Raw genomic sequence first — 102,500 nt, 5'->3', positions numbered from 1 at the left:
CATTAAATCTTATTTGTGTAACATTTATAGCAACTTTGCCATCCACTTATGTCTTACATGTTTGAGTCTCATTTGCAAGTTTTATAAAGTAGAACTTGCATGCAGTTGCAATACCAAGATATTTTACGACAAACAAGTATTGCAGTATTCTATGTAGGAATAGTACCTTTTCACATTTGAGTCGATACTGGTATAATTATTGGTACTTTTTTGTCATTAAACCGTATTTGTGTAACATTTTTAACAACTTTGCTGTCCATTTATGTCTTACACGTTTGAGTCTCATTTGCAAGTTTTATAAAGTAGAACTTGCATGCAGTTGCAATACCAAGATGCTTTACTACAAACAAGTATTGCAGTATTCTACAAACGTATGTAGAGACAGGTACCTTTTCACATTTGATTCGATACAGGTATAATTATTGGTACTTTTGTGTCATTAAATCATATTTGTGTAACATTTATAACAACTTTGCCGTCCACTTATGTCTTACACGTTTGAGTCTCATTTGCAAGTTTTATAAAGTAGAACTTGCATACAGTTGCAATACCAAGATATTTTACTACAAACAAGTATTGCAGTATTTTATGTAGGGACGGGTACCTTTTCACGTTTGAGTCGATACAGGTATAATTATAGCTACTTTTGTGTCATTAAATCGTATTTGTGTAACATTTATAACAACTTTGCCATCCACTTATGTCTTACACGTTTGAGTCTCATTTGCAAGTTTTATAAAGTAGAACTTGCATGCAGTTGCAACACCAAGATGCTAGATGGCAGCAGTCATGAAGTAGTCTTTGCCATTAAGTTGAATGGGTAGATACTAATTTGTTGCCGTCGCACTTAAAAAGTACTTTAAAATGTTTTCCAGTGCAATCCGTCCAAGTACAGACATACAAAAAGACTGATGGGTCGACACCGAAACCTTGAACAAAATTTACAATGCACAAAAACTGGAGACCTGCAATGGAGTGGCATCATACCGTGGGGTGAAGGTGTGGGTTGGGGGGTGGGGGTGGAGGTGTGTGCATTAGTGTGTAGTAGTAGTAGTAGTCCATGGGTGTGTGTTCTGTCCATATGCCTCGTGGGACAGAGTCAACTTCCCAGGTGTCTTTAAAGAAGGTGAAAAAGATTCCAGAACTTCTTTCGCTGCAATGAGGAAGGAGAATTAATTATTGTGGTTCCGCTGCTTTGTCCGTTCTGGCTCCTAAATTGATCACAATCTTGCTTTGCAGAGCAGAAAGCTTCTCCGAGATGTTATCCAAGTTGCGATTCAACCCAGAAATGGCCCCAAAGTCTGAGTGCCGGCGCTCTGCCCCGCCCCCTCCATCAGGAAGGGCAGTCCCTGGGCTCCTTGAATGGCTGCCATCATCTTGCAGAGCAGCGGCCAATCAAATGGTGCAGATTTCAAACAGAAACATCTTCAATGGTGAGAATAAGAAAGTCTTGTTTTTCTATTGAGTCCTACAAAGCGTTCATATCGTAAGTATTGTACTTATTACACACCAGCTGTTTGATCCTAACGTGACTTGTAGGTTTTCATTAACACATTTGGAGGTGTTGAAGTCGCCATGTAAAATTGCTAATGCTAATCAGTAGCATGCATATGCAATATCCAATTAGCATCTAGCTAGTGCGTTTTAAAAAAAAAAAAATGCTTGTTTTGTTGGCTTGTAAACATTACCTAGAGGCAGTTTGTTTGAATATCTGTTTGCTTGTTGGTTTGAATATCTGTTTGCTCACTAACTTCTAAAGTTTGCTGGCGAACTTCTTCAACCGACCGAGTAGGACGTCACACAAATATTTTTATTTGTATTTGTTTTTATTTGTGCTTGTTAAACTGCTGATGTAGTCATCAGTCACATTTGTCAACATAAACAAGTATCAAATATTTATAGTTGCATACTACTTACACATACAAAGTCTCCAAGGCAGTATCAGAAAGTATCCAGTAACAAACGTGTCCACGTCATTCAACTTAATTGAACAACATTGCAGTGTAAAACAGCACATTTGTCAATATAAACAAGTATCAAATAATTAAAGTTGCATATTACTTACACGTACAAAGTCTCCAAGGCAGTATTAGAAAATATCCAGTAACAAATGTGTCTGCATCTTTCAACTTAATTGAATGATAATGCGGTGTAAAACAGCACATTTGTCAATACAAGCAAGTATTGAATAATTAAAGTTGCATTTTACTTACACGTACAAAGTCTCCAAGGCAGTATTAGAAAATATCCAGTAACAAACGTGTCCGCATCTTTCAACTTAATTGAATGATAATGCGGTGTAAAACAGCACATTTGTCAATATAAACAAGTATCAAATAATTATAGTTGCATACTACTTACATGTACAAAGTCTCCAAGGCAGTATTATAAAATATCCAGTAACAAACGTGTCCGCATCTTTCAACTTAATTGAATGATAATGCGGTGTAAAACAGCACATTTGTCAATATAAACAAGTATTGAATAATTGTAGTTGCATATTACTTACATGTACAAAGTCTCCAAGGCAGAAGTGTGTTAGAAAGTGTCCAGTAACAAACGTGTCCGCATCATTCAACTTAATTGAATAATGCGGTGTAAAACAGCACATTTGTCCATATAAACAAGTATCAAATAATTATAGTTGCATATTAATTACACATACAAAGTTTCCAAGGCAGTATTAGAACGTATCCAGTAACATAAGTGTCCGCGTCATTCAACCTAATTGAACAACATTGCAGTGTAAAACAGCACATTTGTCAATATCAACAAGTATCAAATAATTGTAGTTGCATATTACTTACACATACAAAGTTTCCAAGGCAGTATCAGAAAGTATCTAGTAACAAACGTGTCCGCGTCATTCAACTTAATTGAACAACATTGCAGTGTAAAACAACACATTTGTCAATATAAACAAGTATCAAATAATTAAAGTTGCATATTACTTACACGTACAAAGTTTCCAAGGCAGTATCAGAAAGTATCCAGTAACAAACGTGTCCGCGTCATTCAACTAATTGAACAAAATTGCAGTGTAAAACAGCACATTTGTCAATATAAACAAGTATCAAATAATTATAGTTGCATACTACTTACACGTACAAAGTCTCCAAGGCAGAAGCGTGTTAGAAAGTATCCAGTAACAAACGTGTCCGCATCATCCAACAACATTGAACAACATTGCAGTGTAAAACAGCACATTTGTCAATATAAACAAGTATCAAATAATTATAGTTGCATACTACTTACACGTACAAAGTCTCTAAGGCAGAAATGTGTTAGAAAGTATCTAGTAACAAACGTGTCTGCGTCATTCAACTTAAACAACATTGCAGTGTAAAACAGCACATTTGTCAATATAAACAAGTATCAAATAATTAAAGTTGCATATTACTTACACGTACAAAGTTTCCAAGGCAGTATTAGAAAGTATCTAGTAACAAACGTGTCCGCGTCATTCAACTTAATTGAACAACATTGCAGTGTAAAACAACACATTTGTCAATATAAACAAGTATCAAATAATTAAAGTTGCATATTACTTACACGTACAAAGTTTCCAAGGCAGTATCAGAAAGTATCCAGTAACAAACGTGTCCGCGTCATTCAACTAATTGAACAAAATTGCAGTGTAAAACAGCACATTTGTCAATATAAACAAGTATCAAATAATTATAGTTGCATACTACTTACACGTACAAAGTCTCCAAGGCAGAAGCGTGTTAGAAAGTATCCAGTAACAAACGTGTCCGCATCATCCAACAACATTGAACAACATTGCAGTGTAAAACAGCACATTTGTCAATATAAACAAGTATCAAATAATTATAGTTGCATACTACTTACACGTACAAAGTCTCTAAGGCAGAAATGTGTTAGAAAGTATCTAGTAACAAACGTGTCTGCGTCATTCAACTTAAACAACATTGCAGTGTAAAACAGCACATTTGTCAATATAAACAAGTATCACATATTTATAGTTGCATATTACTTATACATACAAAGTCTCCAAGGCAGTATCAGAAAGTTTCCAGTAACAAACGTGTCCGCGTCATTCAACTTAATTGAACAACATTGCAGTGTAAAACAGCACATTTGTCAATATAAACAAGTATAGAATAATTATAGTTGCATATTACTTACACATACAAAGTTTCCAAGGCAGTATTAGAAAGTATCCAGTAACAAACGTGTCCGCATCATTCAACTTAATTGAATGATAATGCGGTGTAAAACAGCACATTTGCCAATATAAACAAGTGTGGAATAATTATAGTTGCATACTACTTACACGTACAAAGTCTCCAAGGCAGAAGCGTGTTAGAAAGTGTCCAGTAACAAATGTGTCCGCATCATCCAACTTAATTGAGCAACATTGCGGTGTAAAACAGCACATTTGTTTGTATAAACAAGTATCAAATAATTATAGTTGCATACTACTTACATGTACAAAGTCTGCAAGGCAGTGTTAGAAAGTATCCAGTAGCATACGTGTCCGCGTCATTCAACTTAAACAACATTGCGGTGTAAAACAGCGCATTTGTTTGTATAAACAAGTATCAAATAATTGTAGTTGCAAATTACTTACACATACAAAGTCTCTAAGGCAGAAGTGTTAGAAAGTATCCAGTAACAAACGTGTCTGCGTCATTCAACTTAAACAACATTGCAGTGTAAAACAGCACATTTGTCAATATAAACAAGTATCAAATAATTCAAGTTGCATATTACTTACACGTACAAAGTTTCCAAGGCAGTATCAGAAAGTATCCAGTAACAAACGTGTCCGCGTCATTCAACTAATTGAACAATATTGCAGTGTAAAACAGCACATTTGTCAATATAAAAAGTATCAAATAATTATAGTTGCATACTACTTACACGTACAAAGTCTCCAAGGCAGAAGCGTGTTAGAAAGTATCCAGTAACAAACGTGTCCGCATCATCCAACAACATTGAACAACATTGCAGTGTAAAACAGCACATTTGTCAATATAAACAAGTATCAAATAATTATAGTTGCATATTACTTACACGTACAAAGACAGAAGTGTGTTAGAAAGTATCCAGTAACAAACGTGTCCGTGCCATTTAGCCAAAGAGAGAAACATTTCCACTCCACGTCAACTTAAAGACAGCATAATTCCATTCCAGACGGTTAATAATAAACAGGTTACCTTTTTGAACATTCCACACTACAAAAGGATACAATGATGTCTGATATCCTAGCGGATCATTATCGGTATCGGCCAATACTCCATTGGTATTGTATTTAATAAAAGTCGAGAAAGTTTCCTCCAAGTGAAAGCAGAACACGATTGGTTCTGAGAGGAAAGGGGGCGGGGCCGTACGCCACTGGAAACTGTACGGTAAAGGGGCGGGGGACGGGGGGGGGTCCTGCCGCTCTCCAGACGGTGTAGGTGGAGGTCAAAGGTCAGTGTCGCTGCGTAGCCACTTCTGCAAACAGCTCATTAGCGAGTCGGCGCTGCGGCCGTAGACGACCCTCGGGGGAGCGGGGGTCACGCTCGCTACCTGCTCCGCGCTTGTTTAGGGGCTCCTCAGGGACCCCCCCCCCTCATGTTTAATTAATAATTAACTGGCGACAAGAGCGTGCCGGCAGGAAGCATGAAGTTTGGCGGACGTCATCTTTGCCGCAAATTGGAGGCGAGCAAAAAGTGTGATCTCTCACACGTGCGGCGCCGCTAACGAAGCTGTCAAAGGGATAAACTGCACGCCGTCACGCCGACAACCAGCCGCAAACGAGGCGGCAATTACCACAAATACCTGCCGAGCCGCCACTGACGTCTTTATTGCGCCTGTCTCTGTGGGGGGAGGGGGGGGGGGGGGGCGCCTGTCTGAAGGTCAACGCCGGCGAAGAGGTGCCCCGACCCGGTGACCCCGCGGGTCCCGCTTGACAAGTCTATCTTTAGACGGAGGACGGGCTGACAGGTGGAGACTGGCAGGTAGACCCAGGTCACCTCCGCGCTGCCGCTGGGACACTTTATTAGGCACGCTCCCCTCACCTGTCTGCTGGGACACTTTATTAGGCACATCACATTTTACTGTAGAAAAACTACGTCAAATTTACCTTTTTTTCCTCACAGAATTACTGAAGAAAAAAAATTACAGTAAAAATTATTTGTTTGCGTTTTACAGTGCCGTACTGTAAATGAAAAAACGGTAGCACTTTTATTTTTACAGTAAAAATCCGGTGACTTAGCCGTAAATGTCATATTCCCTTTTAAAACACCGGTATATTTTAATCGATATTCCGTATCAATATTGGTATTCAGTACTTTATGTAGTTGCTGTAAACAAAAATTTTTTTAAAAAGTTTTGTTATTACTGTAAAATTTACAGGGTGTTTTTCACAGAATGACTGTAAATAAGAAAAACATTCCACTATTATTTGTACTATAGAGTTCTGGCCATTGAGCTACCAGTTTTTTGTTTTTTTTACAGTAAACTTAGTCTTTCTTTTTTACAGTGCATTACTGTAAATGAAAAACGGTAGCACTTTTATTTTTACGGTAAAAATACGGTGACTTAGCCGTAAATTTCATATTCTCTTTTAAAATACCGGTATATTTTATCGATATTCCATATCAATATTGGTATTCAGTACTTTATGTAGCTGCTGTAAATAAAAAATAAAAATAAAAGTTTTGTTATTACTGTAAAATTTTACAGGGTTTTTTTTACAGAATGACTGTAAATTACAAAAACATTCCACTATTATTTGTACTATATAGTTCTGGCCATTGAGCTACCAGTTGTTGTTTGTTTTTTTACAGTAAACTTTGTTTTTCATTTTTACAGTGCATTACTGTAAATACAAAACAGTAGCATTTTTATTTATACAGTAAAAATCCGGTGATTCAGCCATAAATGTTATATTCCCTTTTAAAATACCGGTATATTTTATCGATATTCCATATGAATATTGGTATTCAGTACTTTATGTAGTTGCTGTAAATAAAAAAAAATTAAAATAAAAATGTTTTTTATTACTGTAAATGTTACAGGGTGTTTTTCACAGAATAACTATAAATTACAAAAACATTCCACTATTATTTGTACTATAGAGTTCTGGCGATTGAGCTACCAGTTGTTGTTTTTTTACAGTAAACTTCGTTTTTAATTTTTACAGTGCATTACCGGAAATGAAAAAAACAGTATCGCTTTTATTTTTGCAGTAAAAATCCGGTGACTTAGCCGTAAATTTCATATTCCCTTTTAAAATACCGGTATATTTGATTGATATTCCGTATCAATATTGGTATTCAGTACTTTATGTAGTTGCTGTAAATAAAAAAGGACAAAAAAAAATAAAAAATTTTTACTGTAAAATATTACAGGGTCTTTTTCACAGAATGACTGTAAATTACAAAAAAAAAATTCCACTATTATTTGTACTATAGAGTTCTGGCCATTGAGCTACCAGTTTGTTTTTTTACAGTAAACTTAGTTTTTCATTTTTACAGTGCATTACCGTAAATGAAAAAAACAATATCACTTTTATTTTTACAGTAAAAATCTGGTGACTTAGCTGTAAATTTCATATTCCCTTTTAAGCTACCGGTATATTTTATCGGTATTCCGTATCAATATTGGTATTCAGTACTTTATGTTGTTGCTGTAAATAAAAATTTAAAAAAAAAGTTTTGTTATTACTGTAAAATTTTACAGGGTCTTTTTCACAGAATGACTGTAAATTAAGAGAAACATTCCACTATTATTTGTACTATAGAGTTCTGGCCATTGAGCTACCAGTTGTTTTTTTTACAGTAAACTTAGTCTTTCCTTTTTACAGTGTATTACTGTAAATGAAAAACTGTAGCACTTTTATTTTTACGGTAAAAATCTGGTGACTTAGCCATAAATTTCATATTCTCTTTTAAAATACTGGTATATTTTATCGATATTCCTTATCAATATTGGTATTCAGTACTTTATGTAGCTGCTGTAAATAAAAAATAAAAATAAAAGTTTTGTTTTTACTGTAAAATTTTACAGGGTCTTTTTTACAGAATGACTGTAAATTACAAAAACATTCCACTATTATTTGTACTATAGAGTTCTGGCCATTGAGCTACCAGTTGTTTTTTTTACAGTAAACTTAGTTTTTAATTTTTACAGTGCATTACTGTAAATGAAAAAAAACAGTATCACTTTTATTTTTACGGTAAAAATCTGGTGACTTAGCCGTAAATTTCATATTCCCTTTTAAAATACCGGTATATTTTATCGATATTCCGTATCAATATTGGTATTCAGTACTTTATGTAGTTGCTGTAAATAATAAAAAAAATAAAATAAAAAATGTTTTTTTATTAATGTAAAATTTACAGGGTCTTTTTTACAGAATGACTGTAAATTAAGAGAAACATTCCACTATTATTTGTACTATAGAGTTCTGGCCATTGAGCTACCAGTTTGTTTGTTTTTACAGTAAATTTAGTTTTTCATTTTTACAGTGCACTACCGTAAATGAAAAAAAACAGTATCACTTTTATTTTTACAGTAAAAATCTGGTGACTTAGCTGTAAATTTCATATTCCCTTTTAAGCTACCGGTATATTTGATCGGTATTCCGTATCAATATTGTTTTTTTCAGTACTTTATGTTGTTGCTGTAAATAAAAAAAAATTAAAAAAGTTTTGTTATTACTGTAAAATTTTACAGGGTATTTTTTACAGAATGACTGTAAATTAAGAGAAACATTCCACTATTATTTGTACTATAGAGTTCTGGCCATTGAGCTACCAGTTTGTTTGTTTTTACAGTAAATTTAGTTTTTCATTTTTACAGTGCACTACCGTAAATGAAAAAAAACAGTATCACTTTTATTTTTACAGTAAAAATCTGGTGACTTAGCTGTAAATTTCATATTCCCTTTTAAGCTACCGGTATATTTGATCGGTATTCCGTATCAATATTGTTTTTTTCAGTACTTTATGTTGTTGCTGTAAATAAATTTTTTTTTAAAAAGTTTTGTTATTACTGTAAAATTTTACAGGGTATTTTTTACAGAATGACTGTAAATTAAGAGAAACATTCCACTATTATTTGTACTATAGAGTTCTGGCGATTGAGCTACCAGTTTGTTTGTTTTTACAGTAAACTTAGTTTTTCATTTTTACAGTGCACTACCGTAAATGAAAAAAAACAGTATCACTTTTATTTTTACAGTAAAAATCTGGTGACTTAGCTGTAAATTTCATATTCCCTTTTAAGCTACCGGTATATTTGATCGGTATTCCGTATCAATATTGTTTTTTTCAGTACTTTATGTTGTTGCTGTAAATAAAAAAAAATTAAAAAAGTTTTGTTATTACTGTAAAATTTTACAGGGTATTTTTTACAGAATGACTGTAAATTAAGAGAAACATTCCACTATTATTTGTACTATAGAGTTCTGGCCATTGAGCTACCAGTTTGTTTGTTTTTACAGTAAATTTAGTTTTTCATTTTTACAGTGCACTACCGTAAATGAAAAAAAACAGTATCACTTTTATTTTTACAGTAAAAATCTGGTGACTTAGCTGTAAATTTCATATTCCCTTTTAAGCTACCGGTATATTTGATCGGTATTCCGTATCAATATTGTTTTTTTCAGTACTTTATGTTGTTGCTGTAAATAAATTTTTTTTTAAAAAGTTTTGTTATTACTGTAAAATTTTACAGGGTATTTTTTACAGAATGACTGTAAATTAAGAGAAACATTCCACTATTATTTGTACTATAGAGTTCTGGCGATTGAGCTACCAGTTTGTTTGTTTTTACAGTAAACTTAGTTTTTCATTTTTACAGTGCACTACCGTAAATGAAAAAAAACAGTATCACTTTTATTTTTACAGTAAAAATCTGGTGACTTAGCTGTAAATTTCATATTCCCTTTTAAGCTACCGGTATATTTGATCGGTATTCCGTATCAATATTGTTTTTTTCAGTACTTTATGTTGTTGCTGTAAATAAAAAAAAATTAAAAAAGTTTTGTTATTACTGTAAAATTTTACAGGGTATTTTTTACAGAATGACTGTAAATTAAGAGAAACATTCCACTATTATTTGTACTATAGAGTTCTGGCCATTGAGCTACCAGTTTGTTTGTTTTTACAGTAAATTTAGTTTTTCATTTTTACAGTGCACTACCGTAAATGAAAAAAAACAGTATCACTTTTATTTTTACAGTAAAAATCTGGTGACTTAGCTGTAAATTTCATATTCCCTTTTAAGCTACCGGTATATTTGATCGGTATTCCGTATCAATATTGTTTTTTTCAGTACTTTATGTTGTTGCTGTAAATAAATTTTTTTTTAAAAAGTTTTGTTATTACTGTAAAATTTTACAGGGTATTTTTTACAGAATGACTGTAAATTAAGAGAAACATTCCACTATTATTTGTACTATAGAGTTCTGGCGATTGAGCTACCAGTTTGTTTGTTTTTACAGTAAACTTAGTTTTTCATTTTTACAGTGCACTACCGTAAATGAAAAAAAACAGTATCACTTTTATTTTTACAGTAAAAATCTGGTGACTTAGCTGTAAATTTCATATTCCCTTTTAAGCTACCGGTATATTTGATCGGTATTCCGTATCAATATTGTTTTTTTCAGTACTTTATGTTGTTGCTGTAAATAAAAAAAAATTAAAAAAGTTTTGTTATTACTGTAAAATTTTACAGGGTATTTTTTACAGAATGACTGTAAATTAAGAGAAACATTCCACTATTATTTGTACTATAGAGTTCTGGCCATTGAGCTACCAGTTTGTTTGTTTTTACAGTAAATTTAGTTTTTCATTTTTACAGTGCACTACCGTAAATGAAAAAAAACAGTATCACTTTTATTTTTACAGTAAAAATCTGGTGACTTAGCTGTAAATTTCATATTCCCTTTTAAGCTACCGGTATATTTTATCGGTATTCCGTATCAATATTGGTTTTTTCAGTACTTTATGTTGTTGCTGTAAATAAAAAAAAATAAAAAAAGTTTTGTTATTACTGTAAAATTTTAGAGGGTATTTTTTACAGAATGACTGTAAATTAAGAGAAACATTCCACTATTATTTGTACTATAGAGTTCTGGCCATTGAGCTACCAGTTTGTTTGTTTTTACAGTAAACTTAGTTTTTCATTTTTACAGTGCACTACCGTAAATGAAAAAAAACAGTATCACTTTTATTTTTACAGTAAAAATCTGGTGACTTAGCTGTAAATTTCATATTCCCTTTTAAGCTACCGGTATATTTGATCGGTATTCCGTATCAATATTGTTTTTTTCAGTACTTTATGTTGTTGCTGTAAATAAAAAAAAATTAAAAAAGTTTTGTTATTACTGTAAAATTTTACAGGGTATTTTTTACAGAATGACTGTAAATTAAGAGAAACATTCCACTATTATTTGTACTATAGAGTTCTGGCCATTGAGCTACCAGTTGTTTTTTTTTTTTTACAGTAAACTTAGTTTAGAATTTTTACAGTGCATTACTGTAAATGAAAAAAACAGTATCACTCTTATTTTTACGGTAAAAATCTGGTGACTTAGCCATAAATTTCATATTCCCTTTTAAAATACCGGTATATTTGATTGATATTCCGTATCAATATTGCTATTCAGTACTTTATGCAGTTGCTGTAAATAAAAAAACACACACAAAAAAGTTTTTTATTGCTGTAAAATTTTACAGGGTCTTTTTCGCAGAATGACTGTAAATGATGAAAACATTCAACTATTATTTGTACTATAGAGTTCTGGCCATTGAGCTACCAGTTTGTTTTTTTATAGTAAACTTCGTTTTTCATTTTTACAGTGCATTACCGTAAATGAAAAAAAACAGTATCACTTTTATTTTTACAGTAAAAATCTGGTGACTTAACCTGGATTTATACTTCCTTTCAATGCTGGTATTTAACTGTAAAATACTGTAAAAGTAACAGTGGTACTGTTTGTCAATTTACAGTAATGCACTGTAAAAACAACTGTAAACAGTCAAATATTGGTATTTGACGCCCACTAGTGGTGGGTGGTGGTTTTATCCATACTGCTCTTCTTATTGGTACTCTGCTGTCAATTAAGATTTGAAAATGTAAGTTTTTTATTACCAATAATTATTGCTGTAAAATGTGTCCTTTTCACAAAATGACTGTAAATTAAAAAAAAACATACCACAGTTATTGTTACTGTAAAATTCTGACCACGGCAGTGTCAGCTTTTACCGTAGAAATACGTTTTTAACTGGTTTTTACAGTGGAAACATTCTCAATTTGATTTGAACAGTAAAAATCTGTCGCCAGAACTGTAAATGTTTATTCTTTTTAAAAGAATACTTTATTGTGTGAATGTCACACCTTGTAAAGTACTGGTGTTACTTTTACAGTAAACAATTGACGTAAAATGACGTAGAGGGCCAATTAAATAATGTGCTAGGCCACATTAATGAAGTGTCGGGCCACGTAAAATGGAGTGGAGAGCCACATAATATGACATTTCGGTCCATTTTTAATGATGTGGCAGGACACCTAAAATGACGTGGAGAGCCAATTTAAATGAAGTGTCGGGCTACTTTAAATGATGTGGCGGGACACCTAAAATGACGTAGAGGGCCACATTTAATGACATAGTGGGTGACTTTAAATGATGTAGCGGGACACCTAAAATTATATGGTGGGCCAATTTAAATAACGTGGAGAGCCACATTAAATGACATGGTGGGCCAATTTAAATGACATAGCAGGCCAATTTAAATAACGAGGAGGGTCAGTTTAAATGACATAGCAGGCCAAATTAAATGATGTGGAGGGCCACTTTAAATGACATGGTGGGCCAATTTAAATGATATAGCAGTCCAGATTAAATGATGTGGAGGGCCAATTTAAATGACATAGCAGGCCATTTTAAATGATGTGGAGGTCCAGATTAAATGACATAGCAGGCCATTTAAATTATGTGGAGGGCCACTTTAATGACATGATGGGCCACCTTAGATGACGTGGAGGGCCACCTTAAATGACGTGGAGGGCCACTATTAATGCCATAGTGGGCCATTTTAAATGATGTAGCGGTACACCTCAAATGAAATGGCGGGCCACTTTAAATAACGTGGAGAGCCACTTTAAATGACATAGTGGGCCATATTTAAATGACATAGCAGGCCAATTTAAATGACGTAGAGAGCCACATTTAATGCCATAGTGGGCCATTTTAAATGATGTAGCGGTACACCTAAAATGATATGGCAGGCCAATTTAAATAATGTGGAGCGCCACATTAAATGACATGGTGGGCCATTTTTAAATGACATAGCAGGCCATTTTAAATGATGTGGAGGGCCAGAAAAATGACATGGTGGATCACTTTAAATGACATAGCAGGCCAAATTAAATGATGTGGAGGACCAGTTTAAATGACATAGCAGGCCATTTAAATTATGTGGAGGGCCAAATTAAATGACGTGGAGGGCCACCTTAAATGATGTAGAGAGCCACATTTAATGCCATAGTGGGCCATTTTAAATGATATAGCAGGACACCTACAATGATATGGCGGGCTACATTAAATAACGTGGAAAACCACATTAAATGACACATGTTTAAATGACATAGCAGGCCAATTTAAATGACACAAAGGGCCAGATTAAATGACATAGCAGGCCAAATTAAATGATGTGGAAGGCTACTTTAAATGATATGGTGGGCCACTTTCAATGACATAGCAGGCAACTTTAAATGATGTGAAGGGCCAATATAAATGACATAGCAGGCCAATATAAATTACATAGCAGGCCATTTTAAATGATGTGGAGGTCCAGTTTAAATGACATAGCAGGCCATTTAAATTATGTGGAGAGCCACATTAAATGACATGATGGTCCACTTTAAATGACATGATGGGCCACCTTAGATGACGTGGAGGGCGACTTTAAATGACGTGGAGGGCCACCTTAAATGACATTGTGGGCCAATTTTAAATGACATAGCAGGCCACTTAAATGATGTGGAGGGCCAATTTTAATGACATAGCAGGCCATTTAAATTATGTGGAGGGCCACTTTAAATTATGTGGAGGTCCCCCTTAAATGACGTGGAGGTCCACCTTAAATGACGTGGAGGGCCACATTAAGTGACGTAGAGAGACACTTTTAATGCCATAGTGGGCCATTTAAATTGATGTAGCGGGACACCTACAATGATATGGCGGGCCATTTCAAATGACGTGGAGGGCCACTTAAATGACATAGCAGGCCAATTTAAATGACGTGGCGGGCCAACTTAAATGACATAGCAGGCCAACTTAAATTATGTGAGGGCCACATTAAATGACATAGCAGGCCACATTAACTTATGTGGAGGGCCAAGTTAAATGACATGATGGGCCAATTTAATGACGTGGAGGACCACCTTAAATGGCTTGGTGTGGAGGGTGGAGGGCCACATTAAATGACAGAGCAGGCAGGCCATTTTTAATGACATGATGGGCCAAATTAAATGATGTAGAGGGACACTTTAAATTACATAGCAGGCCACTTAAAATGACGTGGAGGGCCATTTAAATGACATAATGCGCCACTTTAAATGATGTGGAGGGCCACTTTAAATGATGTTAAGGGCTACTTTAAATGACATGGAGGGCCACCTTAAATGACATAATGCGCCACTTTAAATGATGTGGAGGGCCACTTTAAATGATGTGGAGGGCCACTTTAAATGATGTGGAGGGCCACTTTAAATGATGTGGAGGGCCACATTAAATGGTGTGGAGGGCCACATTAAATGGTGTGGAGGGCCAGAAGTGTCCCCTGGGTCTTGAGTGGGACACAGTGCTGTAGAGTAAAGTACATCATCATCAGTATGTTTCTTATGCAGTCTTCTTGGCCACGCCCACTCCTGCTGCGTGCTGATTGGCTCTCAGCAACTAAAAGCCTGGCTGTCTTTCCACAGTGGCCCCACATGGCTTTCCATAGTGGCCCCCCATGTCTTTCCATAGTGGCCCCCCATGTCTTTCCACAGTGGCCCCACATGACTTTCCACAGTGGCCCAACATGGCTTTCCATAGTGGCCCCCCATGTCTTTCCATAGTGGCCCCACATGGCGGGCCCCACAAGAGTCCAGCATCAATCAGTCACATGACGACTGTATCTCCCCCCCCCCCCCCCCCCCCCCCAGACACAAGCAGGCAGTCAGCAGCACAACATGAAAGGTCGTGACCTTGGTGCTGCAGGCCCACCACCCGAGACCTTGACCACCATGGACCATGGACCATGGACCATGTGACTGACATCATTGACTTCTGCATCCACACGGGCACAGGAGGGAGGGGGCATGGGGGGTATGGGGGGGTGGTATGGCAGCACGACTCATGCCAACATCACTCACCCTTTGATGATGATGATGATGATGATGATGATGATGATGCCCCGCCCACAGCCTAACTGGACCCTTCACAAGGACCATGAAGGTCCACTGGACCAGGTCTGGGTCTGGGTCAGCCCCCAGCAGGGCCCCTGAGGGCCCGCATTAACTACACCCACATGCATGCTAGACTAATTAGCAAAGATGCAGGGGTCAGAGGTCAATTATGTACTGTCCAGTCTACATGCAGGGGTCAGAGGTCAACTCACACCACATCACACTGACTCTCTATATGGACCAGACTATATTACCAAAGTAAGAGCATGTACCAGACTATATTACCAAAGTAAGAGCATGTACCAGACAATATTACCAAAGTAAGAGTATGTACCAGACTATATTACCAAAGTAAGAGCATGTACCAGACTATATTACCAAAGTAAGAGTATGTACCAGACTATATTACCACAGTAAGAGTATGTACCAGACTATATTACCAAAGTAAGAGTATGTACCAGACTATATTACCAAAGTAAGAGCATGTACCAGACTATATTACCAAAGTAAGAGTATGTACCAGACTATATTACCAAAGTAAGAGTATGTACCAGACTATATTACCAAAGTAAGAGTACGTACCAGACTATATTACCAAAGTAAGAGTACGTACCAGACTATATTACCAAAGTAAGAGCATGTACCAGACTATATTACCAAAGTAAGAGTATGTACCAGACTATATTACCAAAGTAAGAGTACGTACCAGACTATATTACCAAAGTAAGAGCATGTACCAGACTATATTACCAAAGTAAGAGTATGTACCAGACTATATTACCAAAGTAAGAGTACGTACCAGACTATATTACCACAGTAAGAGTATGTACCAGACTATATTACCAAAGTAAGAGCATGTACCAGACTATATTACCAAAGTAAGAGTATGTACCAGACTATATTACCACAGTAAGAGTATGTACCAGACAATATTACCAAAGTAAGAGTATGTAGGAGACAAAAATACCAAAGTAAAAGTATGGACCAGACAATAATACCAAAGTAAGAGCATCTACCAGACTATATTACCAAAGTAAGAGTATGTACCAGACTATATTACCAAAGTAAGAGCATGTACCAGACTATAATACCAAAGTAAGAGTATGTACCAGACTATATTATCAAAGTAAAAGCATGTACCAGACTATATTACCACAGTAAAAGTATGTACCAGACTATATTACCACAGTAAGAGCATGTACCAGACTATATTACCAAAGTAAGAGTATGTACCAGACAATATTACCAAAGTAAGAGTATGTACCAGACTATATTACCAAAGTAAGAGTATGTACCAGACAATATTACCAAAGTAAGAGTATGTACCAGACTATATTACCAAAGTAAGAGCATGTACCAGACTATAATACCAAAGTAAGAGTATGTACCAGACTATATTATCAAAGTAAAAGCATGTACCAGACTATATTACCACAGTAAAAGTATGTACCAGACTATATTACCACAGTAAAAGTATGTACCAGACTATATTACCAAAGTAAGAGCATGTACCAGACTATATTACCAAAGTAAGAGCATGTACCAGACTATATTACCAAAGTAAGAGTATGTACCAGACAATATTACCAAAGTAAGAGTATGTACCAGACAATATTACCAAAGTAAGAGTATGTAGGAGACAAAAATACCAAAGTAAAAGTATGGACCAGACAATAATACCAAAGTAAGAGCATCTACCAGACTATATTACCAAAGTAAGAGTATGTACCAGACTATATTACCAAAGTAAGAGCATGTACCAGACTATAATACCAAAGTAAGAGTATGTACCAGACTATATTATCAAAGTAAAAGCATGTACCAGACTATATTACCACAGTAAAAGTATGTACCAGACTATATTACCACAGTAAAAGTATGTACCAGACTATATTACCAAAGTAAGAGCATGTACCAGACTATATTACCAAAGTAAGAGTATGTACCAGACAATATTACCAAAGTAAGAGTATGTACCAGACTATATTACCAAAGTAAGAGTATGTACCAGACAATATTACCAAAGTAAGAGTATGTACCAGACTATATTACCAAAGTAAGAGCATGTACCAGACTATAATACCAAAGTAAGAGTATGTACCAGACTATATTATCAAAGTAAAAGCATGTACCAGACTATATTACCACAGTAAAAGTATGTACCAGACTATATTACCACAGTAAAAGTATGTACCAGACTATATTACCAAAGTAAGAGCATGTACCAGACTATATTACCAAAGTAAGAGCATGTACCAGACTATATTACCAAAGTAAGAGTATGTACCAGACAATATTACCAAAGTAAGAGTATGTACCAGACAATATTACCAAAGTAAGAGTATGTAGGAGACAAAAATACCAAAGTAAAAGTATGGACCAGACAATAATACCAAAGTAAGAGCATCTACCAGACTATATTACCAAAGTAAGAGTATGTACCAGACTATATTACCAAAGTAAGAGCATGTACCAGACTATAATACCAAAGTAAGAGTATGTACCAGACTATATTATCAAAGTAAAAGCATGTACCAGACTATATTACCACAGTAAAAGTATGTACCAGACTATATTACCACAGTAAAAGTATGTACCAGACTATATTACCAAAGTAAGAGCATGTACCAGACTATATTACCAAAGTAAGAGTATGTACCAGACAATATTACCAAAGTAAGAGTATGTACCAGACTATATTACCAAAGTAAGAGTATGTACCAGACTATATTACCAAAGTAAGAGTATGTACCAGACAATATTACCAAAGTAAGAGTATGTACCAGACTATATTACCAAAGTAAGAGCATGTACCAGACTATAATACCAAAGTAAGAGTATGTACCAGACTATATTATCAAAGTAAAAGCATGTACCAGACTATATTACCACAGTAAAAGTATGTACCAGACTATATTACCACAGTAAAAGTATGTACCAGACTATATTACCAAAGTAAGAGCATGTACCAGACTATATTACCAAAGTAAGAGCATGTACCAGACTATATTACCAAAGTAAGAGTATGTACCAGACAATATTACCAAAGTAAGAGTATGTACCAGACTATATTACCACAGTAAGAGTATGTACCAGACTATATTACCAAAGTAAGAGTATGTACCAGACTATATTACCAAAGTAAGAGCATGTACCAGACTATATTACCAAGGTAAGAGTATGTACCAGACTATATTACCAAAGTAAGAGTATGTACCAGACAATATTACCAAGGTAAGAGTATGTAGGAGACAATATTACCAAAGTAAGAGCATGTAGGAGACATTACAAAAGTAATATTATTTACAGTTGAATATACTATGATGCAGTACTGCAGGCTATTCTGAGCAGAAAAGGCACTACAGTTCAATACTACTACTGTACTACTATTGTGTTACTGTATACTACTACTGTACTACTATTGTGTTACTGTATACTACTACTGTACTACTATTGTGTTACTGTATACTACTACTGTACTACTATTGTGTTACTGTATACGCCTACTGTACTACTATTGTGTTACTGTATACTACTACTGTACTACTATTGTGTTACTGTATACTACTACTGTACTACTATTGTGTTACTGTATACGCCTACTGTACTACTATTGTGTTACTGTATACTACTACTGTACTACTATTGTGTTACTGTATACGCCTACTGTACTACTACTATATTACTGTATACTACTACTGTACTACTATTGTGTTACTGTATACTACTAATGTACTACTATTGTGTTACTGTATACTACTACTGTACTACTATAGTGTTACTGTATACTCCTACTGTACTACTACTATATTACTGTATACTACTACTGTACTACTATTGTGCTACTGTATACTACTACTGTACTACTATTGTGTTACTGTATACTACTACTGTACTACTATTGTGTTACTGTATACGCCTACTGTACTACTATTGTGTTACTGTATACGCCTACTGTACTACTACTATATTACTGTATACTACTACTGTACTACTATTGTGTTACTGTATACTACTAATGTACTACTATTGTGTTACTGTATACTACTACTGTACTACTATAGTGTTACTGTATACTCCTACTGTACTACTACTATATTACTGTATACTACTACTGTACTACTATTGTGTTACTGTATACTACTACTGTACTACTACTATATTACTGTATACTACTACTGTACTACTATTTTGTTACTGTATACTACTAATGTACTACTATTGTGTTACTGTATACTCCTACTGTACTACTACTATATTACTGTATACTACTACTGTACTACTATTGTGTTACTGTATACTACTACTGTACTACTACTATATTACTGTATACTACTACTGTACTACTATTTTGTTACTGTATACTACTAATGTACTACTATTGTGTTACTGTATACTACTACTGTACTACTATTGTGTTACTGTATACTACTACTGTACTACTATTTTGTTACTGTATACTACTACTGTACTACTATTGTGTTACTGTATACGCCTACTGTACTACTACTATATTACTGTATACTACTACTGTACTACTATTGTGTTGCTGTATACTACTAATGTACTACTATTGTTACTGTATACTACTACTGTACTACTATAGTGTTACTGTATACTCCTACTGTACTACTACTATATTACTGTATACTACTACTGTACTACTATTGTGTTACTGTATACTACTACTGTACTACTACTATATTACTGTATACTACTACTGTACTACTATTTTGTTACTGTATACTACTAATGTACTACTATTGTGTTACTGTATACTCCTACTGTACTACTACTATATTACTGTATACTACTACTGTACTACTATTGTGTTACTGTATACTACTACTGTACTACTACTATATTACTGTATACTACTACTGTACTACTATTTTGTTACTGTATACTACTAATGTACTACTATTGTGTTACTGTATACTACTACTGTACTACTATTGTGTTACTGTATACAACTACTGTACTACTACTATATTACTGTATACTACTACTGTACTACTATTGTGTTACTGTATACTACTACTGTACTACTACTATATTACTGTATACTACTACTGTACTACTATTTTGTTACTGTATACTACTAATGTACTACTATTGTGTTACTGTATACTCCTACTGTACTACTACTATATTACTGTATACTACTACTGTACTACTATTGTGTTACTGTATACTACTACTGTACTACTACTATATTACTGTATACTACTACTGTACTACTATTTTGTTACTGTATACTACTAATGTACTACTATTGTGTTACTGTATACTACTACTGTACTACTATTGTGTTACTGTATACTACTACTGTACTACTACTACTATATTACTGTATACTACTACTGTACTACTATTGTGTTACTGTACACTACTACTGTACTACTACTATATTACTGTATACTACTACTGTACTACTATTATGTTACTGTATACTACTACTGTACTACTACTATATTACTGTATACTACTACTGTACTACTATTGTGTTACTGTTTACTACATTGTACTACTACTATATTACTGTATACTACTACTGTACTACTACTATATCACTGTATACTACTACTGTACAACTATTGTGTTACTGTACACTACTATTGTACTACTACTGTATTACTGTATACTACTACTGTACTACTATTGTGTTACTGTATACTACTACTGTAGTACTAAAATATTACTGTATACTACTACTGCACTACTACTATATTACTGTATACTAATACTGTACTACTACTGTATTAATGTATTGGTGTTACTACTACTGCATGTTTGTGTGTACTAATAAGTGGTACTAATACTGCATGTTTGTGTGTACTAATAAGTAGTACTAATACAGCAAGTTTGTGTGTACTAATAAGTAGTACTAATACTGCATGTTTGTGTGTACTAATAAGTAGTACTAATACTGCATGATTGTGTGTACTAATAAGTGGTACTAATACTGCATGTTTGTGTGTACTAATACGTAATACGAATACTGCATGTTTGTGTGTACTAATAAGTAGTACTAATACTGCATGTTTGTGTGTACTAATAAGTGGTACTAATACTGCATGTTTGTGTATACTCATAACAAGTACTAATACTGCATGTTTGTGTGTACTAATAAGTGGTACTAATACTGCATGTTTGTGTGTACCAATAAGTGGTACTAATACTGCATGTTTGTGTGTACTAATAAGTGGTACTAATACTGCATGTTTGTGTGTACCAATAAGTGGTACTAATACTGCATGTTTGTGTGTACCAATAAGTGGTACTAATACTGCATGTTTGTGTGTACTAATAAGTGGTACTAATACTGCATGTTTGTGTGTACTAATAAGTGGTACTAATACTTCATGTTTGTGTGTACCAATAAGTGGTACTAATACTGCATGTTTGTGTGTACTAATACGTAATACGAATACTGCATGTTTGTGTGTACTAATAAATAGTACTAATACTGCATGTTTGTGTGTACTAATAAGTGGTACTAATACTGCATGTTTGTGTATACTCATAACGAGTACTAATACTGCATGTTTGTGTGTACTAATAAGTGGTACTAATACTGCATGTTTGTGTGTACCAATAAGTGGTACTAATACTGCATGTTTGTGTGTACTAATAAGTGGTACTAATACTGCATGTTTGTGTGTACCAATAAGTGGTACTAATACTGCATGTTTGTGTGTACCAATAAGTGGTACTAATACGGCATGTTTGTGTGTACTAATAAGTGGTACTAATACTGCATGTTTGTGTGTACTAATAAGTAGTACTAACACTGCATGTTTGTGTGTACTAATAAGTGGTACTAATACTGCATGTTTGTGTGTACTAATAAGTGGCACTAATACTGCATGTTTGTGTGTACTAATAAGTGGTACTAATACTGCATGTTTGTGTGTACTAATAAGTGGTACTAATACTGCATGTCACTAATTAGAAGAATGACTTCCTGTGGAAGTTCCCAGCTGACGAGGCTTTGCATATTTTTGTAACTAACATCCGCATGTGTGTGTGTGTGTGTGTGTGTGTGTGTGTGTGTGTGTGTGTGTGTGTGTGTGTGTGTGTGTGTGTGTGTGTGTGTGTGTGTGTGTGTGCGTGCGTGCGTGTGTGTGTGTGCGGAGGGGGATTTGGAGGAGGGGGCATACATGTGTATACATGTATACACATGTATACACATGTATACACATTTATACACATATATACACATGTATACACATATTTACACATTTATACACATGTATACACATTTATACACATATATACATGTATATATATGTATACACATTTATACACATTTATACACATTTATACACGTATATACACATGTATACACATGTATACACGTTTATACGCATTTATACACATTTATACACATGTATACACATGTATACACATTTATACACATTATACACATTTATACACCTTTATACACATTTATACACATGTATACACATGTATACACACTTATGCACATTTATACACATTTATACACATTTATACACATGTTTACACATTTATACACATTTATACACATATATACACATCTATACACATTTATACACATGTATACACATTTGTACACATTTATACACATTTATACACATGTATACACATGTATACACACTTATACACATTTATACACATTTATTTTGGCGCTTTACACGTTTATAATGTTAACATGCTAACATTAATTAGCACATTAGCGATCGTTCAGCTATTTTTGTAGTTAAACACCTAGAAGTCACATTTTGGTACTTGATGCACGATAACTGTTAGCATGCTAGTATTGGTTAGCACACTGTGTCTTGTTTTACTATTAATGTAGGTAAACACCTCAGTGTCGTACATTTGTGTACTTGATAATTGCTAACTATTAGCATGCTAACATTGGCTAGCATGTTAGAGCTTTTTTTGTAGGTATATATATATTTTGGTACTTGACACACGCTAACTCTTAGCATGCTAACATTGGTTAGCCCGTTAGAGCTTGTTTAACTGTTTTTGTAGGTATGTACATATTATATGTTTTGGTACTAAACGCATGCTAATTCTTAACATGCTAACATTGGTCAGCACATTAGAGCTTGTTTAAATATAAAAAAAAAAATATATATATATATATATATATATATATATATATATATATATATATATATATACATATATTCTGTATATATATATATATATATATATATATATATATATATATATATATATATATATATATATATATATATATATTCTGTATATATATATTTATATATACATATATATGTATATTGGTACTTGATGCATGCTAACTGTTAGCATGCTAGTATTGGTTAGCACATTATGTCTCGTTAAGCTATTTTTGTAGGTATACACCTAAGTGTCGTATATTTGTGTACTTGACGATTGCTAACTATTAGCATGCTAACATTGGTTAGAATGTTAGAGCTTTTTTTTGTAGGTATATTTATTTTTGTAGGCGACACATGCTAACTCTTAGCATGCTAACATTGGTTAGCCCGTTAGAGCTTGTTTAACTGTTTTTGAAGGTATGTACATATTATATGTTTTGGTACTAAACGCATGCTAACTCTTTACATGCTAACATTGGTCAGCACGTTAGAGCTTGTTTAAAAAAAAAAAATTAAAAAAAAAATAAAATAAAATAAAATAAATAAAAAATAAAATATATATTTACTGTATATATATATATATATATATATATATATATATATATATATATATATATATATATATATGTGTATGTATATTGGTACTTGATGCATGCTAACTGTTAGTATGCTAGTATTGGTTAGCACATTATGTCTTGTTAAGCTATTTTTGTAGGTTTACACCTAAGTGTACATTGGTTAGCATGTTAGAGCCTTTTTTGTAGGTTTATTTATTTTTGTAGGCGACACATGCTAACTCTTATCATGCTAACATTGGTTAGCATGTTAGAGCTTTTTTTGTATGTATATATATATTTTGGTATGTGACACATGCTAACATGCTATGGTTTTTCTTACCTGATGCTATCTGGCGAGCGTGCTACATGTTAGCATCTCAGTTGGACTTTGGCTTTTCAATTGAAGTGAAAAGGCTTTTATTTTGGTAGTGTGACGTGACTTCCTGTCTGTTTTCTTCTTCTCTTAGCGCCGTTGTGAACACTGTGGGGGTGACTTTGAAGCGGAGCCGGATGAGCGCTAACGAGGGTCCGGAGCGCCTCCGGGGGAAAGACGGCGGGCGGCTCCGAGGGCCCAGCCGGGGCCCAGCCGGGGCCACTAATGGGCCGGGAGGATGCTCGGCCTAAATTTGCATGTGTAAAAAGTAAAAAGCCGAGGGCAGCTTTGGATGAGAAGAAAACAGAGGAGGAGGAAGCGGCGTCTTTAAGAATATGAAGGCGTGGAAAACGCTGCCTTCAGGTGCGACGCTAATTAACAAGAAAGTTTTTGTCTGAAGACAAGAAGGAGAAGAAGAAGATCTCAGGGCGAGAGAGAGAGAGAGAGAGAGAGAGAGAGAGAGAGAGAGAGAGAGAGAGAGAGAGAGAGAGAGAGAGAGAGAGAGAGAGAGAGAGAGAGAGAGAGAGAGAGAGCGCTTACGTTCCAAACTCCCCAAAGATTGCCTTCAAAGGCGCTTAAACGCATCACAAGTCAGCAAATAATAATAATAAGAAGGCCTCAGCGCTGCGGGCCGCCATAAAGGAAGGAAGGAAGGAAGGAAGGAAGGAAGGAAGGAAGGAAGGAAGGAAGGAAGGAAGGAAGGAAGGCAAACATCTTATTCATTTTCAATCACCTTTGCTTTTCAACAATATCCTTGACAACAGCTTGTAGTAGTGGTCCCGTTGGTTGGTTGTAGTAGTGGTCCCTTTGGTTGGTTGGTTGTAGTAGTGGTCCCGTTGGTTGGTTGTAGTAGTGGTCCCTTTGGTTGGTTGGTTGTAGTAGTGGTCCCTTTGGTTGGTTGGTTGTAGTAGTTGTCCCTTTGGTTGGTTGGTTGTAGTAGTGGTCCCTTTGATTGGTTGGTTGTAGTAGTGGTCCCTTTGATTGGTTGGTTGTAGTAGTGGTCCCTTTGGTTGGTTGGTTGTAGTAGTGGTCCCTTTGGTTGGTTGGTTGTAGTAGTGGTCCCGTTGGTTGGTTGTAGTAGTGGTCCCTTTGGTTGGTTGGTTGTAGTAGTGGTCCCTTTGGTTGGTTGGTTGTAGTAGTTGTCCCTTTGGTTGGTTGGTTGTAGTAGTGGTCCCTTTGATTGGTTGGTTGTAGTAGTGGTCCCTTTGATTGGTTGGTTGTAGTAGTGGTCCCTTTGGTTGGTTGGTTGTAGTAGTGGTCCCTTTGGTTGGTTGGTTGTAGTAGTGGTCCCTTTGATTGGTTGGTTGTAGTAGTGGTCCCTTTGGTTGATTAGTTGTAGTAGTGGTCCCTTTGATTGGTTGGTTGTAGTAGTGGTCCCTTTGGTTGGTTGGTTGTAGTAGTGGTCCCTTTGGTTGGTTGGTTGTAGTAGTGGTCCCTTTGGTTGGTTTGTTGTAGTAGTGGTCCCTTTGGTTGGTTGTTTCGGGCCAATTAAACACTGTGGCAAACTCACGGCTCACGGGCCACATCTGGACCGCCACATCTTTTTACATGGCCCATAACATCATTTTGTATGGCCCATAACATCATTTTACATGGCCTGCCGCATCATTTTATATGGCCCATAACATGAATTTAGCTGGCCCATAACATCATTTTATGTGGCCCATAACATCATTTTATATGGCCTGCCGCATCATTTTATATGGCCCATAACATGAATTTAGCTGGCCCATAACATCATTTTATGTGGCCCATAACATCATTTTATATGGCCCATAACATCATTTTATATGGCCCGCCACTTCATTTTATATGGCCCATAACATCATTTTATATGGCCTGCCACATCATTTTATATGGTCCATAACATCATTTTATATGGCCCATAACATCATTTTACATGGCCCATAACATCATTTTATATGGCCTGCCACCTCATTTTACATGGCCCATAACATCATTTTATATGGCCCATAACATCATTTTACATGGCCCATAACATCATTTTATATGGCCCAGAACATCATTTTATATGGCCTGCCACTTCATTTTGAATGGCCCATAACATCATTTTATATGGCCCATAACATCATTTTATATGGCCCATAACATCATTTTATATGGCCCATAACATCATTTTATATGGGCCGCCACTTCATTTTATATTACCTACGGGACGGTATAGCTCGGTTGGTAGAGTGGTCGTGCCAGCAACTTGAGGGTTCCAGGTTCGATCCCCGCTTCTGCCGTCCTAGTCACTGCCGTTGTGTCCTTGGGCAAGACACTTGACCCACCTGCTCCCAGTGCCACCCACACTGCTTTAAATGGAACTTACATATTGGCTTTCACTATGTAAAGCGCTTTGAGTCACTAGAGAAAAGCGCTATATAAATATAATTCACTTCACTACCACATCATTTTAAATGGCCCACCACTTCATTTTACATGGCCTGCCACATGGCCCATAACATCATTTTATATGGCCCGCTACTTTGTTTTATATGACCTACCACATTATTTTATATGGCCCATAACATCATTTTATATGGCCCGCTACTTTGTTTTATATGACCTACCACATTATTTTATATGGCCCATAACATCATTTTATATGGCCAAGACCCTTCATTTTATATGGCCCACCACTTAATTTTACATGGCCTGCCACATCATTTTACATGGCCCGCCACAACATTGTATATAACCCGCCACAACATTTTATAAATCCCGCCACTTCATTTTATATGGCCCGACAAATTTTTTAAATGGCCCGTCATGCCCGCCACATCATTTTATATGGCCCGCTATGTCATTTTACTTGGCGCGCCACATCATTTTATATAGCCCACCACTTCAATTTATACGGCCCGCAAAAGCCTGCAGATAATATTTGTCAATAAAGTACATAACTGTTTCTTGCTAAATGTTATTTCCACTTTTAAAGAAAAAATATGGCCTGCATAAAATTGTACAACTTTACCAAACTTTAATATTATCTAAGATGGCAGCATTTATTATATCATAATACATTTGTCTTTTATTAAAGTGGATGCTTAGTATAAATATCTCTTATGTCCATCTAACTGTACACTGTGGAAATCTATTCATTTATTTACTGTGAAAAAAAGGGTGATACGGTTTTTGCATTTACAGTAAATAATCCTTAAAACAACAACCTTAGATCTTACAGTAGAAAACTGGCAGCTCAGTTGAAATAATATTACTGTAAAAAACCTGAAATAATATTACTGTAAAAAACCTGCGGTACCCTCTTTGCATTTACAGTAAATCACCATAAAAATAACAACCATAGATTTTACGGTCAAAAAAGTCTCCAGAATTTTATGGTAAAAAACAAACAAAAACCGTGTGGTACAGTTTTTGCATTCACAGTAATACACCGTAAAAACAACAACCTTAGGTTTTACAGAAAAAGAATGTCAGCTCAGTCGCCAAAATGTTACCATTAAAAAAACAACAACTGTGGTATCATTTTTGCATTCACAGTAATACGCCGTAAAAACAACAAATGTAGATTTCACAGTAAAAAAGCTCTGTACCAGAATTTTACTGTAAAAAAAAAATCCAAACTGTGGTAGTGTTTTTCCACTTACAGTAAATCACCGTGAAAACAACAACCTTAGATGTTATGGTAAAAAAAAATAAAAAAATCCGTCGCCAGAATTTTACTGTAAAAAAAACAAAACGGTGGTAATTCACAGTTCACAGTATTATGCTGTAAAACCATCATATCTTTATAATAAATATCTGGCAACATCTTCTAGTAAAGACATTTATTTTATTTATTTTTCTATTTACAGTAATATGCTGTAAAACCATCATATTTTTCTAGTAAATATCTGGCAACATCTTCTAGTAAAAACATATATATATATTTTTTTTCTGTTTACAGTATTATGCTGAAAAACCATGGTATTTTTATGATAAATATCTGGCAACATCTTCTAGTAAAAACATTTTTTTCTTTGTTTTCTATTTACAGTAATATGCTGTAAAACCATCATATTTTTCTAGTAAATATCTGGCAACATCTTCTAGTAAAAACATATATATATATATATTTTTTTTTCTGTTTACAGTATTATGCTGAAAAACCATGGTATTTTTATGATAAATATCTGGCAACATCTTCTAGTAAAAACATTTTTTTCTTTGTTTTCTATTTACAGTAATATGCTGTAAAACCATCATATTTTTATAATAAATATCTGGCAACATCTTCTAGTAAAAACATTTATTTATTTATTTTTTTCTGTTTACAGTATTATGCTGAAAAACCATGGTATTTTTATGATAAATATCTGGCAACATCTTCTATTAAAAACATTTATTTTATTTATTTTTCTATTTACAGTAATATGCTGTAAAACCATCATATTTTTATAATAACTATCTGGCAACATCTTCTAGTAAAAACATTTATTTTTATTTTTTTTCTATTTACAGTAATATGCTGTAAAACCATCATATTTTTATGATAAATATCTGGCAACATCTTCTAGTAAAAACTTTTATTTAATTTATTTTTCTATTTACAGTAATATGCTGTAAAAAGCAGCATAATCTTTCCAGTATGGCATGTGAAGGTGTCGGAAAAGGAGCAGGAAGAAGCAGAGTTTATTCACTCCACAGCTACTTCTTACACAATCCTTCACTTCCTGGACTCAAATGTAAAACATTTCTTCAAGAAGTCTGTAAAGTTGACATGAGTTGATGCTTATCAATAAGTTGGTATTTACATTATTTACTGGAAATGTGATAGATGATCGATTACGTTTCATTTGTCGGTTAGATTCAAGATGGATTAACTTGGGTCAAAGGTCAGAGGATTTCTCCTCTCTGACCAAAACAAAGTTGACTGAGTTGAAGTATTTGAAGATGATTCTAATGAACAACAACAGCAGATAAAAGAATGTTTAATGAGAATGTGTTCAGTGAAGCAGAAGTTATTTAATGATCATGTTGCACAAACATGTTTGTCCCAACGGACTTGCCGTAGTCCGGAAGTCATTTCACACTGCCTTTAAAATATCAGTCTCTTGCTTTGTTGAGCGCTGCAAAGTGTTTCCCGGTAAGTATTATAATGTATATTATAGTGTATGTTACACATCAGCTCTTTGATTGTGATGTACATCTCAGTTGTGCAGTTAATTGGCCTCTTTGGAGCTTTTCAAATGGCCATATAAAGTGGACAATGCTAACCAGTAGCATGTCTATGGCCAATTCCATGTCAGTTAGCATCGAGCTAACGCCTTTGTTTTAATACCTTGCTATCGTGTTGCATTGAAGTTATTTACTGTTGCATTGAAGTTATTTAGTGTTGCATTGAAGTTATTTAGTGTTACATTGAAGTTAATTACTGTTGCATTGAAGTTATTTAGTGTTATACTGAAGTTATTTAGTGTTACATTGAAGTTATTTACTATCACATTGAAGTTATTTCGTGTTACATTGAAGTTATTTACTGTCACATTGAAGTTATTTACTGTTGCATTGAAGTTATTTACTGTTGCATTGAAGTTATTTACTGTTGCATTGAGGTTATTTACTGTTGCATTGAGGCTGTTTACTGTTGCATTGAAGTTATTTACCGTTACATTGAAGTTATTTACCATTGCATTGAAGTTATTTACTGTTGCATTGAAGTTATTTACTGTTGCATTGAGGTTATTTACTGTTGCATTGAGGCTATTTACTGTTGCATTGAAGTTATTTACTGTTACATTGAAGTTATTTACTGTTGCATTGAGGCTATTTACTGTTGCATTGAAGTTATTTACTGTTACATTGAAGTTATTTACTGTTGCATTGAAGTTATTTACTGTCACATTGAAGTTATTTACTGTCGCATTGAAGTTATTTACTGTCACATTGAAGTTATTTACTGTTGCATTGAAGTTATTTACTGTTGCATTGAAGTTATTTACTGTCACATTGAAGTTATTTACCGTTGCATTGAATTTATTTACTGTCACATTGAAGTTATTTACTGTTACATTGAAGTTATTTACTGTTACATTGAAGTTATTTATTGTTGCGTTGAAGTTATTTAGTGTTGCATTGAAGTTATTTACTGTTGCGTTGAAGTTATTTAGTGTTACATTGAAGTTATTTACTGTTGCATTGAAGTTATTTACTGTTGCATTGAGGTTATTTACTGTTGCATTGAGGCTATTTACTGTTGCATTGAAGTTATTTACTGTTACATTGAAGTTATTTACCGTTGCATTGAAGTTATTTACCGTTGCCATCCATCTTCTTCCGCTTATCCGAGGTCGGGTCGCGGGGGCAGCAGCTTAAGCAGGGAAGCCCAGACTTCCCTCTCCCCAGCCACTTCGTCCAGCTCCTCCCGGGGGACCCCGAGGCGTTCCCAGGCCAGCCGGGAGAGATAGTCTTCCCAGCGTGTCCTGGGTCTTCCCCGTGGCCTCCTACCGGTCGGACGTGCCCGAAACACCTTCCTAGGGAGGCGTTCGGGTGGCATCCTGACCAGATGCCCGAACCACCTCATCTGGCTCCTCTCGATGTGGAGGAGCAGCGGCTTTACTTTGAGCTCCCCCCGAATGACAGAGCTTCTCACCCTATCTCTAAGGGAGAGCCCCGCCACTCGGCGGAGGAAACTCATTTCGGCCGCTTGTACCCGTGATCTTGTCCTTTCGGTCATGACCCAAAGCTCATGACCATAGGTGAGGATGGGAATGTAGATCGACCGGTAAATCGAGAGCTTTGCCTTCCGGCTCAGCTCCTTCTTCACCACAACGGATCGATACAGCATCCGCATTACTGAAGACGCCGCACCGATCCGCCTGTCGATCTCACGATCCACTCTTCCCCGACTCGTGAACAAGACTCCGAGGTACTTGAACTCCTCCACTTGGGGCAAGATCTCCTCCCCAACCCGGAGATGGCACTCCACCCTTTTCCGGGAGAGAACCATGGACTCGGACTTGGAGGTGCTGATTCCCATCCCAGTCGCTTCACACTCGGCTGCGAACCGATCCAGTGAGAGCTGAAGATCTTGGCCGGAGGAAGCCATCAGGACCACATCATCTGCAAAAAGCAGAGACCTAATCCTGCAGCCACCAAACCAGATCCCCTCAACGCCCTGACTGCGCCTAGAAATTCTGTCCATAAAGGTTATGAACAGAATCGGTGACAAAGGGCAGCCTTGGCGGAGTCCAACCCTCACTGGAAACGTGTCCGACTTACTGCCGGCAATGTGGACCAAGCTCTGACACTGATTATACAGGGAGCGAACTGCCACAATAAGACAGTCGGTTACCCCATACTCTCTGAGCACTCCCCACAGGACTTCCCGGGGTACACGGTCGAATGCCTTCTCCAAGTCCACAAAGCCCATGTAGACTGGTTGGGCAAACTCCCATGCACCCTCAAGGACCCTGCCGAGAGTATAGAGCTGGTCCACAGTTCCACGACCAGGACGAAAACCACACTGTTCCTCCTGAATCCGAGGTTCGACTATCCGGCGTGGCCTCCTCTCCAGTACACCTGAATAGACCTTACCGGGAAGGCTGAGGAGTGTGATCCCACGATAGTTGGAACACACCCTCCGGTTCCCCTTCTTAAAGAGAGGAACCACCACCCCGGTCTGCCAATCCAGAGGTACCGCCCCCGATGTCCACGCGATGTTGCAGAGTCTTGTCAACCAAGACAGCCCCACAACATCCAGAGCCTTAAGGAACTCCGGGCGGATCTCATCCACCCCCGGGGCCTTGCCACCGAGGAGCTTTTTAACTACCTCGGCAACTTCAGCCCCAGAAATAGGAGAGCCCACCACAGATTCCCCAGGCCCTGCTTCCTTATAGGAAGACGTGCTGGTAGGATTGAGGAGGTCTTCGAAGTATTCCCTCCACCGATCCACAACATCCGCAGTCGAGGTCAGCAGAGCACCATCCCCACCATACACGGTGTTGACACTGCACTGCTTCCCCTTCCTGAGGCGGCGGATGGTGGTCCAGAATTGCTTCGAAGCCGTCCGGAAGTCTTTTTCCATGGCCTCCCCGAACTCCTCCCATGTCCGAGTTTTTGCCTCCGCGACCGCTGAAGCCGCACACCGCTTGGCCTGTCGGTACCTGTCTGCTGCCTCAGGAGTCCCATGAGCCAAAATAACCCGATAGGACTCCTTCTTCAGCCTGACGGCATCCCTCACCGCCGGCGTCCACCAACGGGTTCTAGGATTACCGCCACGACAGGCACCAACCACCTTGCGGCCACAGCTCCAATCGGCCGCCTCGACAATAGAGGTACGGAACATTGTCCACTAGGACTCAATGTCCAGCACCTCCCTCGTGACATGTTCAAAGTTCTTCCGGAGGTGGGAATTGAAACTCTCTCTGACAGGAGACTCTGCCAGGCGTTCCCAGCAAACCCTCACAATGCGTTTGGGCCTGCCAGGTCTGTCCGGCATCCTCCCCCACCATCGCAGCCAACTCACCACCAGGTGGTGATCGGTAGAAAGCTCCGCCCCTCTCTTCACCCGAGTGTCCAAAACATGAGGCCGCAAATCCGATGACACAACTACAAAGTCGATCATGGAACTGCGGCCTAGGGTGTCCTGGTGCCAAGTGCACATATGGACACCCTTATGTTTGAACATGGTGTTTGTTATCGACAATCTGTGATGAGCACAAAAGTCCAATAACAGAACACCACTCGGGTTCAGATCCGGGCGGCCATTCTTCCCAATCACACCTCTCCAGGTTTCACTGTCGCTGCCAACATGAGCGTTGAAGTCCCCCAGTAGAACGAGGGAATCACCCGGGGGAGCACTCTCCAGTACTCCCTCGAGTGAATCCAAAAAGGGTGGGTACTCTGAGCTGCCGTTTGGCGCGTAAACGCAAACAACAGTCAGGACCCGTCCCCCCACCCGAAGGCGGAGGGAAGCTACCCTCTCGTCCACCGGGTTGAACTCCAACGTGCAGGCTTTGAGCCGAGGGGCAACAAGAATTGCCACCCCAGCCCGTCGCCTCTCACTGCCGGCAACGCCAGAGTGGAAGAGAGTCCAGCCCCTCTCAAGAGAAGTGGTTCCAGAGCCCTTGCTGTGCGTCGAAGTGAGTCCGACTATATCTAGCCGGAACTTCTCCACCTCACGCACTAGCTCAGGCTCCTTCCCCCCCAGCGAAGTGACGTTCCACGTCCCAAGAGCCAGCTTATGTAGCCGAGGATCGGACCGCCAAGTGCCCTGCCCTCGGCTTCCGCCAAGCTCACACTGCACCCGACCTCTATGGCCCCTGCTATGGGTGGTGAGCCCATTGGAGGGGGGGACCCACGTTGCCTCTTCGGGCTGTGCCCGGCCGGGCCCCATGGGGACAGGCCCGGCCACCAGGCGCTCGCCATCGTGCCCCACCTCCGGGCCTGGCTCCAGAGGGGGGCCCCGGTGACCCGCGTCCGGGCGAGGGAAATCTGGGTCCTTGGTTTGTGTTCTTCATCGAGGTCTTCGAGCTGCTCTTTGTCTGATCCCTCACCTAGGACCAGTTTGCCTTGGGAGACCCTACCAGGGGGCATAGAAACCCCCGGACAACATAGCTCCTAGGATCATTGGGACACGCAAACTCCTCTACCACGGTAAGGTGGCAGCTCAGAGAGGAGTATTTACCGTTGCATTGAAGTTATTTACTGTCGCATTGAAGTTATTTACTGTCACATTGAAGTTATTTACTGTCACATTGAAGTTGTTTACTGTTACATTGAAGTTATTTACTGTCGCATTGAAGTTATTTACTGTTGCGTTGAAGTTATTTACTGTCACATTGAAGTTATTTACTGTCGCATTGAAGTTATTTACTGTCACATTGAAGTTATTTACTGTCGCATTGAAGTTATTTACTGTCGCATTGAAGTTATTTACTGTCGCATTGAAGTTATTTACTGTTGCATTGAAGTTATTTACTGTCACATTGAAGTTATTTACTGTTGCATTGAAGTTATTTACTGTCACATTGAAGTTATTTACTGTTGCGTTGAAGTTATTTACTGTTGCATTGAAGTTATTTACTGTTGCGTTGAAGTTATTTAGTGTTGCATTGAAGTTATTTACTGTTACATTGAAGTTATTTACTGTTGCATTGAGGTTATTTAGTGTTGCATTGAAGTTATTTACTGTTAAATACATTGAAGTTATTTAGTGTTGCATTTAAGTTATTTAGTGTTACATTGAAGTTATTTACTGTCACATTGAAGTTATTTAATGTTACATTGAAGTTATTTACTGTTGCATTGAAGTTATTTACTGTTGCATTGAAGTGATTTACTGTTAAATACATTGAAGTTCTTTAGTGTTGCATTGAAGTTATTTAGTGTTACATTGAAGTTATTTACTGTCACATTGAAGTTATTTAATGTTACATTGAAGTTATTTACTGTTGCATTGAAGTTATTTACTGTTGCATTGAAGTTATTTACTGTTACATTGAAGTTATTTACCGTTGCATTGAAGTTATTTACTGTTGCATTGAAGTTATTTACCGTTGCATTGAAGTTATTTACTGTCACATTGAAGTTATTTACTGTCACATTGAAGTTATTTACTGTTACATTGAAGTTATTTACTGTCGCATTGAAGTTATTTAGTGTCGCATTGAAGTTATTTACTGTCGCATTGAAGTTATTTACTGTCGCATTGAAGTTATTTACTGTCACATTGAAGTTATTTACTGTCGCATTGAAGTTATTTACTGTTGCATTGAAGTTATTTACTGCTGGATTGAAGTTATTTACTGTTGCATTGAGGTTATTTACTGTTGCATTGAGGTTATTTACTGTTGCATTGAAGTTATTTACTGTTACATTGAAGTTATTTACCGTTGCAATTAAGTTATTTAGTGTTGCATTGAAGTTATTTAGTGTTGCATTGACGTTATTTACTGTAGCATTGAAGTTATTTACTGTTGCATTGAAGTTATTTAGTGTTGCATTGAAGTTATTTAGTGTTGCATTGACGTTATTTACTGTAGCATTGAAGTTATTTACTGTTGCATTGAAGTTATTTACTGTTGCATTGAAGTTATTTACTGTCACATTGAAGTTATTTACTGTCGCATTGAAGTTATTTACTGTTGCATTGAAGTTATTTACTGCTGGATTGAAGTTATTTACTGTTGCATTGACGTTATTTACTGTTGCATTGAGGTTATTTACTGTTGCATTGAAGTTATTTACTGTTACATTGAAGTTATTTACCGTTGCAATTAAGTTATTTAGTGTTGCATTGAAGTTATTTAGTGTTGCATTGACGTTATTTACTGTAGCATTGAAGTTATTTACTGTTGCATTGAAGTTATTTAGTGTTGCATTGAAGTTATTTAGTGTTGCATTGACGTTATTTACTGTAGCATTGAAGTTATTTACTGTTGCATTGAAGTTATTTAGTGTTGCATTGAAGTTATTTACTGTTGCATTGAAGTTCTTCAGTGTTGCATTGAAGTTATTTACTGTTACATTGAAGTTATTTAGTGTTGCATTGAAGTTATTTACTGTTGCATTGAAGTTATTTACTGTTACATTGAAGTTATTTACTGTTGCGTTGAAGTCATATTGACATTATTTCATTCATGTATGTCTCCTTTCACAGTAAACATCTTAAATGACAGTATTGACAACGTGTGCGTCGACTAATCATCATTTACTAAGAATTATTCCTGATTTAATAGTCATAAATGTAACAGATTGAATATTTGTTGAGTCATGTCTCGAGAGTGTTGATGACGTCATAGGAGGGTGACAGCTTTGTGATGTTTTTTTTATAAACTTTATTTCAGAAGTAATATTAAAGATGTTTATGAAAATCAGCATATCCATGTATTTAACACACAAACATAAGGAAAGAAGAAAAAACGAAATAAATAATAAATATGTGCGAGGGAAAGCAAATAAAAGTATCAAGCTACACATTATTACATTTTCTAAATTGATCGTATTTTTTTATTCTTTCAGAAAAAGGCATGACTTTTTGTGTGTTACGTTGTCATTATTAGTAAGTCAAATACATTTTTCAAATCATTCGCAAGTAAATAAGACAATTTTGTTCAATTAAAAAAAACATTTGCAACTTAAAACCCCCCACCATTTTCTGCAAGTAAAAAAAAACTATTCACAAATATAAAAACAATTGTATGCAAATGAAAAAAAAAAAGATTGGCAAGCATTAAAACCAATTTCTTCCATCAAAAAATTATTTGCAAGTAAAAACAATTTTCCCCAAGTAAAATATTTGCAACTAAAATACATATCTGAAAGTAAAAAAAACGATTCACAAGTATTAAAACAATTTTCTTTAATCAAAAAAAGGATTCGCAACAAAAACTATTATGTGCAAGTAAAAAAAACAATTCGCAAATACAAAAACAATTTTATAAAGTAATAAAACCATTTTCTTCAATTGAAAAAAAAAAGATTTGCAAGTAAAAACTCTTTTTTTAAGTAAAAAAAAAACAATCCCCAAATTGAAAGACAATTTTCTTTAAGTAAAACTAATTTGTAATGAAACAAAAATACAATTTTCTGCAAGTAAAAAAAAACAGTTCGCAAGTACAAAAACAATCATCTTCATTTAAAAGTAAAAAACAAAAAAAAACAATTTTCTTCAAGTTCAAACTTTTGGCAGTAATATTCCGCCCTGCACGATCCACACTCACCTGTAAGTGTGACTCCACAACCACAGGGGGTGCTGCTGAGTCAATTGAAGGCTTGTCCTGTCTCTTTGTCTTCCCAGCTGACCACAACAATACAACAACATAGCAGACAGTAATAAATATTATTGCATGATTTACAACAAGGGATTGATCAAATAAATGCGTTAACTTACAGGTTAAGCTTGTTTCCTCTCTTTGTTGTCCGCCATTTTACCTTCCACCTTGCTTCCTGTTCTTTGTTGTGTTTGGCGGACGGCACCATGCGCAAACTGTCGTTGTGGATTTCTAATTACGTGTACTCTTGACTTGTGGATCTTTTTTTTTTAATGCGAATCATTTTTGGATTGAAGAAAATTATTTTATTTACTGGCAAATTGTATTTTACTTGAAGACATTTGTTTTTATACTTGTAAATCGTTTATTTACTTAATGAAAATTGTTTTTTTTTACCTGCATATCGTTTCTTTACTTGCAGAAAATTGTTTTTTCATTTGCAAATAGTTTTTTATATGAAGAAGATTGTTTTTACTAGCAATTTTTTTATTTTTTATATAGAAAATAGTTTTATTACCAATCTTTTTTTCATTTGCATAATATTGTTTTTGTATTTGCAAATTGTTTTTTTCACTTGCGGAAAAAACATGTTTTTTTTTACTTGTGAAACCTGTTTTTAATTCAAGAAAAAATGTAACGCGTGAATCGTTTCCCCCGCTTTTTTTTACATTTGCAAATTATTTTTTAATTGAAGAAAATATTTGTTTTAACTTGCGAATCGTTTTTTTAATTAAAAATAATTGTTTATTATATATTATATATTGTTTTATTGTTTGTGTTTTGGCGCCATCTTTTGGACAAGTTTGCTCACTGCAGGTGCTACAGTGTCCTTCCATTTACCGACAGTGCTTTTTTTTCCCTCTCCAGTCTTCGAGCTGTCCATAGCGGTTCCACTCGTATGGATTCTTCATTCATCACTCCAAGCAACATTTGTAAGTTTTACAATATAACCAAAACTCTTCATACTTTCTCAACAGTCCCATGTGTGATGTCTGTAGGAGTGTCTTCATGCATATTTGTACGTGCTGTCGTAATGTCATCAGGCTAGCGTTGTTAGCATTAAAACACATTTACGAGTGTCTATGTTAGTATTATTAACGTATTGTTTCACTTTCACAAATTCCTCAGTAAATTCACCAAAACGTCACCGTGGAATTTTTTAATCTGTTTAGCTGATTGAAGAGCTCGCTTGACTTCTGTTTTGCTTGATCATCCGTTTTACTGCCTTGTTACAGACACCGCTTGGAAGCAATTAACGTATGTAAATATTTACATAATATTTCTGTGTAAACAACACATTTTACAACGTATAAATCTGCGGCTTGTAGTCCGGTGCGGCTAATTTATAGACTTTTTTTCCCCTAAAAATGTGGTGAGTGCGTCTTATATGACGGTGCGCTCTATAGTCCGTAAAACATGCTAGTAACCAAATATTTCAACTGTAATACAATTATGTCTGATTTATATCTGATATAATTATATCTATTGTTACTTTCCCACACAAAGTGTCCGCTCCGCAGGCTAACAAAGTTTGTTGAGGTGCGATAGAAAAGCCTCATTGTTTAAACGTGGGGATAAAAAGCGTTAAAAAGCAGACTTCCTGCAGAATAAAGAAAGACTTTCTCGCAGGCGGCCTTCAACCATCCAATGAGGCCAATGCAGGATGGCACCAAGCGGCCAGTTGCCATGGAAGCGCGGCGCTTCCGGCCCTTTTAGCTTCCTGGCGGCAGCTTGTTTACACTTGGCCTCGCTGATGCTCGACCTCGCCTCTTGTCAACCTTGAGCAGGTCTCCGACTCGGGGCCCGTCCCGTCCGACGCCTCCGTCCGTCCGTGCACCTCCGAGGGCCGCGGGGGGCGGGCGAAGGGGTCACGGGCGCCCTCACACCGCCGCGCCCTCCTTTGCCCGAGTCCTCCCCCTGCCAAGTCGGCTTACCGTTCCCCGCCACGTCTCCCGCTGCCCACCTCCGACCTCCACGGCGAATCGCGGCGCGGCGCCACGAGACACATCGGCCTCTCCACCGAGCGAGGAGGCTCGTGCGCTATCTTTCGCCGTCTCGCCCCACAACTGTCCGCTCACATCGCATTAGCGCTGCCCGCCGTAAGACTGGGAGCCGTTGCCGAGGATCAGCTTCTATTAGGGCGCCGATTATCAGCCCAAATCAGTCGCGTTTTAGCGTTTAAGTGTCGAAAGTTCACGGTGAATTTTGCAGCAGCATGCCCGAAGGTGGAGGAGGCCGTCACTGAGCTCGTGTTTCCACTCTTGGCATCTCACTTGCCATGTTTGCATGCAGACTTGCCAGCGCTGAGATGTCCAGATTAGGGCCCACGTGCAGCCCGCCGACGCCTTCAATTTGCCCCTAAAATGTCACAAGTTTAGTGAGGAATCTTGCCAGCAGGAAGTTTGCATTAGTTTTAAAAGAGCGACTTTGGTGCTGTCGTTTTATATATACATAAAGGGTTATTTGAAATAGGGACAGATACAGAAACATAGATATCTGAAACAGTTATCAAATGTATGCATCATAGTGTGTGTAGCCAAAGCTACTTTACAACACTTGTCCCCAACAACAACAACAACAACAACAACACAGATCTAACATCATTACAAATAGGAAAATAAAGAGAATAAGGCAAAGAGGAGTCGATAATAATGATAATAGTAATAATACAGACAAAGTGCAAACTAGATAAAAGCCAATAATAATAATCATAATAATAATAATAACACAGACAAAGTGCAGACTAGATAAAAAAACAATTAATAAAAATGATTAAAAACTAAACATTGGAACACGATTGTTGCTCAACTAGCCACAATTTTGTTTGTTTGTTTTTTGAAAGTGACAAGTTTTGATGCCTTCATTATACAAACATATAATATAATATAATATATCAGTACCGTATTTTTCGGAGTATAAGTCGCACCGGCCGAAAATGCATAATAAAGAAGGAAAAAAACATTATGCAACTTTCATAAACGATGAAAAAAACGGCGACTTATAGTCCAAAAAAATACGGTATATATCATATACTGTATATATAATATGTCAAAACTACATATATGTTATATTTTATATTGCTATTAGTCTACTTAATACCTGCATTATCCTTTCCAACCTTTGTAACTGAGCTACTAAGTGTAACAATTTACCTTGTGGATCATTAAAGTTTGCCTAAGTCTAAGTCTAAGTTTAAGTCTATCAAGTGGACAATGTTGAATAATTCAGGTCAATGACCTTTAATTATGCTCAGTCTGGGAGTGTACGCAGCATTGACTTATTTGACCCAATCCAAACAAACAACAACCTCCCCTAGTCATGATGCAAAAATATAACGTCAAAATCCAAACAACACAATGTCAGCAGACATGGTCACACATAACACAAACTGCTCACTGAACTTTGTGGACATTGTAAACAATATACAAATATATATAAATCATAAACAAATCTAAATCCACTACAAAGCATGATGGGAAAAATGTAAAACACTCTTCACACTTATTAATGTTTGGCACATTTCAGCTGCTTGATATTTCTGATTGATTATAAAACTTTAAAGAGGTCGTCACGAAAGTAAACAAGGTAGGAGTCCAAGTTTCACATACTCTTAATATCCAATTATAATAATTATTAATTATATTAACAATAATATATTTTCAACAATTGTTGTGGGGCACCGAGTCGAGCCAACGTTTTTGATACTTTAAAAGTTCCGATGCAAAATGTGTGCCATGGATCGGCATTGACACAATTTGAAGTGACCACAATAGAGATGTCACTTGATGCTAACTCACAAACAAACTGTAGCAGCACTCTCACATCTGCAATTACAATCATTTAAAATATGCCTAATAACATTCATTAGAATTCACTCAATTCTCTCTATTAAGAATTGACAAAATATAACTCTTAATATTAATTAACTACAATGAATACATTTAATTCCAAATATTTATTACATTTAATTAAATATTTGCCTCAAAATCACAAACACAATCACACTGATTACATTTGAATGTGTGTAAGTAATATGCTACTTAAATTTTTTGATACCTGTTTATATCGACTCATGCACTGTTTTACACTGCAATATTGTTCAATTATTATTACCTATGTTTAGCTTGTGTGCTATTGTGTTCTTAGTTGCTGTGTAGCTGCTAGCTCCTAGTAACTCATTGCCTACCATTAATTCCCTTTTAAATGATATAGACTTTTGTTTATCCAACAACGAGGAAATGATATGGTTGCAGCGCAACGTAATGAATAATTGAAAATGAGTATTAAACAGTGTTGGGACTAACGCGTTACTGTAACGCCGTTAGTTTCGGCGGTAACTACGGTAGTAATCTAACGCGTTATTTTTTTATATTCAGTAACTCCGTTACCGTTACTACATGATGCGTTACTGCGTTATTTTACGTTACTTTTTATGTAGTATAAAGTGTGTTTTATCGGAGGGCTGCTGTGTCGTTCTGATTCTTCTTGTGTCACAAGCCGGAGAAGAGAGAGAGACATGCGCTCTGTGTGGGTGTGTCTGAGTGTGAGTGTGGGGAGCGAGGGGGGGGGGGGGGGCGTGTCTGATCATGGCGGAGCCAGAAGTCGAATTTGCTAACATGGAGATATTTTCACTACTTTTCTTTTGTCGAGCACAAAGAAAATACCATTTTAGTTAAATGTATATTGTGCTTTGGACCAAAGATGCCATCTACTGCCCAAAACAGCAATTCAAACCTGCTGAAACAAGCTACATAGCAACATGCTTCCACGAAGCTAGTAAAGAGAGACAGAGACTCTGATGCCATTTCACCTCCACCACCACCACCACCATTCACCGCTGAAGGTACACACACTCTGTCAATCAATGTTCCCTCTAATTGTTCATGTGTGAGCAAATGCAAAAAGTCCCTGAGCATTGAGTGGAGTCCATGTGAGCAACATCACACGTGCACACTTTGGCTACACCAGCAGCACACCTGGCCCAAACCTCACTAAATAACAACTTACATCTCCATCCATCCATCCATTTTCTACCGCTTGTCCCTTTCGGGGTCGCTGGAGCCTATCTCAGCTGCATTCAGGCGGAAGGCAGGGTACACCCTGGACAAGTCCCCACCTCATCACAGGGCCAACACAGATAGACAGACAACATTCTCTTATTATTATAATCAAATGACAGCAGTCATTTCCATTTCTAATATAAGTGTTTAGGCCCACTTATAATGACAATAACAAAAAATATTGTTTTTCATGAACTGTGTACTTGTATTGTTTGTCTGGGTGGAGGTCCTGCTTTGGAAATAATTTGTACCCCTTTCAGACATTGCATTTAGTTCCCATTAAAACATTCACATGTTGCACAATGAGATGTAAGCAGGGGATCATGTGTACATTCCTGCAACTTCCTGTTTGTAAAAAATATATTTTTATTAGTATTTATTTAATATACTAACAGCATTTAATGATTAATATTTATAAATTAAGATTCCTAATAAATGACACTAGAATAAGCACACATTTGTTTGGTAAATCATAGTGTAACGACCTGGAATGACACTTTATGTGTGGTGTTGGAGTTGTGCGACTTTTTGTGTGGCTGTAAACGCATCACTGGCTAAGTGCCATATGTGCAAGTGTTGGCGCACGTGAGAGAGCGAGCGGCTGCTGTTGATATAACAAAGTTGCTTTTGGTCTGGTTTGTACTGCAGAAAATGACCAGTTTTGCGAGATATCATTTTTTTTACTAATGTTTTGGTGATGTGTTTATGGCCGACAGCAAAGAGTTTTGCTCAGTAAAGTGATGGATGGAATTCATGTCCTCAAAGCGTCTCGACAGACGTTACAATATTTGAACAATGATGACGAAAACGTTTTTCTCTGTCGTGTCCGTGTCGTGTCGAAAATTGTTATGCGCTTATTTTTTTATTTGATTTTGTGCATGGCATAGATTTGCCGTGCGCAGAGGTCGCTTGAGCAGTGCGCAATTGCACATGCGCGCTCCTGAGAGGGAACGTTGCTGTCAATTCTCTTATATACTCTTTCATTCTAGACTTCTAGAGTGTTTGATTATCACATCACTCTAAATGTATAGACTATAAAGTTCACAAACATAAGAGGGATCCTAGTGGGCCAGGCCAATCTTTCCTTATCTCTAAACTAAAACTGGGGAAATGTGTAGTGTTCTGGGTTTCAGACATGATTTTGTATAAGAATTACTTGAGGAAGAAAATGCCTGGTTAGACTTTGTGTATGTAGTGTGTGCCTTTCTTGGTTTACATCTATGCTGTTATTATGCTGTTTGTTACTTATGTATGTTATGTTGCAGCTATTTAAAATAGTTTTTTCAATTTGTTCTGGCCAGAAACAAATTGGCCTTTGTAACATATCTTTGTCTTTGTGTGTTGTATGTAGAGCACATGGCTTAGCAGAGTTGAGTGATGCAAATGCATGTCAAGTTGATCAACAGATTGTATTATTCTCCAGTGCAATAACAGTACTGAAATGAAGGCTAAAAGGGCATTAATTAGAGCTTTAAAAAAAGAAAGAAAAAAGAAGTAACTAAATAGTTACTTTTCACAGTAACGCATTACTTTTTGGTGTAAGTAACTGAGTTAGTAACTGAGTTACTTTTGAAATGAAGTAACTAGTAACTGTAACTAGTTACTGCTTTTCAGTAACTAACCCAACACTGGTATTAAATAATACATATTGCGCACTAACCTTATATTTTTGAGCCCGAACACAAAGAGGATGAGCAATAAGTTTCAGAAGTCGAGTGCGAAACGAATATAGCTTAATTGTGACACTATAGCAGTAGCAGCATTGCTAGGTGCTAAACATACAAACTAACAATAATAAACCAGAATAAAACAAACACTTACTGTAATATTTCCACTCTTGCTGGGACACTCACATAATTCTGTTTAGATGAAGATTCATTCACAATACTCAAGAAAAAGAGTTTCTGCAACTAGCGTCTTTTTGTGTGTTTTTTCACCATCTCAAGAACATGAAAGTGGATCAGCCTGTGGGTCCGTGGCCACATTTGTCTCCTAGCAGCTGAGAGATGCATGAATTATAATCTACAATTGACTTTTAGCAAGTTTGAGACCAAGCAGTAGTAGCCCAGTGTGTCAACAATAGCAGCTAAGCTAGCATTAGCTCACTGTTATCAATGCGCCGCTAAAATAGTCCGTCTACGTTAGAGCTTATAATAACAATATCACTCATATTTGGTTCATTTTCAGGTCACGACATGTAAATGGAATATTGTTGGTGGATGTTTTTAGAGAGTATAATGTGAGGACCCTCCATCTGTTGACTCAATTGTTACATATTTATTTACATTTTAGATTGCATAAAAACGCCTAGCTTATGTGTTTTCATAAAGATTGTAAATGATAAACAGCACATCTCTTTACAATGTTTATATATTTCCAGTATGACTGACATAATATAATGCATATGTTCCTTTTGACTGTGCATGTACTGTAAACTTATAATGTATTTATGTTATTCACATGTGAATAATGCTTTATAATAGACTGCTTTTTTATTATTCACATGTGAATAATGCTGTATAATAGGCTGTATTTATATTATTCACATGTGAATAATGCTGTATAATAGACTGTATTTATATTATTCACATGTGAATAATGCTGTATAATAGACTGTATTTTTATTATTCACATGTGAATAATGCTGTACAATAGACTGTATTTATGTTATTCACATGTGAATAACACTGTATAATAGACTGTATTTATATCATTCACATGTGAATAATGCTGTATAATAGACTGTATTTATGTTATTCACATGTGAATAATGCTGTATAATAGACTGTACTTATGTTATTCACATGTGAATAATGCTGTATAATAGACTATTTATATTATTCACATGTGAATAATGCTGTATAATAGACTTTATTTATGTTATTCACATGCGAATAATGCTGTATAATAGACTGTATTTATATTCACATGTGAATAACGCTGTATAATAGACTGTATTTATATTATTCAGGTGGGAATAATGCTGTATAATAGACTTTATTTATGTTATTCACATGTGAATAATGCTGTATAATAGACTGTATTTATATTCACATATGAATAACGCTGTATTTATGTTATTCACAAGTGAATAATGTTGTATAATAGACTGTATTTATATTATTCACATGTGAATAATGCTGTATAATAGACTGTATTTATATTATTCACATGTGAATAATGCTGTATAACAGACTGTATTTGTTATTCACATGTGAATAATGCTGAATAATAGACTGTATTTATATTATTCACATGTGAATAATGCTGTATAATAGACTGTATTTATATCATTCACATGTGAATAATGCTGTATAATAGACTGTATTTATGTTATTCACATGTGAATAATGCTGTATAATAGACTGTATTTATATTCACATATGAATAACGCTGTATTTATGTTATTCACAAGTGAATAATGCTGTATAATAGACTGTATTTATATTATTCACATGTGAATAATGCTGTATAATAGACTGTATTTATATTATTCACATGTGAATAATGCTGTATAATAGACTGTATTTGTTATTCACATGTGAATAATGCTGTATAATAGACTGTATTTATATTATTCACATGTGAATAATGCTGTGTAATAGACTGTATTTATATCATTCACATGTGAATAATGCTGTATAATAGACTGTATTTGTTATTCACATGTGAATAATGCTGTATAATAGACTGTATTTATATTATTCACATGTGAATAATGCTGTATAATAGACTGTATTTATGTTATTCACATGTGAATAATGCTGTATAATAGACTTTATTTATGTGATTCACATGCGAATAATGCTGTATAATAGACTGTATTTATATTCACATGTGAATAACGCTGTATAATAGACTGTATTCATATTATTCATGTGTGAATAATGCTGTATAATAGACTTTATTTATGTTATTCACATGTGAATAATGCTGTATAATAGACTGTATTTATATTCACATATGAATAACGCTGTATTTATGTTATTCACAAGTGAATAATGCTGTATAATAGACTGTATTTATATTATTCACATGTGAATAATGCTGTCTAATAGACTGTATTTATATTATTCACATGTGAATAATGCTGTATAATAGACTGTATTTGTTATTCACATGTGAATAATGCTGTATAATAGACTGTATTTATATAATTCACATGTGAATAATGCTGTATAATAGACTGTATTTATATTATTCTCATGTGAATAATGCTGTATAATAGACTGTATTTATGTTATTCACATGTGAATAATGCTGTATAATAGACTGTATTTATGTTATTCACATGTGAATAATGCTGTATAATAGACTTTATTTATGTTATTCACATATGAATAATGCTGTATAATAGACTGTATTTATATTCACATATGAATAACGCTGTATTTATGTTATTCACAAGTGAATAATGCTGTATAATAGACTGTATTTATGTTATTCACAAGTGAATAATGCTGTATAATAGACTGTATTTATATTATTCACATGTGAATAATGCTGTATAATAGACTGTATTTATATTATTCACATGTGAATAATGCTGTATAATAGACTGTATTTGTTATTCACATGTGAATAATGCTGTATAATAGACTGTATTTATATTATTCACATGTGAATAATGCTGTATAATAGACTGTATTTGTTATTCACATGTGAATAATGCTGAATAATAGACTGTATTTTTATTATTCACATGTGAATAATGCTGTATAATAGACTGTATTTATATCATTCACATGTGAATAATGCTGTATAATAGACTGTATTTATGTTATTCACATGTGAATAATGCTGTATAATAGACTGTATTTATATTCACATATGAATAACGCTGTATTTATGTTATTCACAAGTGAATAATGCTGTATAATAGACTGTATTTATATTATTCACATGTGAATAATGCTGTATAATAGACTGTATTTATATTATTCACATGTGAATAATGCTGTATAATAGACTGTATTTGTTATTCACATGTGAATAATGCTGTATAATAGACTGTATTTATATTATTCACATGTGAATAATGCTGTGTAATAGACTGTATTTATATTATTCACATGTGAATAATGCTGTATAATAGACTGTATTTGTTATTCACATGTGAATAATGCTGTATAATAGACTGTATTTATATTATTCACATGTGAATAATGCTGTATAATAGACTGTATTTATGTTATTCACATGTGAATAATGCTGTATAATAGACTTTATTTATGTGATTCACATGCGAATAATGCTGTATAATAGACTGTATTTATATTCACATGTGAATAACGCTGTATAATAGACTGTATTTATATTATTCACGTGTGAATAATGCTGTATAATAGACTTTATTTATGTTATTCACATGTGAATAATGCTGTATAATAGACTGTATTTATATTCACATATGAATAACGCTGTATTTATGTTATTCACAAGTGAATAATGCTGTATAATAGACTGTATTTATATTATTCACATGTGAATAATGCTGTATAATAGACTGTATTTGTTATTCACATGTGAATAATGCTGTATAATAGACTGTATTTATATTATTCACATGTGAATAATGCTGTATAATAGACTGTATTTATGTTATTCACATGTGAATAATGCTGTATAATAGACTTCATTTATGTGATTCACATGCGAATAATGCTGTATAATAGACTGTATTTATATTCACATGTGAATAACGCTGTATAATAGACTGTATTTATATTATTCACGTGTGAATAATGCTGTATAATAGACTTTATTTATGTTATTCACATGTGAATAATGCTGTATAATAGACTGTATTTATATTCACATATGAATAACGCTGTATTTATGTTATTCACAAGTGAATAATGCTGTATAATAGACTGTATTTATATTATTCACATGTGAATAATGCTGTGTAATAGACTGTATTTATATTATTCACATGTGAATAATGCTGTATAATAGACTGTATTTGTTATTCACATGTGAATAATGCTGTATAATAGACTGTATTTATATTATTCACATGTGAATAATGCTGTATAATAGACTGTATTTATATTATTCTCATGTGAATAATGCTGTATAATAGACTGTATTTATGTTATTCACATGTGAATAATGCTGTATAATAGACTGTATTTATGTTATTCACATGTGAATAATGCTGTATAATAGACTTTATTTATGTTATTCACATGTGAATAATGCTGTATAATAGACTGTATTTATATTCACATATGAATAACGCTGTATTTATGTTATTCACAAGTGAATAATGCTGTATAATAGACTGTATTTATGTTATTCACAAGTGAATAATGCTGTATAATAGACTGTATTTATATTATTCACATGTGAATAATGCTGTATAATAGACTGTATTTATATTATTCACATGTGAATAATGCTGTATAATAGACTGTATTTGTTATTCACATGTGAATAATGCTGTGTAATAGACTGTATTTATATTATTCACATGTGAATAATGCTGTATAATAGATTGTATTTATGTTATTCACATGTGAATAATGCTGTATAATAGACTGTATTTATGTTATTCGCATGTGAATAATGCTGTATAATAGACTGTATTTATGTTTTTCACATGTGAATAATGCTGTATAATAGACTGTATTTATGTTATTCACATGTGAATAATGCTGTATAATAGACTATTTATATTATTCACATGTGAATAATGCTGTATAATAGACTGTATTTATGTTATTCACATGTGAATAATGCTGTATAATAGACTGTATTTATATTATCACATGTAAAAAAGTGTTTATTGTCTATTGTGAGCGAACTGTGGGCTGAATTTCTCCCAGGGATCAATAAAGTACTTTATATTCTATTGTAATAATATGGTCGGAGTGTTACTACAGTGACGTGGAATGTACGGAAATTGCCGAAGATTTTCCAAGCGGAATGCTCAAAACGGCCGACTGAATTTGTAGCATTTAGTGACATTTAGACAGCATTTTCACATACTTTGTAGATTGTAAATATAATTGGATATGATGCATGAGATTGCGCACCCAGAAAAAAAAAGCGTGTCACATTTGACACAGAGGGTGTCCTGGTATCTTGGTCCCATGCAAGACTTGACACGGCACTTAGGTTGAGAGTGTGACCTAAAAGCCCATATGGACCAATGGACTGGAATAATTCACTTTACACGGGACAAATTGTCACATTATTGTGATTATTGTCCTATTGACCACTCACAGTGAGACCAGCCAACTCACTCCGCCCACTCCCACCCCAAACACCCCCCGGGCGCATCATCTCTGCTGAAAGAGAAGATCACGCCGAGGCATCGCACACACACACACACACACACACACACACACACACACACACGCTGGCCTACATTGTGTCTTTTATTGGAGAGGATAGCTCACAGGATGATGCTGACATGACTTCAAGTGGTCACATTTAGCACACGTGAATGTCACAACGCGGCGCTGTGACGTCCCAGAGCCAACTCGGGCCCTTTTGGCACCGCCGCTGACAAGTTGGCCCCGCCCCCTCCCTCTCTCCCTCGCTGCAGCTTTGTGTGTAGTAAAGAGATAAAAGGGTGCAAATATTTAAAAGCAGCTGTCAGGAGCCTACATTTACATATGGCGAGCTGCGATTGGTTCCTAACATAAGGCAACATCATTACGGCATTCATTCTCAATGGGGAAATGTCCCGCAAAACTGGGAATTCTAGGTAATCTGAGATATTTTCTGGGAGTCGATTGTATATTTGTCATTCATTGGCAATGGGGAGAAAATTACCGGAAAACCAGGAATTTTGGGCAAAGGGAAAACATTTTAAATAATGCGAACATTTTAAAGAATTTTGGTGCATTGTAGAACTATGAATACATCCATTCATTTGAATGGGAATATCCTCGAAATTTGGTAGTTTCGCGAGAAACGGGATTTTTTAAAAATATAGATTATAGCACAATTGTCCTAGTTGATATTGGTTTTGGAAGTTTTCAAAACGGTTGAAAAATGTTGACGCAGTAAGAGTTTGAATTTGAATAGGGTGTTCTGGGATTCCTGGAATTTTGGGAAAACCGGGAATTTGTACCAAATATAAAAAGATAACTTTTGTTGTCCCAACTAAGAGGAATGTTTTGAAGGTGAAATGGTCAAAAAGGCTACAAAAATGTGGACTGTGAAAACTTTCCAGGATGAGTTGAAAATAGGAATTTGGAAAATCAGGAATTCTGAGAATCCCAGGAATTTCTTTGAACTTGGTGAGTGGAGTGGATGGTAAAACGATTCGAATCGGTTGAGAAATGTGGGATACGCAGACGATTGTATATTTCCCTTTCATTGGCCATGGGGAGAAAATTACCGGAAAACCGGGAATTTGGGGAAAGGGTAAACATGTTTTGCATATGATATATGGAAGAGTAGTGTGGGTGGATGGTTGAAAAGTGGGAATCAGGTTTCAAAAATGCGAAACATTTTGGCCATTGTAGAACTATGAATACGTCCATTCATTTGAATGGGAATTCCCTAAGAATTTGGTAATTTTGGAAAACCGGAATTTTTTGTAAATAATAGCACAATTATCCTAGATGATATTGGTGTTGGAACACTAAATTGGCCCTAGTGTGTGGATATGAGTGTGAATGTTGTCTGTCTATCTGTGTTGGCCCTGCGATGAGGTGGCGACTTGTCCAGGGTGTACCCCGCCTTCCGCCCGATTGTAGCTGAGATAGGCTCCAGCGCCCCCCGCGACCCCAAAGGGAATAGGCGGTAGAAAATGGATGGATATTGGTGTTGGAAGTTTTCAAAACGGTTGAAAAATGTTGATGTAGTAACAAATTGAATTTGAATAGGTGTTTCGAAATTCCTGGAATTTGGGAAAAACCGGGAATTTGTCCCCAAAAAAAGAAAAAAGAAAACCTTTGTTGACCCAACAAAGAGGAATGTTTTGAAGGTGAAACGGTCCAAAACGGTTGAAAAATGTGGACCGTGAAAACTTTCCAGGAAGAGGTGAAAATAGGACTTTGGAAATCCAGGAATTCTGAGAATTCTTAGGAATTTCTTTGAACTTGGTGAGTGGAGTGGATGTTGGAACGGTTGGAATGGGTTGAGAAATGTGGGATATGCAGACGATTTTATGTTTCCCATTCATTGAAAACCGGAAATATTTGAAAATATAGATAATAGCACAATTGTCCTGGAGGATATTGGTGTTGGAAGTTTTCAAAACGGTTGAAAAATGTTGATGTAGTAAAAGTTTGAATTTGAATAGGTGTTTCAGGATTCCTGGAATTTTGGGAAAACCAGGAATTTGTACCAAATAGAAAAAGATAACTTTTGTTGTCCCAACTAAGAGGAATGTTTTGAAGGTGAAATGGTCAAAAAGGCTACAAAAATGTGGACTGTGAAAACTTTCCAGGATGAGTTGAAAATAGGAATTTGGAAAATCAGGAATTCTGAGAATTCCAGGAATTTCTTTGAACCTGGTGAGTGGAGTGGATGGTAAAACGATTCGAATCGGTTGAGAAATGTGGGATATGCTGGCGCTATTGTATATTTCCCTTTCATTGGCAATGGGGAGAAAATTACCGGAAAACCGGGAATTTGGGGAAAGGGTAAACATGTTTTGCATATGGTATATGGGAAGAGTAGTGTGGGTGGATGTTTGAAAAGTGGGAATCAGGTTTCAAAAATGCGAAACATTTTGGCCATTGTAGAACTATGAATACGTCCATTCATTTGAATGGGAATTCCCTAAGAATTTGGTAATTTTGGAAAACCGGAAATTTTTGTAAATAATAGCACAATTATCCTAGATGATATTGGTGTTGGAAGTTTTCAAAACGGTTGACAAATGTTGATGTAGTAACAAATTGAATTTGAATAGGTGTTTCGAAATTCCTGGAATTTGGGAAAAACCGGGAATTTGTCCCCAAAAAAAGAAAAAAGAAAACCTTTGTTGACCCAACAAAGAGGAATGTTTTGAAGGTGAAACGGTCCAAAACGGTTGAAAAATGTGGACCATGAAAACTTTCCAGGAAGAGGTGAAAATAGGACTTTGGAAAACCAGGAATTCTGAGAATTCTTAGGAATTTCTTTGAACTTGGTGAGTGGAGTGGATGTTGGAACGGTTGGAATGGGTTGAGAAATGTGGGATATGCAGACGAGTGTATATTTCCCATTCATTGAAAACCGGAAATATTTGAAAATGTAGATAATAGCACAGTTGTCCTGGAGGATATTGGTGTTGGAAGTTTTCAAAATGGTTGAAAAATGTTGATGTAGTAAAAGTTTGAATTTGAATAGATGTTTCAGGATTCCTGGAATTTTGGGAAAACCAGGAATTTGTACCAAATATAAAAAGATAACTTTTGTTGTCCCAACTAAGAGGAATGTTTTGAAGGTGAAATGGTCAAAAAGGCTACAAAAATGTGGACTGTGAAAACTTTCCAGGATGAGTTGAAAATAGGAATTTGGAAAATCAGGAATTCTGAGAATTCCAGGAATTTCTTTGAACCTGGTGAGTGGAGTGGATGGTAAAACGATTCGAATCGGTTGAGAAATGTGGGATATGCTGACGCTATTGTATATTTCCCTTTCATTGGCTATGGGGAGAAAATTACCGGAAAACCGGGAATTTGAGGAAAGGGTAAACATGTTTTGCATATGATATATGGGAAGAGTAGTGTGGGTGGATGGTTGAAAAGTGGGAATCAGGTTTAAAAAATGCGAAACATTTTGGCCATTGTAGAACTATGAATACGTCCATTCATTTGAATGGGAATTCCCTAAGAATTTGGTAATTTTGGAAAACCGGAATTTTTTGTAAATAATAGCACAATTATCCTAGATGATATTGGTGTTGGAAGTTTTCAAAACGGTTGACAAATGTTGATGTAGTAACAAATTGAATTTGAATAGGTGTTTTTCGAAATTCCTGGAATTTGGGAAAAACCGGGAATTTTCCCCCCCCCCAAAAAAAGAAAACCTTTGTTGACCCAACAAAGAGGAATGTTTTGAAGGTGAAACGGTCCAAAACAGTTGAAAAATGTGGACCGTGAAAACTTTCCAGGATGAGTTGAAAATAGGAATTTGGAAAATCAGGAATTCTGAGAATTCCAGGAATTTCTTTGAACCTGGTGAGTGTAGTGGATAGTAAAACGATTCGAATCGGTTGAGAAAGGTGGGATATGCAGACGATTGTATATTTCCCTTACATTGGCAATGGGGAGAAAATTACCGGAATTTTGGGAAAGGGAAGACATGTTTTGCGTATTATATATATATGAAAGAGTAGTGTGGGTGGATGTTTGAAAAGTGGGAATCAGGTTTCAAAAATGCGAAACATTTTGGCCATTGTAGAACTATGAATACGTCCATTCATTTGAATGGGAATTCCCTAAGAATTTGGTATATTCAGAAAACCGGACATTTTTGAAAATATAGATAATAGCACAATTATCCTAGATGATATTTAGTAGTTTTGGAAGTTTTCAAAACGGTTGAACAACGTTGACGTAGTAACAGTTTGAATTTGAATAGGTGTTTCGGAGTTCCTGGAATTTCGGGAAAACCGGGAAATTGTACCAAAAAAAACCCATAAACTTTTGTTGACCCAACAATGAGGAATGTTTTGAAGGTGAAATGGTCAAAAAGGGTAGAACAATGTGGAACGTGAAAACTTTCCAGGAAGAGGTGAAAATAGGGCTTTGAATAACCGGGAATTCTGAGAATTCCAGGAATTTCTTTGAATTTGGTGAGTGGAGTGTGTGTTGGAACGATTCGAATCTGTTGAGAAATGTGGGATATGCAGACGATTGTATATTTCAATGGGGAGAAAATTACCGGAAAACCGTGAATTTTGGAAAAGGGAAAACATGTTTTGCATTTGGGAAGACTAGTGTGGGTGGATGGTTGAAAGGTTGGAATCAGGTTTCAAAAATGCAAAACATTTTGGGCATTGTAGAACTTTAAATATGTCCATTCATTAAATTGTGTAATTTGTGGAATGTTTAAATATACATTATAGATAACAGCACAATTGTCCTAGATGATATTGGTGTTGGAATTTTTCGAAACGGTTGAAAAATGTTGACGTAGTAACAGTTTGAATTTCAATAGGTGTTTCAGGATTCCTGGAATTTTGAGAAAACCGGGAATTTGTGCGAAAAAAAAACAAAACAAAAAATTTTGTTGAGCCAACAAAGAGGAATGTTTTGAAGGTGAAATAGTCGAAAACATTCATTCGGTAGCAAAATATTTGCATGGAGACAAACCTTTTGTCTACTTAACTGGCAGGACCGCTGCAACCTGAGCCGCGCTCACCCTTTAGAGCACAGCTGTCACTTCCTGCCACTAAACCTGCAGAAAATACTTCTTCTCCATGTTTACACTTTCACACTTTGCACCATTTTCTTACACATTCATTATTTTTGCTCCTTATTGTTCAATGTCTATTTTGTTGACATTCTTTCTTTTCCATGCTTGTGTTGACATTTCCTTGACAGCCGAGACTGTAATCACAGGAAGGTAGATTAGAAATCAAAATGTTCATTCTCTCTACTGTCTACAGGTCGTAACAATATCAATCATTCTGGTTGACATCAAGCACTTCAGTTTTCAGCCATATTTGCCCAGTTCTACCTTGGCATCGTCGTCGATGGGGAAGGGATCTTCCTGCATCTGTGTCTATTTGGCATCAAACCTTATCTTCTCACGCGCCCGCGGCTGACACGATGAAGATGATAAATTGCTCCGAAAGTCTAATCAAACGCTTTTTAATTCCCCGATTTTCAGGCCTATATTTATGTGTCTTTACATCATTATTCCTTTTAGGGAACTCTTAATCACCTAACGACATAATGGATCATTACTAATTCAATGAAAACACACTATTACGCCAATTAAGAGCCCCTCATCCACATCACACACACACACACACACGGAGCATATTTTCCTCTTCAAGGGCGAGCGGCGCCTGCAGCTAGCACTTAATTGCGTGAGCTATCATTACACGGAAAATCAACAATTTTAAAAATCCACTGAGCACCTTTCATGTAGCGCGTGCTCTAATGGCACCAGTCTGCGAGCAGGCGGCGTGCAGCGCAACTCGCTAAACAGCGCCGCCGGCGCCAGTGTGCATGGGGGCGGGGGGAGTGCGGGGCCATGAGGCCTTGCAATCGGGCCCCGCTGACGCTGACACGTTTGGACGCCGCTGCCATCTTGTCTCCGGCAGGAAAGCGCGGCAGTACAAACGAAGCGTAATCTGGCGTTGAGAAGATGTCCGCCGCGGAGAGCGGAGCCACGCCGGCCCCTCGGGGAAACGCTAAAACGAGGATCTACTTGTGACAGTCCGTCATGTCGCCACATGCGCCGCTTCTCTCCTCGGCGGACGTCTCCGGCGTGACACCGCCGTCGTTAAAATCCTCGTCCGCTTTGTAAATAAAAGCGATCAAATTAGCGAGGGGAAAAAAAAGGTGAGCCAAAGGTCAACTGGCGTCCCAGCGATGCGACGCTGTCAGAGTCCCTAATGTGCCCTCGCCGTCATATTGACAAACGCATAAGAGGCGTGTCAAGTGCTGGCGGCTGATGTCGTCGATGCGGCGCTCCCCGGAGTCTGAGGTGGGAACATATTCTCCTCAAACAATGTCTTGTTGCCTATGAGGGCCCCCAGCCCACGCCACGCACGCCTTTTTGAGGCCCTCAACATGCACGAGAAGTCCCCCAGGTGTTGCTCAGGTGTGGCCATCCCAAACTGGCTCTCTAGCGCCACCTTTTCAAACATTGGCCCCTCCCACCGCTTTCACGTATCCACACGAAAATGGCAGGAAACGTCCATCATGACGGGAGGCACGTAAAAGTCTGAGGAAGCCATGCCTGGAAGTAGAACAGGAAGTCGGCCATCTTTGTTTTTGTCTTCCATTTGTTTGGCAAAAAATGGGGTCGTACTTTAACAACTCCTCCTAGGAACTTTGACCTAATGAGACATGGTTAAAATGACAGATATTACACATGTAGGCAATGATAAATTGTGTATAAATTTCTCATACGTCATAAGATGTGGGCGGGGCATGGCGCCAGACTTTGCTCCCATGGTTTTTGGCAAAAAAATGGGGTCGTACTTTAACAAACTCCTCCTAGGGACTTTGACCTAATGAGACATGGTTACAATGACAGATATTACACATGTAGGCAATGATAAATTGTGTATAAATTTCTCATACGTCATAAGATGTGGGCGGGGCATGGCGCCAGACTTTGCTCCCATGGTTTTTGGCGAAAAAATGGGGTCGTACTTTAACGAGCTCCTCCTAGGGACTTTGACCAAATGAGTCACAGTTAAAATGACAGATATATTACACATATAGGTGATGATAAATTGCAAACTAAACTTTTCCTACGTCATAAGATGTTGGCGTGGCATGGCGCCAAACTCTGCTCCCATGGTTTTTGGCAAAAGAATGGGGTCGTACTTTAACGAACTCCTTGTAGGGACTTTGACCAAATGAGTCACAGTTAAAATGACAGATACTACACATATAGGTGATGGTAAATTGTGTATACATTTCTCATACGCCATAAAATGTGGGCGTGGCATGGCGCCAAACTTTGCTCCGATGGTTTTTGGCCATTTTCTGGCAAAAAAAAGGGTCGTACTTTAACAAACTCCTCCTAGGGACTTTGACCAAATGAGTCACAGTTAAAATGACAGATATTACACATATCGGTGATGATAAATTGCAAACATATTTTTTCCTACGTCATAAGATGTGGGCGTGGCATGGCGCCAAACTTTGCTCTGATGGTTTATGGCGAAAAAATGGGGTTGTACTTTAACAAACTCCTTCGAGGGACTTTGACCAAATGAGTCACGGTTAAAATGACAGATACTACACATATAGGTGATGGTAAATTGCAAACAAATTTTTCCTACGTCATAAGATGTGGGCGTGGCATGACGCCAAACTTTGCTCCCATGGTTTTTGGCGAAAAAATGGGGTCGTACTTTAACGAGCTCCTCCTAGGGACTTTGACCAAATGAGTCACGGTTAAAATGACAGATACTACGCATATAGGTGATGGTAAATTGCAAACACATTTTTCCAACGCCATAAGATGTGGGTGTGGCATGGCGCCAAACTTTGCTCCGATGGTTTTTGGCCATTTTCTGGCAAAAAAAAGGGTCGTACTTTAACAAACTCCTCCTAGGGACTTTGACCAAATGAGTCACAGTTAAAATGACAGATATTACACATATAGGTGATGGTAAATTGCGAATACATTTTTCCTACCCCATAAGATGTGGGCGTAGCATGGCGCCAAACTTTGCTCCGATGGTTTTTGGCAAAAAAATGGGGTTGTACTTTAACAAACTCCTCCTAGGGACTTTGACCAAATGACTCACGGTTAAAATGACAGATATTACACTTATCGGTGATGATAAATTGCAAACAAATTTTTTCCTTGCCATAAGATGTGGGCGTGGCATGGCGCCAAACTTTGCTCCAATGGTTTTTGGCAAAAAAATGGGATCGTACTTTAACAAACTCCTTGTAGGGACTTTGACCAAATGAGTCACGGTTAAAATGACAGATACTACACATATAGGCCATGATAAATTGCAAACACATTTTTCCAACGCCATAAGATGTGGGCGTGGCATGGCGCCAAACTTTGCTCCGATGGTTTTTGGCCATTTTCTGGCAAAAAAAAGGGTCGTACTTTAACAAACTCCTCCTAGGGACTTTGACCAAATGAGTCACAGTTAAAATGACAGATATTACACATATAGGTGATGGTAAATTGCGAATACATTTTTCCTACCCCATAAGATGTGGGCGTAGCATGGCGCCAAACTTTGCTCCGATGGTTTTTGGCAAAAAAATGGGGTTGTACTTTAACAAACTCCTCCTAGGGACTTTGACCAAATGACTCACGGTTAAAATGACAGATATTACACTTATCGGTGATGATAAATTGCAAACAAATTTTTTCCTTGCCATAAGATGTGGGCGTGGCATGGCGCCAAACTTTGCTCCAATGGTTTTTGGCAAAAAAATGGGATCGTACTTTAACAAACTCCTTGTAGGGACTTTGACCAAATGAGTCACGGTTAAAATGACAGATACTACACATATAGGCCATGATAAATTGCAAACACATTTTTCCAACGCCATAAGATGTGGGCGTGGCATGGCGCCAAACTTTGCTCCGATGGTTTTTGGCCATTTTCTGGCAAAAAAAAGGGTCGTACTTTAACAAACTCCTCCTAGGGACTTTGACCAAATGAGTCACAGTTAAAATGACAGATATTACACATATAGGTGATGGTAAATTGCGAATACATTTTTCCTACCCCATAAGATGTGGGCGTAGCATGGCGCCAAACTTTGCTCCGATGGTTTTTGGCAAAAAAATGGGGTTGTACTTTAACAAACTCCTCCTAGGGACTTTGACCAAATGACTCACGGTTAAAATGACAGATATTACACTTATCGGTGATGATAAATTGCAAACAAATTTTTTCCTTGCCATAAGATGTGGGCGTGGCATGGCGCCAAACTTTGCTCCAATGGTTTTTGGCAAAAAAATGGGGTCGTACTTTAACAAACTCCTTGTAGGGACTTTGACCAAATGAGTCACGGTTAAAATGACAGATACTACACATATAGGCGATGATAAATTGCAAACACATTTTTCCAACGCCATAAGATGTGGGCGTGGCATGGCGCCAAACTTTGCTCCGATGGTTTTTGGCCATTTTCTGGCAAAAAAAAGGGTCGTACTTTAACAAACTCCTCCTAGGGACTTTGACCAAATGAGTCACAGTTAAAATGACAGATATTACACATATAGGTGATGGTAAATTGCGAACAAATTTTTCGTACGCCATAAGATGTGGGCGTGGCATGGCGCCAAACTTTGCTCCGATGGTTTTTGGCAAAAAAAAGGGGTCGTACTTTAACAAACTCCTCCTAGGGACTTTGACCAAATGACTCACAGTTAAAATGACAGATATTACACATATAGTTGATGATAAATTGTGTATACATTTTTCCAACGCCATAAGATGTGGGCGTGGCATGGCGTTAAACTTTGCTACGATGGTTTTTGGCTATTTTCTGGCAAATAAATGGGGTCGTGCTTTAACAAACTCCTTCTAGGGACTTTGACCAAATGAGTCACAGTTAATATTACAGATATTACACATATAGGCAATGATAAATTGTGTATACATTTCTCATATGCCATAAGATATGGCCGTGGCATGGCGCCAAACTTTGCTCTGATGGTTTTTGTCCATTTTTGGGGGGAAAAAAGGGGTCGTACTTTAACAACTCCTCCTAGAACTTTGACCAAATGAATCATAGTTAATATGACAGATATTACACATATAGGCAATGATAATTTGCGTATAAATTTCTCATATGCCATAAGATGTGGGCGTGGCATGGCGCCAAACTTTGCTCCGATGGTTTTTGGCCATTTTCTGGCAATAAAAGGGTTACTACTTTAACTGACTCCTCCTAGGGACTTTGACCAAATGAGTCACAGTTAAAATGACAGATATATTGCACATATAGGTGATGATAAATTGTGAACACATTTTTCCTACGCTATAAGATGTGGGCGTGGCATGGTGCCAAACTTTGCTCCGTTGATTTGCCACAAAACATTAAATGTTAACTCGGCTCCACATGTTCAGAAGAAATAGTACTTTGACAATTAGGGCAGACAAAAGATGTATAATGTATGCAAACATGATGTCCCGGATGAGAACATCTAACGCTGGACGTAAATAAGAAATTGATGACTTAAAAACAACAAATGACAGACAAATAGCTTGTTTGTCGCTCAGGGAAAATCAAAAAACAACTTCTAACGACGCGTGTCGAGGGAGAGCCCCGCCTCCTCGCAGCGTGCGGCTCCCCAGCGGACGAGCGAGGAAAAAAACTTCCCCCAAATCATAGCTCCTTGCGAGGCATCCAAACAACCCCCCCCCCACCTTGTTCTGATCCGCAGAGTCAACATTCATTACGGTAACCATTAAATTCCCGCTCTCAGACGCCTGCATATTGGCGGGAATATTGGACATGATAGGTACACGCCCGGGCTGTGTTGTACGCGTGCACGCAAACATTCCAGGTTAGCGCCTCAGCGTTCATATTCTAATTACCAACTCTTGCATCTTTGCCGTCTGGGGCGCAGACTTCAAATCCTGCGATTGCTAATCCGACTTCTTGTTAGCGACTGCTACACCACAAACATCTTTCTTCTTCTTCTTCTTGTTATAGCGACACCGCGTCGCAGGATTTTGGATGCGGTCCCACGAGGTTTCCTGTTAGCGCTCCACGAGCCAAGACTTTGATCCGTCCTCAAATACAGAGGAAGCTCCCGATTTGCTCGGATGTCAACAGTTTTTCCCTTCAGGCAGTCGAAATAACCAAGTCCGGGGTCATAAAATCTGGGATAAGTCGACAGCACGGGAGCGATACTGCAAGTTTCAGCAAAGATCCCATCCCAAGTAGACCCAGGACCAGTATTCCAGACCCCAAAAATTATTACCTGACATTTTTCAAGATTCCTAAAGGATTAATTGATTGTGATTATAATTACAAATAACACATTTCAGGCAAACAATAGAAATATTTTTAGGAACAAACGTGATATCATGGCATTTCTACGTATCTCCAGCAGTTGCTAGACATAGATCATTATCCATCCATTTTCTACCGCTTGTCCCGTTCGGGGTCGCGGTGGGTGCTGGAGCCTATGTTAGAATAATTATGTGTAAGTTATCACACAACTTGTCATGTCTGTATTATCATGTTTTGTTTTAAGTCATGTTTTGTTTAGTTTCTGTCTTTTTCACTCCCTTGTCTGGTCACCATAGCAACCATTAGTTTTCACCTGTCACGTCACGCACCTGTTTCACGTTTTGAGTCACGCACCTGCTTTCACTAATCATGTCCATAGTATTTAAGTTCAGTGTTTTTCAGTTTTTCTTTCTGACGACCTCGCACCCCATACCACTCCACATTTATGCTCCGTCCATTGTTTCATGTCCATGTTCACGCTGCTCCTTTTTTGTCCAAGCCAAGTAAGTTTTTGTTCCATGTTATAATCTTTTTGTTTTTTCATAGTTTATTCTCCGCCACTGTGCGTGCTTTTCATTTGTACTTTTTGCTATAGTCTTTTGTTTTTTCATAGTTTATTCTCCGCCACTGTGCGCGCTTTCATTTATTCCTTTTTTGATATATTAAATAAATCATGTACCTCCATTCCCGTCTCGCCCGTGCCAATTTTCCGCTGCATCCTGGAAAAGCAAACACCCCGGACCAAGTCCTGACAGTAGGTCGTCAGCAGACCCGCTTTTCCGCAAGGAAGTTGGCCGAGTTGGACAATGCGGACGAGGCTTCTTGGGCGGTCCTGTGCGCGATGGAGGAGGAAACTCGGCGCTACTCCTCCGTGGAGTACAGAAACTCCATTTGGTCCCAGGAATGGGAGGACGCAGCGCCGCAGTGCCGGAAGCGCCGCTCCCGACGAAGGACTTCAGGAAGAACTTCCGCGAGCCAGCAGGACACGCCGCTCCCACAAGCCCCGCCCCCTCCGGGCGGAAGCAAGCAACAGTCTGCCCAGCTTCCCCAGGATGACATCACAGCCCAGGATTTTTTTTTGAACTCTTTTTCTTTTGAACACCCGCCTCCAACAAAAGACACTAATGGCATGACTTTGATAAAACATTATCAAAACATGTTTTTAGAGATTAGGTCTAATCAGTCCAAGCCACGTCCCAAATTTCATGCCCCGCCCCCCAAGACTCATGCTCCGCCCCCCAAGACTCAAGTCCCGCTCCCGTCACAATTTTTTTCTTTTTTTCCGCCCACACAACCCCAGGTGGGGGATAAAAAAACAAAACATTGTGGACAACTTAAAGGGGAAATTTCAGCCCTCCTCCAGACCTCCCTCCGCCCACCCCTAGAGAGAGTTCCAGACCGCAGGGAGCGCGTCTGGTATCCGCCCCTTGAGGGGGGGGCTGGGGTCGGGAGCTGTGTTGGTGGGGTGGCTCGGCATCACCATGCCAAACCACAGCCTCCAGCACGGCCGCCACCACCAGTCTTCCGACCTGTCAAGCCACAGCCTCCAGCACGACCGCCCTCACCAGTCTTCCGACCTGCCAAGCCGCAACCCCCAGCTAGGCCACCTCCACCTGCACCGAGGCTAGCACCTGTTGCCGCACCAGCTCCACCATGCCAAGTTCCTCGCCAAGCTCCGCTACCAGCTCCACGACGCCAAGCTCCGGTACCAGCTCCACGACGCCAAGTGCCGCCAGTCGCAGCTCCACGACGCCAAGTGCCGCCAGTCGCAGCTCCACGACGCCAAGTGCCGCCAGTCGCAGCTCCACGATGCCAAGTGCCGCCAGTCGCAGCTCCACGACGCCAAGTGCCGCCAGTCGCAGCTCCACGACGCCAAGTGCCGCCAGTCGCAGCTCCACGACGCCAAGTGCCGCCAGTCGCAGCTCCACGACGCCAAGACCCGCCATGCCAAGACCAAGACCAAGACCAAGACCCGCCATGCCAAGACCAAGACCAAGACCCGCCATGCCAAGACCAAGACCAAGACCCGCCATGCCAAGACCAAGACCCGCCATGCCAAGACCAAGACCAAGACCAAGACCCGCCATGCCAAGACCAAGACCAAGACCAAGACCCGCCATGCCAAGACCAAGACACGCCATGCCAAGACCAAGACACGCCATGCCAAGACCAAGACACGCCATGCCAAGACCAAGACTCGCCATGCCAAGACCAAGACTCGCCATGCCAAGACCAAGACTCGCCATGCCAAGACCAAGACACGCCATGCCAAGACCAAGACTCGCCATGCCAAGACCAAGACTCGCCATGCCAAGACCAAGACTCGCCATGCCAAGACCAAGACTCGCCATGCCAAGACCAAGACTCGCCATGCCAAGACCAAGACTCGCCATGCCAAGACCAAGACTCGCCATGCCAAGACCAAGACTCGCCATGCCAAGACCAAGACCCGCCATGCCAAGACCAAGACCAAGACCCACACCAAGACCAAGACCTGCCATGCCAAGACCCACACCAAGACCAAGACCCACGCCGAGCTTCGCCGCTGGACGCGTCACGCCGAGCTTCGCCGCTGGACGCGTCACGCCGAGCTTCGCCGCCTGACTTGCCACGCCGAGCTGCCACGCCTGCCAAGTTGACGACGCGCCTGCCTCCTCGTCGGCTACGGATATGGCCGCTACCTGGTCGCCCGCCACGCCAAGTGCGCCCACCTCCCAGTCGGCCACGAATGTGGCCAATCCCTGGGCGCCCGCCTCGCCTGCTGCAGCGGCGTTCCACTCGCCGCCGCCACTTGACTTTGCCTCGGTGGATTCGGGGCCACTTGGGCTGGCGACCCACCGCCATGTCCCCCTCCCGCCCTCCCATGACTTTTGTTAAGTTTTTTCTTGGACATCTGGTATCTGTCCTTAAGGGAGGGGCTCTGTCATGTCTGTATTATCATGTTTTGTTTTAAGTCATGTTTTGTTTAGTTTCTGTCTTTTTCACTCCCTTGTCTGGTCACCATAGCAACCATTAGTTTTCACCTGTCACGTCACGCACCTGTTTCACGTTTTGAGTCACGCACCTGCTTTCACTAATCATGTCCATAGTATTTAAGTTCAGTGTTTTTCAGTTTTTCTTTCTGACGACCTCGCACCCCATACCACTCCACATTTATGCTCCGTCCATTGTTTCATGTCCATGTTCACGCTGCTCCTTTTTTGTCCAAGCCAAGTAAGTTTTTGTTCCATGTTATAATCTTTTTGTTTTTTCATAGTTTATTCTCCGCCACTGTGCGTGCTTTTCATTTGTACTTTTTGCTATAGTCTTTTGTTTTTTCATAGTTTATTCTCCGCCACTGTGCGCGCTTTCATTTATTCCTTTTTTGATATATTAAATAAATCATGTACCTCCATTCCCGTCTCGCCCGTGCCAATTTTCCGCTGCATCCTGGAAAAGCAAACACCCCGGACCAAGTCCTGACACAACTCTTATGCTTAAAGGCCGCTGCTATAGTTCTTATCAATTGTGCTGAAGTTGTACTTTTCTATCTGTGCAAAGGGACAACTGGCAAATCCAAGATTGCGAGTCGTCTCGTATAAGTGTTTGTGTCCAGAACATCGAGTACCGTGACGCAGACAAAGCAAAGACAGGGCGATATCACGAGTGTCAGCACATTTCCATTTCATGAATGATCATACAAACCCTGTTTCCATATGAGTTGGGAAATTGTGTTAGATGTAAATATAAACGGAATACAATGATTTGCAAATCCTTTTCAAGCCATATTCAGTTGAATATGCTACAAAGACAACATATTTGATGTTCAAACTCATAAACCTTTTTTTTTTGCAAATCATTAACTTTAGAATTTGATGCCAGCAACACAAAGAAGTTGGGAAAGGTGGCAATAAATACTGATAAAGTTGAGGAATGCTCATCAAACACTTATTTGGAACATCCCACAGGTGAACAGGCTAATTGGGAACAGGTAGGTGCCATGATTGGGTATTAAAAACAGCTTCCCAAAAAATGTTCAGTCTTTCACAAGAAAGGATGGGGCGAGGTACACCCCTTTGTCCACAACTGCGTGAGCAAATAGTCAAACAGTTTAAGAACAACGTTTCTCAAAGTGCAATTGCAAGAAATTTAGGGATTTCAACATCTACGCTCCATAATATCATCAAAAGGTTCAGAGAATCTGGAGAAATCACTCCACGTAAGCGGCATGGCCGGAAACCAACATTGAATGACCGTGACCTTCCATCCCTCAGACGGCACTGTATCAACAAGCGACATCAATCTCTAAAGGATATCACCACATGGGCTCAGGAACACTTCAGAAAACCACTGTCAGTAACTACAGTTGGTCGCTACATCTGTAAGTGCAAGTTAAAGCTCTACTATGCAAGGCGGAAGCCATTTATCAACAACATCCAGAAACGCCGCCGGCTTCTCTGGGCCCGAGATCATCTAAGATGGACTCATGCAAAGTGGAAAAGTGTTCTGTGGTCTGACGAGTCCACATTTCAAATTGTTTTTGGAAACTGTGGACGTTGTGTCCTCCGGACCAAAGAGGAAAAGAACCATCTGGATTGTTATAGGCGCAAAGTGTAAAAGGCAGCATGTGTGATGGTATGGGGGTGTATTAGTGCCCAAGACATGGGTAACTTACACATCTGTGAAGGCACCATTAATGCTGAAAGGTACATACAGGTTTTGGAATAACATATGCTGCCATTTAAGCGTCGTCTTTTTCTTGGACGCCCCTGCTTATTTCAGCAAGACAATGCCAAGCCACATTCAGCACGTGTTACAACAGTGTGGCTTCGTAAAAAAAGAGTGCGGGTACTTTCCTGGCCCGCCTGCAGTCCAGACCTGTCTCCCATCGAAAATGTGTGGCGCATTATGAAGCGTAAAATACGACAGCGGAGACCTCGGACTATTGAACGACTGAAGCTCTACATAAAACAAGAATGGGAAAGAATTCCACTTTCAAAGCTCAACAATTAGTTTCCTCAGTTCCCAATCGTTGATTGAGTGTTGTTAAAAGGAAAGGCCATGTAACACAGTGGTGAACATGCCCTTTCCCAACTACTTTGGCACGTGTTGCAGCCATGAAATTCTAAGTTAATGATTATTTGCAAAAAAAAAAAAAAGGTTTATGAGTTTGAACATCAAATATGTTGTCTTTGTAGCATATTCAACTGAATATGGCTTGAAAATGATTTGCAAATCATTGTATTCCGTTTATATTTACATCTAACACAATTTGCCAACTCATATGAAAACGGGGTTTGTATATTGTGTCCAACTGGGGCTGCTGAAATTACCCCCCTCCCTTCAGAGGCAGCCTCAGTGATGTAACCAGGGACCTCCCAAATAAATAGAGGAGCACGTGGGACTGTACCTTAGAGTGTAGGTTGGTTCTGTAACTAAGAGCCCAAAACGTCTGACCGCTAAGCTATCCTAAAACAAGAGAGGAAATGAGTGCTTAGTAAAGTTGACCAACTGTTGCCGTGTCGGCATTGCCACAGTCCGTACACGACACGTAAGTTAATGGTAAGTTAAGGATAAGTTAAGGGTAGTATCGACATCTTTTTTGTTGTGTTTTTTTATTCATGTTTACAGACTCAGGAAATGTTTCACTGGACAGACAAGGACTTTGAGGCCAACAAACTAAGAATTTAAAGCGAAGTGAACACTGGTAAGGTTGTAAATACTGTATAGCGTAGGCTAACCCATGTGGTTCCTGTGGGTGTGAACACAATTACTGTAGTGACTAAATAACATAGTGACTGAAACAGACAAAGTCATGTGTAAATAATGTCAATAACTAGATGAACCATCTGTGGATGTGAAGTGAACACTAGTAAGGTTGTAAATACTGTATAGAGTAGGCTAACCCATGTGGTTCCTGTGGATGTGAACACAAGTTGTAATTACTGTATTGACTAAGTAAGATAGTGACTGAAACAGACAAAGTAATGTGTAACTAATGTCAATAACTAGATGAACCATCTGTGGCTGTGAAGTGAACACTAGTAAGGTTGTAAATACTGTATAGAGTAGACTAACCCATGTGGTTCCTGTGGATGTGAACACAATTACTGTAGTGACTAAAGAACATAGTGACTGAAACAGACAAAGTAATGTGTACATAATGTCAATAAGTAGATTAACCATCTGTGGCTGTGAAGTGAACACTTGTAAGGTTGTAAATACTGTATAGAGTAGACTAACCCATGTGGTTCCTGTGGATGTGAACACATTACTGTAGTGACTAAATAACATAGTGACTGAAACAGACAAAGTCATGTGTAACTAATGTTAATGACTAGATGAACCATCTGTGGCTGTGAAGTGAACACTAGTAAGGTTGTAAATACTGTATAGAGTAGACTAACCCATGTGGTTCCTGTGGATGTGAACACATTACTGTAGTGACTAAATAACATAGTGACTGAAACAGACAAAGTAATGTGTAACTAATGTCAATAACTAAATGAACCATCTGTGGCTGTGAAGTGAACACAAGTAAGGTTGTAAATACTGTATAGAGTAGGCTAACCCATGTGGTTCCTCTGGATATCAACACAATTACTGTAGTGACTAAATAACATAGTGACTGAAACAGACAAAGTAATGTGTAACTAATAACAGTAACTAGATGAACCATCTGTGGCTGTGAAGTGAACACTAGTAAGGTTGTAAATACTGTATAGAGTAGGCTAACCCATGTGGTTCCTGTGGATGTGAACACAATTACTGTAGTGACTAAATAACATAGTGACTGAAACAGACAAAGTAATGTGTAACTAATGTCAATAACGAGATGAACCATCTGTGGCTGTGAAGTGAACACTAGTAAGGTTGTAAATACTGTATAGCGTAGGCTAACCCATGTGGTTCCTGTGGATGTGAACACAATTACTGTAGTGACTAAATAACATAGTGACTGAAACAGACAAAGTAATGTGTAACTAATAACAGTAACTAGATGAACCATCTGTGGCTGTGAAGTGAACACTAGTAAGGTTGTAAATACTGTATAGAGTAGGCTAACCCATGTGGTTCCTGTGGATGTGAACACAATTACTGTAGTGACTAAATAACATAGTGACTGAAACAGACAAAGTAATGTGTAACTAATGTCAATAACGAGATGAACCATCTGTGGCTGTGAAGTGAACACTAGTAAGGTTGTAAATACTGTATAGCGTAGGCTAACCCATGTGGTTCCTGTGGATGTGAACACAATTACTGTAGTGACTAAATAACATAGTGACTGAAACAGACAAAGTAATGTGTAACTAATGTCAATAACTAGATGAACCATCTGTGGCTGTGAAGTGAACACAAGTAAGTTTGTAAATACTGTATAGAGTAGGCTAACCTATGTGGTTCCTGTGGATGTGAACACAAGTTGTAATTACTGTATTGACTAAGTAAGATAGTGACTGAAACAGACAAGGTAATGTGTAACTAATGTCAATAACTAGATGAACCATCTGTGGCTGTGAAGTGAACACAAGTAAGTTTGTAAATACTGTATAGAGTAGGCTAACCTATGTGGTTCCTGTGGATGTGAACACAAGTTGTAATTACTGTATTGACTAAGTAAGATAGTGACTGAAACAGACAAGGTAATGTGTAACTAATGTCAATAACTAGATGAACCATCTGTGGCTGTGAAGTGAACACTAGTAAGGTTGTAAATACTGTATAGCATAGGCTAACCCATGTGGTTCCTGTGGATGTGAACACAAGTTGTAATTACTGTATTGACTAAGTAAGATAGTCACTGAAACAGAGAAGGTAATGTGTAACTAATGTTAATAACTAAATGAACCATCTGTGGCTGTGAAGTGAACACTAGTAAGGTTGTAAATACTGTATAGAGTAGACTAACCCATGTGGTTCCTGTGGATGTGAACACGATTACTGTAGTGACTAAATAACATAGTGACTGAAACAGACAAAGTAATGTGTAACTAATGTCAATAACTAGATGAACCATCTGTGGCTGTGAAGTGAACACTAGTAAGGTTGTAAATACTGTATAGAGTAGACTAACCCATGTGGTTCCTGTGTATGTGAACACATTACTGTAGTGACTAAATAACATACTAACTGAAACAGACAAACTAATGTGTAACTAATGTCAAATACTATATGAACCATCTGTGGCTGTGAAGTGAACACAAGTAAGGTTGTAAATACTGTATAGAGTAGACTAACCCATGTGGTTCCTGTGGATGTCAACATAAGTTGTAATTACTGTATTGACTAAGTAAGATAGTGACTGAAACAGACAAAGCAATGTGTAACTAATATCAATAACTAGATGAACCATCTGTGGCTGTGAAGTGAACACTAGTAAGGTTGTAAATACTGTATATAGTAGACTAACCCATGTGGTTCCTGTGGATGTGAACACATTACTGTAGTGACTAAATAACATAGTGACTGAAACAGACAAAGTAATGTGTAACTAATGTCAAATACTATATGAACCATCTGTGGCTGTGAAGTGAACACTAGTAAAGTTGTAAATACTGTATAGAGTAGACTAACCTATGTGGTTCCTGTGGATGTGAACACAAGTTGTAATTACTGTATTGACTAAGTAAGATAGTGACTGAAACAGACAAGGTAATGTGTAACTAATGTCAATAACTAGATGAACCATCTGTGGCTGTGAAGTGAACACTAGTAAGGTTGTAAATACTGTATAGCGTAGGCTAACCCATGTGGTTCCTGTGGATGTGAACACAAGTTGTAATTACTGTATTGACTAAGTAAGATAGTGACTGAAACAGACAAGGTATTGTGTAACTAATGTCAATAACTAGATGAACCATCTGTGGCTGTGAAGTTAACACTAGTAAGGTTGTAAATACTGTATAGCGTAGGCTAACCCATGTGGTTCCTGTGGATGTGAACACAAGTTGTAATTACTGTATTGACTAAGTAAGATAGTGACTGAAACAGAGAAGGTAATGTGTAACTATTGTCAATAACTAGATGAACCATCTGTGGCTGTGAAGTGAACACTAGTAAGGTTGTAAATACTGTATAGAGTAGACTAACCCATGTGGTTCCTGTGGATGTGAACACAATTACTGTAGTGACTAAATAACATAGTGACTGAAACAGACAAAGTAATGTGTAACTAATGTCAAATACTATATGAACCATCTGTGGCTGTGAAGTGAACACTAGTAAGGTTGTAAATACTGTATAGAGTAGACTAACCCATGTGGTTCCTGTGGATGTGAACATATTACTGTAGTGACTAAATAACATAGTGACTGAAACAGACAAAGTAATGTGTAACTAATGTCAATAACTAGACGAACCATCTGTGGATGTGAAGTGAACACTAGTAAGGTTGTAAATACTGTATAGAGTAGGCTAACCCATGTGGTTCCTGTGGATGTGAACACAAGTTGTAATTACTGTATTGACTAAGTAAGATAGTGACTGAAACAGACAACGTAATGTGTAACTAATGTCAATAACTAGATGAACCATCTGTGGCTGTGAAGTGAACACTAGTAAGGTTGTAAATACTGTATAGAGTAGACTAACCCATGTGGTTCCTGTGGATGTGAACACAATTACTGTAGTGACTAAAGAACATAGTGACTGAAACAGACAAAGTAATGTGTACATAATGTCAATAAGTAGATTAACCATCTGTGGCTGTGAAGTGAACACTTGTAAGGTTGTAAATACTGTATAGAGTAGACTAACCCATGTGGTTCCTGTGGATGTGAACACATTACTGTAGTGACTAAATAACATAGTGACTGAAACAGACAAAGTCATGTGTAACTAATGTTAATGACTAGATGAACCATCTGTGGCTGTGAAGTGAACACTAGTAAGGTTGTAAATACTGTATAGAGTAGACTAACCCATGTGGTTCCTGTGGATGTGAACACATTACTGTAGTGACTAAATAACATAGTGACTGAAACAGACAAAGTAATGTGTAACTAATGTCAATAACTAAATGAACCATCTGTGGCTGTGAAGTGAACACAAGTAAGGTTGTAAATACTGTATAGAGTAGGCTAACCCATGTGGTTCCTGTGGATGTGAACACAATTACTGTAGTGACTAAATAACATAGTGACTGAAACAGACAAAGTAATGTGTAACTAATGTCAATAACGAGATGAACCATCTGTGGCTGTGAAGTGAACACTAGTAAGGTTGTAAATACTGTATAGCGTAGGCTAACCCATGTGGTTCCTGTGGATGTGAACACAATTACTGTAGTGACTAAATAACATAGTGACTGAAACAGACAAAGTAATGTGTAACTAATAACAGTAACTAGATGAACCATCTGTGGCTGTGAAGTGAACACTAGTAAGGTTGTAAATACTGTATAGAGTAGGCTAACCCATGTGGTTCCTGTGGATGTGAACACAATTACTGTAGTGACTAAATAACATAGTGACTGAAACAGACAAAGTAATGTGTAACTAATGTCAATAACGAGATGAACCATCTGTGGCTGTGAAGTGAACACTAGTAAGGTTGTAAATACTGTATAGCGTAGGCTAACCCATGTGGTTCCTGTGGATGTGAACACAATTACTGTAGTGACTAAATAACATAGTGACTGAAACAGACAAAGTAATGTGTAACTAATGTCAATAACTAGATGAACCATCTGTGGCTGTGAAGTGAACACAAGTAAGTTTGTAAATACTGTATAGAGTAGGCTAACCTATGTGGTTCCTGTGGATGTGAACACAAGTTGTAATTACTGTATTGACTAAGTAAGATAGTGACTGAAACAGACAAGGTAATGTGTAACTAATGTCAATAACTAGATGAACCATCTGTGGCTGTGAAGTGAACACAAGTAAGTTTGTAAATACTGTATAGAGTAGGCTAACCTATGTGGTTCCTGTGGATGTGAACACAAGTTGTAATTACTGTATTGACTAAGTAAGATAGTGACTGAAACAGACAAGGTAATGTGTAACTAATGTCAATAACTAGATGAACCATCTGTGGCTGTGAAGTGAACACTAGTAAGGTTGTAAATACTGTATAGCGTAGGCTAACCCATGTGGTTCCTGTGGATGTGAACACAAGTTGTAATTACTGTATTGACTAAGTAAGATAGTCACTGAAACAGAGAAGGTAATGTGTAACTAATGTTAATAACTAAATGAACCATCTGTGGCTGTGAAGTGAACACTAGTAAGGTTGTAAATACTGTATAGAGTAGACTAACCCATGTGGTTCCTGTGGATGTGAACACGATTACTGTAGTGACTAAATAACATAGTGACTGAAACAGACAAAGTAATGTGTAACTAATGTCAATAACTAGATGAACCATCTGTGGCTGTGAAGTGAACACTAGTAAGGTTGTAAATACTGTATAGAGTAGACTAACCCATGTGGTTCCTGTGTATGTGAACACATTACTGTAGTGACTAAATAACATACTAACTGAAACAGACAAACTAATGTGTAACTAATGTCAAATACTATATGAACCATCTGTGGCTGTGAAGTGAACACAAGTAAGGTTGTAAATACTGTATAGAGTAGACTAACCCATGTGGTTCCTGTGGATGTCAACATAAGTTGTAATTACTGTATTGACTAAGTAAGATAGTGACTGAAACAGACAAAGCAATGTGTAACTAATATCAATAACTAGATGAACCATCTGTGGCTGTGAAGTGAACACTAGTAAGGTTGTAAATACTGTATATAGTAGACTAACCCATGTGGTTCCTGTGGATGTGAACACATTACTGTAGTGACTAAATAACATAGTGACTGAAACAGACAAAGTAATGTGTAACTAATGTCAAATACTATATGAACCATCTGTGGCTGTGAAGTGAACACTAGTAAAGTTGTAAATACTGTATAGAGTAGACTAACCTATGTGGTTCCTGTGGATGTGAACACAAGTTGTAATTACTGTATTGACTAAGTAAGATAGTGACTGAAACAGACAAGGTAATGTGTAACTAATGTCAATAACTAGATGAACCATCTGTGGCTGTGAAGTGAACACTAGTAAGGTTGTAAATACTGTATAGCGTAGGCTAACCCATGTGGTTCCTGTGGATGTGAACACAAGTTGTAATTACTGTATTGACTAAGTAAGATAGTGACTGAAACAGACAAGGTATTGTGTAACTAATGTCAATAACTAGATGAACCATCTGTGGCTGTGAAGTTAACACTAGTAAGGTTGTAAATACTGTATAGCGTAGGCTAACCCATGTGGTTCCTGTGGATGTGAACACAAGTTGTAATTACTGTATTGACTAAGTAAGATAGTGACTGAAACAGAGAAGGTAATGTGTAACTATTGTCAATAACTAGATGAACCATCTGTGGCTGTGAAGTGAACACTAGTAAGGTTGTAAATACTGTATAGAGTAGACTAACCCATGTGGTTCCTGTGGATGTGAACACAATTACTGTAGTGACTAAATAACATAGTGACTGAAACAGACAAAGTAATGTGTAACTAATGTCAAATACTATATGAACCATCTGTGGCTGTGAAGTGAACACTAGTAAGGTTGTAAATACTGTATAGAGTAGACTAACCCATGTGGTTCCTGTGGATGTGAACATATTACTGTAGTGACTAAATAACATAGTGACTGAAACAGACAAAGTAATGTGTAACTAATGTCAATAACTAGACGAACCATCTGTGGATGTGAAGTGAACACTAGTAAGGTTGTAAATACTGTATAGAGTAGGCTAACCCATGTGGTTCCTGTGGATGTGAACACAAGTTGTAATTACTGTATTGACTAAGTAAGATAGTGACTGAAACAGACAACGTAATGTGTAACTAATGTCAATAACTAGATACAACATCTGTGGCTGTGAAGTGAACACGAGTAAGGTTGTAAATACTGTATAGAGTAGGCTAACCCATGTGGTTCCTGTGGATGTGAACACATTACTGTAGTGACTAAATAACATAGTGACTGAAACAGACATAGTGATTCATTTGGATGAATGAGGTATGTATTTATGTCAACTCTGTTGATAATTTTTTAAAATTCTTTAAACACTAAAACATCTTTAAATGGTGCTTTCTAAGGCTGCAGCTAACGATTATTTTTCTATCGATTAATCTATAGATTATTTTTTCGATTAATCGGTTAATCTATAGATTATTTTTTTCGATTAATCTATAGATTATTTTTCCTTTTACCGATTATTTTTTTTATTTAAAATGAAGATGAAAAAATAAATGTAGACCAGTTTTTTCAAAAGGCATGGCTTTTATTTACAAAAAAAAAAGTATGGCCACTCAGTCAACATTGACAACAACATGACAAAATATTCTGTAACAATGTAAACATTTAAAACTTTAAACATTTAACAAAATTAAAAGTAGCTTATTTGCTTTTTAATGTGCAAATATAAAAGTAAACACCCAGTGCAATCTTAATATTCTGCAATAGTATAAGCATTTCAAAAGTAAAAGTATTGCTTATTTTGCTTTAAAATGTGCAAAAATAAAGATAAACATCCAATACAAAAAAGTGCAAAACGGAAATATTCTATAACAACAGTGTAAACATTTCAACAAAAGTAAAAGTATTGCTTATTTGCTAAAATGTGCAAAAATAAAGATAAACATCCAATACAAAAAAGTGCAAAACGAAATATTCTGTAACAACATTGTAAACATTTCAACAAAAGTAAAAGTATTGCTTCTTTTGCTTCATAACACAACAATGATAGTATGATTAAAGTGAAAGTTAATTGTTTGTTTGTACATAGTATATGTAACTGTTAATGTTGTAAAAGGTATTTGCACAACTAATTAACGTTAGCGTTAAAGAGGAGCGCGTCTTTGTAAACACTGAACAGGCACGCCAAACGCTCCTCTCAGAGCGAAACGGTGCTTTAGTTTATGAATTTACAACGCAGATACAAATGACACATTCATGTTTTTGTGTAATGATGACAACGTATACTCATGCGGACGATTGACTAGTTGATGGTGATGTCAAGAACGCTGTCGGGTGTTTTCTTTTCAAATGTTCGTTTATAGCCGTTGTGCATACAACAACATTATTAGCAGAGGTGGGTAGAGTAGCCAGAAATTGTACTCAAGTAAGAGTACTGTTACTTTAGAGATTTATTACTCAAGTAAAAGTAAGGAGTAGTCACCCAAATATTTACTTAAGTAAAAGTAAAAAGTATATTGTGAAAAAACTACTCAAGTACTGAGTAACTGATGAGTAACATACACATATATATATATATATATATATATATATATATATATATATATATATATATATATATATATATATATATATATTTATATATATATATATACATACACACACACACACACACACACACACACACACACACACACACACACACACACACACACACACACACACACATATATATATACATATATATATATACACACACAGACACATATATATATATATATACACACACACACATATATATATATATATATATATATATATATATACACATATATATACACATATATATACATACATTGATATATACAGTATATAATTTATATTTATTTATTTTGCCGTTTTTGTTTACATGTTAAAGGTGTTTTAATGAATATACATGCATGTTTAACACATATAGATTCCTTTCTTTCATGAAGACAAGAATATAAGTTGGTGTATTACCTGATTCTGATGACTTGCATTGATTGGAATCAGACAGTAGTGCTTATATCGTCCACGTTTTCAAATGGAGGAGAAAAAAAGTTCCTCATTTCTGTCTAATACCATATGAAAGTGGTTGGTTTTTGGTATCTTATTTGTCCATCTTCCATATTCGTTTTTATACACTTTACAAGAAATACATTGGCGGCAAACTCCGTAGCTTGCTAGCTTGTTTGCGCTGGCTTTCGGAGACTCTTATTTTGAAAGCGCGGCGCGATGGAGCGGCACTTTTATTGTGAAGACAGGAACTGTGCAGTCAGTCTTTAGGCTTTTGACGGGATATACGGTTGAAATAAAAAATAGTCTTTTTTCCTTCACACTTTTGATTGATTGATTGAAACTTTTATTAGTAGATTGCACAATACAGTACATATTCCGTACAATTGACCACTAAATGGCAACACCCCAATACGTTTTTCAACTTGTTTAAGTCAGGTCATGTGACCGCCTGGCTCTGTTTGATTGGTCCAACGTCACCAGTGACTGCATCTGATTGGTGGAACGGAGTGAAACGTCACCATTAAGGCAGGCACTTTGAAGGTCTGTCTGACAGACCAAAACAAACAAAGTGTGCATTAACAGATCGATAAAAATTAGTAGCGAGTAGCGAGCTGAATGTAGATAAGAGTAGCGGAGTAAAAGTAGCGTTTCTTCTTAGGCCGTTTATTGAAATACTCCCACACTTTTGACGACTTTTGGCGTGCTTTTTTCCCCTCGCTCGCACCGCTCGCATCGTCTGCTTTGCGCTCCGCCATGACGGTAGTGTGACGTATATATGCGACGCGTCGAAGCACAAAAACAGCGTCGACGTATTTACGTAACCGATGACGTCGACTATGTCGACGCGTCGTTTCAGCCCTAGTGCTTTCTTTTGCTAATTTTTGCATGTTGAATTGCTGAAAAACCAGAGCTTGACCCCCTTGTCCTGCGGCTCCCGGCTTGATTTCAGTCTTTTTCAATCACATGTCTGTTATTTGTAACGAAAGGAACTCGTTGAAATACTGTGTTGATATTATTGAACCGAGGCAGTCAGCAGAAATACATGGAAACATTTACAGTCGGTATCGAACTCATCCTGATCCAAACATCTGTAAAACAGACATATTCCCTGGGTTTTAATTGGGGTTTGATACTTGGAAAATGAATTGAGTCCAAAATGAGAGTTACAATATTGTGTTGGTACAAGAACAGTGTGTGTAGTCAATGTTAACAACGTGACTGATTGTGTGATTAATCAAGATCAAGTCCCTGTCACACGCATACGAGTTGTGGTGCTGCTGAAGATGTGCTATCAATCCGAGAGAGCAAATCCTCCTATTTGGTGTCCTCGGACCTTCAGGGGCTCGTAGAATCGTGTAAATGTTGAAATTACAAACTTGGCCCCGACGGACGCCGTGATGCTTATTTCAGAGAAACGACTCTGCGGCTAAAAGCTTCATTAGCCTCACCGAGCGCTCACCTTAAAAAAACGCCGTCTGCCCGCATGACTCGGGGAAAAAACACCCCGCCTGCCGCCATCTCGTCGGCTGCTGGCTAACGGGCGCTGATTAGCCGCGTTTATCTCTAATTAATTACCTTTGCCTAATTAGACGCTCTGTTCCAGCCGAGCACGGAGTCAAGTCGGCCAGATTATTAGCGCGCTCAACGGGCCGCTAGAAAGGCCGGATGCTGAAATGAATGAGGAAGGGGAGGCTTTAATTGCGCAGGTGTTGCCGGGCGGCGGCGCTTTATCATCCCGCGGCTCGCTGAGATTATTAGCCGGGATTCATGCCACAGCGGCGCTCTCGTTAGCGAGGCTTGTTACGCTCTTATTTATTGCGCTTGGCCTTCCCCCGCTTGGCCCATATTGATCATGGCGCCTCCTAGCTGTCGGTTTTTATCACACGCCGTGGCGTTTTAAAACTCCTTTCACCAGCCGAGTGCACCACGGCTTCACTAACTCAAGTCAGCGGCCATTAGCTTAGCGTTATCTTGTAGCGTAACATGACCTACTTTCACAGGCGAACGCTAATGAAGATTTGTGCTCAACTGGCGAGGTTAGTCGGATATGAACACAAATAAAGTTGTCGGGTTTACACGCCACGATTAGCGTGGCTACGCTAGCCTGTACTTTGATAATATCAGGGTTTGTTTGGTTGCCAATTTGCAGCAACTTAAATGTTTATTGTGTCTCGGGTTACACCGGTACCCATCAAGTACCGCGCTGCTAATGAATTAAAAAAGGTACAATACCATCCATCCATCCATCTTCTTCTGCTTATCTGAGGTCGGGTCGCGGGGGAAGCAGCCTAAGCAGGGAAGCCCAGAGACATAGTCTTCCCAACGTGTCCTGGGTCTTCCCCATGGCCTCCTACCGGTCGGATGTGCCCGAAACACAGGTGTTTCGGGGTGGCATCCTGACCAGATGCCCGAACCACCTCATCTGGCTCCTCTCCATGTGGAGGAGCAGCAGCTTTACTTTGAGCTCCTCCCGGATGACAGAGCTTCTCACCCTATCTCTAAGGGAGAGACCCGTCACCCGGCGGAGGAAACTCATTTCGGCCGCTTGTACCCGTGATCTTGTCCTTTCGGTTATGACCCAAAGCTCATGACCATAGGTGAGGATGGGAACGTAGATCGACCGGTAAATTGAGAGCTTTGTCCAGCTCAGCTCCTTCATTACTAAAGACGCCGCACCGATCTGCCTGTCGATCTCACGATCCACTCTTCCCTCACTCGTAAACAAGACTCCGAGGTACTTGAACTCCTCCACTTGGGGCAGGGTCTCCTCCCCAACCCGTAGATGGCATTCCACTCTTTCCCGGGCGAGAACCATGGACTCGGACTTGGAGGTGCTGATTCCCATCACAGTCGCTTCACACTCGGCTGCGAACCGATCCAGTGAGAGCTGAAGATCCTGGCCAGATGAAGCCATCAGGACCACATCATCTGCAAATAGCAGAGACCTAATCCTGCAGCCACCAAACCGGATCCCCTCAACGCCCTGACTGTGTCTAGAAATTCTGTCCATAAAAGTTCTGAACAGAACGAGTGACAAAGGGCAGCCTTGGCGGAGTCCAACCCTCACTGGAAACGTGTCCGACTTACTGCCGGCAATGCGGACCAAGTTCTGACACTGATCATACAGGGAGCGGACCGCCACAATCAGACAGTCCGATACCGCATACTCTCTAAGCACTCCCCACAGGACTTCCCGGGACACACGGTCAAATGCCTTCTCCAAGTCCACAAATGTACAATACCGTCTTCGGAAAAATACCGGTACTTTTTTTTTCATAGGTGGACACATGCACAGGCCACTTACATGCGGAAACAGTGTGGAGAAAGAAGAGATTAGACATGTTTTAGCGCACGATAAATCTGGATCTATAAACACTGAACACAGCTAGCTCGTGTTTACTTCAAAGTTTCCAATCCTGGCCTCCATGGCGACAAGTAAACTATGTTTGTTACGAGTATCATCCTCGCAGGACGAGGAATAGCATTGCTAACTGCTAAGAGCAAGCTAGCGCTCCTAAATGTAAACAAATGGGAGGCTCCTATACAGATATCAGCTGTAGCGATACCAAGTACAAGAGCCGTATATAGTCTGTTATAGTATGTTTTATTATTTTGTTATTTTAGATCCACTATGGACTGGACTCTCACACTATTATGTTAGATCCACTATGGACTGGACTCTCACTATTATGTTAGATCCACCATGGACTGGACTCTCACTATTATGTTAGATCCACTATGGACTGGACTCTCACACTATTATGTTAGATCCACTATGGACTGGACTCTCACTATTATGTTAGATCCACTATGGACTGGACTCTCACTATTATGTTAGATCCACTATGGACTGGACTCTCACTATTATGTTAGATCCACTCTGGACTGGACTCTCACACTATTATGTTAGATCCACTATGGACTGGACTCTCACTTTTATGTTAGATCCACTATGGACTGGACTCTCACACTATTATGTTAGATCCACTATGGACTGGACTCTCACACTATTATGTTAGATCCACTATGGACTGGACTCACACTATTATGTTAGATCCACTATGGACTGGACTCTCACTATTATGTTAGATCCACTATGGACTGGACTCTCACACTATTATGTTAGATCCACTATGGACTGGACTCTCACAATATTATGTTAGATCCACTATGGACTGGACTCTCACTATTATGTTAGATCCACTATGGACTGGACTCTCACTATTATGTTAGATCCACTATGGACTGGACTCTCACAATATTATGTTAGATCCATTATGGACTGGACTCTCACTATTTTGTTAGATCCACTATGGACTGGACTCTCACAATATTATGTTAGATCCACTATGGACTGGACTCTCACTATTATGTTAGATCCACTATGGACTGGACTCTCACACTATTAACTAGATCCACTCGATGTCCATTGCACCGGTCGCCCAGGGGGTCCCCACATCTGCGACCCCTCCAAGGTTTCTCATTGTCATCCCATTGAGTTTTTCCTTGCCCTGATGTGGGATCTGAGCCCAGGATGTGGTTGTGGCTTGTGCAGCCCCTTGAGCCCTTTAGGGCTATATAAGTAAACATTGATTGATTGAGTTTGAGTTGATTAGTAGGGTATGGTATGTTGTCCAAGCCTGGTGGTCAATGAGCGTGTTGATTAGTAGGGTATGGTATGTTGTCCAAGCCTGGTGGTCAATTAAGTTTATTAGTGGGTCTAATGGTCATTGACAAGACGCCATCCTTGACCATATTGGCTCCTTTTGTATTTGTCAAGTGTAATTAAAGCGGCGTTTGTTCCTCCTGGCCTCACACCTCACATTGTGGCTGTGTGGGTGGGGGTCAGCCAGCTGGAGGTGGTCCGAGCGAGCGAGGTGCCCGAGGGGGCGTGGCGGACGTGCACATGGCGCTCTCCTCGTGAACTTTTCTCCACTCCAGGAGCCCTCGCCACGCCGCCTCGTGGCACCTCTGCCAATAAGACGAGGCGAGGCGGTCGTAACCAAGCATGCTCAAGGCCGCTGACCTGGAAGCCGGCAAGCCCACTCACTTTGCCCCCCGACCCTCCCCTCCCCTCCCCTCCTCCCACTTCCTATCAGCTCGCCGGCGGCGTTCTTAGCATCCTAGCAGACATGTGCAGACGCTCACTGGAAATAAGCCCCAGTATGACGAGGCAGATCCACCACACGCTGGACCAAAGTCTGCTTTTGACGTCTACCTGGAGGTGCCACTGTACGTGTCACAGGAGAGGTTATATCCTGGCTAAAATATCTTTATTACTGATGAATGTGCTCAACTAGTACTTCACGTATTTCCCACAGATACATACAGTGGTGGTCAAAAGTGTACGTACACTTGTAAAGAACATCATGTCATGGCTGTCTGGACTTTACAAGTCTTATTTCTTTGTGATGTAGTGATTGGAGCACATACTTGTTGCTCACATGAAGTTTGCTTCTTTGATGAATTTATTATGGCTCTACTGGAAATGTGAGGGTGAAAAGTATACATACAGCAATGTTAATATTTGCTTACATGTCCCTTGGCAAGTTGACCTGCAATAAGGCACTTTTGGTAGCCATCCACAAGCTTCTGCTTGACCACTTGACCACTAAATTGCTGCACTTCAGCTAAATGTGTTGACATGGACTTGTTTCTTCAGCATTGTCCACACCTTTAAGTCAGGACTTTGGGAAGGCCATTCTAAAACCTTCATTCTAGCCTGATTTAGCCATTCCTTTACCACGTTTGAGGTGTGTTTGGGGTCATTGTCCTGTTGGAACACCCAACTGCGTCCAAGACCCAACCTCCGGGCTGGTGATTTTAGCTTGTCCTGAACAATTTGGAGCTAATCCTCCTTTTTCATTGTCCCATTTAAAGCAGCAGTTCCATTGGCAGCAAAACAGGCACAGACCATAATACTACCACCACCATGCTTGACGGTAGGTATGGTGTTCCTGGGATTAAAGGCCTCACCTTTTCTCCTCCAAACTAGAGATGTCTGATAATGGCTTTTTTGCCGATATTCCGATATTGTCCAACTCTTAATTACCGATTCCGATACCAAGCGATACTGATATATACAGTGATGGAATGAAGACATTATTATGCCTAATGTTGTTGTGATGCCCGCTGGATGCATTAAACCAGGGGTGCTCATTACGTCGATCGCGATCTACCGGTCGATCTCGGAGGGTGTGTCAGTCGATCACCAGCCAGGCATTAAAAAAATAGTCCTAAAAATGAGCGATCATAAATCTTCACTATGACGTCACTTTCGTCACTTGATTGACATTCACGGCACCCGAGGGTCTTCTGAGATGACGCTGGCTGCTGCCAGCTCATTAAAATTACCGACTGGAAGGCGAGAAACACTTTATTTCAACAGACTCTGGCGCCGTACCTGTCGTCAAAACTCCAAAGACCGACTGCACAGTTGCGCTAACAAAATAAGAGTCTCAGAAAGCTGGCGTGCACAAGCTAGCAAGCTACAGAGTTTGCCGACAATGTATTTCTTGTAAAGTGTATACAAAGGAGTACGGAAGCTGGACAAACAAGATGCCAAAAACCAACCACTTTCATGTGGTATTGGACAGAAAGGAGGACTTTTTTCTCCTCCATTCGAAAATGCGGACGTTTTTAGCACCACTGTCTGATTCCTATCAATGCAAGTCATCACAATCAGGTAATACACCAACTTATGTTCTTGTCTTCATGAAAGAAAGGAATCTATATGTGTTAAACATGCTTGTATTATCTTTAAACACCTTAACTTATTAACAATATTAACTATATGTGTTAAACATGCTTGTATTATCATTAAACACCTTTAACTTGTTAACAATATTAACTATATGTGTTAAACATGCTTGTATTATCTTTAAACACCTTAACTTGTTAACAATATTAACTACATGTGTTAAACATGCTTGTATTATCTTTAAACACCTTAACTTGTTAACAATATTAACTACATGTGTTAAACATGCTTGCATTATCTTTAAACACCTTTAACTTATTAACAATATTAACTATATGTGTTAAACATGCTTGTATTATTATTAAACACATTTAACTTGTTAACAATATTAACTATATGTGTTAAACATGCTTGTATTATCTTTAAACACCTTTAACTTATTAATAATATTAACTATATGTATTAAACATGCGTGTATTATCATTACACACCTTTAACTTGTTAACAATATTAACTATATGTATTAAACATGCTTGTATTATTTTTAACCACCTTTAACTTGTTAACAATATTAACTATATGTCTTAAACATACTTGTATTATCATTAAACATCTTTAATTTATTAACAATATTAACTATATGTATTAAACATTCTTGTATTATCATTAAACACCTTTAATTTATTAACAATATTAACTATGTGTTAAACATGATTGCATTATCATTAAACACCTTTAACTTATTAACAAAAACATATATTTCATAAATAAGTAAATATAAATGATATATATGAATGAGGTAGATCCCCACGACTTGATCAATTGAAAAGTAGCTCGCCTGCAGAAAAAGTGTGAGCACCCCTGCATTAAACAATGTAACAAGGTTTTCCAAAATAAATCAACTCAAGTTATGAACAAAAAATGCCAACATGGCACTGCCATATTTATTATTGAAGTCACAAGTGCATTATTTTTTTTAACATGCCTCAAAACAGCAGCTTGGAATTTAGGACATGCTCTCCCTGAGAGAGCATGAGGAGGTTGAGGTGGGCGGAGTTGGGGGATGGTGGGGGGGTAGGAGGTAGCAGGGGGTGTATATTGTAGCGTCCCGGAAGAGTTAGTGCTGCAAGGGCTTCTGGGTATTTGTTCTGTTGTGTTTATGTTGTGTTACGGTGCGGATGTTCTCCCGAAATGTGTTTGTCATTCTTGTTTGGTGTGGGTTCACAGTGTGGCGCATATTTGTAACAGTGTTAAACTTGTTTATACGGCCACCCTCAGTGTGACCTGTATGGCTGTTGACCAAGTATGCTTGGCATTCACTTGTGTGTGTGAAAAGCCGTAGATATTATGTGACTGGGCCGGCACGAAAAGGCAGTGCCTTTAAGGTTTATTGGCGCTCTGTACTTCTCCCTACGTCCGTGTACACAGCCGCCTTTAAGTCATAAATTGTACTTTTTGAAACCGATACCGATAATTTCCGATATTACAATTTGAAGCATTTATCGGCTGATAATATCGTCAGTCAGATTTTGTGACGATAAAAAATGTCGATGTAATCATAGTAGTATCGACTAGATACACTCCTGTACTTGGTATCATTACAGTGGATGTCAGGTGTAGATCCACCCATGGCATTTGTTTACATTCAGGAGTGCTAGCTTGCTGTTAGCGGTGTGCTATTGTATCCTCCTACGGTGTGTAGTGAAGCATGTTTAGCTATTCCTCCTCCTCCAGTGATAATGATACGTGTAAGAAACTTACTTTATTTGTTGCAATGGAGGCCAGGATTAGTGATTTAGAAGTAGCTAAAACACTGTGGATGGATGTTAGCTGCATGTGTTAAAGCAGCTCTTCCTGAGGGTGTTTCAGTGTTATAACTTCACCTTTATCTTGACTTTTTACACCAAAATGCGTCCATTCTCCCTTTTCTGTCTACACACTGTGTCTGCTTGTAAGTACTCTGTGTGTGCTGCCATACATGCTCCTCTGCCTTTCTGTCTACACACTGTGTCTGCTTGTAAGTACTCTGTGTGTGTGCGCTGCCCAACATGCTCCTCTGCTTTTCTGTCTAGACACTGTGTCTGCTTGTAAGTACTCTGTGTGTGTGCGCTGCCCAACATGCTCCTCTGCTGGTACAAGCAGCAATGTCAGTGCGTGACGACGCGCCGTCATGAAAAGCGGTACTTTTCAAACCGAGTATAGTACCGTTGTCTATCCATGAGCACCGTGGTACTAGACTAGTACCGGTGTAGCGTACAAGCCTAGTGGGAAGTGATTTATTTGGAAGGCAAAGTTGGATAAAAGCCCTCTGCCACTTAAAGGTCACCCACAGAACATTCTCCCACTTTCTTTCCAAGGCGCCGCCGCCGCACTGCTGTCCTCAGCATCTCGGCGGGGCGGTGACTAATTGCCCCCGTAAATCACCAGCAGGGCCGCGCCGTCCTGCGTTTATTTTCCCCGACAGTAATTTAGTGCTTGCTCTTTTACACACTTGTCACGCCGTGTTTTCCCCCCCTCGCGTTACGGGGAGCGCAGCGGAGGAAAAAAAGCAGGAGGGTAATTAACGGTGCGACGCGGCGCTCGCCACCGCTCCTTCATCACGCCGTGATAATTGTGCTCCTTGTCTGTCAGCGTAACCTCTCCGCGCTTACGCCGTGGCCATTTGTCAGGGAGGGATGCTCCCGCCCCCCCGCCGCCATTCCGGGGCCTGCTCGCTCGCTCGCTTGCAGGCCGCCTCGTTTGTGTTTCGCACAAAAACTTGTCAGCCGTTCGCCGTATCCCGAACTGGGAAGATTTATGGCAGGGCTGTCCAACGTGTGGCCCGGGGGTCCTTTTGTGGCCCGCAGCTAATCTTTGTAGCGTCACATTCTGAAAGTACTATTACAAAAAAGTGGAATAAAAGTTGCATTATTGACTCTAATAACAGTTTTTTAGAAAATAATAATGAATCCAAATCAATGTTGTAATGACTTATTGACCTTTTTTTCGACAACTATTCTACTTGGAATTTTTTGGGGGGGGGAACATGGCATAAAACATTTTTAAAAAGTAGTAAAACTTAATAGAAACTTTAATTTATAGATATTTAAAAATATATATTTTTTGGTCAGTGGGGCTCTTTTGGAAATTTTGTGGGATTTTTATTTAAAACTGTCATCACTCAAAAAATAAGTACTATTACAAAAAATTGGAATAAAAGATCCTAAAAGTTGCATTATTGTCTCTAATGACAGTTTTTTTTTTAGAAAATAATAATGAATCAAAATCAATGTTGTAATGACTTATTGACCTTTTTAAAGCCTCCAATTAATTTACATCAACAAATGTTCTACATGGAATTTTTTGGGGGGGAAATATTGCATATTTTGGGGGAGGGGCGGTGACAATATGGCATAAAACATTTTTTAAAAGTAGTAAAACTTTATTTGTCACTCCACGCCGTGCCTTATTTTGACTTTCTTGGTCATTTTCTGGGTGTATTTTTAGTTCCTGTCTTGCGCTCTTATTTTGTGGTTTTTCCACTTCCTGTTTTCCACTTTCCTGCTGCAGCTTTACACCTGCCTTTGAACAATTTTCCTCTCACCTGTTTTCTGTTGGTAATTAGCACTATATAAGTTGAGCTCGCGACGCCATTTTGAAGTATTTCCATGCTGAGGTCAAGTACGCACGCACTTTGTGGACACCGTCTGCTCCACATTCCTTGTAAGGGTTTTTGCTGTGTTCCAGCGTTTCCTTTTGTTTCTTTCATAGTCTGTCCAGTCAGAGCACTTCCATTTGGCTCTCGCTTTTTATTTGTTTATTTCAATCATTAAATACCTATTTTTTTTACTGCATGCTGCCTTCTCATTGGTCTGTATTTAAAATCACTACGACCTTCGTCGTCTCCACGATCTGAAGTTGATATAGATATTTAAAAATATGTATTCTTTATCAGCAGGGCTCTTTTGGACCCCTGCAAATTTTACTGGGATTTTTATTTAAAATTGCCATTGCTCAAACAATAATAATGGATCAAAATCAATGTTGTTATGAATTATTGACCTATTAAAGGCTCCAATTACTTCACATCCAATATTATACTTTGACCTTTTTTGGAGTGAAAATATTGCATATTTACTTTTTGGCCTAAAAAACAGGGTTTCTTTTACAAAAAGGGCATACAACATTAAAAAAAAAGTAATAAAACGTATCGACAGACAGATGTGATGTTGATCTAGATATTGAAGTTTTGAAAGTTGTAAAATTATATGACTTATTTTTAACACGTTTAAAAACAGGGCTCTTTTGGACCCCGTTAAACTGCCATTGCTCAAAAAAAATCAAAAAAAAAAAAAATCAAAATTAATGTTCATGTTCATTTTAAATATTGCATATTTTGTGTTTTTGCCATAAAAAAACAGGGTTTTCTAACAAAATATTAAAAAATGACCATAACATTTTATATCAACAGATTTAAAATAAACTGGAGAATTAAGCGTTGAAAGTTAAAAAAAATAATAATATACTGTATGACTTAATTTGAACACTTTTATTAGTGGGGCCCTTTTGGATCCCTGAGATTTTTAGTGGAATATTTTTTTTTTAATATGTGATTGCACAAAAAATTATAATGTATCAAAATCAATGTTGTTATGAATTATTGACTTAAAAAAGGCTCCAATTACTTCACAGTAAATATCCCACTTTGGAAACATTTTTGGCGGGAAATGATTGCATATTTTGTGTGTTTGCCATAAAAACCAGGGTTTTGTAACAAAATATTAAAAAATTACAATAAAACTTTGTATCAACCGATAGATCTAAAGTTGATCTAGAGATTTAAGTGTGAAAAGTAAAACAAAAACGATACATGACTTATTTTGAACACTTCTATGAGTGGGGCCCTTTTGGATCCCTTAGAATTTGAGTGGAGTATTTTCTTAAAAACTGTCACTGCTTGGAAAAATAAAGTAACAAAATCACTGTTGTTATGGATTATTGACAAATTCAAATTACTTCTCATCAAATATTCCACGTTGAACAATTTTGGGGGAGAACTACTGCATGTTTAGTTTTTGCCATACAAAACAGGGTTTTCTAGTAAAAAGGCATAATATAGAAAAACAACAAGTTTATATTGACAGACAGATGTGTAGTTGATCTACACATTTAAGTGCTGACAGGAAAACAAATACTATATGACTGGTTTTTAACACCTTCATGGATGCCTTTAATGATCTCTGATCATTTTAGTGTTTATGTCTTTATTTAAAATGTTTTACTTCATTGCTCAAAAAATAATCATGGATCAAAGTCCAAAAATGTTACGTTGTTATGAATTATTGACCTATTAAAGCTCCAATTCCAACAACAAATAATGCATATTTTTTCTTTTTTCTAACCAAAAGGGCATGAACATTAAAAAAAGTAATGAGAAAACTTTATATCGATATACACAAAGTTGATTTAAAAATGTTAAGGTTAAATTATTTTTTCATGACTTATTTTTAAAACATTTTTGACTGAGACGCTTCCAGGTCCCCAGAACCAAAATTTGAGGGGGGCCCTATAGGTTAAAAACCTAAGATTTACTATATTTGTGTATAGCAGATACAATAATCTGTCGATTATTACTTCGATTAATCGATTAATAATCGGATAAAAGAGACAAACTACATTTTTATCCTTTCCAGTATTTTATTGGAAAAAAACAGCATACTGGCGCCATACTTATTTTGATTATTGTTTCTCAGCTGTTTGTAAAGGTTGCAGTTTAAAGGTTTATTTAAAAAAAAAAAATTAGCCTCTGCGCATGCGCATAGCATAGATCCAACGAATCGATGACTAAATTAATCGCCAACTATTTTTATAAACGATTTATATCGATTTAAACGATTAGTTGTTGCAGCCCTAAAACATATATATATATATATATATGTATATATATATATATATATATATATATATATATACATATATACATATATATATATATATATATATACATATATATGTATGTGTGGGAAAAAAAATCACAAGACTATTTCATCTCTAGAGATGAAATAGTCTTGTGATTTTTTTTCCCACACATACATATATTGCGCTCTACTACGGTATCGAGCACTATTTTTTGGATAACCTTATTAAGACATATATACATATATATATATATATATATATATATATGTATGTATGTATGTACATATACATAATATAATGTATAGTTTGGACGCCACTGCTTTATGGTAAACACACCTGGGCGCTCCTAGCCCCTCCCTCCAGGGCGGCGTCCTAATAAGGAGCGCTGAGGTGCGCCCCTTGAGCGGACTAATCTATTTCCACGGGACGTCTTTGGGAATGTCGGAGCAGCGAGCGTGTCAGCGTCTATTTTTACCTGCTGCGTGCAGGTGATTCACCGCCTGCCTTCTTCTTCTTCTTCTCCTGCTGCTCCTGGCTGGCAAAGGGGCCCCCTCACGGTATCCATCACAGCCCCCCGATGTTAAGTCATCAATAACTTTGCAGCAGAAAATATTGCAGAGGACTGGCAAGGTTTGACTGACGATACCTGGACCCCCCCCCCCCCCCCCCCCTTCCTACACCTTTCTTTAAATATCTTTATCCTGCTGTCAGGGGCGGGCTAATGGGATGTGTGGTCAAGACTTCAGGATCCATCACTGGGAGGAATTAGCATGGGCCCCCATGCATCACCTGTCATGGCCGCTGTCTGGACCCGCTTCATTATAGCGCTCCTGTCGGCCCCCCCTGAGGCCACGCCCCCGCCCTGTCAGGCCAGCTGCTAAATTGGGAACGCCGGGGCTGCTTTGAGAAAGTGAAAGTAGAGATCTTTAAAAACTATTAACGCTAATTAAGCGGCGTTTGGCCTCTGTCGCCGCCAAGCAGCTACTTGATGACTAGCTCGGCTCGCTAGTAGCACGTAGCGCTCGCGGGTTGTTGTTGTTTTTTACCCACGCCTCATTCCAAGACCCAGGGTCCATTTTACTAGCATTTATTCAGCATGTTGATGTGTATCAGTATCGCCCATTTCTATCAGTATCGGCCGGTTTCTATCAGTATCCACCTGGTTCTATCAGTATCGGTCTACATACAGATCTACATCAGCAGATACAATGTTTACACATCTGATACCAGTATTTAGTCTTTAAAACCACAAATTATTAGTGAAGTACGTGCCATTTTTTGCCGGGAAATCCAGTTTTTGTCCTTCCGTTTTGTTTGTTCCGCTACTACAAGATGACGCTCACTAAAGGAGCGTGGTGGGTTCCATTCCTGTTCTGGACAAGTCGCCACCTCATCGCAGTCATTCCAAGCCCCAGGGTCGATTTTACTAGACATCGACCAATTATGGGCGATATTCGGCATGTTGATGTGTATCAGTATCGGCCCGTTTCTATCAGTATCGGTCTACATACAGATCTACATCAGCAGATACAATGTTTACACATCTGATACCAGTATTTAGTATTTAAAACCAGAAATTATTAGTGAAGTACGTTCCATTTTTTGCCGGGAAATCCAGTTTTTGTCCTTCTTTCTCTTCCGTTTTGTTGGTTCCGCTACCGCAAGATGACGCTCACTAAAGGAGCGTGGTGGGTTCCATTCCTGTTCTGGACATGTCGCCACCTCATCGCAGTCATTCCAAGCCCCAGGGTCGAGTTTACCAGAGATCGACCAATTATGGGCGATATTCGGCATGTTGATGTGTATCAGTATCGGCCCGTTTCTATCAATATCGGTCTACATACAGATCTAAATCAGCAGATACAATATATACACATTTGATACCAGTATTTAGTATTTAAAAACACAAATTATTAGTGAAGTATGTTCCATTTTTTGCCGGGAAATCCAGTTTTTGTCCTTCCGTTTTGTTTGTTCCGCTACCGCAAGATGACGCTCACTAAAGGAGGGTGGTGGGTTCCATTCCTGTTCTGGACAAGTCACCACCTCATCGCAGTCATTCCAAGCCCCAGGGTCGAATTTACTTGACATCGACCAATTATGGCCGATATTCGGCATGTTGATGTGTATCAGTATCGGCCTGTTACTATCAGTATCGGTCTACATACAGAACTATATCAGCAAATACAATGTTTACACATCTGATACCAGTATTTAGTATTTAAAACCAGAAATTATTAGGGAAGTACGTTCCATTTTTTGCCAGGAAATCCAGTTTTTGTCCTTCTTTCGCTTCCGTTTTGTTGGTTCCGCTACCGCAGGATGACACTCACTAAAGGAGCGTGGTGGGTTCCATTCCTGTTCTGGACAAGTCACCACCTCATCGCAGTCATTCCAAGCCCCAGGGTCGAATTTACTAGAGATCGACTGATTATGGGCGATATTCGGCATGTTAGTGTGTATCAGTATCAGCCTGTTTCTATCAGTATCGGTCTAAATACAGAGCTACATCAGCAGATACAATATTTACACATTTGATACCAGTATTTAGTATCTAAAACCACAAATAATTAGTTAAGTACGTTCCATTTTTTGCCGGGAATACCAGTTTTTGTCCTTCCGTTTTGTTTGTTCCGCTACTGCAAGATCACGCTCACTGAGGGTGGTGGGTTCCATTCCTGTTCCGTGATTCACTCAAATAACACGACAGTAAAGATATCTCGGCCAAAAATGCAAACTTTATGTAAATATGTTGACAAATATTATTCTTGAAGTAAAGAAGGTGAGGCAGCAGCTCACACATTCTCATACTTTCATCTTGGTCTCAACTATAATCTACGTGAAGGAGTCCACAATTGTTGTCATTTCAATGTCTGCAATATTTCAGGGTTCCTCATGAGCAAACTTTGCATTGCATCAAATACTGTAAATTCCGGACTATAAGGTGCTACTTTTTCCCCTACGCTTTGCACTCTGCGGCTTATGAAATGGCGCGGCTAATTCATGTATTTTTCTCCATAATGCAAATGGCTGTCATTAAACTGAAGTGATATCATTGTTTGTGCTACGGCGCCATCTTCTGGACGAGTTTGCTCACTAAAAGTGTGTTGCCTGCTGTTTTAGAGCTTTGAACCGGAAGCAGAAGTGCCATCCATAGCGTGTCTACTCGAATGAATTCTTCATTCATCACTCTAAGCAACGTTTCTTTCCTGTTTTAGTGCCTTGAACCAGGAAGTGAAACCATCCACAGCGTTTCTGCTCGACAGGATTCTTCTTCATCACTCCGAGCATTTGTAAGTTTTACAATATAACTAAAACTTACTAAAGTGTCCCATGTGTGATGTCTGTAGGAGTGTTTTAATGCATATTGTGTGTCTCTGTTGGTATCATTAACTTACTTTCTTTTTGTATTGATTCAGTTTTGTAAATGGTGGGTCCATGACCATGACTTCTGTTTTGTCTGATCAACCGTTTTACTGCCCTGTTACAGACACCGTTTGGAAACAATTAAGGTAAGTCAATAAACATTTCTGTGTAAACAAATCATTTCACAACCTGCGACTTATAGTCAGGTGCGACTTATATATAGAAAATGTGTTTTCTTCTAATATTACGTTAAAGGAACTAGCGGTCCTAGGTTACAACTAGGAATGTTAAAGGAACTAGCGGTCCTAGGTTACAACTAAGAACGTTAAAGGAACTAGCGGTCCTAGGTTACAACTAGGAACGTTAAAGGAACTAGCGGTCCTAGGTTACAACTAAGAACGTTAAAGGAACTAGCGGTCCTAGGTTACAACTAAGTAGGTTAAATTAACTAGCGGTCCTAGGTTACAACTAGGAACATTTAAGGAACTAGCGGTCCTAGGTTACAACTAAGTAGGTTAAAGGAACTAGCGGTCCTAGGTTACAACTAGGAACGTTAAAGAAACTAGCGGTCCTAGGTTACAACTAGGAACGTTAAAGGAACTAGCGGTCCTAGGTTACAACTAGGAACGTTAAAGAAACTAGCGGTCCTAGGTTACAACTAGGAACGTTAAAGGAACTAGCGGTCCTAGGTTACAACTAGGAACGTTAAAGGAACTAGCGGTCCTAGGTTACAACTAGGAATGTTAAAGGAACTAGCGGTCCTAGGTTACAACTAGGAACGTTAAAGGAACTAGCGGTCCTAGGTTACAACTAGGAACGTTAAAGGCTCTAGCGGCCCTAGGTTACAACTAGGAACGTTAAAGGAACTAGCGGTCCTAGGTTACAACTAGGAACGTTAAAAGAAACTAGCGGTCCTAGGTTACAACTGGGAACGTTAAAGGAACTAGCGGTCCTAGTTTACAACTAGGAACGTTAAAAGAAACTAGCGGTCCTAGGTTGCAACTAGGAACATTAAAAGAAAGTAGCGGTCCTAGGTTACAACTAGGAACATTAAAAGCACTAGCGGTCCTAGGTTACAACTAGGAACGTTAAAGGAACTAGCGGTCCTAGGTTACAACTAAGTACGTTAAAGGAACTAGCGGACCTAGGTTACAACTAGGAACGTTAAAGGAACTAGCGGTCCTAGGTTACAACTAGGAACGTTAAAGGAACTGGCGGTCCTAGGTTACAACTAGGAACGTTAAAGGAACTAGCGGTCCTAGGTTACAACTAAGGACATTAAAGGAACTAGCGGTCCTAGGTTACAACTAAGTAGGTTAAATTAACTAGCGGTCCTAGGTTACAACTAGGAACGTTTAAGGAACTAGCGGTCCTAGGTTACAACTAGGAACCTTAAAGGAACTAGCGGTCCTAGGTTACAACTAGGAACGTTAAAGGAACTAGCGGTCCTAGGTTACAACTAGGAATGTTAAAGGAACTAGCGGTCCTAGGTTACAAGTAGGAACGTTAAAGGAACTAGCGGTCCTAGGTTACAACTAGGAACGTTAAAAGAAACTAGCGGTCCTAGGTTGCAACTAGGAACGTTAAAAGAAACTAGCGGTCCTAGGTTACAACTAGGAACATTAAAAGAACTAGCGGTCCTAGGTTACAACTAGGAATGTTAAAGCAACTAGCGGTCCTAGGTTACAACTAGGAACGTTAAAGGAACTAGGGGTCCTAGGTTACAACTAGGAACGTTAAAGAAACTAGCGGTCCTAGGTTACAACTAGGAACGTTAAAGGAACTAGCGGTCCTAGGTTACAACTAGGAACATTAAAGGAACTAGCGGTCCTAGGTTACAACTAGGAACGTTAAAGGAACTAGCGGTCCTAGGTTACAACTAGGAACGTTCAAGGAACTAGCGGTCCTAGGTTACAACTAGGAACGTTAAAAGAACTAGCGGTCCTAGGTTACAACTAGGAACGTTAAAGGAACTAGCGGTCCTAGGTTACAACTAGGAACGTTAAAAGAAACTAGCGGTCCTAGGTTACAACTAGGAATGTTAAAGGAACTAGCGGTCCTAGGTTACAACTAGGAACGTTAAAGGAACTAGCGGTCCTAGGTTACAACTAGGAACGTTAAAGGAACTAGCGGTCCTAGGTTACAACTAGGAACGTTAAAGGAACTAGCGGTCCTAGGTTACAACTAGGAACGTTAAAAGAAACTAGCGGTCCTAGGTTGCAACTAGGAACGTTAAAAGAAACTAGCGGTCCTAGGTTACAACTAGGAACATTAAAAGAACTAGCGGTCCTAGGTTACAACTAGGAATGTTAAAGCAACTAGCGGTCCTAGGTTACAACTAGGAACGTTAAAGGAACTAGGGGTCCTAGGTTACAACTAGGAACGTTAAAGAAACTAGCGGTCCTAGGTTACAACTAGGAACGTTAAAGGAACTAGCGGTCCTAGGTTACAACTAGGAACATTAAAGGAACTAGCGGTCCTAGGTTACAACTAGGAACGTTAAAGGAACTAGCGGTCCTAGGTTACAACTAGGAACGTTCAAGGAACTAGCGGTCCTAGGTTACAACTAGGAACGTTAAAAGAACTAGCGGTCCTAGGTTACAACTAGGAACGTTAAAGGAACTAGCGGTCCTAGGTTACAACTAGGAACGTTAAAAGAAACTAGCGGTCCTAGGTTACAACTAGGAATGTTAAAGGAACTAGCGGTCCTAGGTTACAACTAGGAACGTTAAAGGAACTAGCGGTCCTAGGTTACAACTAGGAACGTTAAAGGAACTAGCGGTCCTAGGTTACAACTAGGAACGTTAAAGGAACTAGCGGTCCTAGGTTACAACTAAGAACGTTAAAGGAACTAGCGGTCCTAGGTTACAACTAGGAATGTTAAAGGAACTAGCGGTCCTAGGTTACAACTAGGAACGTTAAAGGGACTAGCGGTCCTAGGTTACAACTAGGAACGTTAAAGGAACTAGCGGTCCTAGGTTACAACTAAGGACATTAAAGGAACTAGCAGTCCTAAGTTACAACTAGGAATGTTAAAGGAACTAGCGGTCCTAGGTTACAACTAGGAACGTTAAAGGAACTAGCAGTCCTAAGTTACAACTAGGAATGTTAAAGGAACTAGCGGTCCTAGGTTACAACTAGGAATGTTAAAGGAACTAGCGGTCCTAGGTTACAACTATGAATGTTAAAGGAACTAGCGGTCCTAGGTTACAACTAGGAATGTTAAAGGAACTAGCGGTCCTAGGTTACAACTAAGTAGGTTAAATTAACTAGCGGTCCTAGGTTACAACTAGGAACCTTAAAGGAACTAGCGGTCCTAGGTTACAACTAAGTAGGTTAAAGGAACTAGCGGTCCTAGGTTACAACTAGGAATGTTAAAGGAACTAGCGGTCCTAGGTTACAACTAGGAACGTTAAAGGAACTAGCAGTCCTAGGTTAGGAAGTAGGAACTGATGTTTACCAACATATATTATTCATGTTTGAATATGAATATGGCCTGCAAATATCGTTTATCGGCCTCCTGGACTGCTGGTATCGGTATCGGCCCCGGAGGAAAGCACATGGGTGTAGCTGTATTGTTCATAAGCTCCTCCCCCTGGGCGCGGACAAGGGGGGCCACAGCTGGCGACCTCGGGCCTCTTATTAGCGAATCAAAGGCGCCCGCAGGAAGACGCTCACCTGATTTCCTGCCCTGCTGCTAATCACGCCGCCGCGTCGCCTTGACTGACACTTTTCTTTATAATTGGCCCATGATCTGGCCAGGATCTAATAACCAGAAAATCCCCTCAGAGGGTCCGCCGGGCCCGGGCGACCTCGCCGCCTGATCCTCCCCCGCCACCTCAACGCCATCTGCAGGCTTCCACGTCTAATCTTAGCGGGAATATTGACTTCATTACTCTTCATTTGCCACAGTATCAAAGCCTCCTTACTGGTGGCGGCGGCGGCGAGGGGGGGGGGGGAATCCAGAGGTCCCCCCCCCCTCCCCCCGCCTCCCTCCGCCCCCCTTCCTGAACCGCCGCCATTGTGTGTTTTGCAAACAAACCGGAGCATCAATGGCGAATAGACGTAATCCGGCACTCATTGTTTCCGTCTTTGGGGTACATATCAGGAAGGGGAGGGGCCGGGCGGCATGTCAAAGCAAAAGAAAGCTATTTTGTGCCCCCCCTCCACCCGCCACCCCCCACCCCCACCCCCACCCCGACGGAGGAATCATTCGCCGCCGCGCATCTGACAGCTTCTGTCAGCAATTAGCTGCTAAAGCGGGGAAATCTCCCCAAACAAGTGCCTTCCACGTCTTTTATTTAGCCGCCGCCTTCACGACACCAGAGGCGGTGGTGGAGTGAACCCTCATCTACCTCCTCAGGAAGTTTGTCTACAACGCCACACGGTGTGGTTATTTGCCGCCCTTTGAGCAGCTTGGAAGTTAGCATGATCCCACTTCTACCTCAAAGAACTGCTCACCCCCAAATCCTCCACGCTCCGGACTGGCTAACCTCCTCCAACCGCCGAGGACAAAGCTACGAACAATGGGAGACCGGGGCCTCTGTTCTGCCGCTCCCAGTCTGTGGAACGCTCTCCCTGACCACCTGAGGGCACCACAGACTGTGGATACTTTTAAAAAAGGCTTATAAACTCTTATTTTTAAAAAAGACCTTTTTTTTTTTTTTTAGATATATGCATACTAGTTCTAGCTATTAGGCTGGTCTAGTTTTTATTTTTATTTATTTTTGTTATCTTTTTATTTATTTATTTATTTACCGGTTGTATTTATTATTATTTATTTCATTTTTTATTTCTATAAAAACATTTTAATACACTGTAGCACTTTGAGGTTATTTGCTCAATGTAAAGTGCTTTTTACAAATAAAATATATTACTATTATTATTATTATTATTATTATTTATTTGGTTAGATTTACCTTCTTCTTCTCTCTTTAGTCCCGCCCCTTTCTGCTACCTCGCCAAGGTGGAGGTGATCCACCTTTGTGTTATTTGGTGGTGTACAATGTAACAACAATGGCAGGTATAAAAAAAACCACTAACCTACTGCTCCTTTTTGTCCTACGCTTTGAACCGATTTTTTTTCCCGCCACATGCAAATAGATCAAAAAGGGGTGTCGCTGTTTGTGCCACGGCGCCATCTTTTGGAGGAGTTGGCTCACTGCACTGGTCTCGCTGGGGTGTGTCCAGCATGGCCCTGCCAAGGCCATTGCAGAGGGATTGTTTTGGTTAGTGCCAGCAAACACATTCCAATGGTTTGTGCGCTCAAACTGTCCGTTTTGACTCTTGATTTGATAACAATTCCGCCTTGCAGAGTGGAAAGCTTGTCCGAGATGTTATCCAATTTACGATTCAATTTGGAGTGCTCCCAGTCTCCGGGCTCCTTGAGCAGGTGTCTCTCAGGTGTGTGGACTTAGCATTAAAACAACATTGATGCAGAGGATGCAAAGAAGCGAGCAGCTAGTAAATGTGGGAAGTGTCTTCTCCAGCATGTTCCTGTCTGCTGTTTGGCACTTGGCCTCACCTTGGCCTGCAGTGCCCCTCATTTAAGGCGATCGACAAAATCAATAGAGCTGTGAATGCCTCCTCTCGCTCTTTTGGCTCCCTTCCCACTCCTCAACCTCCCCCTCCCATTACCAAATATAACCCCCCCTCAGGTAACAAGCACCAGCTGAGTCGCATTAAAGCAGCTTGTCACCCTGGAGTATTGTTGACTCCCCCTTAACTATCCACCATGTTGACTCCCCCTTAACTATCCACCATGTTGACTCCCCCTTAACTATCCACCATGTTGACTCCCCCTTAACTATCCACCATGTTGACTCCCCCTTAACTATCCACCATGTTGACTCCCCCTTAACTATCCACCATGTTGACTCCCCCCTTAACTATCCACCATGTTGACTCCCCCTTAACTATCCACCATGTTGACTCCCCCTTAACTATCCACCATGTTGACTCCCCATTAACTATCCACCATGTTGACTCCCCCTTAACTATCCACCATGTTGACTCCCCCTTAACTATCCACCATGTTGACTCCCCCCTTAACTATCCACCATGTTGACTCTCTCTTAACTATCCACCATGTTGACTCCCCCTTAACTATCCACCATGTTGACTCCCCCTTAACTATCCACCCTGTTGACCCCCCCTTAACTATCCACCATGTTGACTCCCCCTTAACTATCCACCACATTGACTCCCCCTTAACTATCCACCATGTTGACTCCCCCTTAACTATCCACCATGTTGAACCCCCCTTAACTATCCACCCTGTTGACCCCCCCCTTAACTATCCACCACGTTGACTCCCCCTTAACTATCCACCATGTTGACTCCCCCCTTCACTATCCACCATGTTGACTCCCCCCTTCACTATCCACCATGTTGACTCCCCCCTTAACTATCCACCATTTTGACTCCCCCTTAACTATCCACCATGTTGACTCCCCCCTTAACTATCCACCATGTTGACTCCCCCTTAACTATCCACCATGTTGACTCCCCCTCCCCCTTAACTATCCACCATGTTGACCCCCCCTTAACTATCCACCACGTTGACTCCCCCCTTCACTATCCACCATGTTGACTCCCCCCTTCACTATCCACCATGTTGACTCCCCCCTTCACTATCCACCATGTTGACTCCCCCCTTAACTATCCACCATTTTGACTCCCCCTTAACTATCCACCATGTGGACTTCCCCTTAACTAACCACCATGTTGACTCCCCCTTAACTATCCACCATGTTGACTCCCCCTCCCCCTTAACTATCCACCACATTGACTCCCCCTTAACTATCCACCATGTTGACTCCCCCTTAACTATCCACCATGTTGAACCCCCCTTAACTATCCACCCTGTTGACCCCCCCTTAACTATCCACCACGTTGACTCCCCCTTAACTATCCACCATGTTGACTCCCCCTTAACTATCCACCATGTTGAACCCCCCTTAACTATCCACCATGTTGACTCCCCCTTAACTATCCACCATGTTGACTCCCCCCTTCACTATCCACCATGTTGACTCCCCCCTTCACTATCCACCATGTTGACTCCCCCTTAACTATCCACCATGTTGACTCCCCCCTTCACTATCCACCATGTTGACTCCCCCCTTCACTATCCACCATGTTGACTCCCCCCTTAACTATCCACCATGTTGACTCCCCCTTAACTATCCACCATGTTGACTCCCCCCTTAACTATCCACCATGTTGACTCCCCCTTAACTATCCACCATGTTGACTCCCCCTCCCCCTTAACTATCCACCATGTTGACCCCCCCCTTAACTATCCACCACGTTGACTCCCCCTTAACTATCCACCATGTTGACTCCCCCCTTCACTATCCACCATGTTGACTCCCCCCTTCACTATCCACCATGTTGACTCCCCCCTTAACTATCCACCATTTTGACTCCCCCTTAACTATCCACCATGTGGACTTCCCCTTAACTAACCACCATGTTGACTCCCCCTTAACTATCCACCATGTTGACTCCCCCTTAACTATCCACCATGTTGACCCCCCCCTTAACTATCCACCATATACACACATGTATACACACACACATATATATATACATATATATATATATATATATATATATATATATATATATATATATATATATATATATATATATATATTATTTGTAAACAATAACAAAAACAACAAACGTTTGGGTAATAATAAAAAAATATCGATCTAATCACTGTAGCATCGATCATTTACTGATACTATACTTGATATTGTCACTGTCGATATTGGTCTTGATCGGCCCACTTCTGTTTACATTCAAGAGCTCTAGCCTAGCAGTTAGCATGGCTTATTGTATTCTCCTATGTTTAGTTATTCCTTGTCTTCCAGTGGTTTTCAGTAATACTTGAACAAACTTACTTCATTTGCCGCCAGGTGAGGATCACTTAAACAGAATTGGCTTTTCACTGTTAAGCGACGTTAGCCGCTAGCGAGTACGCTCCACATCCTTGAGGATGCCTTATCACGATATGACCATAGTGTTAAAAGTGTCGGCCAAAATGATATCATTTATACCGTATATCATCTGTATTGCGTAACAATAAATTTAAGTTAAAAAAAAATGTACCTATAAAAAAGGTGTTGCCTGTTTCCGTGTTTCTGCTGTACGGAGTATTTGGAAGCCATATGCCGTTTCCATACCGTCTGTCGGCACGCACCTCAAAGGGGGCGCGTCGCATTTAGTTATATAAAGTCAAGTAAAGTACCAATGATTGTCACACACACACGAGGTGTGGCGAAATTATTCTCTGCATTTGACCCATCACCCTTGATCACCCCCTGGGAGGTGAGGGGAGCAGTGAGCAGCACCGGTGGCCGCGCCCGGGAATCATTTTTGGTGATTTAACCCCCAATTCCAACCCTTGATGCTGAGTGCCATGGGGACAAAGTTGCTAAGTTGCCACCACTCATCACCCCCCTCTACGTCTTCTTATTCTCTGGCAGACCAGGGGCCTTATGTAACAAGCTTGCTTTTGCACTAAAAACTGCCATAGACCCTTTTTCACCGCCAAGATTGTGATTTATCAAGACTGACGTTGACGTAGAAATGTGCGGTTCGCCATGAATAAATGATAGTTTGGGAAACACTACGGAAGTGTAAAATTGAAGGTTTCCTATTTTTATGGGCAAGCGCGTTAGCTTAGCACAGGCGTCGGCAACCCAAAATGATGAACGAGCCATATTGGAGCAAAAATACAAAAAACAAATCTGTCTGGAGCCGCAAAAAATTAAGAGCCTTAAATAAGTGTTATAATAAAGTCAACATATTATGTAAGTGTCTATATTAGCTATATTAGCTTACTATCAAAATGACTTTAAAAGTCTTATATAAGTGTTATAATGAAGGCAACACATGATGTAAGTGTCTATATTAGCTATATTAGCCTACTATCAAAATGACTTTAAACACCTTATATAAGTGTTATAATGAAGACAACACATGATGTAAGTGTCTATATTAGCCTACTATCAAAATGACTTTAAAGGTCTTATATAAGTGTTATAATGAAGACAACACATGATGTAAGTGTCTATATTAGCTATATTAGCCTACTATCAAAATGACTTTAAACACCTTATATAAGTGTTATAATGAAGACAACACATGATGTAAGTGTCTATATTAGCCTACTATCAAAATGACTTTAAAGGTCTTATATAAGTGTTATAATGAAGACAACACATGATGTAAGTGTCTATATTAGCTATATTAGCCTACTATGAAAATTACTTTAAACACATTATATAAGTGTTATAATGAAGACAACACATGATGTAAGTGTCTATATTAGTTATATTAGCCTACTATCAAAATGACTTTAAAAGTCTTATATAAGTGTTATAATGAAGACAACACATGATGTAAGTGTCTATATTAGTTATACTAGCCTACTATCAAAATGACTTTAAAAGTCTTAATATGTGTTATAATGAAGACAACACACGATGTAAGTGTTTATATTAGCATACTATCAAAATGACTTTAAAAGTCTTATATAAGTGTTATAATGAAGACAACACATGATTTAAGTGTCTATATTAGCTATATTAGCCTACTATCAAAATGACTTTAAAAGTCTTATATAAGTGTTATAATGAAGACAACACATGATGTAAGTGTCTATATTAGCCTACTATCAAAATGACTTTAAAGGTCTTATATAAGTGTTATAATGAAGACAACACATGATGTAAGTGTCTATATTAGCTATATTAGCCTACTATGAAAATTACTTTAAACACATTATATAAGTGTTATAATGAAGACAACACATGATGTGTCTATATTAGTTATATTAGCCTACTATCAAAATGACTTTAAAAGTCTTATATAAGTGTTATAATGAAGACAACACATGATGTAAGTGTCTATATTAGTTATACTAGCCTACTATCAAAATGACTTTAAAAGTCTTAATATGTGTTATACTGAAGACAACACATGATGTAAGTGTCTATATTAGCCTACTATCAAAATGACTTGAAAAGTCTTATATAAGTGTTATAATGAAGACAACACATGATGTAAGTGTCTATATTAGCCTACTATCAAAATGACTATGTGTCGCAGGCTCACACAAATCTTTGTTGACAGAAATGTTGAAATGTAATATTTATTCTACGCATTTTTACAACATTGTAAAACTTGTCAGAGGGTGAGATAACTCCTGGTAATGACTGTCTTAGAATGGCCAAAGGTATAGATGTGTGTGTCCAAGTTAAAAAGAAACCTCTTCTTCTAATGGATTTATTACAATCTTTGCAGGCTGGGTAACGTTTGCTGTGGTCTGGAACAACATGGTAACGTTTGCTGTGGTCTGGAACAACATGGTAACGTTTGCTGTGGTTTGGAACAAAATGGTAACGTTTGCTGTGGTCTGGAACAACATGGTAACGTTTGCTGTGGTCTGGAACAAAATGGTAACGTTTTCTGTGGTCTGGAACAACATGGTAACGTTTGCTGTGGTCTGGAACAAAATGGTAACATTTGCTGTGGTCTGGAACAAAATGGCAATGTTTGCTGTGGTCTGGAACAACATGGCGCACAAACAACTATCAGAAATGCGGCCAATATTACGTACAGATAATGTGTCATGAGACATGCAAATATAAATTAACATAAGTAAAGGAAATTAAATGAGCTCCAATATAGCTACAAACGAGGCATCGTGATGCAATATGTACATACAGCTAGCCTAAATAGCATGCTAGCATGGTTTAGCTTGCAGTCATGCACTGAGCAAACATGCCTGATTAGCACTCCACACAAGTCAATAACATCAACACAGATCAGATCAGAAATACTTTATTAATCCCCGAGCTCACCTTTGTGCATTCATGCACAGTACAAAAGGTTTGGTGGACAAAATGAGACAAAGAAGGAGTGGCATAA

General features: G+C 38.6%; 1 long non-coding RNA gene across 1 annotated transcript; it reads left to right on the top strand.

The window, feature by feature from the left end:
• Positions 1-29,515: 29,515 nt before the first annotated feature.
• LOC133618052 (uncharacterized) lies at positions 29,516-91,483 on the top strand. The gene is made up of 3 exons (XR_009817102.2): positions 29,516-29,577; positions 38,075-38,139; positions 91,409-91,483. It is a non-coding gene; the product is annotated as an uncharacterized lncRNA (long non-coding RNA).
• Positions 91,484-102,500: the final 11,017 nt, after the last annotated feature.

The sequence above is a fragment of the Nerophis lumbriciformis genome, linkage group LG18, assembly GCF_033978685.3.
Source record: "Nerophis lumbriciformis linkage group LG18, RoL_Nlum_v2.1, whole genome shotgun sequence".
NCBI classification, from domain to species: Eukaryota; Metazoa; Chordata; class Actinopteri; order Syngnathiformes; family Syngnathidae; genus Nerophis; species Nerophis lumbriciformis.
Note: the sequence above shows the minus strand (reverse complement) of the source record. Positions and strands in the feature narration are given on the sequence as shown.